This window comes from Phocoena phocoena, chromosome 19, assembly GCF_963924675.1.
Source record: "Phocoena phocoena chromosome 19, mPhoPho1.1, whole genome shotgun sequence".
Classification (NCBI taxonomy): Eukaryota; Metazoa; Chordata; class Mammalia; order Artiodactyla; family Phocoenidae; genus Phocoena; species Phocoena phocoena.
Window position 1 is genome coordinate 54493882 of NC_089237.1, and position 144179 is coordinate 54638060.

The following is a 144179-nucleotide window of genomic DNA, read 5'->3' on the forward strand; positions in this document are numbered from 1 at the left end:
TTACCAGTAAAACTATTTTGAGGCTAGAGAGCCACAATTTGTATATGTATTTATTAATAAATAATATACATGTATCATTTTGCCTACATATTCTATATAATAAAATATGTGAATATAAAAGTCAACAAAGACTGAGGTAAGAATGAAAAAATGATATTTCAAAATATGTATTTTATTTGTTGAATAAAATTCCCACTTAAAATGAGATGGAACAGGCCTCATTAGTTGAGCAAATCTTGATTTAATACTCTAATTATACAGAGATTTTTCAGGTCTTGTTCTACCTTTACTTTTTTTTTTTTTCAACACTTAGTTTTAATGGTTGTCATAAATAAAAAAAGAAACTTCACAAACCCTCCAAATGGAAAAAGTACATCATTGGCAAAACATTTTCTTTTTTCAATACCATCTGTTAATTAAGCGATTTTTGAAGAAATGTGCCTACTAAGAAATTCTAAAAAGTACCTGGTAGGATATTGTATGACCTTAAGCATCACTGAAAATTATCTTCGTGTTCTGGATAGGGTATCAACCACAGAGCCTAAAGTTTACTAAAAGCTGGGATCTCACCTCGTCAAGACTCTCTGTATAATTGATCCGTCTTTTGTTCGTGCCAGAAAAAGAGCTCCTGCCTTCAGGTACAGAATGGAAAACTTCTGAATTCTATAGATGATTCTTTTTTTTTTTTTTAATTTTATTTAAGTATAGTTGATTTACAATGTTGTGTTAATTTCTGCAGTTCAGCAAAGTGATTCAGTTATAAATATACATACATTCTTTTTCATATTCTTTTCCATTATGGTTTATCACAGGATATTGAATCTAGTTCTCTGTACTATACAGGACCTTGTTGTTTATCCATCCTACATATAATAGTTTATATCTGCTTATCCCAAACTCCCAATCCATCCCTCCTCCACCCCCCTGCCCCTTGGCAACCACAAATCTGTTCTCTATGTCTGTGAGTCTGTTTCTGTATTGTAGATATATTGATTTGTGTCATATTTTAGATTCCACGTACAAGTGATATGTGGTATTTGTTCTCTTTCTGACTTACTTCGCTTACTGTGATGCACAGATGATTCTTTATCCCATCAACTGACCAGGGGCCCTTTAAAGCTTGGAGAGTTCTATCTGGTAAACAATTTCAGGGAGATTGAGTAAGAGGCCTCAGACTCCCTTAAACATTCTACCACCCAGAATTCTCCTTCTTTGGTCCCTTAGGTGCCTCATCTTGATGCTTGTTACTGATTTCTGCTTTCCACACGGTCACTTGTGGCCTCCATGGGCCTCCTTCCCTTCAAGCTGTTTTATTTCTTGCTGAGCTGATGACCCTCCCAGCTTTGGACAGCCAGCCCCTGCCCTTGCTGAATCTGTGACGTTTCCCTCTTTCTGATGGCCAGGGCTCCTGAAAACCCCATCAGCATCGAGCAGTGGGAGGCCCATCTGTCCCTGCTGTCAGATGCGAGGGATGGCTGGACCACTGCCCAGGTTTTTTCGGATTGAACTTTCCTCCCTGTGACAGAAGCTTCCCGGAGCATTTGGTGACTCTTGAAGGGCTTGAGATCAATAGAAGAAGCAAGCTTTTTCTTCCTCTGGGGAGCCAGCAAGACCGGTGAGTCATCTGTCACTGCTAATTAACGAAAAGGGTCTGAACATTGGGGAACACACAGAGAGAAAAGGATTCGGATTAACCAGACACTGGGGTTTAAAAGAAAATACCAAAAAACCTATTTTCCAGAATGTAGTCTATTCATTATGTGGTATTAGGAGAACAGAGAGAAAATTAAGTTAATTGGCAGCAGCAGTGTGTTTTAGGAAGCCTCGGAGGGCCACTGCAGAGAGATTCAGGCTGCCCATGGAGATGCGCAGAAGAAACAGCATGTGGCCAGGGGCACAGAACATAACCTCATCTTGGAAGAAGCTGGAATACCAAGAATTAGGCATAGAGTGTATTCATTAAAGCTTGCAGAATTTTACCAAAGATCCCTTCTTTCCTCTGATGCTGCTGTGGACCCTCCAAACCAGGCACTGGAAACTGGAGGCATGGATTTCATTTGGCAAGCACAGTTTTTAAATTCTTATTTTGAATGGGAACACCTTTTATGGTGTATGACATACGCTGACCATCCCTGTAAATCAAGTCTCTCTACATTTGCCAGGACTTTAACCTGGTCTCTAAAGGTGTTTGAACAGAACTGCTCAGTAATATTCTCCAGAAGTCAGAGGAGATGGTACTTTAATGATGCCCACCTTGGATTCTGGGTTTTAGAGCTCATTGGGGATGCCTGAGGGCTCAGCTGGCCAGTGAGTTGGAGGGCTTTCAGGGGAAGAGGCAAGGCTGGCCACTGCAGCCTGGGGAGGGCACTGCCTCACCAGAGCCCTTCTCCCCCAGAGCCCTTCTCCCCCAGAGCACTGGCCATGTTCTTGTCAGTCTGTTGTCTCCACCAGGCACCAGACGTCTAGGAACTGCCCTTCCCCAGATCCCCGTTATTCAGGGCAGCTCCCAAGAGAGAAATACGAAGGAATCAGTCAAGGGTGACAACAAGAATTTAGCCTAGGTATACTGTAACTGTATTTTCAGGACCCAAATTCAGACCTCATGGTCCAAAATTGGGAGCATAGTATTTGAATTGTGACTGTCCTGGAAGGTTCATGACTTGTGAGCAGTAGAGCTCAACCAGAGTCCACTAGAGGGGAAAAAAAGAGAAAGAAGGAGTTAGATCCTCAAGACCTATCTGGGAGAGTAAGACACTTGTCTCATGGATACACTCTCTTATAAACTGGGATCTGGACTTCTTTCTCCATGAAGAATGATCTTGGATTTCCACCACATACCTGAAAACATATGTAGTCAAGGAGACATGGTCTGGTGTAGACAACCTTGTCTGTGAGCCTGTGTCGCCCTCCAGGGCCACCCCTACGACCACCCGGACCACGCATGGATGCCGGAGGACAGTTGTGTTCAAGGCAACCACATCCGAGTGGCATCATTTGGGCATCGTTTGGACCTCGTGAAACAGTGATGTGAGTCCTCCTGAGGTCCCTGCGGCGTCCTGTGGTCCTCCAGGACAAATGCTACCCATCTCTGTGTCGTCATACATTCCTGAGCTTTTACGATCATGTCTCCTTGCTCCAGCCTGGCTGAGAGGGAAAAGAACAAAGAAATCCCTTAACTTGGCTTCCTGAAAACCACTGAACTACACCAAACTGTCTAAAAATATATTCCCGAATTCTAACACACAGACTTGTGAGATGGTAGGGGAAAAACCCTGCTAAATCATGGCTCATATATGTAACATCAGGAGAGAGTAGTTTAGAAATGACTAAAAGAATATCATTTTTCTTTGACTGCACATGTGGCTTGGATTTAATAAGGCATAATAGACCAAAAATGGCATGAAAGCTCTACAGTAGCACCTGTCTAGAACAGGTTAGAATAGGCAGAGAGAAATGGGGAGGGTAGCTTAACGAAACTTTATTTTCAGGCTTAAAGGGAACCAATAAAGACTTTTAAGTAAAAAAAGTACTAGCAAAAATTTTACTCTATTGATCTAGTAATAAATATTCACTGAGTAAATTCTTACATGATTTATCATCTATGTATCTTGCAATTCATTGCTATTCAAGTAGAACCTGAGCAGAGAATAGAAACTCGGTACATTTATCTTCTGTTCAATAAAGAGAAGAAAAGAAACATTTTGTGTAAGTAAAATAGAATATATAAGGGGAAAAACATATCTTTTTATAAAACAGACTTTTCAAAAATAATTTATGTTTCTGAATAATTTTTAAATGAAACTGCTTAAAAGAATTTAAATGTATGGTAATAAATACTTTGTAACTCATAAAAGAATGCTTGTTGCAACAACAAAAGGACAGCTATCAATCTCAATTTAGCTACATATTAAATAATTTTCATCAGGTATTACATTTACAATATTCACAATTCATAAGCTACCAAAAGTTTATTATCAAAAGACTTTCTCCAAATCCTGTTGCCCAGTCACTTATATGGAGAAAGGAAAGATGAATAAGACAGATAGGAAGTGGAAAATTCTAGTTCTTTTTGAAATTTTAGTTCTTTATAACAAATTTTGATGCAGTATTATGTGAAAGTCTTACAACTCTAAATTGGTACTGGAGGGACTTCCCTGGTGGTGCAGTGGTCCCCCTCCCAAAGCAGGGGACATGGGTTCGAGCCCTGGTCAGGGAAGATCCCACATGCCGCGGAGCAACTAAGCCCGTGCGCCACAACTACTGAGCCTGCGCTCTGGAGCCCGTGAGCCACAACTACTGAGTCCACATGCCACAACTACTGAGTCCGTGTGCCACAACTACCGAAGCCCCTGCACCTAGAGCCCATGCTCTGCAACAAGAGAAGCCACTGCATTGAGAAGCCTGCGCACCACAAGGAAGACCCAATGCAGCCAAAAATAAATAAATAAATTAATTAATTAATTAAAAAGAATAAATTGGTACTGAAATGTGGCTGTTTTGTGAGCCATCAGAGGTTGTCTTTATCTACGACCTAAGACAAGATCAGGGAGAGAATGACTTTAGATGAATGAACTGAGTTTAAATACGACCTTTCTTCGAACTAATGGGAGCTTGTGTCTGAGGTAGTTCATAAGTTAGAAATGTCAACAGAAAAATATATTTATCAATTTTTAAAGGAAAGTATAAACCATTATTATTTAAATGCATATTACTATAATTATGAACGAGATTTGGAATCATTGGTTTAGAAGCCATTTATATTTATTTATCTTTTACTCATTTTTTTCCTATTGCATTGCTGGTGCATTTATTGGTTCATACGTTCTTTAGATATATAAATAAATATATATTTATGTATTACAGACAAACATATGAAGTGCTTCTGGGGTATAATGAGGTATAGTTTTCAGAGGTGTATTTAGACTTAGAGAAGCTCTTAACATCTGACTAATATAAGGTAAGTTGCATTTTTCCTAAGTGTCCACTTTATATTTTTATAAAACCCAATCAGACTTTTTGTTCTTGTGACATCTTCTCTCCTGCTCATTAATATTTTTGTGCTGTGTATAACTTTATTATTAATTCCTATTGTTGAATAATTGAATTTTTTTCAATATTCCAAAAATAGAGAATTTCTCATGTGTCCAGCATTAATTTTTTCATTAATCTATGTCGCCGATAAAATGCTTCAGCCACTACTAATAGAATTTAGTTACTGATTTCTGATGGTTAGAGGAAGCCAACAAATTGTTTGTACCTCTCAGAAAAGGGCACAGTTTCCTTGAGCTCTGACTGGTAGATTTGATATGGACCGATGTACCAAAAGTGAGTCATCTATGGTCAGAGGAATTCATGTTGTGGTAGTTCCTCTTGAAATGAACACATTTCATTTTAAGTTTATAAAATATACAATGTCTTCCAATGTCCAATTCAGTGGCTATTATAGATAAAATGCCTCAAAATACACTGTTACCATAAAGGTGGCTCTAATGAAAAAGACAGATCATAATGTGTTTGCCTAAGATGTGGAGAAGCTGGAACATTCATACACCACTGCTGGTGGAAATGTAAAATGGTGTAGCTGCTTCGGAAGAGAGTCTGGCAGTTCCTCAAATGGTCAAACACAGAGTTACTGTGTGATCCAACAATTCTGCTTTTAGGCATGTACACAAGAAATTTGAAAACCTATGCAAAAACTTGTACACAAGTGTTCACAGCAGCGTCATTCATAATAGCCAAAAAGTAGAAACAACCCAAGATGTCCATCAATGGGCAAATGAATAAGCACAATGGTATACATCCACACAACGGCGTATCATCCAGCCATGAAAAGGAGTGAAGTTCTAATACAAGCTACAACATGGACGAACCTTAAAAATATTATGCTGGCTGAAAGCAGTAGGATACAAAAGGCCATGTGCTATATTATCACCTAGAAAAGGCAAATCTATGACGACAGAAAGTAGATTAGTGGTTGCCTAGAGCTGGAGCTGGGGGTGGTCGGGGCCAGTTGAAAGTGACCGTAAATTGTATGGAGTTTCTTTCTGGGGTGATGGGAATGGTTTCAATTTGACTCCTGTTATGGTTGCATAACTGTGTATATAATAAAAACCACTGAACGGTACATTTCAAATGGGTGAATTGTATAATATGTGCATTATAACTCAATAAATCTGCTACCAAAAAACCCACACAATGAAACAAAAACGATGCTTTTAAATTGAAGCCAGATCATGTTACTTAATCTAAAAAGCAAAACCAAAAATGAAACAAAGCCCACAATGTCCTCCCCTAAGTAATTAGTAAATGCTACAACCTTGAGTGAGCCAGAGATGCCTGTTGTGGTCTCACATAAGTCCACGGTCAACATATGCCCCTGCACAAAGAGGACCCTGTGTGGCTTTACCCTAGGTGATTCCTTTCTTTTAGATGAGAAGTTTCAATAAGTCCTGAGTTTTATAAGATACCTATTCGATTGGATTAAATTAGTTAGACATTTATACTTAGTTTACTTGGATTGTAATTTTGCTTGAGGGCAATATAATTGAGCAATATGTTTAATTTTTGTGTGGTTTTTTTTTTGGTTTTATAGTGTTTTTCATTTTCTTCTAATATTTTCTTATGAAAAAATTCAAACATACAGTTGAAAAAACTTGTAGTTATCCTCGGTCTACCCACTACCTAGAGTTTAGTATTAACATTTTGTTATGCTTGTTTCAGCACGTATCTATCCGTCTATCCATCCCTCTAACCTTCCATTCAGCCATCTTTTTTTTCTGATGCATTTCAAAGTAAACTGCAGGTATCAGGACATGTGCTCTTTAAGACTTCAGCATTCAGACCATGAGCCTGAGCTCAGGATTTGTTCACAGTTTCTTCTTTTGATATATAATTTACATACTTTGAAATGCACAAATCTTGAACATGTATTTGCTGCATTTTGACAGATGCATAAACTCCTGTAACCCATACTGCTATCAGGGCATAGAACATCACCTTTACCTTAGGAAAGTTTCCTCTGGCCCCTTCCCAGCCAATGACGCTGAATTTCCTGTTCTCCCCGACAAAAGTGCCCACTGTTCTCTCTCTTGCTCTCTTTTTTTTTTCCATTTTAGTCTCATTTTGTTTTTTGAAAAACAGTGAGGATAGATCAACAGAATACAGAAGATGAGGACAGGCTCTGAGTGTAGTTCAGGCAGATGAGAATTGTATCATTCTGGAATATATTTGTATCTGGTCAGACCATTGTTAATACTATCAATAATACACCTCACTGGGGCTTCCCTGGTGGTGCAGTGGTTGAGAGTCTGCCGGCCGATGCAGGGGATGCGGGTTCGTGCCCTGGTCCGGGAAGATCCCACATGCCGCGGACCGGCTGGGCCCGTGAGCCGTGGCCGCTGAGCCTGCGTGTCCGGAGCCTGTGCTCCGCAACGGGAGAGGGCACGACAGTGAGAGGCCCGCGTACCGCAAAAAATAAAAAAATAATACACCTCACTGTGGTACTGACTTAGAGTGAGGTATTTCCATTTAAAAAAAAATTCTTATAAATAAAGTTGTGATGAACATTTTCCTATAAATCTCTAGATGCATGTAGAGTTATTAATAGTCAAATTAGTATTTCCCTTTATCTGAACCAGACTGAACTTTGGTTCTTTTGATGGAATGAACTCACATTCCCTTCATTTCCAATTAAGTGCAATGTTCAGCCGATATCCAGAAACCTGCACAAAGGCAACATCGGCCATTGGATGGCCTGGTCCTAAACCCCCAGCGATTTGGGGATGGACAGGAGATGGGTTTTGCTCAAAGCCAACTGCTGAGCCCTTGTAAGGACTATCACGTGATTGTTACAGCCAAATAGAGATGCCTGACCCTTCTAACTTTCTCAGAGACTGAAACTGGGGACCTAAGGTGGAACCTAATTGCAGCTTATTTTTGCCTTATTTGGAATGTGAAGAGAAAACTGTCCTCTTAATGTAACCACTGAGACATGTATCAAGAAGAACAAGCAAGCTACGTTTCTAAGCAAAGGTGCTCTAAGCAGGGGGTATGCAGATGTCACTGACCTCGTCATACATTGCTCATAGCAATGGCCTTACTCTGTTATTTCCATCCTCTCCAGTGGGAAGGAAAAGTCATTACACGACAGAGCCAAGAACTTCAGGCCCCTTTAGGGATTTTTCTCAAGGAGCTCTTATAAACATGAATTTGCTGGTTATTGAGACATATTTTGCCTAATTGCCTTTTCGGCTCCCCAAGGATTATGCTAGCTACTAGTATATTACTAAAAAAGCTGTACTTCTTTTAAGCGATTCATTATTTTGAACCATGTATGGGTTTGTTATGGCTGTCATAACAAAGTACCCCAGACTGGGAGGCTTAACCAAGAGAAATGTATTTTCTCACAATCCTGGAAGCTGGAAGTCCAGATCAACTTGTCAGCAGAGTTGCCTTCTTCTCAGGCCTCTCTCCTCGGCTTGTAGATGGCCGTCTTCTCCCTGTGTCTTCACACAGCCTCCTCTCTGTGTGTCCTGTTCTCCTTATAAGGACACCAGTCATATTGGATTAGGGCCCAATGTGACCTCCTTTTACCTTAATTACCTCTTTAAACCCTTATCTCCAAATAAAGTCTCATTCTGAGGTACTGTGGGTTAGGACCTCAACATACAAATTTTTTTTGCAGGGGAGACACAATTCAGTCTATAAGAAACCATAAAACACAAATATATAAGAAAAATGTGAGCATAAGAAAAAGTAAAAAGCTCATAGCTTCATCAGTTTGAACAAACCAAGATCCTTTCTTGTTTTTGCCCAAACTCAGACCTAGTTGATGGTTTTTTTAAAAATTAATTAATTAATTAATTAATTTTTGGCTGTGTTGGGTCTTTGTTGCTGCGCGCAGGCTTTCTCTAGTGGCAAGTGGGGGCTACTCTTCGCTGTGGTGCGCGGGCTTCTCATTGCAGTGGCTTCTCTTGCTGTGGAGTACAGGCTCTAGGCGTGCAGGTTTCAGTAGTTGTGGTATGCGTGCTCAGTAGTTGTGGCTCTTGGACTCTAGAGCGCAGGCTTGGTAGCTGAGGCGCACGGGCTTAGTTGCTCCGCGGCATGTGGGATCTTCCCAGACCAGGGCTCCAACCGGCGTCCCCTGCATTGGCAGGTGGAATGTTAACCACTGCGCCACCAGGGGAGTCCCTGATGGTTCTTATCCCTGGTTCTTATGCACTAGTTAACAATACTAACAGCAATCCAAGTATACTGTCCGTTTTATTACAAGCGCAGCATTAGGCATTATTAAACAAAAAACTAATTAGTTACATATTACTCTTCTTTTTTGTCTGAAAGCATCCTTTATTTCTGCTTTCTTTAGACTCTTTTTGTCTCATTTTATCTTAAAGTACTTTTTTTTTTTTTTTTTTTTTTTTGTGGTACGCGGGCCTCTCACTGTTGTGGCCTCTCTCGTTGTGGAGCACAGGCTCCGGACACACAGGCTCAGCGGCCATGGCTCACGGGCCCAGCCGCTCCGCAGCATGTGGGATCTTCCCGGACCGGGGCACGAACCCGTGTCCCCTGCATCAGCAGGCGGACTCTCAACCACTGCAGCACCAGGGAAGCCCTTAAAGTACTTTTTTAATTAAAAATTTCTTTTTCATTGAAGTATAGTTGATTTACAATGTTGTGTTAGTTTCTGGCGTGCAGCAACGTGATTCAGATATATATATACATATATATATATACTTTTTCATATTCTTTTCCATTATCATTTATTACAGGATATTGAATACAGTTCCCTGTGCTGTACAGTAGGACCTTGTTGTTTATCTATTTTATATACAGTCATTTGTATCTGCTAATCCCAAACTCCTAATTTATACCTCCCCCACCCCTTTTCTCCTTTGGTAACCATGTTTCTTTCCTATGTCTGTGAGTCTGTTTCTGTCTTGTAAATAAGTTCATTTGTCTCATATTTTAGATTCCACAATATATTTACTCTTTTAATTCAACTTTCCTGAATGAATTTCCTAGTTGGAATGTTTTCCTTTAGGTTTATTTGTTACATATATTTTCCTCATTCAAGTTCACTTAACTGTATCAGGTCAATGTTTTTCTTACTTGAACAATCTTAAATGTAACCTATATAATCTAAAATAATATTGGAAAGCTTTTTCCTACTAAATAGTTGACTAATCTCCAGTATTGCCTCTAGGATTTCTATTAAATAATAAGTTTCTATTAAAGAAATATGTATAGGGCTTCCCTGGTGGCACAGTGGTTGAGAGTCCGCCTGTATAATTGGAAAAAGGAATTAGTAGCACTTTACATAAGACTGTAAGTATATCAATTGTCCACATCAAAAAATGGGGGAGGGATACCTATGGTACTGATGCAGGTGGGGAGACTAGAAGTCTTCCAAGTCATTTCTTGGTACCACTCCAAAACCCAAGGAACTGCAAGTGAGAAATGAGATGACATACACAACAGTGACATTTAGTCAGCAGGAACTGGTTGTGAAATCTACTGGCAGGTACTGGAATAAAGTGTCAGAAAATTTCTCAGAACTATTTGGTGTCTGGGAATCCTGCATCTGAAGTCTGATGATGACATTTGGTGTGTTTGCCAAAAAACTATGAGGCTGTTGATGCCTTTTCCCAGGATGTTAAAGTGGTCAAGCCAAGGGAAGTGCAAAACTATTGTCTGGGGGTGGTGGTGGTGGGGTCCCTATATTTTTGCATCAATCTTTGTTAATTGTTGGCAAGTTGTGTTGATGTTTTGAGAGAAGAATTTCATTTGATTTTTGATACTGACCCCTCCAGGCACTAAAATATAAACCTCAAAGGAAAGAAAGCTGTCTTCCAATCTGTACCTCCAAAGAAGAGCATTTAGGGAGCCTCAGCTCCTCCTTTTCTCTGTCATTTGTTGCTACTCTTCCCATCAGCACCATGCCAAAGATGCAGATTGAGTATTTAGCCTGTAATCTGGGCTGAACAGCCTGGATGGGACACTTTCCTTCCAGGTTCTGATTATATTTCCTTTCTGGGGACCCCACTTTTATGGTTCCCCAGGGCCAAGAAGAGCAATCTGGGATACTGATTCCCAGATGGGAATTTGGCAGTGTTTCTAATGATGACCTGGAAATGGAGATGTCGCTCTGCCAGCCAGGCCCTCAGAGGAGAGTTCTGGCGGGCTGGAATGCGAGGCTCTCCACTTTTAAGCACACCTACCTGCTCTCACCTTCAGTTTGCCTTCACTGCCTCACAGTTTACTTTCCCTAAGCCCTAATTCTAGCCCCTGTGAGCAGTCAAGATGATGGCTGAGGCTGAGTTCAGAGCAAGCAGGCAAGGCTTCTGTTGATTGAGGGGACATTACCAAGGTGCCCCGAGGAAGTTCCAGCACAGATAAGGTCTGTGTGGAGGGATGTCCTGGTATAGATGGCTCAGTGCTTCAGAAGGGCAGGAAACATCCAGCTCCATGGTTCAGACTACTTGGCATATTGTATAGCTGGTCATTCTATATAGAGACGAGACATACCTCTGTCCAGAGATCCATACCTTACTGTTCCAACTACATTTCTGTTGGTCCACAAGCCCCCAGCCTCACAGAGGACCTTTTTTTTTCTTTTTCTTTTAGCTGCTGCCTTCCTAAAACCAGTCTCTGTGCCAAGCACTGGAAGAAACTTGATTTTGTTCTGTGAAGTTGCCATCTTATATAATTCATATTTAAATTATATAATTTATATGGCTGGTCTTATAAGGTGTAGAAGAGGTGGGGGAGAGAATCCAGTGTGTATTTAGGGGAAGTCGGTGATACAGATAATATATTTTGGGAGGCCAGGGAGCTTGCGTGCTTAAGATACTGTTTTTCAAATTTAATGTGCATACAAATTACCTGGGGGTATTATTAAAATGTAAATTCTGATTCCGTCCCGGTCCACTGACGGTACTTTCAGTAGCATTCCTTAGGATCTCCCAGGGCAGTGTAGAGGGTTAGGGTGTTAGGCAAGGCTTAGCGGGAGCTCCAGATGGAACCACAGGTAGAGCCAAGTCCCCTCTGGAAGTGCCGTGTCAGAGACTGGACAAGAAGCAGGAGCTCTGCGATCCCTTTCAGTTTTACGATTCTGGTTTTGGGTTCTGAGATTCCAACAAGGGGCTTCTTAAACTTTTGGGGTCACAGACCTCTGTAGGAATGATAGAAGCTGTGTACCCTTTCATACCCCAAATGTACACACTCCTCACTCCGCAAACCTCTCTAGGCCCCGCGGCGGGCCCGCAGCCCCAGTGCAGGACTTCTGCCGGCCTCTGGGGTGTCCCGCACCGGCAACCTGGGCAGTTCTGCCGCTCAGCCGCTCAGCATCTGGTGCGGCTCCGCGTCAGGCGCGGGCGGGGGCGGGCGGGGGGCGGGCGGGGGGCGGGCCCAAGGCGGACGCTGGCCACGCCCCTCGGCCGTGCGAGAGGCCGAGCTTGCTGCATTGCAGCCGCCGCGGCGCCGCTCGGCTCCTCACTCCCAACAATGGCGGCTCCGAGCCCGAGCGGCGGCGGCGGCTCCGGGGGCGGCAGCGGCACCCCGGGCCCCGTGGGGTCCCCGGCGCCCGGCCACCCGGCCGTCAGCAGCATGCAGGGTAAGGAAGGCGGCGGCGCCGAGACCCCGGCCCCCGGGCGCGGCCGTCGGAGTCGTCGCGGCCTGTCCCCGCGGCCACGGACGCCCCCGGACCCGGCTGAGGAAGCCACCGAGCCACCCGCGCCGGTCCGCCTCCCTCCCTCCCCGCTTCGCGCCCGGAGCCGGCCGCCCCGGGCTCGGCCTGGCTCCGGGCGGCGGGCCGCGCAGGCCCGGGCCGCGGCCTCCGCCCGCGCTCGGCCCGGCGGGCTCCCGACCGCCCGCGGGGGCCCACCTGGCCCGGGCCCGCCCCTGCGGCCACCCCCGCCGCCGCCACCGCCGCTTACCTGGCGCGCCCCGCCCGCCTTTCCGGGAACGCGCGGCCAGGGTGCGGCGGCGGGAGGCGGCCGGGGCCTGGCCCGCGGGTCCCGGCCGCCCAGGGCGGCGTCGTCGTCGTCGTCCCGGCCCCGCGCCCCTCGGCCCCGCGCCCCGGCGCCCCGGCCCGGCTCCCCGCCGCCGCCGCAGTGGGGCCCGCTCAGGGCCATCTTGGTTCCCTGCGGGCGCCGCCGGGCCTGGCCGCCGCCTGACCTCTGGGCTCCGCGGTCCTCCTGGACCATCGTTTTCCAAACTTCTGCATGTTTCTGCTCGCTGGGCGGGTGGGGCGGGGGTGTTCAGGCCCGTGCCACCTGTAAGGTGATGAGACAGCCCTTGGCCTGGGAGAGGCCGGGGGTTTCTGTGTTAGCCTGGCATGCAGACCAAATAAATAAATAAATAAACAGAGGGAGCTCGGTTGAAATGCAGAGATCCGGGAAATCAAAAGGCAGGGGTCCGAGTGGTTCTCTGCGGGGACTGCACATCTGAAGCAGCCCTCCTAATTAATGACTTTCCCCAGTGGGAATGCTTATTAGCTCTATGTGGCTCTTGACAGGGGCTGTTGTGAAAATACCAGGCCCCAGCCCGTGAGGGACCGTTTCCTTGAGTTTACTGGGGAATTTTGAGTAGTAATGTTATCTTTGAAAACAGGGAATCTCAGAAATCTCTTGATAACTTTCGCAGACTTGCTTGCGTTAAATTATTAGCAGCGTCATTTGGGGTACCCTTCGTGGTCCGTGTGACCATGGTTACTCTTTGATTAAAATCTTCCTAAAGGGCTCCGAGGTCTATCTTAACCGTCTGTCTGGTTAGGTTTGACGTTTGTTGAGTATTTCGGGTTTATGAGAGGGTGATTCATGAAGCAGAGGCGGGATTTTATTCAATTTTATATCCCTGTCCCCCTCCCCATGGGATATACGTAAGGAACAGTGACAGATATATACAGGATGATGTCAGAGCTCAGAGGACACTTTCTGTGCAGGCCCTCAGATAATTAATTCAAATTAAATTAGTTATTGGATGCCACTGTGTTGTACAATATACAGATGAAGTACAGGATGGGTTTCCTGATCTTCCAGCTCTACAGTCTGGTTGTTGGTGGTGGTGGTGCTGAAATGAAACAGCAAAATGACAGTATATTGCATATCCAAAACAGGTGACTTACAAAGCTTATAAAAATGCAAGTTTTTTGGGGGGTGGGGGGTAGGGGATGAGTAGGGAGACTAATAGTTCGAAAAAGCTGTAGAAATTAATTTTTGTTCAAAAATGTTTATTGAGCATCTGCCTAGTGCCAGGCATAGTGCCCTAGTCCTGGGTATATAGAAGAGAGTGAGTCAGATGGTCTCCTTCCTGATGGAGCTCACCCTCCTGATAGGATTGGGGAGGGAAGACAATATGCAGATAAATAAGAAAAATTGCTCATTGAGAAAAGTGTTATGAAGGTAACAAGCTGGGTTAGAAGTTAATGGGGGAGGGGGCAGTCTGCTTTGGTAAGATGGTCACAGAAGACCTGTCTGGAAAGAGGACTCTGTTACGATGAAGAAGAGGGTTCTAGGCAGAGGGAACAGTGTGTGTGAAGATTCCAAAGTAGGAAAGAGCTTGGAGTGTTCTAGGAACTCAGAGAAAGTCATCCTGTTTAGGAATTATTCTGATGCGCTCCATTCTCCTCTCCCACCCCTGAGTATTTTTTTTTTTTAATGCCTTATGTATTTATTTAAGTTTTTATTGCACATATTTGACAGGTCCCTTCAGTTTTTTTGTTTGTTTGTTTTTGCGGTACGCGGGCCTCTCACTGTTGTGGCCTCTCCCGTTGCGGAGCACAGGCTCCGGACGCGCAGGCTCAGTGGCTATGGCTCACGGGCCCAGCCGCTCCGCCGCACGTGGGATCTTCCCGGACCGGGGCACGAACCTGTGTCCCCTGCATCGGCAGGCGGACTCTCAACCACTGCGCCACCAGGGAAGCCCCCACCCCTGAGTTTTGATACCCAGTAAACTGAACTTTCTAATAAGCAGAACCCAGTTTAAAAGGGAGAGGGAGGACATAAGACTTCTCTTTGAATTTTTGATGAATTTTCTTTTATCAGTACTGTGTCTAGCCTTGATTGACTCAGGAACCTGTTGTATCTTCTTGAACCTCTCTCAATTACTCAGAATGAAGAGAAGCACTTGAAACTCTCAGGACGTTTTCTCGCACAATCCAGGTTACAAAGCTTGAGCTTAAGCAGCTGTGTAGCATCTTTTTTGTTTGTCTTGTGATGTTAGAGCGCAACCTCCCTTACTTCACCTATCAGATCTTTGGCTTTAGATCATACTTCAGGTCCTTAGAAGATGTTTGGTAAATGCCACTCCCCCCCACCCCCGCAAGCATGGTCACCTGCCACCCCCAAAGCACTGTCTCTGGGAGTTTTTAATGGCCAAGCTCTTTCCAATAGCAGGGTTTAGCTGTGGGACGCGTGGAATACATGTCATATTAACAGACATTGGTGGTCGTTCTGTGTGAGAAGCACCGTGCTGGGCACTGGGTCACCCTGCACATTTTTTCATGGCTTGAGGTTTGTGGCCCAAGAGTGGTCTCAGTTGAGAATTATTGTTTTTTTTGGTTTTTTAATATCATAATGCTTGAGTTAAGTCAGAGCTCTGGTGTCCTGGATTTGAATCCCCTCATCGGGATTGAAGAATTTTGTGACCTTGGGCAAGATACTTAACCTCTCCAAGCCTGAGTTTCTCAGTTGGGAAGCAGGAATAATGCTTACCTTACAGGAACTTTGAGAATGCATATAAAGTGTAGGCCTGACACACAGTAAGGATGTGATTGATGCATGTTAGCCATCATCATTGTTAATAGCAACAATACTCTTACTTGTAATGGTCTAATTAATTGTCTCTTTCATTATTAGCAGATGAGTCCCTAATGCCTCATGATCCATCACACAGTTTGTTTAGCTTCATTATTACTGGGTCCTACCCTTTTCTCTACCCTGTTTATTTCCATTTTTCATTATTGAGCATTTCTGGTCAGCGGATTCTTGATGAGTCTTTATTCTCCCTGGGTTCAGGTAACTGCTCTGCCGTGTACAAGCTCTGTGGCCTTGGGGAAATTACCTACATTTTCTGAACTCATCTGAGTTTCTTATCTGTTAAAATAGGGATAATACCTTACGGGGCCTGTTGTGAGAATCACATTATTAGATTAATGCACATAAAAGGGCTTTGAAAATTATAAAATATCTATACGTGTATAAGGATTGCTATTAGACATGGCTATTTAAATGCTTTAGTTACTAAACCCTTAAAATGTAGTAGATTTTTAAAAACCCCATGAACACAAGAAGTTAAATTTATTATAGGAGACTTAAAGCAGGGAAAAATAAAACTTTTCCTTAAACTTTACTTGGATAGCTGAGAAATGTCAGTTTAAAAAAAATGTGTAGAATAGTTAGAATCTATAATTGAGTCTGAAAAACATGGAGACATTTGTAAAGTACTTGTTACAGGAACTGGTTATAAAGTATATGTGGTAAGTGCCTCTGATTCTCTTAATGAGCTCATGTAGGTAGTTTTTCTTTTTTTCTTTTTGAGTCTCAAATATAGATGTATAACAGAAAAGTTATGGACTAGTCCAGTCCTTACCCATTTACCCTCAGCTGAACATTTTATAAATATCAATTTAAGTAAAAAGATGATAGCTAGATTTTACTTTTTAAAAATGTGCAAAATGTACAGAGTAGCGACTATAGTTAATAATGCTGTATTGCATATTTGAAAGCTGCTAAGAGAGTAGAGCTTAAAAGTTCTCATCACAAGAAAAAAAATTATTTAACTATGTGCGGTGACAGATGTTAACTAGACTTACTGTGTGGCGATCATTTCACAATATGTACAAATAGTGAATCAAGTTGTACACCTGAAACTAATATAATGTATGTCAGTTATACCTCAGTAAAAATATTTACAAAATAAAAGAAAATACACAGAACTTTCAAGTGTAATGAAACATACCTGTTAAGAAAAAGTGAAGATTTAAAATCAGTACACTTTTTTCTTCCAATAATATTTGAATATAAAAAATTAGTATGAAATGCCCTATTTGTGATTATATTTGACTGTCTTTCTATTTTTACCATTTAGTTTGTGGTTTTCAAGAACCATAGGAGGGTGCCTTTATCCCAGTTTAAAGAACTGAATTGTGCTGACAGTGGATAAGGTACCAAACCCTAGAATTGCTTGCCTTTCCCACTGTGTTGCACACCATTTCTTTCACCATTTATTTGACATAACCTGATAAATAAAATCCAGGTCAGGAAATTGGCCCCTCCTCAAAGCACATATTGCATTTCTGTATGTTCCTCAAAAAGGAGAGCAACCCTAGTATTAAAATTTAAAAAGTAGAAAAATATAACGCTTTCAGGATACTGATTTTTCTCACATTTTCTTTTAATGTCCCTTATTAGAGTGTGTGGGTTGAAACTTGTTTAAGATGGGATGTTAGTGAACCCTGTATTTTGAGTCCTGTTTCTTTTTTTGCAAATATCTCTTTTTCCATTCAATTTCTATTACCTAATTTGAGAAGCTGGGTTGATTTGGGCCCATAGAGTTTTTCTTATTTTTAGGGGTCTGGAGGTCAAAATCAACTCCATCACACATAATTCAGGTCAGTCTGCATCTCTAGGAGATAGAGACAGTCCACATGATACAACCTGAGGAAGTTTAATTCAGATTTAAAATTAAGAAGGGAAACTAATAGTTAACACAACTCTTTTTTCACTGTCTTTACCTAATTTGATGCTCATAAGTGCTCTTTAAGGGTAGATGAGCATGGTCTCCTTTCATATATTAGGGAACTGACGTTTAAATTAAGGAATTTGCCCTAGTTGAAGTGGGTTTTAATCCACCTGGTGACAGGCAGCCTTTGCTCTTTCTACTCTTCTACCCAGGTTCACATGGTTTCTCCGAGCTCTATTTAAGTCATTTCAGCCATTCAGGTCTGAGAGAAGAATCTTTGCCAGAAGTGATGCAGATTCAGGAATAGAAGGAAGAGATTATTTTAGGTTTCAGTCAGGGGGTGGAAGCTGTATGCATCCAGCCATGTTTGGGTTGATTTTGGAGCCTCAGGGCTTCCTGATGCTTCTTTGTGTTGCAGAGTTCTGAACTTGCTGGGGCGTTTACCCTGGCACTTTGAATTTGGGGACATTTTGATTGCAAATCTACAGGCAAGTAGAAAACTTTAATTAGATGTTGAAAGGTAATAGAACTCTTTCAACACTATGCATAGTATGGAAAAGGCACCCACTTAGCATAAGAGTTAATAGCATACGTTCCCATCCTGGCTAAATTTGTCATCTGGTCAACTTAGTGTCCTGCTAATGGGCATGGGTTAGCTTCTGGCCCTTTCCCCCAACTCCAGGAAGTCTCCATAGGTCTCTTCACACTCTTGGCAAGGTTGAGAATGAACATGAACCTGTAGAAAGGATTCAAGGGCAAGGAGAGAGGAGATTGGGCTGACTTAACAGCCACGCGGTGAGAGGGAGCATTGGCCAGTAGTTAACACAGCTCAAGATGGACCTTTACAAAGAAGCTGGCAGTCCCATCGTGCACGGCTTGATTCTTGAAGCAACAGCATGACATTCCCCACCAGGGAGAAGGATGGTGGAAGTGGACACCACAGCAGCTCTTTCAAGCTGTATTATATCTCATCTTACCAACAGTCACCCAAAGTATTCAAAAGGGGGAAGCTAGAAAAGGGTTGCCAGATAGATCTCTGTTATATATCTGACATATATATATGTGTCTATCCGTGCCTGACTTTGCTGAAAAATAAGCGACATTAAATGGCTCTCCTGATGCGTTTGCCAGTGACCCTGAGATCTGGGTTAGGTTCCTGCCAGGAGACAGTACCCACTCCGGAGTTGAGTCCTCAGGACAGCAGGCTGGGTGTAGGAAGGGCTGAAACGGAGAGACAGAGTGTGGAATCCTTTGTTTTTACCTCTCTTGGTGACAGGAAATGAAAGGAGAGGGACTGTTTATGTGGGTTAAGCTGGTCTGATAGGGAAGGTACCATAATCGTTGCTCACCTGAGGGAGATACCAGGAATAATAATGACTGATAACATTAACCTGAGCTATCCCAGGCTCTGTGTTGCATTTATTACCTTATTTAATCATCACAAAACACTTTCCGGTATTCTGTTTTACAGATGAGAAAATTGAGGCTCATAGAGGTTAGATACTTGCCCACAGTCACGTGGTCGATGAGCTGCTCTCCCCGGGTGTACTGGGCTTTCTTGAACGGGCTCCATGGTAATACAGTGCTTGGTTACAAACTGAAGAGTGAATAAGGTGGTCATCAGCCACAGGAGGGAGAGGGACTGGCCTGTGAGGGCTGACAAGATCCTGAATTTTTTAAAATGTGGGAAGGATTAGTATTCATAAAATCATGAGTGGTTCTGGATGACGCAAATAACCTGGAATTACTAAATGAAGGTGGGTCCCTTTTAAGCTTGAGAAAGGTGAAGTCAGGAAAGCTCAAGGAATTAACACAGCAGGAAATCTTGTGGAACTCACTCTAAGTACAATGAAAATACAAAGTTTGGATAAGCTTAGATAAATGCTGAGATGTTAGAGTCATAATGGTATACTATGAGTAACTTTACAGTTGAAGGCACACGCCAACATTTCGAGGTTGAAGTTGGAAGGCGGCAAGCTGCTGGCCTCTTCATGCTTGTGGCAGAAGGAAGATTTGGGAGCTTGGTTTGTGGGCCTGACCCAGTAAGGCAGGCAGCTGTGATTTTCTTTGTATCAGTGTGGCTTCATACTGGAGTTCATTATCCCTTTTCAGCATTACCAGAATCCAGGGTGTCCAGGAAACTATAAGGCGCTACTGAGAAGGTGGGAAGCTGCTTACTCCCCTGTTATACCCTCAGCCCAGGCGAAGGGCAGTGCGGATGGTCGCTGTGCCCCATGAGGGCCACTAGACAATCAGAATTACACGTGGACACGCTGTTTCAAATTCTAAGATTACTTGATATTATTCTTAATTTTATATATAAATGAGGAAGCTGGGGCTCAAGCAAGGTGCCTCTTTTGAGTTTCACAGTTGGAACTAGAACCCCGGTCTGACATTCTTCATTTTGTTTTCTACTTTCTCAAATACTCTTTGCCTTTGGTTTTAATATACACTTATACACATCCTAAACAGCCTTATAAACGGATACAGGCAAGCTCACTTTATTTGGTAAATACAGTAAATTGTGGGTTTCCAGTTATGGCCAGTTAAGGACTCTCAAGATTGAGGTTGGACGGTGAGAATGAGGGGATAATGTGGTGGGAGAGTCCTGGTGAGAAAAAGGAGGGGAAAAAGCCCCACAGAGCTTTATTTCTTTGGTAGGCCTACTAGCACCCTGCCCTGTACATCTCAATATTTATTCTTGGGGGTCTGAGATTTGATGAAAAGAAACTTGGCTGGGGCCATGTACTTTCCTACATCTGTACTGTAAGCACCAACTCTCTGACCTTTGTGGGTTCTTATTTTTTTTTTTTTTTTATTGGCTGCGTTGGGGCTTCGTTGCTGAGCGTGGGCTTCCTCCAGTTGCAGCGAGCGAGGGCTACTCTTCATTGCGGTGCGCGGGCTTCTCATTACGATGGCTTCTCTTGTTGCGGAGCACGGGCTCTAGACGCGCGGGCTTCAGTAGTTGGAGCACGTGGACTCAATAGTTGAGGCTTGCTGGCTCTAGAGCGCAGGCTCAGTAGCTGTAGCGCACAGGCTTAGTTGCTCCGCGGCATGTGGGATCTACCCAGACCTGGGATCGAACCCGTGTCCCCTGCATTGGCAGGCGGATTCTTAACCACTGCGCCGCCAGGGAAGTCCCCCTGGTTGTTTTCCATATATATAATCTCTCTCTATAGAGTTCCCCCCCCCACCCCGTGTGTGTGTGTGTGTGTGTGTGTGTGTGTGTGTGTGTGTGTGTGTGTATGTGTATGTATAGTCTTTTAGAGGTCTAGAAAGATTTAGGTAATGGCTTTTTATCTGATTTAATTGATAAGATTACATGGAGTTCCAAGGAAAAGCTGAGCCATCTGTTCCAGCTACTTTATCCTGTGCTTGTCAGTTAGCAAGTCTCTTCTGAGTGAGAAATAATGCAGAGATAGATGTAGGTATGAGTCCTTAGAATCTGTTCATCTGGTCACTTCATCCGTAATTAGGTAAAAAGAGCAAGTCTGTAGTTATGCTTTGAGAATTTCACCCCTTCCCTTTTAGCTACATGTATGGATTCTGTACTGATGACAGAACTTCAAGTTTTGAGAATTTTTTGGCATTTAAAAGTGGGCTTAACTTCTGATGTGTTAGGGGAGTAATTGGTGACATTCTAACATTCCCAGTTACATATACCTTATATTTTTTTCTATTCATTGTACTTTTTCCTTTAACTTACTTTTATACAACTATACAGATCCAGTTCATTCTTTTTCGCATACTTCTCAGATTTATTTTTCTTGCTCCTTTCCCCATTTATCTTGCTATTTAGTTCACCTCTTTGCTCACCTTTTATTTTTGCTACCTAGTAGCACCTATTGAGCGTATTTAGAGCTAAAAAGAGAATAGTAACTATCCCTTCAAATTGTTTCAGTGTTTCACCAGCTTCCTCTCTAGTTTCCAGGTGAATTTTCCATTCCCTCTTCCAGCGGAGGGGGTGGGAGATGGGCTTCTGAACTGCGGCCAGGCTCCTCTGTGTTTCCTATTCCACTGCTGCTTCCACAGTGCCAGCTGCCAGCTCCCTTTCCTCCTGACTTGTGCCAGCTCATTTTGCCTGGTAGGAGGCTGGCTGGTGTTTAGTTGCTTAGGCTTATAAGATCCACAGAATCCATTTTTTGTTGTTTGTTTGTTTGTTTGTGTTTCCTTCTGAAGTCTGTTTCTGCTGCATATCTGGCGGGGGGCGAGGGGGCGGGCAGCACGTGTATGGAGCCTCAGCAGTAGAGATACAAGTGTCAGGGCACTGCCTCCAGTTTGCCCCCAGGACTTTGTCCCTTGAAGTCTCCACTCCCACTTCCTCCCACTTTGCCATCAGGTAGTAAGTAGGCAGTGGGTTACTTTTGTGTCCCAAAGGTACCTTCATGCCAGAGTAGCTACATGAGCCATTTTTCAGGTTTTGTGCATTATAGGTACTATATCTTAAAATCCTAGGAATTTCAAAGCTGGATGGGAAAGACTACTTAAACATATCCTTTTTAGTCCTGGATTTTTTTTTTTCTGCAAGTTTTGATTGAATTTATATAACTACAACTTGAGTGGTACTCGTTCTAAATTTGCTTTCCCTATTTTGTTCCCCAAAGCAATAATAAACACAAGCATAGGTAGACCACTGAGAAAACTAGAAATTCACCCAATAGACTATGATGGCAAATGAATATTTTGGGAAGGCTTTTGTTTTGAACAGCTTACTTTATTGGGTGCATTTGACAAAACTACATCTGTATAAATATATGCATAAGGTATAACGAGGCCCAATTGAATTTGGAAAATATGTTTATGTTTCTAAGGAGAATTTAGAGGTTTTCTTCCTATAACTGCTATAGTCCTACTTACCGTTTCTAGGGGCATGGTCTTTTTTCAGGCCTACTTCACAGGAATTTAAGCACCTCTTTAGTAGTTCACTGTCTTATCATTTGAGGTTAGCTCACTGGCAGAATGTTGCTATGTGTGTTTAGCTGTCACAATTTATCAACTACCAAAGCTTTTGAATCAGGGGTAGTAGTTAATCGAGTAATTCCAAGTCAGTAATTTGAGTTAATAAAATAGCTTGTGATATGTTCTGAACTTGTAGATTGAAGAAATTGACAAAACTGTCTTAAAAGTTGTTCTTAACTTCCAAGGGCTAATAGCTATTCTTTTTATTGAATAGATGTGAAAATTAACGGTAAAGACAACGTAACTCTTACAATTTAAACTTGATTTCAGTTTCGTATAATAAAGTACAATTAAGTCAGAAAGAGCTGAGTTTTTGAAGAAAGCCCGTATGTTATAGTTCTATCTGTGATGGTGGAGGTTATATGATTTGAACTGTTCTTGAATGTAATATAAAAATGCTATGTCATGTTCTAATTTTGGTTTGTTTGATTTACAGTAAATGAACTGGAACTTATCTCTTTTACTTTAGGCTTTCAGATAAACTTCTGTGAAAAGGCACAAAGTAAGCTACAAATTTTATGATGTTATGCTACTTAATTTTTTTATATCCATCTTGGTATTGGGAATGTGTCCACTATTGTTTCAACTAACCAACCATGGCAATTTTACTTTAAAAGAGCTTCCATTTTTCATTCATTTTCCAAATACAAAAAAAAACCAACAACTGTATTATATTCTTGCTTTCACTTGCAATTGAAATAGGAGAAACATATATGTAGGTATTCAAATGTATGTAAGTATAGAAAGATGTATATAGATATAGACAGATGTACTTGATTTAGAAAGATGTATAGAGGTATAGAAAGACATCTATTCATATGTATATAGTTATATAGAAAGATGTACATAGATATTTGGACTTAGCCATAATTTAAATCACAGGTTGAGGAAAGTTCACTTTTAAGATTGGAGTGCAGAAAGTATACAGTATAACTGTATTCTGAGACCTCATGCTTTAAAATTGATTTATTTTAAAGGATACATTTAATGAATTTTAATTTTTTTCTTTAAAACAAAGCTTTTTTCTTCCTCCTCCCCACCCCCCAATATAGACTAGGGTTTTTGTTTGTTTGTTTGTTTTTTAATAAATTTATTGAATTTATTTATTTATTTTTGGCTGCATTGGGTCTTCGTTGCTGCGCGCGGTCTTTCTCTAGTTGCGGCGAGCAGAGGCTACTCTTCGTTGCCGTGCACGGGTTTCTCCTTGCAGTGGCTTTTCTTGTTGCGGAGCACGGACGCTAGGTGCGCAGACTTCAGTAGTTGTGGCTTGCGGGCTTCAGTAGTTGTGGTTCACGGGCTCTAGAGCGCAGGCTCAGTAGTTGTGGCATGTGGGCTTAGTTGCTCCGCAGCATGTGGGATCTTCCCAGACCAGGGCTCAAACCTGTGTCCCCTGCATTGGCAGGTGGATTCTTAACCACTGCACCACCAGGGAAGCCTTAGACTAGGGTTGTATATTAGGGTACCAGTCTTCATATACTACAGAATAGGTTTTCTATAAGAAAGCAAAATTTATAAAGCCAAAACAAATGCATTTTAAACTTAAATGTCATTTGTATAAAATGCAGTTTAAAAAATCCCAACTCAAGAAGGCTATTCTCCAGTTAACATAAATATATCCCAAAATATAATGTATTCATCTTCTGCTTGTTGACTCATAGAGTGGGGAAGAATAACGACCGCTTTTTTTTTTTTTTTGCTGTGCTGCGAGGCTCGTGGGATCTCAGTTCCCTGACCAGGGATTGAACCTGGGCCACGGCAGTGAGAGCCTGGAATCCTAACCACTAGGCCGCCAGGGAACTCCCACGACTGCCTTTTGATGTACATCATTGTCTTTTCCCCCCAGCTTTATGGGATGTAGTTGACACGACACTGTGTAAGTTGAAGGTGTACGCATGATGATGTGATGCCCTTACGTATTGCGGAATGATTACCACAGTAGGGTTAGTTAACACCTCCATCACCTCACATAATTAGTATTTCTTTTTTGTAGTAAGAACCTTTAAGATCTACTCTCCTAGCAACTTTCAAGTATATAATGCTGTATTGTTAACTGTAGTCACCGTGCCGTTACCTTTTAGATCCTCTGATGTGTATCATTCTTATGTAAGTTAGTTCAAACGAAATAAAGTTTAACCTGGAGAAAACATTTCTGCTGTTTTAAAATTTTCTGATGGAATCAAAATGCTTAATTTCCATTGGTTGAACATTGTGACTTCCTTTGAAAAGCAGTGAACAAAAATTTATTTCTTGATTGGTTTATCCATGATATAAATATATAATGAGCAATAGAGTAAGGCAGCTAGATCCTAGGATAAAAATTTTTAATTGGTCCATTATTGTCATCCTTCTCTTACCTTAAACTAAAAATAGTATACGATTTCCTGCTCATAGTGAACCTACATATATGATATATATCTACATGTAATGTAGTTACAGCTTCTATTTTATGCTATATTTTAATTTTAACACAGTTTTTAGCTTTCTGTTTAAGTATTTCTGTTAATATTTAATATACTTTAAAATGTTTATTTACATATTGACAGAAAATCTAATTTAAGAAAACTGCTGACATTTTAAAAATTTAAAACTGCATTTGCACTGTTGCTTTTTTTCTTAGTCCTATTGTGAACATAAAACAAGAGAAACATTGATTTTATTAAATTTAAAATTGTGTATACAGTGACTATAAATGGCTCTGTAGGTAGATGTAAAATGCCTTTAGACTTTCTAAGTGGTACTGTCCTCTCCCATTGTTACAGAAATGATAGGTTTGCAGTGCTGCTTGCTTTATTACACGCGGCGGAACCTAACCGTGTATTCCCACTTGATGCCCACTTTTGGTTGCCTTCACTACCTCTTTACACTGTGACTGCTTTCTCACATCTCCCCTTTTATTTCTCCCTCTGTCTTTGGGAGGTCCTTCTCTTAATTTTCCAGCTTTTGGAATTCATACAGTTTTATACATTCATTCACAGAGCACACGTTGGACACATAGGTACCATCGAATGAGGGAGATTATTGGGGCAGAAGTGAATAGAGCCCTAAGCCCTTAGCTAAGGGCTTAATAGAGCCGTTAGCGGGCTCTTAGTGCAGTGGACTAGGGTTGTTCCTACGTTGATTGCAAGCATACGACTACTGATGCTGCGGATTGATTAGTAGCTGAACCCAGGATGAGGTGGTGCAGGAACGCATATGTACTGGGCACCTTTGCTTCCACTGTTCTGTCCTGACAGAGAACTAACATGAGGGCTTCTGTGGGGTCTCATGATAGCTGCTTTCCTGATTGGAGACCACGGCTCAGAGATCCAACAATGGCCTGTCCTGCTTTGGAGTCGAGCAGAGCTGTCTGTGCTGGCTTGGACCTCAGTGGAAGTCTTGAGGAAGGGGAGGGTTGGACCTGAATGATGGTACGGAGGGCCAGCTCTGAGGTCACAGCATTTATTTTTGAACTCTTGGTTCCTGTATTTTAGGGTAAGTTTTCAGTTGCTTACATATATTAACACTGTTTCTCAAGCTGGTCCTATGATTTGCATGTCTTAAAAGTTATAAGTGCAATTTGGTAATGTTTTCAGAAAATCAGTCTTCCAGTTTGCTCTGGAATATAGCCATTAACTGTATGTTAAAAGTAGCCACTCATTTCTTTAAAAATAAGGGGCTTGAAATCACCAAAGCAATGTTTTCTTGACTATTAGGGCATACTCTAGTGCCAGTTTTATTTTAAGGGTGTTTCAGAATTTTCAGAAAAACTACAGTTTAATTCATTAAAAATAATTACATAGCATACAGTAGTTGTAGGAGGGGATGGAGTACAAAGAACACAAAAGTACATATTGTTAAAAGTCCACTATGTTTGAGTCTGCTTCAAATGCTCAATTCTCCATCATAAACCAAAAAGACTTATTTTAAGATGATTCTGATGACTAATGGAAGCTCTGAAGGATTAATTTTCCCCCATTGTTTGACTTACACATAGTTTTTATTTTTTATATTGTTACATTACTGTTCCAATCAGTCTACTACAATTGCCTGTTATGAGTTAGTGGCGTTTTATTGGTGATGTGTGTATAGGTTTTTAACACACACCCAGACAAATAGTGTGAGACTGCATATTTAATTTTGGAACCAGATTTTTATAGAAATTCAATAAAAATCCACTTTGCACCTCATGATCTTTTTTTATCAATTATAGTTTCTGCATTTATTTGCTTTTTGGTTTTCTAAATATATATAAGATAATATATATTTAATATAAAATTGTTATTTGAGCCAACAGTGTTATATTTCTTTAACACTGTTAGATTATTGAATTTTTCTAAGGTCTGTATGTAAGACTATATCAGGGGAAAATGTTTTTTTCCCATGTAGATCTCCTACATTTAGAGGGTTGATTAGTTCATCATTTACCATTTGGAAATAATGATTTTGTACTTGTAAATATGTTTATGTGATTTATGACTCAGTTTGAATGATCATATCTCAGTGGCTTTAATGAGCTAACTTGAAAACATAGTTCTTTAGAATATGATTTGCTTTGCTTTATAAAACCAATTTTGCGGGGGGAGGGGGGCAGAGATTTGCCTAGAAACAGTTTTTGAGATATGGTTTTGTAAATGTCAAATTTACCTTAGCGTATCGGCATTTTGACTTTTTGCTCGTATGAGAATTGTGACCCATTAAAGATCCCAGGGCACGGGGATTTTCCTCAGAAAATGCCTAGTAGAACCCTGTGCCGATCAAAGTGAGAGTAGTTAGGAATTTGGCAAATACTCTTTTTTTTTTTTTTTTTTTAAATTTGTTTATTTATTTATTTATGGCTGTGCCGGGTCCTCGTTTCTGTGCATGGGCCCTCCCTAGTGCGGCAAGCGGGGCCCACCCTTCACCGCGGTGCGCAGGCCCCTCACTATCGCGGCCCCTGTTGCTGCGGAGCACAGGCTCCAGACGCGCAGGCTCAGTTAATTGTGGCTCATGGGCCCAGCCGCTCCGCAGCACGTGGGATCCCCCCAGACCAGGGCTCGAACCCATGTCCCCCGCATTGGCAGGCGGACTCTGAACCACTGCGCCACCAAGGAAGCCCGGCAAATACTCTTAATAATTTAGTTTTCATACAAGGGCACTTTTAGCCTTTTTTTCCCCCCTTACTGCAGTGCATTTTCTGCCCATGGCTGTAGAGTTTTTGAGTGCTAAAGACAAGTTTTGGTAGTGTTGAGTTTCCGTAGCTTTGCCTTTTTTACTTTTGATAGCTCTAAAAAGATTTAATGGCTTTAAAAATTTGTTTTACTTGAGAATGTTTGCATAGCAACATGTATTTAGAAAATTACATGTTGCAGAGCTGACTGTTATCCTTGAAGTCATTAATAGAAATTAGATTACAGGTATTGATCGCTTTTGGTAACACTGCACACCAAAGTATTTGGGGGGAAAATGGAGGTATCCTAATGACAGATTTTCATTTCATTGTGAAACTATTCTTTTTAAATAAGTACCCCAAATTGTTTTTAAATTGGTAATAATAAAAATGAAACAGTAAAGAGGAGGAAGGATGTTTTGTGAAGCTTCCCAGAAGTCTGAGGAAGTCAGTAATACGTTTACTGATCTGATAAGTTCTGTAAAAGATGATGTTTCACTCAAGAGAGTATTTGACTTTACTGGAGGTGGAGTATAGACAACCACGGGAAGGAAGGAGTGGAGGGAGGGTCAAGCTGTCCCGTGTTTAAAACTAAGAGCTTAGAACATTCAACTAATTAAACTTCTAATTTCCTATTTTATGTAACAAAAATCTATACCCAATGACTAAAATTTTATTGTTTGGGATTTATTAAGCTCACCTAAGTTTTTCAGCAATCCTAAGAAACAGAATGACCACATTTGCTACTACTGGAGGGTAACATGGTTTATTTAAATCTAAATACACGCTGAACTTAGTTACAAAATGAGACTATTGTAGGGTTTGCCGTAAGCCCCTAGGACTGAGCGTCTAGTACATTCATCACTGTCTGTGGACCATGATGAACTGCCAGGGGAAAGCCCAAGCTTTCCAACAGCTTTTATACTAACTGAAGCCCAAGAATCGTTGTATAGGCTGAGTCAAGGTTCATGCATCCCCTTTATACCATATACCATTCCAAGGGGAATGCTACCTAATTATCTTTGATCTTGGAAGTGGTGGGAACATTAATTCTTCCTGAAAATTGGTTTTGTTGCTAGAGGAAGGAAGGTTTCAAATATCTATTGCACCTTAAAAATCATTTGGAGAAGCTTACTGTGTGGTGTTTTTGAATGAGAAAAAAATTAGTGATTCTCCCACATTGCAGGAAGTTTCCTTTTATTTGCCAGTTGAACTTTACGATGAGCAATGAAAGGATATTTGACAAAACTTTTGTGAGAAGTTTCCAGAAATTATTGCCAACTAACTCTCCAGTTAATCAAAGTGGTTTTCAATTTAGCTTATAAATTTAGGGTGATGGTTTTCAAACAAGGAATAGTAAATACTTGCATGATTTTATGAGTGCTTTCAAAAATTGCCAACTAACTCTCCAGTTAATCAAAGTGGTTTTCAATTTAGCTTATAAATTTAGGGTGATGGTTTTCAAACAAGGAATAGTAAATACTTGCATGATTTTATGAGTGCTTTCAAAATCCAGACACAAGTGTCTAGATGAAAAGATGTTCTAGAAGAAACTTGGCACCTGCCGTGTTGGTGTTGATTTTCTCATTAGGTAGAAATCAGTGAACATTAATCAGCAGTGAAAATCAAGTGTATACATATTTACTCCCCTTCAGAGAACCTCTTAAAAGGTTAAATAAACAGAGGCACAAATATAGCATTTAACAAACATATCTATACCGCTAATGGTAAGAGGCACTGGGGTCTTTAAAGATGGATTAAATCTAGAGCCTACTCTGAAGAAGTTTATGTTCGTTGAGGAATTGAACATGTAGTGACAGACTATGTGGTAGAAATAACAACAACAGATAACTCTCATTTACCGTGTGCTAAACTCTGTTCTAAGCTTTTTATTTATCTTATCTAATCTTATCTGTCACTTTATTTAAATTATCTAAGTAAGTTATTAACTCTTTATTTCTTCCAACAATCTTGTGAAGTAGGTATAATAGTTATTATAGGTGAGGAATGGAAGCACAGAAAGGTTAAGGGAATTTTCTAAAGTCATAGAGCTAAGGAGTAGCAGACTGTGTGACCTTGGTTTGGTCACAGGTTACATGCTATAAACCATAGTGTTTTATTGATTCTTGAAAGAAAGCGGTGAGCACTCATAGGAATGATTTTCTAAACCAAATGGCTTTTGAGGAGTCTTCACTTGAAAATTGTCATGAGATCTGGACATACCTTTATATATCATTTTTGATTTTCTGGCCCTGGAGAGTTTCAAAACGTTATCTAACAAGGCTGACTGAACATTAAGTGGAAAGATTCCTTCTTGTGGCTCCAAAGCTAGGGACAGAGGGATCTGCCACTAGGGAGAAAGTATTTTCAAAAAATCAGAATTATTCTGGCCTAGACAGATGCAGAGAATGGATTGCTTTGGGATTCTCAAACGACTTGTGTGTCTGGGGAACAGCTGACCAAGATGAGTAGGTCAGGAGACTGGGGAGTCAGTGAACAAGGTGGCCATGTGCTGTGTGAGGACAGATTTGTGTACAGGCTCTTAAAAACGAATTGATGTCTTCAGATTTATATCTCTCCTACTTTCTTATAGTTAGGGGTGGAAGAAAGCACATTATTTAATTTTTTAAAAAACGTTTAATTATAGAAGTTTTCAAACTTAGAATAATATAGTGAACCCCAGGTACCCATTACATGGCTTCAGCAATTGCCAGCATATGGTCGATTTTATTTCATTTGTTCCTCCTCCCTCCACCTGTCTCTACTAAAAAAATTTAAAGCTGGTTCTGATTATCATGATTTCATCCACAAATGTGTGTCACACATCTTTTAAGTGATAAGGACTCTTAAATACATAGCTTTAATGCCATTATTGCACTGTTAAATAAACAAAACAATATTATCAGATAGCCACTCAATGTTCAGATTTCCTTAGATGCCCTACAGATGCCTTCTTTACAGTTGATTTGCTCCAACTTGAGGTCTCAACAAGGTCCACACACATACTGCATTTGGTGCATATGTCTCAAGTTTCTTTACAGTAGTTCCCTCTTCTCTCCTTTTTTCTTGCCATTTATTCATTGAAAAAAAATGGGTCATGTTTTTTTGTAGCATTTTGCACATTTTGGATTTGGCTGATTACATCCTTTTAGTAATTAGTGTTTCACATTGCCCTGTATTTCCTGTTAATTTCTAGTTAGAAATAAGGGCTTTGATCACATAGATATTCAAATTTTTGGCAAAAACACTTGGTAGGTGGTGCTGTGTATTTTTTGTTGTGTCACATCAGGAGGCATACGATTTCTGGTTGCAGCTCTTGTTAAGATTGATCAGTGGGCTTTGGTGCCGTCAGTGTGTTTCATGTGGAATAAAGTTCCCCATCAGCCTTTCACCTGATGGTTCTGGCTACCATCAGTGATTTTTGTCTAGATTAATTCTTTCATTCGGGACTGGTTAACTTGTGTTTCTAAACGTTTGTGGACTCTGCAAATAGTTGCTGTTGTCAACCAAGAAACAAAGTTTGTGTTTGGGGCATACTATCAAATGCAAATTATTGCATTGATCATCTGCACCAGTGCTGAAGGATATGAAGTACGTGACTGAACAGGGTTAGTGAAATGCAAGAGTTGCTTAAGAAATTGTCACTACTAAAAGGTGAATAATGACACCTGTTGGACAAGTACGTACCAGTCACTGAGAAGGTAATTGCCAACTGGAACACAAGTAGTTCACGTGTTTTTTATATCTTGGATGAGAACTCCTATTTACTTCTAGTCTCACCAAACTGCCTTTCGATGACTATCTCTGGTTCCCAAGTACTGGCAAGATAACGCTTGAAGGACCTGAGCATTCTAATCACTGAATATAAATTAATGAGCAAAGCTGGAATCTGGTTTGGGACTGATCTTAATTTGGCAGAACTGGTCTCACATACCCACTGGTTCTTCGACTTCACCAGAGATCAAGAGATCTTTAAAAGTCCCGAACCAGATTCCAGCTTTCTTAAGCAACTCTCCCCTCTCCCATTTCACTATCCCTGTTCAGTCACCCGTCTTGTAACTACACTATTCAAGTCTCCACGTGGTGATGTTCTAACACTGATTTGACCTTGCACAATTTGTAAATAACAAATCAGAGACATTTCAGTCAGGATACTCTCATGTACTGTATATTTAGAAAGTAGATAGGGTGCAGTATATCCTCTTTGAGTGCCGTTTAACTCTCTTTATTAATCTTATTCTAACCTTTTAAAAACCTTAATTTATAGAATACATTTATGGGCAACAAATAGTACTTGATTGTGTCCACTGAGAAGTGAAAGTGTTAGTCACATCTTAATGTTTTTTTTTTAAATCGGGAAGGATTATTCTGTGGGGTACAAAGAAGCTCTTTGGATGTTGGTGAGAGGAGTGTAATAGAGCTGTAGCTATTGCTTATACATATACGATATTAGCTTTGTATGGAAGATGCTCATTCATTTTCCACCTCTGTTACTTGCTTTGGTAGTAACACAGTTGGGTTTGAATTTAAATTTGGATTGTGAATTATTACTTAAAATTTCTTTAAAAAGATGTATAGGATAATACAGCACTGAAATGGAAAACGTTGGCTGAGTGTATAAAAGATGATCGCAAGCCATGCAACGCGAGGCAGTTAAAAACGCCAGCTATCTTGTTTTAAAGCCAGAGGGTGGCCGACTAATCCATGTGTCATGAAGTTCTATAGTCAGGAGCATCTCTCTCGTTAAAGCTTGCTGGCTAACTTTTTCAGAGAACCTATTTAACTTCTAGTTACGCATCTTTCGAGTAATGAGAACCAGAGAAGCAACTAATTAGATCTATTGGGAAGTATGGATAAAACCCCCAGTCAAGATGTCTGAGTGAAACTGTTTGTCCTAAAGGTGTTACATCAAAACTTGGGCTTGGATTATTCCTTTTTTCAAGGAATATTTGAGTTCCTGTGACACGCAGGTGCTTTTTTTATGGAAAGTCACCAGAGTGCTGAATCTAATTTCCAGGGGTCAAAAGTCATCCAGATGAATGTGAGAATGCTTATGTTCACATGTTGACTGTGTTCCCGAAGAAGCAAGGGGCTGTTAGGTAACACATGTGGTACGCTCTTGGTGACTAGTTGAAAATTGTATAGTGTGGGGCTTTCTGCCCCTCCTCTGCAGTTATTAAATCGTTGCTGAACTACTCATGGTGTTTTAGAATTGGGGAAGTCATCTTTGAAATAAAGCTTCCCTTCTGCTTTAGGTAGTGCAAGCTGCAGGCTTGCTTATAGGTTTGGATAGCATAAAAAATCAAGTACAGGTATTAATGGAAATAAGGAAAGATTTATTTCTTGAAACGGACTTCTTTTGCCTTTAGGAAATCTTAATAGTCCTCACTTCTCAGCGTTTCACATTTTGCCACTCTGAGGTGTTTTCTGACCGCAAGCAATTTTCCAGTGTCAGTTGGGTGCCCAGCAATTCAATTCAGTTCTGACACTGTCTACCTGGAGTTAGCATCAGATCTCACAAGTTGAAGGGCTCAGCCCCATAAAGCTGCTCTGACTTCAGATCCAGCTGCAAGTGGGGCGCCGAGGCTGCTCACGCTTCTGCTCGGCGGACTGCAGGTTACAGGGCTCCCTTACCCACCGCCCCCAGGTGCACTTATTTGCTAGAATAGCTCACAGAACTCAGGAAAACACTTTACTTATGTTTACCAATTTATTAGAAGCATGTAACTCAGGAACAGCCAAATAGAAGAGATGCATAGGGCAAGGTGTGGAGAGAGAGGAGGTGCAGAGCTTCCACACCTTCTCTGGGCTTGTCATCCTTCTAGCACTTTGATGTGTTTACCAACCAGGAAGCTCCCCTAGCTCATCTTTAGGAGTTCTTATGAAACTTTCATTACATAGGTATGATTGATTAAATCGTTGGCCTTTGGGGATTGAACTCGATCTCCAGACCCTCTGCCTTACATGGAGGCTGGAAGTTATAACCCTCTGATCACTTGACTGGTTTTTCTGGAGACCAGCCCTCCCATCCTGAAGTTTTGGAGGTTCTCCCCACCCCCACCTAATAAGCAAAAACTCTGATATAGTGGAAAGAGGCTTGTTATGCATAATAAAAGATGCTCATCACTTAGGACATTCCAAGGGTTGTAGGAGCTCTGTTCCAGGAACCTCCAACAAATACCAAATATATTTTTTATTATATCACAGACAATGTCTGTAGCAAAACTACCTGCATATAATAGACACATAGCTTTGAATCAGTAAGCTTTCTAGACAGACTAATCTGTAGTTACCCGGAAAGAAGAGTGGGTACCCACTATCACTTTGGCCAGTGGATGGTTGATTTTCTGTTGTGAAAAGGATCAAGGTGTCCTGTCTGCTAGGACTAAAGTGGTACCTCTAGTATGATGCTAAATTGTCTGTAAAAAATACAGCTTTCTGTATCCTAATCTACTTGCTAACTTACAGGATTGAGCCTAGAAGAGTTAATTATTTATGACTGTGGGGGAATCCTTATTGGTATTTTGGGCAGATGAGGAAAGAAATTAGATAAGGGAAGAAATTAACATTTGATAAAAATCTGGCTTTGTTGTGTGGTTAATAATATTAGTTTAAGTAAACTCTTTAAGAAGAAGTCAGATCTGGTTGTTTTAGTAGCTCCCCAACTTGGGCACTGCTGTTGGCTGAAATATTCATCTCCTTGCCCTGTGGCCTGGAGCCACTCGCTAGAGCTCTGGGTCAGTGGTGCTTAGCCAAGAACAGCCTTGTTTCTCCTTCATTGTGTTGTGCACCTGTGCTTTTCTTAACACCGTGGTACATATAAAAAAGGTTTGAAGCACTGATTGAAACACTGCTGATGGTATTATTAGAAACTATGGTTAACCAGCTTATTTCATTTCTGGGTGGTGGAGAGTTAAAATGATGATGGCAGGATGCTGCGGGTTTGCTGAGCAGGAAGAGTGTACGTGATATAAGCGCAGTGGGCATTCTGGCTTCTCACTAGAGCTGAAGCAAGCCGCCGTGAGAACATCGCGTGTGGCCTGTGCCTCTGCCTCCACAGAGCCGCAGCGTGGGCTCGAGGTATGGACGAAAACTGGAACAAGCTCCGCGACTTTTCTTGACACGGTTTTCCTAAGTTTGCGTATTATGTGCCTTGTCCCACTAGAAAGAGGGCTATCGACAAGGAGGACTCCTTATGTGGATGGTTTTCCAGAAATCCTAACATCTTACTTTGGGCGTGTGGTGAGACAGTAACTTAAAACTTTGGGGAGCTGATGAGTTTCATGAGAATGTTGGAGGGTCCGATTGGGAGGCCTGCACATCACAGGAGAAGGGATCATAGACCGTCTGCATAGAAAGTTTGGTTGGAGTTGGTCAACACAGTGTTTGCGTGTCACTTGTCTCCACGGGGCCCCTGTTGACATGTTCATGGATTTCAAGCTTAAGAACAAAAATGCCATGTGGATTTGGCTGAGTTTGGGGCATTACATGGATGTAAAGTGTTCTGAGCTCCTGGACAAGGTGCTGGGTACCTTTACTGACTTACTGTGCTGCAAACAGTCCCCTCGCTGACTAGGATAGGATTGTCAGTGCTGCGTGTGGCCGTTGAGCTTCTCTGTGAAGGGAAGTAGTGCAGGTGTATAGTGGGTTAGGCCTTTCGCACAAGGACTGTGAAGGATGATGATAAAAGAGAATGCTAAACAACAGGCTGGGGGCACATGAAGGACTCAGAATTATTAGCACTTCTTCCTCTTCTCCCCTAAACTGGGGGTGGAGGTGTGCTGACAGACAGTATGGCTGCCACCTTTTGAGTATCCATTTGGAACCTTCTCAAGGTGGATGTGTAACTGGAATTCCCACTCGTAGATTCCCATGGAGGCTGTGCTTGCACAGTCAGGAGCATGGCATTGTGTGTATGTGTGTGGGGGGGATTGTGTTTTCCTGTTTTGTTGGAGATTAAAATATTGTTAACTTAGCTGATTCATATACCTTCAGAAATCTCAAATGATATAACTTACGAAATATTACAAGATGATAGTGGTATGGAAATGTCCAAGTTGTATTAGCAGGTATATCAGAGTGCCTATGCGTACTTGTATTTTTAAGGCCATTTGTTTACTTGTTCTCTAGGGCTCAGTAAGATTAGATTTAGAGAACAGATTAGAAAGCTCTGATGTGAGGAGCAAGGAGACTATAATTAAGACAGAGACAAAAAACGCTTAGTGCTGAAAAACAGAAAAGTAGAAAAAGAAAAAAGTCACTGATAATTCTAGCACTTTGAATTAATCACCAATGATATTCTGGAGAATGTGGCCTGTGTGTATTATAGATTATCATATGCACATGTGCTTTACTAAAATGACAGTTTATCAGACACATTACTTATTGCCTGATTAAAAAAGAACTCTCACTGTTAAAGTTAATTCCGATGTCAATAGTCTTTATGGTGTGTTTTCTTGGTAGCAGTGTAGTATTCCAATTATGGGTATGCCATAATTTTTGTAACTAATCTAACACAGATGTCTCTGCTTTGAATAACTTTCTTTGCATTGCCTTTAACTTCCTAAAGGATAAATTCTTAGGAATGGGTTGGCCGTAAGGACATTTTGAGATGTTTGCTAGGTATGGCCCTTTTTATGGAGAAAGTGAACCAGTTTATCTCACAGCAGTGCTTTGTTCATTCATTTGTCTGTGTCCTTTTGTTTACTGAAGAAGTGTTAAGGATTTATGTGTCTGGTGTAATTTTAGACATTGAGGCACATGAGAAATGGTTTCTGCACCCCTGAAACTTAGGGTGTAGTGGGCAAGGTGGGCATGACCTAACCACAGATAGGTGTAAAAGTACAGCTCTGACAAGTTCTGAAGGGACTGCTGCTTCTCATACCCTTTGTTAACATTGATATTAGGACTCTTTATTTATGTGTGGGATTAAAGGCAAAAAATGAATTTTAACTTTTTGGAGAGCTAGAAGAATTTGATAATTTTTTCATGTTAATGGTTTATTTCTGTTCTGTTCGTATTGCTTCTTTTGTTAATTACCTGTTCACGCTCTTGGTGTATTTTCTAATTGGGATATTTGCTGTCATGTTGATCAGTAAGGCCCTTATATTCTCTCCCAGCTTGTCATTTCGGAAGGTAATGATTTCAGCTGGGGCTTTGTAGTTCAGACAGAAGGATTTCCTCTTTGCCCCTCGGTGAACCTGGGGACCTCACAGGAGAGCTTGGGACCATGGCGATCCAAAGCCAAGATCCTGCTCAGCAGAATGTTTGATTCTGTCTGCATGACTGTGTGGACAGGCGTCTCAAGCCCTGTTTATCTCAGTAAAGCCTTGACATCTGTGCTGTCTTGGTAATCCCAGGAGGGTCTTCCTGAATTAGATTGTTCCCTGGGTGTTTTTGAAGAGTTTGGACTAATCAGGAATTGGCTAGTTTAGTCTTAGGGATTATATTTGTTTGCTGGTAATAGACATCTGGCTCATATTAGTCCTTCCCACAGTAGTTCTGCCAAGTAAGGGGTGGTTTTTATCTTGGTTTTACAGATGTGTGAATTACTAGACCACAGAAATATCCCTCTTTCTATCTTTATCAGTATTTCATTGGTGGTCATTTAGCATCTAGCAAAAGTACTTCCCCCCCCCCATTCCTACCCTTTAACTTCCTCCCACCATGTTCCTTTTTAATTTTGGCAGGATGCCAAAGAAAACAGTTTGTAATTATGTCACTACCTTGTCTATCCTTTTGTCCCCACTGCCTGGCAAACCACCTTGTGTATAAGTGTGATATTTCTGCACCTATGGCTATGGAACTTATTACACTGGACTTCCCCCAAATCTGTCTTACACACAAAAGTGTCAAAATGTGCTAAAGGGGCTGTTGGTTTCTTAAACAAACTCAGCACTGTCCAGTTTCCAAAATGCTTAGCTGCATGGATGAATGACAGTGTTCTGTTTTACTGATGAGAGTTCAGTGTTCTAAGTGAGATTTTGTGAATTTTTGGAAATTGCTCACCCTGATGTACCAAAGGCTGGCAGAGGAGGAATAATATAATATTAGCTGGTAGTAGCTCATGTACTACTTGGAAGGCCTGAGATTGCAAGTCTAAAATGTACAGAGTTGCCCATTTCTTCTAACTGCAAGTCAACATCCTTCCTCTCTTATTCTCTCGAGCTTATGAAATAAGTTAGGGCACTTGTCACGGTAGTAATTTAGGCAGAAAAGGGAATGAAAGTAAGTTCTTGTCTACCACTTTATTTCCTCATTTCCGAAATTGTTTGAGGTTGCATAGTTGGAATTGTCTTCCTCTTTTCCGGTGATTACAGATAATTTAAAAAATTATTCTGGATACTCTTTCTGTTTTGAAAATTAGGTACTCGGAGTTAGAGCCAAGGGAGAAAGGAGAATTTAAGGCAATTCTTCCCCCACCCCTGGTGGGATGCTTGGAATACTTGGTATCATATGAGTGATTTGTCCATTGTAGTTCAAGTTCCCACTTTCTCCTGTGCTTGGGTCTGGGGAGTCCCCTGTGGTGGTGATAGGAGTTCCTTCAGAGGGACTGATTCTGATCACTTTTTCATTGTTTCTCCTCAGCTCCTTTAGCATGTGAGTAGTGGCTTAAAAGAGCAGCTGTTTAATTTTTCATGATTCTGTTTGTTACTCACATGTCTGCATTCAGCTAGTCGGTCTGTTGGGGCGGTCTCAGCTCAGCTGGGGTGGCTGGGACTTCTGGGCCTCTCCATGTGCTCTTTCATCATCAAGGAAGCCTGACTGAACTGCTTTCCATTTAGACTCAGTAGCTTTCCAAGAGGGTGAGAGTGCAAACTGCAGGGGCTCATAAGGCTTAGCTTTGGACATCATATAGCATCCCTTCTGCTCTATTATTCTGGTCAAAGCAAGTCCCAAGGCCTGCCCAGATTCAAGAGGGAGGGAAATGGATGCCACCTGTTGATGGGAAGAGCAGCAAAGTCACATTGCAAAGAAGCGTGGACACAGGGAGCTGTGATTCATTGGTGGCTTTTTTTTTTTTTTTTGCTGTACGCGGGCCTCTCACTGTCGCGGCCTCTCCCGTTGCGGAGCAGAGGCTCCGGATGCGCAGGCTCAGCGGCCATGGTTCATGGGCCCAGCCGCTCCGCGGCATGTGGGATCTTCCCGGACCGGGGCACGAACCCACGTCCCCTGCATCGGCAGGCGGACTCTCAACCACTGCGCCACCAGGGAAGCCCCATTGGTGGCTATTTTTGTAACAGTCTACCGCATAACCCACAGTGGTCTGAAAGCTGAAAGGTGTCTTACTTTCGGCTTCAGTATTCTGTGAGTCTAAGTTGTTCTGTGGTCAGAATTAGAGCAAAAGATATTCCTAGGCTGTAGTGAGTATGGATATACTTGGACAAATCCTTCTTCTTCAGAATCATAGTTCTGAATATTCTTGAAGATCCCATGCTTAGGAACGCTCCTCTCATGAGAACTGTGAGGAAGAAATTGCATATGCATGATATGGAAAAGTCTGTGTAAATATTACTGGTGTTCCGTTAAGGCGGAGCTCTGAAACCAGAATTTCAAGGGTGATGCAGAAAGACTGGCCCTTCAGTCCTCGGAGTGGCTGAGTGGGGCCTGAGGCTGCTGAAACACCTCGGCCAGCTATCGGGCCAGCTATGATTTTGATTTTCTCGCTGTGTTGAACAAATGTCCTCATTTTCTGTGTAAGCTATGGCATGAAAAAAGTTAGGCAGTGTTGCCCTAAAGGATACAGCAGCGCTTTGGAAATGTGGTGGGATGAGGACAAATACTGTTTTCCTTTTCAGTCAGTGTTCTTGGGTGCAAACAACAGAAACTTATTCTAGCTAATTTAACCCACACTTTAGTTGTCTGGGTCTGTCCATGTCAAATTTATTCCCAGATCAATGAACATTTGAAAGTATTTTCTATATCAGGCACTTGGGTTTTAAGTATACAAAGACAGTCTTCTGGATGGGAAACTTCTTCCATATGAATAATTTAAGATATTTGACATATTTTGTTTCTGTCCTACTGTAGTTAAAGGGGAGGATCTGTTTATCTCTGTTGACTGGTTAGGAATTGATTATTTGGTGACAGTCTTACCGAAGGGGTAATTATAATCACAAATTTATAGTCTTTCTTGATAATTACTTCAAATTACTTGTACAAATATTTTAATCCCTATTAGCTTAGAAAAATCTCCACTGGCCATTTATAGTATCACTTATTTCCTTGTACCCTTTTCTCCCTGTGGAAGTTGTTGCAGGCTTTTGAAAAAAATCCACATTGATCTAATATCCTATTTGTTTGTAGTTTTGTTATTAAAAATATCTGAATACAGGGTGACAGGTTGCCTTTAGGGTTTAGTTTTTTGGGCCCCTTGAGAAATGGAAGTAAAGATGAGAAAGACCAGACCTAATAGAGGTTCTTACTTAGAGAAAGTGAATGGCAGAGGAAGAGATGCTTAAACAAACAAAAAGGCTCATGCCTACAGAGATTCAGAAATAGCCTTTAAGGTATTGTAAAAGCGGCCTCTTTCTGCCTTTCCCGGAATCTCACCTTTGATGGACTTTCTGGAGCGTTCCTTCTCCTCCTCTAGGCTGACCACCTCATGAGTTCCTCTTAAACTGATCATCATTTGGGCAGTTGGGGTGCGCTGCTGAGAACAGGCCGTGTGACTCGACCTCAGGCTCTGAGTCATCGCCGCTTACAGAGGCTTTGAACTTTTATAGAATTCTTTGTCATATTTTGTTGGTGAGAGATCAGAATACATACTTGGACTGTTTTCAAGATAGCTGCAGATGTTTCTGAAGTATAGAGTGTGTTTAAATCTAATTTATGTAAGTTAGATTAGTTAGATGTCACATTCTGTTACTTGTGTGCTTGTTCATTTATGCAGTAAATGTCCTTTAAAGACCTCAATTTATTTTTGTTTAAATGTGAATGCAGTGCGAAAAGGAATCTCTGTGTGTGTGTGTGTGTGTGTGTGTATTAGGTAGAAATATTTATTTTCAAAAGAACAGTTTGAGTACGTTTTAACTGTAGTAACATACCTTATTTGCCTGGGAAGGTTAGCTACTGTCCTGTCAAATTGGGCTTTTGAAGAGAGGGCCAGTTTTGGTGTTTTTCTTCGGATAGTTTTCACAGTGATTCTATATTCTGTTATTATCCTTAGTATTTGATCTTAGTCTTCTATCACTTTTCACCATATAGAGAACATGGGTGAGGTACCAGGTAGTTTCAGACACACACACGTGGCAGGTGGTGTTCGTAAGCATTGAGCTCATTCAGATTTATGATTGCAAAGGTCCTTCACTCAATTGTATCTCCAGACACTTTGCTGTATAAAGTAACATTCATAGCTTCTGGTACTTTGGGGGCCACCTTTTCAGTCCACTACAGTCTGCCTTCTGGCCCCCATGTAGTCACATCTGCCCCACATGCAAAGTACATTCACCCTCCTCCATCATCCCCAGAAGTCTTAACTCATTACATCGTCAGCTCAAATCCAGACCTCATCTAGACATCATCAGCTCACCAGTCCTAAATCTCATCATCAAAAGCATCTATATCAGGTATGGGGTGAGACTCTTGAGTATGATCCACTGTGACACAAAATTCTTCTCCATCTATGAACCTAGTAACTAGAAGATGAGTTATCTGCTTCCAAAATACAGTGGTGGGTCAGGCATTGGGTAACAGTGATGGAGATTCCCATTCAAAAAGGGAGAAAACTGAAGGTTCAGAGGAGTGAGCAAGCAGTCCCAAGCAATTTCAGAATCTAGCAGGGCCTGCGAATAGTCCTCTGCCTTTAAGTATTTCTTAAAGGCAGATTTCCAAGAAGTGAAAGAACATATTCGTTTGAAGCTTCTTGTATACTGCTGAACCTCTCACCAGAGGTTACTTTTCTACCAGCAGTGTATTTTGCTAGTGATTCTTTTACCTGGTCACTCTGATCACCATGTTATCATTAAAAAAAAATAAATGTATGTGTACAAAATAAAACCTCTAAACTTTCCCAATTTCACATGAACCAAAATTTTAACTGTTTTTGGTGTTACGAGTACCTTTCATAATTTTTTCTCAATTTTGCTTAATTTTTCATACCCTTGCCAATTTTTCTATTTTTTCTTCATTTGTGTGATGTTTTTATATATTTAGAATTTCTGATTTTGTATTACAAGGATTTTCCCAAGTTTTCATTTAATTTTTTAAAGGTTTTTTGGTAAATACAGAGTTTGCTTTTTTAATACAGTCAAGTCTGACATTTTTTGTGGAGTACCTTTTGCATGTATAGTTTGAATGTCCTTTCTCTACTTGCAGTCAAATAAAAATTATTAAAAAAATTTGGTACCCAAAAGGGCAACTTATGAGGAAAATTCATGTTGTACTATAGTTATGTCTGACGGTGAGCTTCTTAGGAACTGCCATTATCCTGCAGAAAGGCCCATCCCTGAGAGCTGATCCAGCTCTTGTCCTGCAGTCCTGTCTGACTAGCATGGCACGCTCAGCCTTCACGTCTCGTGAAAGCACCGGGCTGAACAGGTTGAGCCCTCTAATCCATTTTCTGAATCCACTGAGGTGGGAAGGTGCTTGGATGGCAGAGAGGTTGTTGGAATAGGTATTGATTGATATATGTATAATGAAGTGCGAAGAGTGAGTGCTAGGAAAAGTATCCTTAATATGTACATGAAACCAAGGTGTACTAAAAATGTGGGAAAACCCAACTCTGTTACAAAATTTCCATATAGTAGACCCCTGCATTAATGATTTTGTAAGATTTATTGACATAGAAAAAAATATGGTCAGTGACTAGAGCATATTACAAAACAGTATTGTGGTCCAATTTTAATTGTAGAGGAAAAGATAATGTCTCTATGTATAGAAAATAGTGTGCATTAGATAATGATTATTTTGGGGTAACTGGACTTTTAAGTGTATATACAAGTTTTTAAAACCCTATATATTTATAGGTGTATATATAATATTTTATACATTTTTGTTTCTTTATCTTTTCTGAATTTTCTGGCTTTTCTGTAGAGGACTTTTTTTTTTTTTTCGGTATAATATAAGGTATTGATACTTTCTACCTTCCTGTACCAAAGAAATTGCCTCCTCAAAAATGATTATTTGGTATACCTGTGTTACTAACTTGGAGTTGACTGTACCATAATGCTTTTAGGCCATTATGATTGCAGAATGCTTCATATTCTTCACTCAGTTGTTTATATTACATTCGAGGGAAAATGATTTTTATTAAGCTAAGGAAGTAAAATGTAACACTGGAAAGATGCTAATATTTTAGTATTTTTCGATATATCTGCTGAGGGGAATGATTTTTATTGTGGTGTTTTTACTTACAAAAGCCTTAGCATCTCTGAACGATATAAACTGGAAGCACTGAGCATTGTTTTCTGTTGTTTTGGAGATAATGAGTGATTTGTGGTTAGTAACAACTTTAGATCACTTTTATTTACTTTTTCTTAATTCTGAGCAATTCTTTGCCACCTTTCAGAATATTAATTATATGTTAAAGCAAAATTTTCTGCCTTTTGGAGTGAATTTCTTTTGCCCTCAGAATCCTACCTGTTTTATAGTACTTGAAACTTTTACTTTTTATTTGTTATTTCTTAGGTAAACGCAAAGCACTGAAGTTGAATTTTGCAAATCCACCTTTCAAATCTACAGCAAGGTTTACTCTGAATCCCAATCCTGCAGGAGTTCAAAACCCACACATGTGAGTATTCCTGGTAATCAAATAAAAGGCTCAACTCAAGCAAGGGTTTTAAAGTTATTGTGTTTTATGAATTTTTTCAAGTCGAGGGGTTGGTATTTCTGTTATCCTCTGGGCCATTTGAAATATTACGGTTTGAACTCAAATAGAAAGCTGTTGATTCTGTAGTCTGAAGTAGGCAAACACAATTTTCCTTTTTAAAGTTGACTTGAAGGGAAAGGAAGAGCTGAAGATCCAGTTACATTTATATCGTTTTAGTTTCTCTCTTATTGAACTCTGGGAATATTATTTTTACCTCTCCTTCTGGATTTCCAGTTAAGTTGTAAGTAGTATTTAGAAAACTTAACTCTCTCCTGTAGATCTGCACAAATCATCCCCACTTACTAGTTGACAAAATAGATTTCCATTCTTAATATACTGAGTGTCTATAAGATTTCCATGTCATAGTAGATTGAAAGAATATGTATGTGTCAGTGATTTTTTTAAAAATTGACTCCCTTAATATTTTTAAATTAAAAAATAGAAATGATATTGTAGTATTTTACTGAAGAGTATTAGAAATATATTAGTTAATTTAAAACAATCTCGCCATAATAATATTTTACAGAAGCCTTTGAATCAAAGTGAAGTGAAGTATTAAATAATAATGTTTTCTTCTTCTCAAACCTGGCAAGAACATGAAGGGTCAAAGCCAGTGGATTTACATTTCTACTAATGTCCAGAAAAATAATTTTCACCTAGTTCTAGTATTGAGAACTATAAAGCAAGTGGTGGAAGGTATGGTTTAAAAAGCTGTCAGAATCCATTATTTTATAGTTTTGTAATAATTCCTCAACAATCTGTATTCAAACTTTATTAGACTACAGATATATTTATTCTTCCCAAAGAGGCACATTTATTGCTGTTTGACATTTGGTATACACTGTATTTGCAAACAGTAACACATTGGTAGAAGGTAGACTGTCTTGCAGTGGGAATGTTGAAAATATTTTATTTTTAAAACATTAGTGTCTAGAAGGAAGCAGCAGGTACGTGTGTCTGTACGCTCTTATGCTTACACCTATCACCTAAAGGGGAATGAAAGAGATTTTCAATGAAAACTGAGTGGCAGTTTATTTGCCTGGGAGTGGTGTCTGTCAGCTTTATTAGACTGCTGTTCACAATGAGACTTCTTGTCAGAGCTCAACCTTGTTACCTTCTCTGAATCATATTGAGGAAGGAAACTCTTAGTACTGCTTAATTAGTCAGAGCTCCAGCGGCAAGGAAACACTGTTAAAAGAACCTCCTTCCTCATTTCCTAGAATTTCTAGTGAAAGCTAGTACAAAAGAACTTAAAAGAACCTCCTTCCTCATTTCCTAGAATTTCTAGTGAAAGCTAGTACAAAACTAATTCTTGAACATATTCCATTTCTGTTGCCTTGGTTGCCAGCTGAACCACAAATTTGAAGTCGAAAAAAGAAGGATATGTAGTAATCGCCAAACTTAACAAATCTTTCTTTCTTTCTTTTTTTAAAAGCCCCCTTGGACAAAGAGAAAGACAACCTGATTTGCATTTAGAACTAGAAAAACATTTACATATTTGTACTCTCTCCCCACTAGACTTTCTTCATGTCTAGGGGAATTCATGGACAGAATCTTTTTTTTTAAACAGTAAACAGGGTGGTGAAGAAAAAGCTTTCTTCCAAAATTTGAGTCCATCAGGCTTTTTTTGTTTTTTCTTTCTTTCTTTTTTAAACTACTTCATAAAAATCCTGTAACCAGCTAGGTTTCTTATTTATCTCTTCCCAGAAGGTGTTAAAAGTTTGAGAGGACACAGTAATAGGCATCTTTGTGATAGAATCTTTGGAATTTGATTCTAGCGTGTAAAAGTTTTAGACCCTGCCTTTGAGTTTTATTATTGCACTCGTCTGTTATCTGGATCAGGAACAGGCAACTACTAGTATTGATACTCATCAGAGACAGTTGTTTCCCTGCTTTGGGCAGCATATCTTCTCTACCTTCCCACCGCCTTCCACAGGGATCCTCTGTATTCTTCCTATGTATTGAATACTATCAGGCACTAAAAACCACTGTTGATCCCTGCTTAGGATAAGTTTGCAATTAGAAGATATAACTTGCAGTAGGTGGAGGCTTTGAAAAAGATACCTCTATGCCATTTATATGTGTTTCCTCCTTTTAAAATTTCCTTGCATTCAGTTCTTCTTGAACTTTAGTTATAGATATAAATATAAACCTTTTTAAATGGGTTTAGGAAAAGATAAGATGAAATATAAGTAACTAATGAAGTTATGTCCCAGGGACTAGTTTCAGATCCATCTGACATTTGATGTCTACTGGGTGCAGGATTCTGTGGACGATTAAAAAAAAAAGATTAAGACAGTGTCCTTATTTTCTGAGAAATAGCAGTTTAAATAAACTTTCAAGAAGACAGAAATTCAAGAAGTAAGGCATAAGATAATACAGATCAAAAGTCAAATGAATGGTGCAGGAGGGGTAAGAGCACTTCAGATAAACAACTTGGTGAAAAGTTTCGCAAAGGAACAAGGTTTGAACTGGATTTTGAAAGCCCCCTAGAGGAGGTTGGTTAGGTGGAGAGAGGGGAGAATGGCATTCTGGTGAGTGTCAGCGCACGCTAAATTTGCGGACCATGTGTAGATCTGTTTCACTGTAGTGGAGATGTTAGTTATAGATTACCTATTTCTCTCTCACTTTCAGCATTTTGCCCTTATTCTTGGTGTTCTATAATTATATGAGAATATGCTTAGGTTTGGATCATCTTTCTGTGTACCGGATGAATTGTTTTAGTTTGAAGAGTCACAAATCTTTTTCTGAGAGTTTCTGCTGCTTTTCTTTTGATAGATTCCTTCATGTTTTTCCTATTCTCTCTTGCGGAAATGTGTGTTATTTGGTTTTTGTATCTCTGAATTCTCTCGGTCTTTGACTTTTATACTTTCTATCTCTTTGTTTTCTTGCTTTATATTCTAGGAGATTTCCTTTATTTCCTGACTCTTCTATAGAATATTCTGTTTTGGGAATTGATTTTTTATTTCTAAGAGTTGATTCTGGCTTTTTCTTAGTGTCCTACTCTTAATTTGTGGATGTAAAGTCTGGAATTTAAAAATTCTTTTCTATACTTTAGGTAATCTATTTCCTCAAGGGTCGCTTTTTCTTTTGTCTTTGTCTTTCTCCTTTGTGTCAGCTTTTTTCCACATGTCTAGTAGTTCTTGGTTGTCCATTGATAGTTGAGGATGAGGAAATTAGAAGACTTATTGGAAGCTCTGGTTAGAGGCAGCCAACTGGTGGGCTTGACTTGACTTTTCTCTGAATGGTTTGAGTGCTGGCTGTTAGGCCAGGAATATTCTAGATGCCATAATGAGTAGGCCAATATTTGCCCTAGTAGGCATTGTTTTTTCCAGATAGCATGTTTGTTTTCTTTAGAGACATGCTCTCTTTTCATTTTGGGGCAGGTGGAAAGGAAAGGAGGAGCTGAGTAAACCTTTCTTCTGGAAAGAACTTTAATCGCTCTTCCATTTCCAGGCTTTTGTACTTTCCAGCTACGAATCCTCTCTAAGGTTCTGTTGGGACCATTTACCTATCTCTCGTCTCGGCGGCATGCTCCCCTCCCACCATGTGTTATGGGTGCTAGTTTTCTCTATTGCTATTTTTTTTAACCCCTTATTATGGAAAGTTGCAAATATATCCAAAACTGGAGAGTGGTAGCTGAATCTCTATTATTTATCAGTCAGCTTTAGCAGCTTCAACAGTTAATATGGCCAATATTATTTTTGTCTATTCCTCTACCCTCCTTAGTTTTTTTTTTTTTTTTTTTTTGCGCGGTACGCGGGCCTCTCACTGCTGTGGCCTCTCCCGTTGCGGAGCACAGGCTCCGGACGCGCAGGCTCAGCGACCACGGCTCACTGGCCCAGCCGCTCCGCGGCATGTGGGATCTTCCCGGACCGGGGCACGAACCCGTGTCCGCTGCCTCGGCAGGCGGACTCTCAACCACTGCGCCGCCAGGGAAGCCCAACCCTCCTTAGTTTTAACCAAACCTCAGACATATTATTCCATCTATAAATATTTAAGGATGTGTTTCTAAAAGACAAGGACTCCTTTTTAAAAACACAATCATAATATTATCATTATATCTAGTAGGATAAATGATTCTTTAATATCATCAAATAAGTATTATAGATTACTTCATCACTTTTTTTTTTTCAAGTTTGAAGCAGGAGCTAAACAAGGTTTTACACTGCACTTGGCTGACAAGTTTTTGAAACTGTAGAGTCCCTTCCCTTGGAATTTATTAGTTTTGCTTTGTCTAGATATTTTTGTCTGCTTTCAGGTGTTCAGAAATTTGTCTAAATCTCTGTTTCTTTATTGTTTATTTCCTTTAAAAAAATCATTCTTTCCATGTGGGTCCTTAGAGAGTGAGGAGACAACCTGGTTTTTAATTATCATTGGTTAAAATTACAAGTATTTCCAACACACGAAAAAGTGAGTGTTAGAGACTCTTGTATCTGCTACCTAGATGTAAGAGATGTTAGCATTTTGCCATTTGGCTCTTTAAATGAAAGATTAAGCTGTAAAACTAAAGAGTGCAAGGAAGGACGAAAGGAAAAAAATGTTTGGCTACTTCTGACATTTCCATCAGGATTGGATTATACTAGGCACTGTATGTCTTTTTGATACCCCGAGGGTATTCTTATAAATGTGGCAGGCTTGTGCTAAAATCATGTTCTGTATATAAAATTTGACATGAACAGAAGTAGATATTCCACTGCTATGTTCTGTGCTTTCATCATGCTGAGTGATGTGTGAGTGCTCTCAGTGTGCTGAATCATTTAGAATGCACCAAATACGATTGTTATTCTGAAAGAACAGCCCTTTTATCTTCACAACGTATCAGGATTGTACAAGAAGAACCACCAGCTTAAAAGCTAACATTGGAAATAAATAATGATGAGTAAAGATACATTTGGGGGCTTAAGCTAAACATTTGGGAACCATATGTTGTAAATTTAAGGGGCTCTGTTTTGTTGAGACCAAGAGGATCTCATTTTTCTTTATTATATTTGAACAGAAAAAGGCTCAGTTGTGCCATAGAACATCTAGGAGGTAGTTTTAAAAGAAGTTTTGAAGTCCCCAGTTAATCACTAGTATTCTTTTTTTTTTTTTTAATTTATTTATTTTTGGCTGCATTGGGTCTTTGTTGCTGCACGTGGGCTTTCTCTAGTTGCAGCGAGTGGGGTGCTACTCTTCTTTGCGGTGTGTGGGCTTCTCTTTGCGGTGGCTTCTCTTGTTGCGGAGCACGGGCTCTAGGTGCACGGGCTTCAGTACTTGTGGCACATGGGCTCAGTAGTTGTGGCTCACGGGCTCTAGAGCGCAGGCTCAGTAGTTGTGGCTCTTGGGCTCTAGAGCGTAGGCTCAGTAGTTGTGGTGCGTGGGCTTAGTTGCTCTGCGGCATGTGGGATCTTCCCGGACCAGGGCTCGAACCCGTGTCCCCTGCATTGGCAGGCAGATTCTTAACCAGTGCGCCGCCAGGCAAGCCCAATCGCTAGTCTTTTTTTTTTTTTTTTTTTTTTTTTTTTGCATTATGCGGGCCTCTCACTGTTGTGGCCTCTCCCATTGCGGAGCACAGGCTCCGGATACGCGGGCTCAGCGGCCATGGCTCACGGGCCCAGCCGCTCCGCGGCATGTGGGATCTTCCCGGACCGGGGCACGAACCTGTGTCTCCTGCATCGGCAGGCGGACTCTCAATCACTGCGCCACCAGGGAAGCCCCAATCACTAGTATTCTTAATTCCATGATGAGTCTACTCAGTAGAGCATCATCTTAAAACTCAGAACAGTAATTGTAAATTACGTAGGCACTTATTGCTGGTTAAATTGTGGAAGCTTTATCTTTTAAGCTTATTATCTTGGATTAACTGTTTTGTTACTACGGGAGTCCTGGTTTCTATCCCAGCGTCATCATGGTCTCTGTGACCTTCAGTGTGTCACTTAACTCCGATTTTAGTTCAGGCATTGAATTAGGATAGTGACTTTCATTATTTTGTGTGGTGAATGGCAGGGGGTGGGGGAGAGAAAATGAATATGAATAGGAATGAATATGAATCAAGCCAGTGTTGTGCTCCTTTCCTAAAATAAAATCTTGTGCATGAGCCTGACAGGCTGTTTGTGGAGGTGGGAGAGAGCTCTGTGGTCTTGTCTACCTTCATTCCTCAAAATAGTCCCAGGACATCTCTGGTCAGTTCCTGAGTATGAAAACCATGAGTATACTTGAGCTTAAAAGTTTTTTTCCATCTCTGAAATTTTTAATGTAATCATAGTCATTTGGAATCTCTACATTTCTGTGGTGGAGCCCTTTCACGTAATGGCAGTAATTTTATGGTAGAAATATTTATAGGTACAAATTAGTACCCCAAATTTAAAAAGGCCAAATATGTCAAATTCTGTGGGGTAATCTACTTATTTTGGGCTGGTTTCGATTTACTGCTGCAAACTTTTTTTTTCTTACTGTAGCAAAATATGCATAACATAAAATTTACCATCTTAACCATTTCTTAGTGTACAGCTCAGTGGCATTGAATACATTCATGTTGTCGTGTATCCATTGCTACCATTCGTCTCCAGAACTCTTTTATTTTCTCAAACTGAAACTCTGTGTCCATTAAACACTAACTCCCCATTCCTCTTTCTTCTGGCCCCTGGTAACCACCATTCCACTTTATGTCTCTGTGAATTTGATCACTCTAGGTACCTCATGTAAGTGGCATTATATAATACTTGTTGTTTTGTGACTGGCTTGTTTCACTCAGCGTGTCCTCGTGCTCTCCATCTGTGTTCTGGTGTGTGTCAGAATTTCCTTCTTAAGGGTGAATTGTATTGTATGTATATATGACATTTTGTTATCCATTTATCCATTGATGGGCATTACAGTGTTTCTGACTTTTGACTCCGGTGAATAATGCTGCTGTGTGAGATAATCTTTCAAAACTTGCATTCTTAAAGTTCAGAGGTATTTAATCTTTCCCTCAGTTCCACACTCCACCTCCATGCACCTGATGGTTGTACTTGGAGGGCAGTGGTACTAGGTGTGACTGAGCTGATTCTCTGTGTGGCCCTCCACCCTTGGAGAGTCACTAGTATAATTCTCCTTAAGCTGGACTCAGGTATTGGATGTTAATTCTGAAATATTTATTTAAAGAAATTAATGTGATAAATGCTGTTGAGTTGCTTGTCTCCCGAAAATGAACTTAGTTTTGGTGTTTTAAATCATCTTGATTCTTGAATCGGAGACTTAGACGTTAAAATATATAATCTGTAGTTCTTTACCTATAGTACTGCAAAGTTCTGCTCTTTAAAGAAATGTCTGGTTGCTGTGCTTTAGATGAGTTTTCCAACCATTTGTAATCAGGCAGCAAGTTTTTGAGTTCTGATTTACTTCATAATGTTATAGAAGTCCTTTGCCTTTGTAGTGTAGGCATGTTTCTGGAAACTTCTGTCTGCTAATAAGGAATCTGCTATTTAAAGGAAACATCCTCTCTTTTCAGAGTATTCTTTCTTATTATTATTATTTAAAATTGAGTCACAGTATAATTACATTACTGTTCTTGAGCAAATGTGTTTGCCCCAGAGTTAATAATTGCCTCATTTAATGGTTCACTGTGAATCTCCTCTCCACATAATTAGCTACTTAGGTGATCTCTCAGTTCTTTTTTTCTAGAGTCATCTGTCTATCTATACAGTACTCTTGCTGTATTCTGGAGTGGTTGCACTTTATGGCTGGTGCCATTGTTTTGTGAATGCCTATGTTACTCTTCTGAATTTGATTCCCTGTTTCGGGGATTTCATGTTTTCTTCCTTCCTTCCTCCCTTCCTCTCTTCCTCTCTTCCTCTCTTTCTTCCTCTTTCTCTCTCTCTCTCTCTTTCTCTCTTTCTTTCTCTTTCTTTTTCAGTTTTTCTCTCACGTTTTGGGGGAGTATATCTTCTAACGGCTTCCTAAGATAAGTGTTTTTTCTTAGTAAGTAAGGTTTTTGGGTCTTTGCATGTCTGAAAATGCCTTTATCTAACCCTCTTAATAGATTAGTAGTTTTATTGACTATAGAATTCTGGGGTAGACATTTTTCTTCAGAGTTTTGAAAGCGTTGCTCCAATGTTTCCAATATTCAAGAGTTACTGTTAAAAAGTTATATGCCATTGTGATTCTTGAACTTTGGAATATGACCTGTTTGTTTCTTTGTGGATGATTGTAGGATTTTGTCTTTTCCCCTGTGTCAGAAATCTGCTTTGGTTTTATTTTCCTTTTCTCTTCTCCTTCCTTTCTTCTTTCCTTTCACTGAGCTCTTGGTGGACTCACTTAAACTAGAAACCACTATCTTTCATTCTAGGATATATGCTTTAGTTTTCTTTTATTCTTTTGATTTTCTCCCGTTCTTTTTTTTTTTTTTTTTCTTTCAGTACATGGGCCTCTGACTGTTGTGGCCTCTCCCGTTGCGGAGCACAGGCTCCGGACACGCAGGCTCAGCGGCCATGGCTCACGGGCCCAGCCGCTCCGCAGCATGTGGGATCCTTCCGGACCGGAGCACGAACCCATGTCCCCTGCATCGGCAGGCGGACTCTCAACCACTGTGCCACCAGGGAAGCCCTCTCCTGTTCTTTTGATTTTCTCCTTTCCGGTAGCTCTCCAGCTGAAACTCCACTTCAGGTTTTGGACCTCTTAGTTTGAGTCCCTCTTTTTCTTAACTTTTTTTCTCCTTCAACTTCGTATGTATTTTCACTTTTTGTTTGTCTTTGGTGGATCCTTGGTTGTCTCACACACACATGCATAAAAGAGGCAACCAAAAGGTGATTGGAAGCTTTGTGATTTGCTTGGTGATACTCCCAGTGAGGAGAAGAAGAGGTGCCTGATTCTTTCCTTTGGAGAATTACCCAGTGTCCTTTTTTGAAAAAGAAGTGGGCATGGATTAAACTCAACTGAGAGAATGATTACAGATTCTAAATGAATCAGAAAGAAAGCAAAAGTGTTATAACAGTGTTCCTAAATATTTAAATGCCTAGGCAAGGCACAAACACAGAATCACTAGACGGAGTAATGAATAACAACATTAAGGAGCTAGGAAAAGAAGAGCAAATTAAATCCAAAGTAAGTAGAAGAAAGGAAATAATAAAGATAAGAGCAGAAATTAATGAAATAGAAAATGGGCAAATAATAGAGAAAGTCACAAATTCAAAAATTGTTTCTTGGGAAGATCAGTAAAAGTGATGAACCCCTAACAAGACAGATGAAAGAAAAGAAGTCCAAGTTATCATTGTCAGGAATGAAAGAGGGTAATCACTACAGATCCCACAGACAGTAATAACATACTAAGGAAATATAATAAGTAACTTTATGCCAATAAATTTAATAACCTGAATGATATAGACAGATTCCTTGAAAGACATAAATAATTAAAACTAACCCAAGAAGAAATAGAAAATCTGAATACCCCTATATCTGTTAAAAATTGGATTTAGAGTGAAAAACTTTCATTTTCAAAGGAAACTTGGGGCCCCAGATGGTTTTCCTGGTAAATTTTATCAAACATTAAAGGAATAAATAAGACTAAGCTTCCACAAACTTTTTCAGCAAATAGAAGAGTAGGGAGCATTTCCCAATTCATTTTATGAATTCAGTGTAACCCTGATATCAAAACTGGACAAGGATATTATTAAAAAAATACTACAGACCACTATCCCTCATGAACATACACTGGAAAATCCTCAACAAAGTATTAGTAAATTGAATCCAACAATATATAGAAAGGATAATATGTCATGACCGAGTGGGATTTATCTTAATTTGACACTTGAAAATTATCAATATAATTCACTGCATTAATAAAATAAGGAGAAAAATGGCATAATCATTTTAGTAGATGCAGAAAAAACATTTAACAACATTCAATATCCATTCATTATAGACATTCTCATTAAACTAGGAAAAGAGGGGGGAACTTTCTCAGCTGTTTAAAGTACATCTATGAAAAACCTATAGCTAATATCTTACTTAGAGACAAAAGACTTAATGCTTTCTCCAAGATTAGTAATAAGACAAGAATATCTGTACTCATCATTTCTATTCAGTATTATACTGGAGGTCTTAGCTAGTGCAATGAGGTAAGCAGAAGAATTAAAAGACACGAAGATTGGAAAGAAAGAAGCAAACCATAGGACTTACCTGGTGGTCCAGTGATAAAGAATCCGTCTTGCGGGCTTCCCTGGTGGCACAGTGGTTGAGAGTCTGCCTGCCGATTCAGGGGACACGGGTTCGTGCCCCGGTCTGGGAAGATCCCACATGCCGTGGAGCGGCTGGGCCCGTGAGCCATGGCTGCTGAGCCTGCGTGTCCGGAGCCTGTGCTCCGCAACAGGGAGAGGCCACAGCAGTGAGAGGCCCGCATACTGCAAAAAAAAAAAAAAGAATCCGCCTTGCAATGCAGGGGACGTGGGTTCCATCCCTGGTCAGGGAACTGAGATCCCACATGCCACAGGGCAGCTGAGCCCGTGCACCACAACTACTGAGCTCGAGCGCCTCCACTAGAGCCCACGTGCTCTGGAGCCCACACGCCACAACTAGAGAAGAGAAAACCTGCTGCCACAACTAGAGAGAAGCCTGCACGCCACAGTGAAATATCCCTCATGCCTCAACAAAGATCCTGTATGAAAAAAAAAAAAAAAAAAAAAAAAAAGATCCTGTATGCCGCAACTAAGACCCGACGCAGCCAAAAAATAATAATAAATAAATAAATAAATAATCTAAAAAAAAAAAAAATAGCAAACCAGTCTTTTTTTTTTTTTTTTGGTAGATGATATGACTATATGTGTAGAAAATCCTAGTTAATTTACAAAACATTAGAATTAAGTGACTGGAGCAGAAGCGCAGGGTACATGATCATTATTCCAAAATCAATTTAAAGCATATTAGTAAAGGAACACCTGAAAAGTGAAATTGAAAAAATGATTGTCAGAGAATGAAAAAGTATAAAATACTTAGTGATAAATTTAGTGAAAAATGCATAAGACTTCTACACTGAAACTACAAAACTATAATATGTTGCTGAGAGAACTTAAAGACCTAAATACATGGAATTTATATGGAAATGCAAAAGATCTAGAATAGCCAAAAGCAATTTTATAAAAGAATAAGTTGGAAGACTTAAACTTCAAGGTTTGCTATAAATCTACAGTAATTAGGGCTTTGTGGAAGGACATTAAGGATAGACAAATAGATCAACAGAATAGAATAGAAAGTCCGGTAGACAAACATAAAATCCATTTTTAAAAAAAAATTTATATTGGAGTATGGTTGATTTACAATGTTGTGTTAGTTTCAGGTGTACAGCAAAGTGAATCAGTTATACGTACATCAATACTTATGTCCACTCTTTTTTTTTTTAAGCTTCTTTTCCCATATAGTCCATTCCAGAGTATTGAGTAGAGTTCCCTGTGCTGTACAGCAGGTTCTTATTATCTGTTTTATATATAGTAGGGTGTATATGTCAATCCCAATCTCCCAATTTATTCCTCCCCCATTTATCCCCTAGTAGCTATGTTTGTTTTCTACATCTGTGACTCTACTTCTGTTTTGTAAATAAGTTTATTTTGTACCCCTTTTTTTAGGTAATCAATATCATGTGATATTTATCTTTCTGTGTCTGACTTACTTCACTCAGTATGACAATCTCTAGGTCCATCCATGTTGCTGCAAATGACATTATTTTGTTCTTTTTTATGGCTAATATTCCATTGTATATAGGTACTGCATCTTCTATTTACAACAGCCAGGACATGGAAGCAACCTAAATGTCCATCAACAGAGGAATGGATAAAATCCACTTATTTTTGATCAGCTGCCTATACAGTTCAGTGGGGAAAAGGAGAGAATTTCCATGGTGATGGAACAACTGGAAGAAGGAATGGAACAGAGTAAATCTTGATTCCTACTTTATGCCATACGCAAAAAGTAGTTTGAGATGGATCATAGATCTATGAGGAGAAATTCTATAAAGCTTATAAAAGAAAATATCCAAATCATATTGTGGTCTGGCATAAGGAAAGATTTTTTTGACAGGACAAAGAAAGAAATAACTACTAAGAAATGATAGACTGGATTTTACCAAAATTTAAAATTTCTGCTCATCCAAAGCTTCTTAAGAAAATAAATAGGCAAGCTACATACTGGGAGAAAATATTCACAGTTAATATATCTGACAAAGAACTTTAGTAAATATAATGAAGTACAACACAAAACAAAGAAAAATGTGGGTTAAAGACTTCACAGACGTTTCTCCAAAGTGTATAGGAATGGATAATAAGTACATGAAAAACGTGCTTAACAACATCATTAATTAGGGAAATGCATATTAAAACTACAAGGAAATACCATACATACTGTCAGAATGCATAAAATTTAAAAGACCATGCAGTATATTGGCAAGTATAGGGTGTAATTGGAATTCTCACATATTGTTGGGGAAGTAGAAAGTGGTATAATCACTTTAGAAAACTCTTTGATAGTTTCTTATAAAGTTAAACATACATCTACCCCATGACTCAGGAATTCTACTCCTTATTATTTACCCAAAATGAAAATGTCCTCAGAAAGACTTGCATACTAATGTTCATTAAAAACTGTATTCGTAATTGCCCTCAAACTAGAGACAACCCAGATGTCTACTAATGGAAGAATGGATAAACAAATTGTGGTATATAATTCAATGAAATTCTCAACAGTAAAAAAGAACAAAGTACTGATGCCCACAGTCACATTGATGAATCACTGAAAATGCTGAGCAGAAGAGACCGGACACAAGAAAACACACCGTCTGATTATATCCATGAAATTCTGAAGGAGGCAAAACTAATTTATGGTGGCTGAAATCAGACAGTGTGTGTCTCTGGAGGGGACTGAAAAGCATGGCTGAAGAGAACTTTCCAGGGTGATGGAATATCCTATATCTTGTTAGGGTTGTGAGATATAAGGGTGTACGTGTTTGTTAACTCATCAAAGTCAGTACTTAATGGTTTGTGCATTTCACTATATGAAAATGATACTGCAATTACGAAAAGGCCAGAACAATAATGATAAAAATTATGAGTATATTATTTACTTTCACTAAACAGTACTTGTGGCTTTCTGTTCTTGTTCTCAAAGCACCTCTGTGTTTCATCAGTCACTTGATAAGTATATGCACCCTGTGTTTTTATTGGATTTGGCTCCTGTGCCTGTGACAAATTTTGTTTCTGCCCATTTGGTTTCCCTTGTCATGATGTTTGAAAGAGACCTAGAGTGAAAAGTTAAAGAAGGTTATCAGGTAGCTTTTGAGGATTAATCTGGAACATTCATCAAGTCACATGAGGTGTGGTGTACACTTAAGTAGTTATAAGGTGCAGGGACATGTTGTCTTTACTGTGCTTTTAAAAGCACATTTACCGGTGGTGTTTGCTTCCCTCTCTTTCTGTCTTTTCTCTCTTTCTGTTTTTAAATATAGAAAAGTATAAAGAAGAAAACCAAAATGGCCCATAATTTTACTGTCCAGATAATTGATGTTACCCTTTAAAAAATGAGTAATATACACTTCTAGTAAGAGAATTCAGTTGGTATAGAAAGTTATAAAATAAAAAGCTCCATGTCCTTAATATTGCTCTCTGAAGATATGACTTTATTATAAAGTATAATACGTCCTTGCAGAAAAACTTGTTCATATATCAAAATATGTGATAATTTATATAAAACCATGAAAATATTTATACAAAAAGTAGTTTTATTATGCACTGCTTTGTAGCTTGTTTTTTTTCACAGTACATCTTGCAGATATTTCTAAATTAGCACATACCCTATTTTTCAGTCAGTTGTGTACCTTTCATTGCATTTTATAGCCAATTTAGTTGATTTTCATTTTTAAATTAAAAACAATGTTTTAAGAATAACTTTGTGTCAGTGAAATGTTGCATTTTTTTAAATTAAAAAAATTTTAATGATTATAGATTGACAGTTTTTGGCCTTTCTCCTATGTTAGGAGACTTGGAAGGCGCAGCTGTGTCTTCTCAGCCCTGGCACCATTGACATTTTAGGCTGGATAACTCTTTGCTGTAAGGGCTGTTCTGTGTGTTGTAGGATGTTTGGCAGCACCTCTGGATTCTACTCGCTAGATGCTGCAGTGCCCCCCTCCCCCAGTTGTAAAAACCAAAAATGTCTCCAGACCCTTGGGTTGCAGAGTTGCCCCTGGTTGAGGACCACTGATGAACAGAGCATTGCAGGTACACCCGGATGGTTGCCATTGCCTCTCCTGCTGGAGGAGCTGCAGAAGTCAGACACAAGAGACGTGTTCCTTCTTAGCTTGGGGTTTCAGTGGGTGCAAAAAAGGGGAATGTAGGGAAGGGATATAGGGATATCTCATAGAACCCAGGGAGTGCGTCAGAGTTTTGGGAGCGACTGACAGCTGTCAGAAACCAAAGCAACCCAATAGGTGTTCTGTCATATGTTCAGCAGCTGTTTATTGAATGTCTGCCATCTACTAGGTACTGTGGTGGCCACTGGGTATTTCATGTTGAGAAGAGGAGATGTGAGTGCTGCTTCATGAAGCCTAAGGTTTAGAGGTGGACACAGACATTCAGTGAATGAATGAATGAAATTATAAATGCTATACCTGCTATTGAAGGACTATAACCCGATGCCATGAAAGAATGAAAGAGGGGCCTGATTTGGAGTGGAGATGGTGAAGAGGTAGCCATGGAAGGCTTCTAAACCTGTGTACCTTTTTACTAGGTTTGGGGAGGGGCTGACGAGTGTTCCAAGCAGAGGGAATAGCACGTATTTGAAGGTTCAAGATATCAAGGTGGGAAAGGTTCAGCTTCTTATGGAACTGAAAGAGTGCCAGTTTGAGTGGAGAAAAATTCCGTGAGAAGGAGAAGTGGATTTAAAGTAAGGGTGGAGAGGTAGTCATGGGCCAGATGATGCAAGGTCTTGTAGGCAGAGTTGGGGTGATGTACAAAGTGTAGTGGGAAGGTGTGGCATGTTAAAGGCAGGTGAGTGACATGATCTGATTTACGTTCTGAAGTGATGGTTCTGGCTGCTGTTTGGGGTATGCACTGGAGAGAGGCAAGAATAGAATTAGGGAGACCCAGCAAGGCTGTGGTAGTGTAGCTGAAATATATGGGTGGTGATGACATTGAGTTGACAGTGGAGGCAGAGGGAAATGGACAGATTCCGGAGATTTTTGGAGACAGCATTCACGGAAATTGGTAATAATTTGAATGTGGGTTGTGAAGAGGGGAAGGCATTCATAGTGACTTCCAGAATTCTGGCTTGAATGATGGGTTCAGTTGCCATTACTGATGGGGGGCCCCTGGATGGGTCTGGAGCTTCAGTGGACAAGGGAGCACAGAAGAGCAAGAGTTAAGCTTTAGATGTGCTAAGTGTGAAATGCCTGTGAAATATCCTATCAGAGATATCAAGGAAATGAACATGACACATACTCTGGTGTCGAAAATAAGAGTCTGCTGTGCAGAGAAAAGGGCACAGATTGGAGATAAAAAGCTGAGAGTTGTCAGCATATAGATGATAACATTGTCTAGGAAGAGAGTGTATCTTGATGAGACCATTGGGTCCAGGGCTGAACCCCAAGGAAATCTGATGTTCAGAGGCTGGATACAAGAGGAGCAACAGGCTGAGATAGGAAAGACGTTTGAGAGGTAGGAAGCAGATCCATAGAGGGTGATGTCATGGGAACCGAGCATCGTTTCCAAGGGCAGGGGTGGGGGGGGTGGTCAGCTAGGTCTAATGTTCTGAGAGTACTGGTAAGGGTGCTTTGCTAGTGATGACTCCTGAGATGCCCTTTTAAACGACTCTGATTTCTTGTCATACTTGGGGGGATGGGGTTTTAGCCACCAGTGGAGATTGGAGCCCAAATAGGGAAAGGATCTTATGAAAACTTGTAACCTGTTGGTTTAGGGCAGCTTTCCTAACCTTTTCTATAAGAAGCACAGCCAGAAAAAACATTTTGGCGGTATGCTTTGAGCATAGGTGAGAAACATCAGCTCTTAGGGAATATGCAGCAAGATGTAAACATGAATGTTTGTGTGTTCTATTACTGTCTTCCTGGTTGATTAAAGAAAAAGTGTTTTCTACTTCATAAGTCAATACTACTTCAAAACACTGCAGATTTGTACAATTAATACCTTCTGTTCACTGAATATGGATATCAAAAGTTGAATATTGATCTCTGGAGTCTTTGAGCGATTCTTCTAGAAATCTTTCTTTTTTCAGTTTTTCCTTTTGCCTCATCTTAGGTCTCAGCAAAGATACTCATTTTGTTAGTAGTGCCAGGAAGCAGGCAGTTTCCATGGCAACTGACAGATTACATTTACTGTGGAAATTTCCGGAATTGACAGAGCTGCATTGCAGAAGGATGCATAAAGCAGTATTCATCTAGAGATCCTAACAGTATGGACACAGAAGGACAGTTGCAGTGCTGTGCAGGGTATGTGTTATGTTTATTTTCCTGTCTCAGGAGGATTACGAGTTATGAGGAGAGGGTAAAACAGCTTGAGGCATTTTAGTATATGCTGGCTTGCTAAAATCAGAGAAACTTTGGGAAAAAGGAGGAAAAATAATTTGGGAAGAAAGATGTGTTCGATAGCATTGGGAGGAAATCAAGATAAAGATAAATGAAGTAGAAGAATGTGATAATGAAATAAGAGGAGAAAACACACTTCAAACTGATTAGATAATAAAGGGGTCTTACAGATGGTGGTTCTAGACACAAGAAGATATTTATTTATCAAAGGAAAATTAGCAGGCGTTGGCAAGCTCAGGGAATCACGTTCTCCTGTACGGGAAGGATAATGCTGGTAAGGTAATGAGCTGCTGCCTGCTGAAGGGTGATGCACAGCTGTGAGGGCTGCTCTGGGTGTGGGGAGGTTTGCTGCTGCCTCGTGTACTCACTTCCCTGCACGCAGGGAGAGTCAGGGAAGGGTCCTTAGACCCTCAGTCCTGCTCCCTGTGGATTTGTGGAGGCTTTTTAAGAAAAAGCCTGAAATGTATCTTGAGATTAAATTCTGGAAATAAAACTATAGGACTTGGGTAGATAATTGGAATTTCTTATCCTCCAGAGCATGACTGTAAATTTGAAAGAGAAATGATATGAAAAATAGATAGGATTTAGATCATTTAAATGATAGGTGATATCTAGCTGACTAGATGTCATGTAGGTTATGTAGTCAGCAAACTACAGCTCATGAGCCAAATGTAGCCTGCTGCTAGTTTTTGAAAATAAAGTCTTATTGGAATGTAGCCACACCCATTTGGTTACACAGTTGCCACAGAGACTTCTGTAGATGGCAAAGCCTGAAATATTTATTGTCTGTCCCTTTACAGAAAAGTTTGGTGACTTGTGATTTAGATGGTGTATTGGATTCCTAGGGCTGCTGTAACAAATTCCCACAGACTTGGTGGCTTAAAGCAACAGAAATTTATTCTCTAGGGTTCAGGAGTCCAGAAATTCTGAAGTCAAGGTGTTGGCAGGGCTGTGCTTCTTTGGAAGGCTTTAGAGGAGGATCCTTCTGTCCTATTCCTAGCTCAGGTAGCTCCTGGTGTCTCTTGGGTTTTGATAATATAACTCCAGTTGCTGCCTGTCCTTATTTCCCTGTCTGTTTCCTTTTCTGTCTCTTTTAAGGACACTCATCATTATATTTAGGGTCCACCCTAATCCAGGATGGTCTTTTCTGGAGACCATTTGCTTAATTACATCTGTAAAGATAAGGTCACCTTCTGAGATTCCAGATGGACATACCTTTTGTTGGGGCTACAGTTCAGCTCACTGCATATGGTGTTAAAGAACTGGGTTTTGGCTTCTTAGACTACATTCTGTGTTAAGAAAAGTCAGTTCCTGGCAGGTTTCCTTTGGAAACCTGTGAGGCATATCCTCTGAAGTAGACTTGTTGACCTGCTGGAGAGGGTGTTAAATTTACTTTTCAAGGACTGGATAATACAGACATAGTTAAAAATCATAGCAGACAGCCTCTGTGATGCAAACAGAAGCAGCTGGGTAGAGGTAGTACTGGAATATTCGCAGGAGAAAAGGTACTAAAATATTCACAGGAAACCATGAGCATTGTCTAACGTTACATGTCTCCATCAGTCTCTCCTCAACTCCCACCCCCTAAAAAACAACAAAGTGAATCTGGAAATTTAGTGAAAGGTAGTTGGAACCAAAATGAGAATCAGAATTTTGAGAGATTAGACTCATGACTAGATTATGACAATGGGAAATACATATATGATTTAAAATAACTAGATTCCATACATGAGTAGAGTGAATAGAACTGTAAGTTTGAGACTTGACTCTGGTTAGAGAGCCTTTGTATCGTTATAAGAGCATATAGACTGTTGGCCTAGGCAGGCGAGGTCCGTGATGTTTCCTCTTACCTTCTGAGCACATTTATAAGCCATAGTAATGACAGTAGATCTCTATCCTTGCATCCCTTGGAAGTTTCATCTAGCATGTTTGGGTATATTTGGAAATGTTTAAGCAGTGATGCATGCCCATGGTGAAGAATCAGATGGTAGCCATGGGATTCCAGGGTGGGTGCTGGAGCTGCAGAGAAAATCCTCCTCACTCTGATCTCAGGGACCCCAGCCTAGTGCCTGCATCCTCAGCTGTACACCTGAAAATGAAGCCCCTGGTGTAGACTTGATGGAGATAATTACCAGCAGAATTAAGCAGAGATGGTTAGAAGTGGATCCAAATTAGGGTTCACCAAGAATAAGCAGTACCAAACTAGCCTACTATACTTAAAAAAAAAAAAAAAAGTTACTGGGCTGTAGATCAGGAATTTGCCGTGGGCTGGGTGTTTCTTGATTTCACCATATGTGGGTACAGAGGAGGAACATGAAGCCCGAGCCAGGATTTTCAGGCACAGTTTCCTGAAGGGCAAGACTGGGTGAAGTTCGTATATTCTTTCTAATTGAATTCTGTTAGTCTGTGACTGTGTGTTTCTTGAACACCAAACTGAGATGTTAGCAAGCGGTAGGAATGGAAGTTTTCTTCTCTTCTTCCTTTAACAAGATGTTTTGTGTACTAAGTGCCACCCATGTTGAATTGTGTGCTTCAGCTTAAACAGCTTCAGAGAAAGATTCAAATTTAGCTACAATCACTTTATTTTTTATTTTTGATATAAATTTTATTTATTTATTTATTTTTGGCTATGTTGGGTCTTTGTTGCTGCGCGCGGGCTTTCTCTAGTTGCAGCGAGCGGGGGCTACTCTTCGTTGCGGTGCGCGGGCTTCTCATTGCGGTGGCTTCTCTCGTTGCGGAGCACGGGCTCTAGGTGCGCAGGCTTCAGTAGTTGTGGCTCACAGGCTCAGTAGTTGTGGCTCGTGGGCTCTAGAGTGCAGGCTCAGTAGTTGTGGCGCACGGGCTTAGTTGCTCCGCGGCATGTGGGATCTTCCCTGACCAGGGCTCGAACCCGTGTCCCCTGCATTGGCAGGCGGATTCTTAACCACTGCACCACCGGGGAAGCCCCGCTACGATTACTTTAACTTTTAATTTTTCTGTTGGCATCTAGAATCTATGTAAGGAAATAGAATGAGATAAGGTTTAAAGCATAGATTGGGATTAAATTAAGCTGGTTGATCATAGTTCATACAAGCTACAATTTAAGTACTATAAGGGGTTCAAAAGCACACTAGATTTCAAGTAGATATATTATATAAAATAGATGCATAGCAAAACGTGTCTGTTAATAAAATTTATTTCTATAAAATCTTTTTTTCTCATTGACCTATTTAGATAAATGTCCCCCCAAAATAATAAAAATAAGCTTGAGAATGTAGTTGTTTCATAGTTATGTGTTTAAAAGATAATTCACATAGTAATAGTATTAAAAATTAGCTACAGGTTAGGATAAAAATAGTGGTTCAGACCCTTGGTTCTTGTTTGCTTGAGGAACTAAAGTTATGACTTTATAAAAGCAATTTCATATTTGTAGTACAAAATGATATATGAGTAGCAGCTGCCTGCTAAAATATTTAAGAAACAAAGGTGAGAATATGAAACATAGAAAATTAAGACAACTTAATGCTAAATGCTATATCTGATTGCTAATAACAATAACAGCCAGGGTAAAGAAAAAATGTACCCAGAGTTTCTCTTGCAACATTCCTGCAGAGGTTGATTGAGGTAAGGGGGCCCCTTCTGAGCCTCTAGTCTCAAAGACAGAGCATCTTCATTCTCTTTCCCGCCCTCCCCCCTCACTGGTAACTACAGAAAATACCTGGAGAGCGATGGGAGGAGGAGGAGAAGTGGATGCAGACACATTCCACTGGGTAGTGTGGTCATTCTGAGAAGTGTTGTAGGTGGACGCAGAGAAGGGCTGTAGCAGAAAAGTAGACTGAGAGTTGTATTTTTATATTTGCTGCTGTCAGCTGAGAGCACAGCATTAGAGAACAAGGAGATTGCGGGGAGGAGCATTTGCCTTTGGAGCAGTGAGTGCTTTGATTGAATGCACTGAGCCCTGGATGCCTCAAACTGTACACGTGCTTTCAGCTGTAGACGTGGGACAGGCGATCCCTTTCACACAGAGTGGGGCCCAAGGAAACTCAGTCTCTCTCTCTTGACAGTTTTGAGGTATAATTGACATGTAATAACCCGCACCTATTTAAGGTGTACATTTGCTGAGTTTTGAGGTATGTATGCACCTGTGAAACCATCACCACAGGCAACATAATGAACATATTCATCATCGCCCAGAGTTTCCTCCTGCCCCCTTGTAGTTTTTATATCCAGACGTTTGATTTGGTTCTTCTCTCCATTCTTTAATTTCTTGAACATATGGAATACAGTAATAAACACTGTTTCATTGTTCTTGTCTACTTATTCTAGCATCTCTATCATTTCTGGATCACTTTGAATTGGTTGCTTTTTCTCCTTACGATGGCTCATAGTATCTTGCTTCTTTGCATACTTGAGGATTTTAGATTGCATGCCAGGCATTGGGTGCTGGCTGCTTTTGTATCTTATAAATATTTTTGAGCTCTGTCCTTTGGTTAAGTTCCTTGGAAATAGTTTGATACTTTTCGGGTCTCTTTTTTCAGCTTCGGTAGGTGAGACCGGATCCTTCTGCGTGCTTTCCTGAATTCCCCATGAGTTGTGGAGTTTTCCACTCTTGTGGAGTTGTTGTATGAGCCTGGGTATCATTCCCTCTAATGCTTTTGGGTGGTTCTTTCCTCAGCCTTGTGTAGGTTCCTCATAAGCTTGTGCTGATCAACGGGGCGGGGGGGGGGGGGGCCCTGCACGTCTGTGGGGTCCTCCTTCTGTGCGGCTCTCTCTTATCTAGTGCTCTACCTTGAGAGCTCGGTCTCCCCAGACTCCCAGGTCCGTCGCCTCCTCGTGAGGATCTGCTGGATCTGCCCCCCTGTGTTGTGGTCTGTGAAGTCTCCCTAGGCAGTATGCACGCTGGGGTGGCTGCCGGCTCGCCTTGTGTATTTCCTGCCTCTCAGCACTCCCTCGCTGTCTTTTGTTGTCCGCTGTCCAGGGTCTTCAAGACCTTCCCCGTGTATTGTCTTTTTTTTTTCAGTTGTTTCAGGTGTGAGTATGTCTGTCTCCCGATGCTCCGTAATAGCCCAAGCACAAGTGCCACAGACACTCATCGTGACATAGGAGGAGAATTATGGAATTAGGGAGTAATATCTTCAACGCTTTGAGAAAGAGCATCTCTGAATATGATATTTTGTAGCATTCAAAATCTTTTTTTACAAGAATGATTAGCATTTGTAATAAAGTAGAAGAAATCATGGCATTCATAAAAAAGGATTGAAAAATAGGAGAGAACAAATTTGGATAAATAGGCAACAGAATTACTGAAAAGGGTGATAGATGAGAAAAAAAGGCATTGCTAGGAAACTGTAAATGCAGTGGTGGAATGAAATCCATATTGCATGTGGAACTTAAATGGTACTGCGTGGCAGCAAAAGAAAAGAATGTGGTGGGAATAATTGATTTGAAAACATACAAAGTACCACATTTTTTACATATATAAATGCATAAATACAATCGGAAGGTAAACAACACCCTGGAGAAATATTTGCAATACAGGACGAAGAGTTGATAGGTATGTTAATAGAAAAAGAACTTTTTAGCAGAAGCAGCGACAGCAAAACAAACACCAGTCTAGGAGGGCTCTGGCTAAGGGGGTGTTATCTCAGGCGGTTAACCAAAGAAACGCTGTTTACCAAATAGCTCAGAACATCCAACTCCAAGAGTAATACATCAAAATGCCACTTAAGAGTGAGTGATCTAACCCCAGTCACCTTTCCGCTGGCCTGAGGGAAAGGGTGCTATGGGCCGGGCGCAGGCTCTCCAGGCAGCGCTATGCAGCCATGTGGACCCTGTGACAGCCGACACGTCGACGATGCACTCAGTGAGGTCTGCAAAGCAGTAGGTGCAACAGGTCATTCAGTGACCTATCCACATAGTACAGAAAAATGCAAAGGATCTATACTGAAATGTTAATAGTGCTTTTCTCTAGATTATGATTGATTTTTCTTTTTAAATTTCTCTTCTACCTGTGTAGCTGTGAGAGGGATTTAGGATTGGGTAGTCTACTTGGAAAAAGAGGTTCAGGAACTTGTCCTGCTGCTGAATTTGCACAGCAGAACCCTGTGTTTAGTAGATGGTGGGGCTGGGGCTAGAGCTCTCCCTGGTAACCTTGGCCGTGCCGTTCTGTTTCTTTAAAAAACAAGCCCACCCACCTACATACAAAGCCCCAGGCAGCTTTATCAGACACATGAGGTAGAAATAAAGCTTTTCTCAGGGCCCAGTCTGATTACGTTCTGGAACATTATGTCACAGTTCTTTAGTTGTTTTGGAATCGGTAGGATTTCAGAAATTCATAGATTAGTCTGGGCCAATGAAGGGATGGTAATTAAAATACAGTAGTGATGATTCAGTATTAAATAGTAAACAGACAAGTTGCTTATTTCTATCCAGAAGATCAGTTATCAGAGAAAGTACTGAGACATGCAGATGGCCAACAGACACTTGAAAAGATTCTCAATATCACTAATTATTAGAGAAATGCAAATCAAAACCACAATGAGGTATCACCTCGCAGCTGTCAGAATGGCCATCATCAAAAAGTCTACAAATAATAAATGCTGGAGAGGGTGTGGAGAAAAAGGAAACTTCCTATAGGACTATTGGTGGGAATGTAAATTGGTACAGCCGCTGTGGAGAACAGTATGAAGGGTCCTTAAAAAACTAAAAATAAAGCTACCATATGATCTAGCAGTCCCACTCCTGGGTATATATCTGGAAAAAAACCCCTCTAATTTGAAAAGATACATGCACCCCAAGGTTCATAGCAGCACTATTTACAATAGCCAAGACATGGAACCAACCCAAGTGCCCATCAACAGACAGCTGGTTTAAGAAGATGATATATATATACGGAATATTACTCAGCCATGACAGAGAATGAACTATTGCTATTTGCAGCAACATGGATGGATCTAGAGAATATTATACCTAGTGAAGTAAGTCAAAGAAAGACAAATACTATATATCATATATGTGGAATATAAAAAATAATACAAATGAATCTATATACAAAATGGAAATAGACTCACAGACATAGAAAACAAACTTATGGTGCTAACTCCCCCTGCCCTTGAATATGTAGACTTACCCACCCTGTGAGTGGCAGCCTGGTATAAGGCATGAGAGAGACATTGCCAGAGCATGTGTACCCTCCCTGTAGGATTAGCTCTGAAAGAGAGGAATTGAACGGAGTGTGTTTAGTTTCTTCTCTATATTCACTGATCAGTCAGTAAGGCCTCAGGTGAGAGACCAGATCCCTCTGCATGGAACAGTGAGGCATGGGAGGAATAAGTGTTCCCTTAAACAACTGGGGAGAGGTAAGCCCTAAAAGCTTTGATATTTTCCAGTCATTCATATGGCATCTTTTTATAAAGCCAGGGAATATTGTCGTTTGAAAAGGAACATGAAGATACTGACCGCATGGGACATATATACCCAATCTGTTTATATTAGCTGTTGAATATCTGTTGGTAAGATATGGTATGTCCATGAATTGATTTTCCAAATTTGATTCAAATTAATAAGGTTGATTGATTTTTTTTTTTTTTTTTACGTTTTAATCCTTTGTGTTGGTGTCTGTAGATTTCACCAGAGTCTATTATTACCACTAAAATTCTACTAACCTTTATATAGGAGAAAGTATATTAATGGTAACATCAGTCTATATCTAAGCAGCTTCCCTGGTGCTGTTAATATCTATCCAAAAACATACTGTTTGAAATACCGTATTCAAGAGATACATTACGCATTTAATTCAGATTTGTGATCTGTAAGGCATTTAAAAAATGTAAGTGTGTAGCTGATTTTTTACCTGGAATGTGTATCATTTGATAATCTAATTACAAGTCCTAATATAACAAAGACTACTAAAACTTGTTGTCATATTAAAGACCTCTAAATCCAGAGGAGAAGATTACTGATTTTTCTATGGACTTTTTTCTACTGGACTTTCCTATGTAGAGGGCTAGATAGGGGGCTGGGATTGTATTCCTTTCTGAGACTTGGGTTAATTTGAGATATGGAACCTCAGTCCTTTGCTTGTTTCTTGAGTGGACTCAACAAAAACATTGGAGGGGTGTCCTGGTTAAGTATTGTCCATGTAGAGCACTTAACCTATTTTAGAAGGAATATAAGGCACTGATAGGCAGAGGCATTGAGGATGACTTACAGGTTTGTTGAGTTGAGTCAAACTAATTTCCAGGTAAGAAATTAATAATGAAATGACTGGGAATTTCTGATACTGTCTAATAGAAGTAACACTTAAATCTTGCTTGATAGATTTGCTTAAAGTTAAAGAACTGTAAGTAGGGTTTTGGCCGCTTGGTACAGTTGCCTCAGTGATTGACTGCTAGAGTTTCATGGTAAAGGTTCAGGTCAGGCTTCCAGATCTGGTTACTACAGTGCTTTATCTACGTACAGTTCTTCTTTGGATCAATCATGGTTGAACTAACTCTTATAACAGTAGCTGTGAAGCAGTTTCATTGGAAAGATCGCCAGTCCAGTATGAATGAAGACTCTATGAACATGCCTTGGTGATGGCATAACCGTAACATGTTTTTCTGTGGTTTTCACAACTCTTTTCCTGTCTAAGTGAGAAAATGGAACTCTGGGTAGTAATCACATTCTCCTGTTCATCTTTTTCCTTTGCAGCTGTATTGAGATATCATTCATACACCATACAGCTCACTCATTTAAACTGTATAACCCTACTGCTTTTAGTATATTCAGAGTTGTACATCTGTCACCTTACTCAATTTTTGAACATTTTTGTTAGCCTAAGAAGATAACTCACATTCCTTATCTGTCAATCTGTTCACTTTCAAAAAGAAAAAAGAATCTTATCCAGAAATCATACAGCAGGCCTACAGTAAGCTAAACTATTAGCAGAGATATTTCATAATTCTAAAATTTGACCTTCAGTGTGATAGACAATATTATAACTTGTTTTTCATATCATTCATTTCATTTCTCAGGAATGCTAGCAACAAACGTTATGTGACACAATGTAATGATGAGTGATAGCCTTTGCCATATTCTCTTGGCTAGAAGCAAGTCGCAGGTCCCATCCATATTCAAACAGAGGAGCTTATGTAAAGATGTGGGTGCCAGGAAAGTGGAGGTCATGGGCAGCACCTTAGAGCCTGTCTGCCACTACCCTCAGCAGTAGGCTAGTGCTGTATATTTCACCAGTGATTAAATTGAGCCATAAAGATGGTGTTTTCTTGCCAATGATCATAGAACAATAGTCATTATTCATGGAACTTCTTTATGTTAGAATACTTCCTGGCTTAATCTGTCTACTTCATGAAAAAGATTACTGAGAAAATTAGTCACTGGGCTTCATCTGCTTGCCTAGATCCGATTTCCATCTTAGCCAGTTCAAGCTTCACCTCCGTACCTGAATGGTCACTTATGCCACTGCTTTCTGGGCTTCCTTTGACTCTAAATGCTAGGGTATATATAGTATTGGTGAAAGTATTTTGTAAACTGAAAAGAACTTGTGACGAATGAAAGCTGGTATTATGACTTATTAAAGTTATGATTTGAGAATCTGGCATTTGGAATGCTGGTTCACTAAGCTGTTATTTAGACAAAGCATAGTAACTTTTTAACTCTAACCTTGACTCTTGGTTATTATTAATATCAGTACTAGCATAAATGATTATTCTGGGGGAGTCATTTTAAAATTCTAAATATATGAGAACCTTAAAAGTAACTACAAAAAACAGTTCTACTAATCTGAGAAAACATTTCCTTAATTTTGGAAGAAGAAATAGATAACCAATCATGTTCTTGCTTGTATCATTAGATCAGATTTTAAAAGAGATTCTGATCGTTTAATATGAAATTGAAGAAATGTAGATGATATTCAATGGAATCTTTTTCTTTATGTCTGTTGCACTCTGGTTTGATACAGTTCATCCCTACACAGTGGTATGTGTGTGAGACAGAGGCAGACACAAACGAGATTGATTCTACATTTTTCATTGGATTTGCTTTTTTACAAAGTATGGTTAGAAGTTAGTACTTTGATCTCCGTGCTGGCATTTTGGAGATGATTTTTTTATTTAATGAAAATCTGTAACAAGTGAACGCTTCTGTCCTTAAATCATTCTTTTTTCACCCCATTGCTCTATCTGTTGATCAAGGGCTGAGAGGCTCAATTTTGAATAGCACATGGTAGTTTTCCTCGTAGAGCCAGCTGGCTAGTCGTTTAACTGTTCTCCCACCTCAGCATGGCTTTAGCATGAATAGGGCAGTATCCTAAGGTGCTCGTCCCCAAACTTGGCTAGAATCATCGCGGTATCTTTAAATATACTGTTTTTTGACCCTATCCCCACATATTCTGATATAATAGCTATATGATGATACCTGGGCATTGGGATTTAATAAATCTCCCCTGGTGATTCTGATGAGCAGCAAAGTTTGTGAACAGCTAGCTGTATTAAGGATCGAGGACCTGGAGTAATTAATGTTGGGTAAGGTAGGATAAGAACTTTTTGGAAATGAGGTTTGTAGCACCTGCGATTCTGCATTTGATAATGCAGTTTTGCAAAGTTTGGAAAAGATCTCGTATTTGGAAATGAAACTGGTCTGCAGTATTAGTTGCTTCAGTAAATGGAAATTTGGTTTTATGAATCCCATAAAAGCTAAGTTCATTGACTCCCTGAATTTAGGCCTTTCTTAATTAACTCAGTGTGTAAAAAACCAAGATGACACAAATGAACAAAAAAAAAATCCCCAGAAACCCGGAGCGCAGACTGTTGTAGTAACTGATGAGAAAACAAATTTTCCCACGCATTAATCAGTGCTAGCTAAAAGAAAAAAGTCAAAACCTATTTAAAATGTGGAAAAATTGCTTCCCAATATTTTAACAGAGAGAGACTGAGAACACACAGCATTGAATCGTCAGGAAAACTGAAGATCTCCCCTGAGCAGCACTGGGATTTCACTGCAGAGGACTTGAAAGACCTTGGAGAAATTGGACGAGGAGCTTATGGTTCTGTCAACAAAATGGTCCACAAACCAAGTGGGCAAATAATGGCGGTTAAAGTAGGTGATGCCCATGATTACTTTTGGTACTTTAGTCCACTCGGTGCAATTTCTTGGTGCAGTAACACCACTACTGCTCTGTTCTCACTGGTGTGGTAAATATGGGTGTTCCTGAAATGGTTTCTCCGAATCCTTTTGAGGGTGTTTTATATTATATAGAGGTTGTCTTACCGGTGGCATGTTTCCTGCCTCTCGGGAGACATGAGTCGTGAGGTGTGCATGTTCCCTGCACTTTCGGCATGATTCTTTAACGTGTTTTAAACTTCAGGCCCTCCCGCTGGCTGCCAAGGTGAGTTCCGGTGGGGCGGCCGCACCCTGGGGGCCGGGCAGTGCCGCGCCGCGCCAGAGCTGCACAGAGACGCGGCGCACTGGGTTGGGCAGGGTGCGGGGCTAGGGCTAACAGCAGGCTCGCTGACGGTTTCCCGGAAACCACGCACATGCTGTTGCCACTAACCTCAACCTTACTCGGTCCTGACCGGCTCGGCTTCTCTCTGTTTTTTTCACCTCCACTCAGTACCGCCCTGTGCCCCGGCTCCAAGGTTGTACTGAAACGCATACTTTGTGATGCTGCTGTCCCAGTCTGTCATTACTGTGAGTGTCATGCCACTTAATATGTTCATTTCAAACAAAAACATCAAGAATGGCCAGAAGTGGAGATTGGCTGCTAGACTGTACCTGGCAGGCTTATGTTGGTACCTGTGGGGAAAACGTGGTTTCCGTCTGACTCCCAGGGGGCCCACATCGTTGTAACTTGTTCATGTGTTTGTTCAGATGTTTAACGAATATTTGCTCTGTGTAAGATATTTCAAGAAAGTCAGCGATGGAGGGAGGGGGGCAGTTTAAAAGGAAAAAATGGAGATATGGCCACACTCTCATCGAATTTAAAATTTTTGTGGGAACAGATACTTTCCCATTTTGCAAGAACTGAGAATGGGTTTGCCGACAGTCTAAGCTAATCATCTTCCTGTTAGTCCCCTCCCTATTTTGAGAGTTTATCAAAATGACTTGATGAGAGGAGTGACCTGTTTCCTACTTGGCTTTTGGGATTTGTGTCACATTAATATAAAATGCTGCCTGTGTTGAAGTTTATTGTGAGCAAAATGTTACTCTGTTTTAGCCTCCTTCACTGCTGAGCATTTCTCTTTGCTGGGTTATATAAAACTAATGAAAAATTAATGGTGGGGAGAAACCGTAGGATTCTCTCTATGGGTTCCTAAGCTGTTTTTGGTCATATTTCTTCTACAATGTGGTGACAACTGTAGACTCTTTTCTTGGGAAGATGGATACATATACAAAATTTTGCATATAGCCACAGACCTCTAAAGATGCCGAGGCTAAGACCTCTACTTTGGATTACCTGTTGAAATAAAATGTTGTTTTTCTTGGAATGTAAAATAATTTCTCTCTTTTTATGTTGTGAGCTGTAGTGTGAGTGGAAAGAAAGTCATTTTATTTAGACTTTTCTGCATGAGTGTTGCATTGCCCTTATGTACTGTCTGTGCATGACGCTCACTTTTACTTGGCTGGGGCTTAAGGGAAAGCTATCCTATACAACTAAAGTCCTAAACTTTTCTCCCAGATACCAGGGAAGGTCCTTTTAAAATAATTATGTCCTGCTGTTTTCAGTCTGTGCTGTGTGTGCTTTACTATGTTGATCAGCATCATAAACTGTCTTGGTAATCTGGATAGACTTTAATCATGGTTAATAGGTTTTAAAGGTAAATAAAGAAGTTCCTTCATTTGGATGTTAAAGTTTTTCTTCATTTGCTAACATTTCAACTGTATAATGCTTAGTCAAATTTCAAAAGAATTTAAGGGTGAAAACAGGAAATTGTTGTCTGCCATTTGTAATCTGATCTTATTTTGAGATCCCCTGGTGGAAATGCTATTAAAAACCCCAATTCTTAAGAAGTACTCCTCAGGTGGTGATGGGACCCACAGACTGATATCTGTCACGTCTGTACTCACCAGGTGATGCTGTCTATCTTTGTCACCTTGAATTCTTGAGCAAGCATGATAGTTTAGCATGGGAGTGGTGGGAGGGCAATTTAAAATGAAAAAGGAAAAAATGAGATATGGCCACACTCACACTGAACTTGGTAATCTGACATTCCAGTCAACATATTGATGGGGTGTAAGGATTGGATTTCATGAGTTCGTATAATACTGGAAGAGTGTTTGTGCATTAATATATATTAAAATTGGATACCAATTTGATGACTAGTATATGCCATCTACTACAGATTTAAAACGTATTATTGTTGGTCTCTTTGAAAAAACTTAGCCCTTCATCATACCAAGAGTTTATTCACTCTTCACTTAGGCACACAGACCAGACTGTCGAGTGAAGATACACAGAGGCATCGTACGATTGAGGAGTTAGATCTGACATTTTACACGTAGATGGCTCTATTCCTGAGCACGCACTGGTTTTATCTCTGAGATGAGGACTGGGGAGATTTAAAGGAGCTGTGAGACAGCGGTTCACGCTCCTGTAAGTTTTCCTTGGTGTTGGTGAAATGAGAAACCCACTAGAAGTAGCTGTATACTAAGTGTCTTATTATGCACTTAATATAGAAGGATTTCTTTTTTTTTTTTAACATCTTTATTGGAGTATAATTGCTTTACAATGTTGTGTTACTTTCTGCTTTATAACAAAGTGAATCAGCTATATGTGTACATATATCCCCATATCCCCTCCCTCTTGCATCTCCCTCCAACCCTCCCTATCCCACCCCTCTAGGTGGTCACACAGCACCGAGCTGATCTCCCTGTGCTATGTGGCTGCTTCCCACTAGCTATCTGTTTTCCATCTGGTAGTGTATATATGTCCATGCCACTCTCTCACTTCATCCCACCTTCCCCTTCCCCTGCCCCATGTCCTCAAATCCATTCTCTACGTCTGTGTCTTTATTCCTGTCCTGCCCCTAGGTTCTTCAGGACTAATTTTTTTTTTTTAGATTCCATATATATGTGTTAGCATACAGTATTTGTTTTTCTCTTTCTGACTGACTTCACTCTGTATGACAGACTCTGGCTCCATCCACCTCACTACAAATAACTCAATTTCGTTTCTTTTTATGGCTGAGTAATATTCCATTGTATATATGTGCCACATCTTCTTTACCCATTCATCTGTCGATGGACACTTAGGTTGCTTCCATGTCCTGGCTATTGTAAATAGTGCTGCAGTGAACACTGTGGTACATGACTCTTTTGGAATTATGGTTTTCTCAGGGTATATGCCCAGTAGTGGGACTGCTGGGTCATATGGTAGTTCTATTTTTAGTTTTTTAAGGAACCTGCATACTGTTCTCCATAGTAGCTGTATCAATTTACATTCTCACCAACAGTGCAAGAGGGTTCCCTTTTCTCCACACCCTGTCCAGCTTTTATTGTTTGTAGATTTAGAAAAATAAATTTATTATTTTATATTTATTTTTGGTTGTGTTGAGTCTTCGTTGCTGCACGCGGGCTCTCTCTAGTTGCATCTACTCTCCATTGCGGTGCATGGGCCTCTCACTGCAGTGGCTTCTCTTGTTGCAGAGCATGGGCTCTAGGCATGTGGGCTTCAGTAGTTGTGGCACACAGGCTCAGTAGTTGTGGCTTGCGGGCTCTAGAGTGCAGGCTCAGTAGATGTGGCGCATGGGCTCAGTTGCTCCGCGGCATGTGGGACCTTCCTGGACCAGGGTTCAAACTCGTGTGTCCTGCATTGGCAGGCGGATTCTTAACCACTGTGCCACCAGGGAAGTCCCTTGTTTGTAGATTTTTTGATGATGGCCATTCTGACCGGTGTGAGGTGATACCTCATTGTGGTTTTGATTTGCATTTCTCTAATGATTAGTGATGTTAGGCATCCTTTCATGTGTTTGTTGGCCATCTGTATATCTTCTTTGGAGAAATGTCTGTTTAGATCTTCCACCCATTTTTGGATTGGGTTGTTTGTTTTTTTGATATTGAGCATGAGCTGCTTGTATATTTTGGCGATTAATCCTTTGTCAGTTGCTTCGTCTGCAAATATTTTCTTCCATTCTGAGGGTTGTCTTTTCGTCTTGTTTATGGTTTGCTTTGCTGTGCAAAAGCTTTTACGTTTCATTTAGGTCCCATTTGTTTATTTTTTATTTTTATTTCCATTTCTCTAGGAGGTGGGTCAAAAAGGATCTTGCTGTGATTTATGTCATAGAGCGTTCTGCCTATGTTTTCCTCAAAGGGTTTTATAGTGTCTGGCTTTACACTTAGGTCTTTAATCCATTTTGAGTTTATTTCTGTATGTGGTGTTAGGGAGTGTTCTAATTTCATTCTTTTACATGTAGCTGTCCAGTTTTCCCAGCACCACTTATTGAAGAGGCTGTCTTTTCTCCATTGTATATTCTTGCCTCTTCTAGATAAGGTGACCATATGTGTGTGGGTTTATCTCTGGGCTTTCTATCCTGTTCCGTAGAAGGATTTCTTTATCAGACATTAAGCTTATCCTGGAAATTATCCTAAGATTTGCTTGCAGTATCTGCACCAAAGTGAACTGTGGTGTTAACCTGATATTTAAAAATATTGTTTATTCCTCATTTTCAGTTTTGAGGGAGCCCTTCCCCAAATTTATTTTGCCACATACAAGAAATGTTTAAAAAAATGAGTTCTTAGTTACAGGAAATAATTATCTCCAAGAGATAATTAATCTAAAAATCAGTTATGATATCATAAATCAGATTCAGCAAGATAACACACAGTATATGTAAGAGTTATGCTTACGATACTTTCTTGACCTTTGGCCTGAGCACAGTTCCCTAAGCTGCCAGGGAGGTTCTGTGTTAGACCTAGGATGTGGGAAATTTGAATCCTTCATTTTTATTTGCACACGCTTGGGTAAGCTGGTTTTACTCTTCTGTGAGTAGTTTGTCTTGTACTATTTCGTCTAACTCTGCCTGAGCGACTGAGTCACAGGACTGCTGAGGGCAAAGCCATGGTTGCCGCGGGGTCTTTTAAAGCTCAGGTGGGACGTCCTTTGACGCCGGCTGGTACTTCAGGCTTGGATCAGCATCCTCTGCAAATAACATTTATTTCACGCCCCGTTTTGCACGATGGTGGAATACCCACTGAATGAAAAGATTAGACACGCACAGCCATCCCCTAAGGTGAAGTAGTGCCTCGCTAAGCTCTGCTTAGCTGTCTGGCAGGGCTGGTTATTACAGCCAATTCTGGGAAGACCCCAGAATTCAGGCCAAGTGTTTGAAGAAGCAATCAGGATTAGGTTTTCAAGCTAGGGTTAGAGAAATTCAAATCTGGGAGGAACCCCCAGCAGAGTTAGTCCACAGATGATCAGAATCTACTCAAAACAATCCAGGGACACAGGAATAAAGAGTTAGGAAGAGTAGCTGCAGTGCCACGGTTCAGGCCCACGGCTGGAATTGAGTGGGACAGCAAAGGCAGATTGCTGCCAGAGGGAGGAGTGACCTCCTGCAGGCCTGGACTGCCACCCCCCTGTTGTTAATTAGGTCCGGATTGACTTCTTGAAGGATCGTGCCCTGTTCTTGTTTGTAGGCTGTGAAGAAAAAACAGGGGAGAGTAGGAAAGAATGAAAGTGGGAGGGAATAGAAAGGAATGAAATTGCTGTCGCTAAAGACAGAAGGTAGTGGAACTGTTATTTGGAGGGTGAACGCGGGAGTAAACGTCTCGTCCCACTGGAGAGACTGGGCCTCTGGATGGGGTAGGAAGGTGTGAAGGTTATCACTGCTGGTCACTATGATGAGCTTTGAGTCTTCTAATTGAGAAGTTCCCTGAGTTAATCAGAAAAGCAGTCGGCTCTTCGCAGTTTGTGACCTCATATTTAAGGGTTTCGGGTGTTTCCCTTTCTTGGCCATCTGCCTGACATGTGTTACTCCTTCCACCCTCAGTGTCCTTCCTCTACTCTTCCAACTCTCCTGCTGTGCTCGTTTAACTTTTCCTGATCCTGGGCTGCTAGCCCGATCTCGATTCCTGCGTTCTTGCCTCTCCTTGGTATTTGGGTATCGACGTCAGTGTGCTTGAGCTGAGACCCAGGTTACCCCGATGCCTGGTGGGAAGGACCAGAGCCCTCCGCCCGAGAGCGTCAGCACCCACAGCCCAGCCCTCCCTGAGCAGAGCACTGTGGGGCTTTCCCCTGCTCGCTGGGTGGGCCTCCTGTGCAGGCAGAGCTGCGAGTGTCGGGAGGCAGCTGGGCAGTGGGGACCTCGCCATTGCTGTCAGAAGTTCAGTGCTGCATAGTTTGCATGGGGCCCGTGAGCACTGTCGGAGGAGGGTCATTTTAGTCCCAAGCATTGGTCTTGCGCAGTGTTCTGAAGGCAGTAGAATGACACTTGACAGGCGTGGCCTTAGTTAGAAGAGCTTCTTTCTGATGCTCTAGACAACTTTGTTAGGCAGTTTTGTTGAGTTTCAAAGGTCCACAGCGCTAGCATTTGATTATCCAGGTCACTTGTGGGATGCAGAAGCCATGACTATCTTGTTTTGAATTGAGACTGGAGTCCAGTGTCTTAGGCTCTCATTCGATTGGCTGGATCCTCATGGCTTATTAAGAAATCCACAGTTGATTGCCCCATATTATTTTATGTTGCTTGAATGTTGTGGCATTGCAATGAAAAGTGTAAGTGGTGCCCTTCCAGGAGTAGACAGATCCCAAGCATGTGGCAGGGCTGCCCCCTAGTCCCTGGCGTAGTGGGGATTGGAACTCCTAGTCTGCGTGTGTTTCTTTTGCTGTTGCTCCTAGTGGATTCTCTCTGTTAATAGAATTGTATGTAGACCCCAATAAATAAAGTAGACAAAATTAGTGCTATCCTGGTTGATGTGATGGACAGGAGGTGCCTACCCATATCGGAAGCCCTTGGGGCATGAGTGCTGAGGAATCTTTGGGATCCACGTGGACAGTTTGGAAATGGTTGCTCTTGGTGAACTTTAATCAATCATTTTTGTTTCTGAACATTCTGGACACCTAGTTTCTGAAACCCTCTACCTTCACTTGACTGACCTGACTGAACCGTGACATAGGACTGTATCTTAGCTTATGCAGTTATTTGGAGAAAAACCCGTCTTAACACACCTCATTCTAAATGAGGATCCTCCGGAACAATATTTGAACAATACCTCCTGCACATTTTCTGTCATTCTTTGTTATGTTATAGCCATGCCTCTGTAATTGTTTATATATCAGATTTCTCTCTTATCTCACTGTATTGTCATGGGTACCGAAGTTGTGATCTGTCATTTATGATCTTTAGGCCCTTAAATGTTTCAGTGCTGAGGTTAACATTGTGCTCTTTACATGTGGATGATGTAATGAGTAAAGAGGAAGACAATACCACCCTTGTCAAGACTTATCAAACTTGTCCTATTAACTTTGTCCTCAGGGCAGGTCTTCCCATGATGTGATATCACGTATGTTGTTGGAAGTGATCTTGCACGTTCTCTGATGATGCACAGCACAAGATATGTAGAAGGGAGAAGAAGGGGAGGCCCTACTATTAATTAATTAATTTGACTAAGTTACAATCGAGAGTTCATTAAATTGCTTCTAAAGACTCAGATGGTTTTGCAATTAAGAATTAGTATCCTTTCTTCCTTAGTAAAAACATGTGTTTTCATAATTTAACACAATTGATTTAACAGACACACAATTTGTTACTCTTTGACATGAAAAACAGTTTTGCATCTGTGATCAGCACTCCAAATACTTTGACTTTTTTTTTTTTTTTTACTGTTTGTTTTGGCTAATGCGGCCATCTGCTTTGATCTTATTGGTGATAGTATTGTAAGACATCATGGACATTTTTTTATGTGATCTGTTTAGAAGAAGACTCTTTAGCAGCTAAGGTTAAGTGTCTTGCTGCATCTGTGGGATATAGAATCTTTGTTTTGAAATAAGGAATATAAGAATGCCTAGGATTTCCTGCAGCTCAGAAGAAAGTGCTAGCTCACTGATGTGCTGCAGTGGTTTCTGGGGTTTTCCAACTTCGTATTAGAACTGGACATTTCTGCTGGGAAAGCAGCACATTTGTTGTAAGGATCGAATGTTTGTAAGAATCCAAGGGGACGCTTGGGGATCTGAGTGTGATCCTTGCTCTCCTATCCCCTACCTCCCTGACTTAGGTTGATCTGAAGTCATCCACTGACTGGCAGTGGATTCCCCTTTGTGTTTTATTCTCTCACATGTTAACCTTAGGAGGAGTCCCTAACCAAAGGGCAGGGACTGCTTAATGAACAAGGCAGCACTTCTGGCAGGGCAGTATTGGTGTTTGTGGATCCTAGGAACTGGATACTTTCAAAATACGTTTATTACAATTATATCAATTAAGAAGTCCTTGTTCTCTGCATCATTTGATTTTAAATGAAACGCTGTAGAACCTTCATTCCATCCCTCTTTATTTTCTGTGGAGAGGAGTCCACTCGAGATCCCATGTGCTGTGTTTGCCCAGGTACCAGCTCTAGGATTCCTGTGTGGGTGATACTTATCAGTGTCTACTCAGTCCAGTGTCTTAGGCTTTCATTCGATTGGCTAGATCACATGGCTTGTTAAGAAATCCACAGTTAAAAAAAAAAAAAAAAAGAAATCCACAGTTGATTGCCCCATATTATGGGGCATTTGATCGACGCAGGGAGCATTTGATCTCATTCCTGTCCTGTGAGTGATTGCTCAAGCTTTCATCCCATTTTGGCAAGATATTTGGCAATTACTTGAGTAGAGAATATAAATACTGTTGGTCACCTTAGATGGTGAGAGGCGCTCAGCTAGAGGGATGAGCCACAGTCACTGAGAGCTGAGATCGAGCTACCTGCAGGCAATAGCGGATCCCACTCGGCTTTGCTGAAGGGTAAAGACCTTCTGGTGCTCTGATTTCAGTTGGCGGTAAGTTGAAAGTAGCACTTTGCTTAATGGCCCAAATACTAATAGCTTGCATCACTTTATTCCGTGTTAAATTGTTTTAGTCAATGCCTAGAATAAACTTTAAAGCCATACACTGATTTCCTCTATAGTTGTTGAATACATCACCTTGCTGAGTTTCGTTGTGTCCGTGCCCAAATTTCTGATTGGGGAACTCGCCCCTCATTCACTTTTGAATATTCATACCTTACTCCTAACTTACTCTAAGCAGCCACAGATGAACACAGGCACCTTGTTACATGGTTCTCTGAACCCTCAGCTGAGCCCTTCAAAGACCCGGCAAAATGTGTCATGTGAGAGTTTAGAGACTGTACCTGCCAGGACTAGTGGTCATGCCCTTTCACATTACTTTTCCCATTTTTTCTGTTCCCCACATCTCTTTCCCCATGTATTTTCTCCATTTCAAAACAAAAACACAGATGGAGTATCAGTTAGAATTGATAAGACATTTTGTAAGTTTATTTGACTGTGTTGCTGTTTTCAAGTCTGTCTTTCTGAAGTCAGTTCCTGGACTCCTCGGTTCTTGATTCCTGATATGTTTGCAGGTGACGTGTATCTCTTTTGCCTGGAACGCCCAGATCCTAGAAATATTTGTTGTACACATTGTGGAACTACTGTTTTTAATCAGGAACATGTATGACTTATCAGTCTTCTTTACCCTGAGTCTTTCGAGTATGTGATGACCTATTTTCTCCTTCCCTAAACACGAATCGGATCAGGTAACCCAGAGGGCCTTCTCCACACACACATTATCCAACAGATAGAGCTGGTCATTGGCCTGACCTTTCCTTATAGCTTGAGTTGGCAGGTAGAACAACTTTGGGATTTTGGTGAGGGTCCAGAGTTCTTGCATAGGACTCAGGCAGACACAGACTGGGGTCCTTTCAGAGCAGGCCCCAGTGCTTTGGTGTGTGCCTGGCTTCTCTAGCAACTGAGCTAGCTCTGAGAACTCTGACACGGAGATGTGGGTTAACTCTGAATCAGAGTGGGTGGCAAGGACACTACTGGAATCAGCTAGGTGTTCATTTAACGCCCAGGCAAAATGCTCCTTGGAGACCCGCTTCTGAGGACCTATGCTGTGGGCCTTTTTTCATTTTCTCTTTGCCAGTTGAGCCATCCTGGCCTTACCCCATAATAGCGAGTGGGTCTTCATCATACTCTTTCCCTTTATCCCTTCTCCATGTCACTCCTGACCTCTGAAAATAAATTTAGGAAAGTGACACTAATGCGGTCATAGTATCTCAGTAACAAGGGGTGAAATCGGTTTCCTTAAGAGTGTGTACTGCCTGTTTTCATCCATCCTCTTGGCTTCTTTCTCTCTGCCCTTTCCACCCCAGTCCTTCAGTGAATTTAGTTTTAATAGTTCCCCCAGTCCCTTTCCATCCTAATAATGTGTCTTAATCAACTTGAAAGTCCTTCATACTTACTGGTGTTAGTTTTGTCCCTAACTATTCATCCTTGATGAGTACCAGCAAATTACATGAGAGGTCGGGTTGGCAGGGTTTGGAGATAAGGGGAGAGAATAGTGTGTGTGAAATCCCAGTGAAAGGAGTATTTATACTTTAAATTCATGTTGTTAAAAATTGAGGCATTCCAGATGAGGCCAGGTATAAGCTGTCAACATTTAAATTTACCAATGACTTGAAGATGTCACATTGTACAGGAAGAAGGAAAGCAAACTTTCAACCACTTCCTGGTATTTCTGTATGATTGGGACTGTTCTCAAAGTGGGCATTGCTGGGTTCTGTGCATGAGGTAGGAGAGGGCAAGAGGGCAATTTCTAACTTAAATTTTTTAGCTTGTCCTATGGAACTTCTTAACTTTCTATAACTGTAGCTTAATCCTTACAGAGTTCTAGTAACTGAATTTGTGGCTGCTTCAGCCAATGGCATGAGTTGGATTGGCTGCTTTAGATAAGTGAAGCTCTTTGGAATTTTTTTTTAATTAGATAAGAACCATGTATAACACTAATAGTCATACAACCAGGGAACTAGGAATTTATCTTTTTTTCCCTTTGCCTCTACTAAGTGTCTTTAAATGAGAGTTATTTTGGTGTTGCTGATCTGTAGCTACATGCAGTTTTTGTTGGCACTTACCTGCTTTTAAAGCTTTATCAGAGTATAAAACAGCTTTGTATACAGATTTGGACAACAATTTTAAAAATATATTTTTAGCTTCAGATATATAAAATTTCTTCACTGTAGCAAACTGCTTATATAAGTCGGGTAGTAATTCTTGTTTTGCTTTAAAAGTGTTTTCTCTACATTATGTTCCAAATAAAGTAAAATTGTAATAATTTGATAATAATTTGAAAATAACTTCATTATTGGAAATGCTGTGTAGGTTGATTTTCAAAAAGTAGTTTAGTTTGTCCTGAGAGAATGTGATAACTTAAGCTAGGTTAATAAAACAGTGACAGGTAAAAGCTCAATAGCCCCATAATGAAGAAACAAGAGTAATTTTAATGATATTTGGGTGAAAGTGAAACTTTTCTTTAAAACTTAAGGTTCTTGAGATGATTTTCTTAAATATTTTCTACTTTCTTAAATAGAAAAAAAAAAAAAAGGTTTGCTGAGACCAAATGAACATTCGCCTTATCTAACTTTAAATTTATGGTGTCAATAAATGAAAATTTCCTGTAATTCAAGGCATTTATCAACACAGTTGATTTCTGAACATTTAAATTACAGGAGAATTTCAAGTAGTGTAATTGGCTCCACCTTTGCATTTTCCAGTACCCTCATTAAGGACAGCTTTATAAGGGGAAGGGAAGTTTGTTCTCAGTGATGTGTTCCATTTTTGGTGATTGTGCTCCCTTCATTAGAGAATCCGAGCCTTGCTTATTTCAAATGGTAGAAATCTTTTCCATACACATTATTTTGATGTTCAATTAGAAAAACTTTCCTGGTAGTGACTTTTATTACTATTTTGTCATTTGAATCATCGATTATTTGTGTTTTCTAACTTGAATTACTTATTGAATTACTGAATTAAAATCATTAATTTGAAGCTACTGCTATTGTAGGAGATGTATGCTTATAGTTAATCTCCTCTTTGAGTCCTTCAGGCCTTTTGAATTAGCTTAGTTTATTAATTCCTCACATATAATAAAGGTTACAATACGACCCTAAAACTTTAGTATCAGTATAATTCAGAGCTAGCTGTACTTGCTCTGTTTTAAACAATTGAGATGCAGTACCAGCAGCTAGTCCTCCAACGCCCATCACTTGGGCGAGATGCTCAGAAAGCGTGAGGAGGTGGGGACAGGCATCATTAGAGCAGTAGGCCATCCAGCAGCGCCCCCATGTTCTCTTTCATGCTAGCAGTGGCATTAAAGAATATTTTACAGATGGACAGATTTTCCTGCCATGCTGACAATCTCAGAGATTACAACTGTGCCAGGAACTCTCTCTCCAGTATGGTTAGTAATAATCCTATTACATCAGTTAGATGCTGGGACTTCAGTTAGGTCTCCAGTTCACACAGTAACATGTATCCTTTCTGTAGCAACAGCAGTGTTTTTAGAAACTGGTCCCCAAGAGTCAGTTATTGATGATAACTACTGAGGTTTATTGTAAATTTAGAAAACCATATAACCAGTTTAGGGAAACAAAAAATAAACTAGAAAGGAGGACATCTTTTAAAATAGTGTTTTATAAGTGTGTGTGTTAGTACACTTGTAAATAAGGAAAAATAGTAAAAGTAGAAAAAAAAATTTTAATCTATTAATAGTGAGAATTCTTTAGTAGGTAGAAATCTTCTGCAACCAGAGGATCATTTGCTTTTTCTTCCCTGTTTGTCTCTAATTACCAGTTCTTTGTCTTTTAAGTTTAGATACATAGGATTATTAAGTCTTTTAAAAATAATAGCGTTCCCAAATTAGTATTTTCACAGCTACACTTTTAGAGTTATATTTTTTAAAACAGAAGTTAATGTAATTAAAATGTTTACAAAAATTTCAGTGTCATGTTTTGAACAAATACAAATTACATCTCTGGGATAATTTGACTTTTTAAAACTATCCCTTTTGAGCAGACATTATGCCGATGTAGATTTAAAAGCAAACTTATTAATCTCCAAACTATGAAAGTACAGAAATGGGAGGGGGGGATTTTCTTAATTTTAAAAGTACTAGTCTTACTTGTTTTTATTTTTCATTCTTCTTATTTTTTTCTTATTTATCTGGGCAGGATATTCAGTGTGAAAGTTTGGAATAAATCAGTATGTACAAGATGGATGCCAGCTAGTAAATTTTATTTGGTATGCAGTACTGTAGCTAGCAGGCTGTAAATTTTAAGTTGCAAAATTAAATTTGTTTGTATTTGCAATGTGTGGAGTTCCTCATTTAGTGTGGGAAAAATGAAAATTAGAGAACCTACTTCTATTCCTTATACACCTGCTTATTGTCGTGTCACATGGAATACATCTTTTGTATTTCTCTGTGCCTCTGGCTTCTCTTCTGTAAAATGGGTTCAAGAGTTTAATTGACTGCCTTCACCCTTTCAAGAACATTGAGGACAGATACCTTGAAGTCTTTGGAAGACAAAATGCCACCTTGTATATTTTTTGATACTAAATTGCCCTGTAAGTATGTGCTACGTATTGTACACAGTGGCGCGGTGTGACATTGTGAACTTTTTTTATGAGAACAGAGCTGTTTGCATGCCTTGTCATTAAACTGTAACTTCATTATTAATATTTTACACTGTCTGAACTTGATTCTTTCCTGTCTCTAGTGCAGTGGGAGCTGTCGCCCTGAACATCTCCATGTTCTGTGCAGTTCCTGGGTGGGTGGCAGGGCTGGGGACCCTTATCTTTTGTGGGACTCTTTTAGAATTGTGCAGAGTCATCGTTTTACAGGTGGGTTGGGGATATACCCCAGGTCTGCAATGTACAGGGGAGGACCTCATCATCTGAGGAGCAGACAGACAGCCCTCTGTCTCCTCATTTTTAGATTTTCCTCCACATGTTTATGCTGCCCTGCATTCTGACTCACGAGTTGGAGAGTCAGGTAGAGCTTTTTGTTTTTAACATACAGAAAGCATGGTGAAGGGGGAAGATACCAGTACAGGATTTGGGAGACATGGATCATAGTCTGTGTGCTGCCCCTATGCTAGTTCTAACTTTTACCTGTTCTGGGCTATTTTCCATCTCTAAAGAAGGAGGATGCTAAGGCGTAAGGATGCCAGGGAGTGAAGAGGGCTGTTCTTGCGTTGAATGCCCAGATTCCATACAATTCTGAAATAGTGATTAAAAGTATGTATGAAACTACTGATAATTATTCAACGTAAACTGTTTAGAGGATGGCTTGTTAAGATTTTCTTTATATTTGCCGGCAGGGCATTCCTTCCATCATCATCAGTGAATGCTTGTGGTTAAAAAGCTCTGTGTCCCTTAAAGAGTTCCTACGTGCTATTTTGTCAAAAAATTTTTTTTCTAAGTGCTGTTTTGTTTTTCTGTGATAAAATTATTCTTGTAAAGTATAAGGAAGATGATAATTTTTATGTCTGGTTAGTATTTGTGAAGTCTCCTTGGAATTTTTAGTCTTGTGGTAGTGGTTTTTCTTTGGTTTCTAAAGTTGTTTTATGTTTTTGTGACATCTTTTGTCATTTTTTTCCAGAGAATTCGGTCAACAGTGGATGAAAAAGAGCAAAAACAACTTCTCATGGATTTGGATGTAGTGATGCGAAGTAGTGATTGCCCGTACATTGTTCAGTTTTATGGTGCACTCTTCAGAGAGGTAGGAATAAACCTAAGCTTGGGTCTTAGCTGACAAGTGGACGTCTACTTGGAATGAGTAAGAGGATGGCAGGATTTGATTCCAATCTTCAGTTAAATGCCGTACATTAGTAATACCTTGATTTCTCAGCATTTTAGTGTATCGCCATGATAATTTACACATTAATTTCTACCATTCATGTTCCTTTGGTTAAGGGGTGAACTTCATACTTTAATTATATTAGTTAATTAAGTATTTTATGGCTGTCATTTGTGAATTCCATATTTCCTTCTTCATATGTAAATATTTTCTGTTTCTTAAGAACCTGGCACAAATCATCTGGCTTCTAAATATGTTACTGTATTTAGATCTATCCCTTTTGTCCTTGAGCTCCCTCAGTCCTCCCCGACCCCTTTTTTAAACTTTCATTCATTTCTGTCATCAAATGTATCTGCATTTAGCATAAGCATTTATTCGTGTCCACCCACAGTCCTCAATAAAATTCATCAGACATGGAAATTAACAGCTGCAGTAGAATTTCTTGTATCTAATTCTGCTATCCAGATTTTTATGTAGAAGCTAGAACTTCAGTTTCTTGGTGTCAGGATCATATATCTCTTTTGGTCTCTGACTCTCCTGTATCCTGCTACAGGAGGATATCACTTCTGCCTGCAGCTGTCAGTGCACTTGCTCATTTCCAGTCACACCACTCCCTAAAGCAGGGAAGTGAGTTGGGGTCAGGAAGTAAAGGTGGAGCTGTCAGTGAATCAGATACTTCATGATGTCCTGGACAGTTGTCACACACTTGTGATATTTAGTTAGGTGAATGGGAATTGAACTGAACTCTTAAGCATTTTAAATACTCTTAAAAAAATATCCATTATAGGGCTTCCCTGGTGGCACAGTGGTTGGGAGTCTGCCTGCCGATGCAGGGGACATGGGTTCGTGCCCCGGTCCGGGAGGATCCCACGTGCCACGGAGCGGCTGGGCCCGTGAGCCGTGGCCGCTGGGCCTGCGCGTCCGGAGCCTGTGCTCCGCAACGGGAGAGGCCACAACGGTGGGAGGCCTGCGTACTGGGAAAAAAAAAAATCCATTATCATTTTGAAAATGTTAGGATGAGCTGGTACTGGTGGGTTTGTTATGAACTGGTGAGGAAAAACTGCATCCCACCCTGCCCTTCTTTTTGGGACTGGATCGCAAAGGGTGTCGTTTTGGGGGTTTTGTTAGCGTTATTGACTTAAAAAATACTGTGTTGTAAGACAGGACTGAATGTTACACTGAATAGAAAGATATGAAATCTTATCATTGGAGAAGACCTTAGAGGTTTGTCGATTAATTCTTCACCCAATCCTGAAATACTTATTTATTTTTCTGTGCTCTTAATAGATAACTGTATTAACCAAAAGCGTTCTCCTTCATGATAGAGCCCATCCCTTTGTTGAATCACTAATTAATCACTATTAGTTTTAGACTCACATAGCTTCTTTCTCCTCCTGTCCTTGTACTTTTTTGACTTGAGTGTCCATTTTTATGACCAGATCTGTTGAATTTGTTACCTTTCTTCCGCATGTCACATAGTATTACATCACGTCAGCGCACACAGTCATGTATTCAGGCAGGTAACTGTATCCTGCACCGAAGTATTATATACTGTTATTCTGTTTGTAAGATCATGAATCTGGAACTTTCTTCATGTTGCACAGGAATCTTGCCATCTCCTCCTCCCTTCTTCCCCCAAACCATGAATTTCTTCTTCATAATCATAAATCCCCTGGCCACACTACTCTTCACATCTCATGAAGAGCAGTAGTTATCTGGAATGGACTAGATTTTCTCTCCTAACTGGATGCCACAGTCAGCTTTTCCATGCTGTGCTCAGTGTCTCCGTAGACTTTCATGGGCTCTATCTCAGCCCTAATTCACCTCCATAGTGCTCAAGTATGCCGGTTTATTTCTCATGTTCGTTTACTTGATAATTCACTTAAGCAACATTTAAATATATAGCTCCAGGCTAGATAGTGTGAAGTCTGATTTTATGAAAAGAAAGCAGAGTGATATCCATGATTGAAAAGTTACTGGAAACAAAACAAAAGGCTTGGAATAATATCTGAACAGGGTCATTATGATTCCTTATGAACAGCTGGGTAAAATTCAGTTTCATATCTCAGGAAGGTTGACTGGAATTGAGATATGCATCTGTAAGCACTAACATCTATTGAATGCTCTATAGATTCCACATTTATTACTTTCACAACAGTCTCGGGCAGGTTGGTGGTATTATCCCCTCTTCCCAGGGAGGAAACTGAGATATGAGTACTAATTTGACAAAAGTCACACAGTCAGGAAGTGTCACGGACAGGACTTCAGAGACAAAAATCTCACTGTTCTTTCTGTTATACCACAAGTGGTCCAGGGATAAAGAACTTGAGCTTCATTTAAGAAATAATCTACTTTTTAAACATTGCAGTTTTTGAGTATGATAAAATGAAGGGTCAGGAGCTATACAGGTAAGTTGTGTTAAGTCACAAAATGCCTAGTTAGGCTGAACATGAAGCCACCCCCCGCCCCCCTTAGATCTTAGAATGCAGGAAGTAATAGGTACTTTCTGAATAATGCAGTTTTAGAAGCAGAAATTTCACCTTGAAGAGTGCATATGCATAGTCAAAGTTGTAACTTTCCTGAAGTTACAAATGGTTAAAAATAATAAACATTTATTTAATAATGGTTTGGAGAAAGATTTTTGAGCTAGATCACTTAAAAGAAAAGGATCCTTTTTTGTTGACATGACCTTCAGGGTTTTTTTTGTTTTTTTTGTTTTGTTTTGTTTTTGCGGTACGCGGGCCTCTCACTGTTGTGGCCTCTCCCATTGCGGAGCACAGGCTCCGGACGCGCAGACTCAACGGCCATGGCTCACAGGCCCAGGCGCTCCGCGGCATCCTCCCGGACCAGGGCACAAACCCGCATCCCCTGCATCGCCAGGCGGACTTTCAACCACTGCACCACCAGGGAAGCCCCACCTTCAGTTTTGATAATAGGCACAGAATTCTGGGTTTATGAAAGGAAAAGACTGGACATGAATGAGCGCATTCAGGACTTGTTGTGAGAGAGACAAATGCTTGTAACTCCCATCCCTGTGAAAAGCCTCCAGAGTACTTCATTTCACATAATTTATATGACCACAGGACATCAGCTCTTGGTCTGATTCAGTCAACCAACAATCACGGGGCCATGAGATGTTATTTTTCTTCTTGGCAGCAACAGTGTAGAGGTTAATCTTGCCATTGGGTAATATTGAGCCTCTGAAAGTTCCATAACTTTATTTGGAGCAGTGAATAAATAACATTTAATACTGAAGTTGGTAACTCATTTATTGCTGTTGTCTCCAACCATGTGTATACTTCTTTCTAGGATGAAACTAAATGAGGAAAAGAAGTCCAAAATACAACTTGGATTTTATTTAGATAATTTATTAAGACATCTAATTGCACAGGTTTCTAAATTCATTTTCAGAATTGCTAGACAGGGGAAAAAAAGAGCTTGACAGTATTGAATAATGAAAGTGACTTTTAGCCTGTAGCTTACATAAAGGCCAGACCTACTATTTATGTTATCAATACTGAGACTTAGAAGCACTTTTAAAATATCTTTTAATATATACATTTTCAGAATTTAATAGCAAGGAATCCCTTATTTAAGATATTTTTTGAGGTTGGGGAAACTCCAGTGTAGGAAATACTGTTCTGAGTAATCTGTGACTATAGGAGTTCATCAGGTTATATAAAAGGCAGTGATAGGGCTTCCCTGGTGGCGCAGTGGTTGAGAGTCCGCCTGCTGATGCAGGGGACACGGGTTCGTGCCCCGGTCCGGGAAGATCCCCCATGCCGTGGAGCGGCTGGGCCCGTGAGCCGTGGCCGCTGAGCCTGCACGTCCAGAGCCTGTGCTCCGCAACGGGAGAGGCCACAACAGTGAGAGGCCCGCGTACCGCTAAAAAAAAAAAAAGGCAGTGATATTAGCCAAATTTAGTCACCTCCTCCCTTTCTACCCCTACTTCTGCTCATGTTGTCCTTTCCCCTTCATTCCCCGCCCCGGCAGGTTTTAAGTACAGCTTTATGGAGGTAAAATTGGCAATCAACTGCACATATTTACAATATACAATTTGATATGTTGGAACAAATGTACACACGTGTGGGCTTGTCACTATAATCAAGGTCATGAACATACCCACCTCTCACGAGTTTCCTTGTGTCCCGTAGGTTATACACACTTCCTCTCTGCTGTCACCATCCTCAGGCAACTGCAGAGCTGCTTTCTGCCACTGTAGATGAGTTTGCATTTTCTAGAATTTTATGTAAATGGAATCATACAGCATGTATCCCCTCCTTTTTTTTTGTCGTCTTTTACTCAGCATAAGTATTTTGCAGTTCAGTTTCTTTCAAAGAGTTCTCTTCAGGTTATCTGTTTCTCCCTGAGTGATACTTGGTAGTTTGATTTTATTTTCAGAAATTTGTACCTTTTATCTAAACTGTCACATTAATTGGTATATATTCATAATAGCCCTATATTATCATCATAATATCTGTAGAATCTACAGTGATGTTACCTCCCTCTCTCATTCCTGATGTAATTTGTATCTTCTCTCTTTTTTCCTGATTAGTCTGGCTAGGCTAATTTGTTAGATGTATTATTCCTAGGTGCTTTTTTCGTTCTACTGTGAGTGGTGTCTTTTTTTTTTTTTTTTTTGGGTTCGCAGGCCTCCTCTCACTGTTGTGGCCTCTCCCGTTGCGGAGCACAGGCTCCAGACGCGCAGGCTCAGCGGCCACGGCTCACGGGCCCAGCCGCTCCACGGCATGGGGGATCTTCCCGGACCGGGGCACGAACCCGTGTCCCCTGCATCGGCAGGCGGACTCTCGGCCACTGCGCCACCAGGGAAGCCCAGTGGTGTCTTTTTAAACATTTTATTTTCTAAGTTGTTCCTGTTGGTATAAAAGTTATGTTATTGGTTTTATCTGGATGTTGTCTCTGAAACCCTTATCTTGATCTTAGTAGTTCAGTTTCATTATCCTCCACCTTCCTTTTCAGTAAATCCATATTCAGTAATTTTTATTTTTGTATTTCAGTTGTGTGGTTGTCCTGTCTTTTGCTTGAACGCGAAAGTAATGTTGCTGTCACTGCTTTTGAGGCAGCTCAAACCATTCCTTTTTTTTTTTTTTTTTTTTTTAACGCAGCTCATTGCTGTTGTCTATTCTCAGTTATGGCCAAAAGGAACTGCTAGAAGAAATACATTTACATTAGGTTATGTGCCTTAGAAACTACAAAGATTTCCCTCCCTGGAGCTAATTGCTCCTTTGTATCTGCCCTTCTCACCTCAGTTTACTTCTCACCTTTATTTCCCTTGTTCCCTTGTCTTTCCTTCTCTTTTGGTTGCTTTCCTATTTTTCCATCCTTTCCCCTTCTCCCCTAATTTTCTTAACTCTAGTTTTTAGCAGCTGCCAGGCGCTTTACTTTGTGCTTTACATATGTTAACTCATTTGATCTTTATCATATTCCATTGTAGATTGTGGGGCAATCCCATTTCATCCTTAGGAGTTAACGGGGCCCAAGCTTATATAAGTGGAGAGTGGGAGAGCCTGGATGAGTAAGTCAGGCCTTCACACTCTAATCATTGATTGTCCCACTTTGCTATATTACTGAAGTTAAGTTCCTTCCTTGCTGTTTTTCTAAGTAGGTGAGTTAAATGTGCTATCCTTTTCTCTAATTAAAAAATTCTAGTAAATCTATTGAGATGGTGTCTTTAGATTGAAATAAATTCAAGTGTGTGTTTTGGGTTAATAGTGTTAGTCGTTTACGAAGGTTATTCTGCAAGAGCACCCAGAAAAAGAGACCTAAGAAGAAAGATTGGAATAACTATAAGTGAAAGTTCACTTTGTCAGTTATGCTTTACAAATCAGCATTCTGTGAAGCCATGGAGCTACATGGATGTTGCAGCAGCTGGTTCTATTTTAAGAGTGGGATTATTCATCTCAGCAGTCATCACAGCATGTGCTGTCTCTACATATAAGTTAAATGTCCTTGCATTGGAGGTGTTGATAGGAGAAAGGAGTTATGTAAAGTGGATTCTGTTCATGGCTCTATCGCTAATTAGCAGTGCTGTTCTGAGCAAGCCATTTTACTTCACCGGGCATAGATCTCTCGTATGATCAATCCAAGTCAGACGTTAGGGGAAGGAGGTTAGTGGTAGAAAATCTCTAAGGATATAGCTGGATCCATAAATTAGAAACCATATGCAAAATTTTTTAAAGATAATTCTTGTCATGATCCCTGTAGCTCTTTTCACTCTCCCAAGGTACTTCGTATTCCTTGTTTATATGTGCACATACTTTTACAGCATTATAAACATGGAATCTGCTTATAGCCTGTGTTTTCTCATGCATACCTCATGAACTGTATAGTTTTCAAAATAATTTAATTTTAGGTAATCCTTTTAATAATGTACCATTTCATCTTGTGAGATAGTTGAGGTTTTTAGTTTGGTTTTGTTTTTTCTTTTTGTAATTTACGAGCTATTTGTTTAAGTTAGGTTCCCAGTCATGGGATGACTATCAAAGGGTATAGGCACTTTTATTTCTCTTGTTTTGTTGTCAGATTGCCTTCAAACTGGTTTAAAACACTCTACAATGCTGCCAATAGTTTTTGAATGATTTGATTTGATTATAGCCAGCATTTGTTCATTTAAGGAATGTTTATTGAGCCCCTGTCGTGGTGGACTATATGTTATAATAGGGAAGATCAATGAAAACCATAATAAATAAGTAAATTATATTTTATATTAGAAGATAATAAAGTCTCTACAGAGTAGAGCAGTTAAGGGGATGCTGAGAGGGGGATGACTTGCATTTTGAATTGGGCATTTTCAATGTCGGCCACTGAGAAGGTGGCATTTAAGCAAGGACTTTAGGCATTGGGCTTGCTTTATGTATTTTTTTTTCTTTTTTACTAATTTAAGAAGTTTATATAGTTTCTCAAGATTCCTGTAGTCTATTTCCTTTGTTAGTGAGAATGAACAGTTTCCCACATATTTTCTGTTTCTCTATTTAATCATGGCAGAGTTTGAAAATTTTTATAAAAGTCCAAAGGTTTTCTGTGTAGGACTATGCCCATCCTTACAATTAAGAGTGGGGAAAATTGGGCTACTAAGTTTGTGTTTGAACATGAGGAGACTATTCTGTCCAGCACTTTAATAAGGAACAAAAATTTAAAAAAAAAAAAAGAAGAAGATTGCTTCTTCTCTCATTGTATTTCTATTTTAAGTAAAGGAAAGGTGGTACTTAATGTTAAGATGTAGAAGAATAACCGATATTTGTTTTTTTATAGGGTGACTGTTGGATCTGTATGGAACTCATGTCTACCTCGTTTGATAAGTTTTACAAATATGTATATAGTGTATTAGATGATGTTATTCCAGAAGAAATTTTAGGCAAAATCACTTTAGCAGTAAGTACTTGGTTTTCAAATTGTTCCTTGTCTACATACTTACATAAAGATGCTACTGGAGTTTTGAATGCACACATCTGAATGCCCTTCACAGAATGTTACTGACCTTCCTGGAAAATCATTATAATAGGAAAAGAGACAAAAATCACTTCTGTGGGGTAATTAATACAACAAGTAGTAAGAACAATTTTCAAAATACTACATTGACACTTTCTATTATTGAAAAGTATGTATTGAAATCATACATTTCAATAATAAATACTACAGTATTCTTTCCATTAAAATCAGAGTGAACCATAATAGACTGTGCTGTAAATAAGGCTAGAAAAAGCAATTTTCTGTTCCTCTTTCCCTTGTTACTTTAACTGTATTTAAATAGGTTATATTATCACAGTTCCGCTTAAATTAGAATTGCAGCAGTCTCCTTGAAATCCCTTAATTGAAACTCTTTAGACTAAGTATATTTCCTGTGGTTTAAGATTTGGGCTATTCTGTCTAAACTACTTAAATTGTTGACTAGCAATTTCAGTAACCAGCATTACTACTAATTTGGTCAAATCACTTTTAGCATAGTACCAAAAAAGAAAAGAGGCACTGTTTTGCTTACGTGTTTATAGTTTTGAAAATGAATTAATGATCATTTTCTTTCTTGTTCTTTTAGCTAACAAAGGTCATTCACAGTTTTTTCACAGAACGAAAAACAAATTTTTTTGATGAAGTTAGTAAGTTTCTTAGAAACCCCTGAGTATCTGAACTAATGACATGACCTGGGTTAGTGGATGTGTAAACTAAATTTTATAGGAAGTTGTAAGATAGATATTCTGGTTGCATGAATTTCCTCTTTCTTCCCTGCATCCTCCACATCCAGTATAGTCTGCCTGGTAATTGTCAGTTTATCCTGTTTAATCATTAAGGGTCAGTGTTAAAATAAGTAGACAGTTTCTGAACTGTATTTTAGTTGTAAGAGATATGTGTGTGTATAACTGGGATTTAAAAAGGTCAAACTCTAGTCATAATCTTAAGATTAATAGGTCTCATGTTAATATTTTAAATTATTTACCTGAATTAATGCTCAATTTAAATGTTTTATGAGCTGTTAAGATATATACCCTTTCATATAATTTTATAAAGAAGCTGTCTAGTATAAACAAGTTTTACTAGAAACTTCTTCATTATTCAGACAGGTGTATGAAATTTTATGTTGATCACTTTAGTCATCTCTCTTCAGTATACCAAACCTAGCTTTATCTTGGAACTTTTTACTATTCATAATAATTATAATGGAACAATAGTAGAATAATGATAATAGCCCATGGTTACTGAGTGTTTATTTGTGTCAAGCCAAGATCTCATGACATTTTATGTTCATAGCAACTCTCAATGGTAAATAGTGTAACCCCCTTTTTATTTACAGATGACAAATCTAAAGCATGGAGAGGTTAAGTAATTAATTTGCTTTGAAATTCATACATTTGTAAGTGTAAATGATTTAAGCCCCGGCAGTCTGATCCTAGAATCCAGCTGTTAACCACTGCATGACAGGATGATCGTGAAGTTGGAAAACATAGATAAAATTATTTTATCCTAAATTGCAATATATGTAATGTACACTAATAAATCATTTATTATATATTTGCCTGTGTTTCTAGACTTGGTGATCATCCTTTATATTAAGCGTAACATTTAAAATTACTTTGTGTTAAATCTCTTCTTGCTAATTAATAACCCCATGAACAAGCCTGGCTGTTTGAAGCATTGCGAGTTTGTGTTCTGCACCCAGCAGCTTGATGGCAGCGGAGACTTGACGTTTCTAATTGTAGGCCTGTGCTTCACTTCTCTTTTAGTTTGAGGTTGTAGAAATGTTAATTCAAGTCTCTGTTTCCTCTATTCTTGGAGAAATCTTTGATTTCCTGATCATGAGCAGTGATCAAACAACAGGATAAATTCTGGCTCTGCAAAAATTACTTTGCAGGCTCCACACCCAGTGAGGGTGAATGATTGTGAGAAACTGAGAATTTGGAAAAACTTATTAAATTAGGGTTGATAATGGAACCAGACTGTTGGACCTTTTTGTACTAAATATATCTGTTCCTAAAAAGTTCGATGGTATGAGAAAGATTATACAACTTTTTAATGACTTATTTAAAAAATTGTAAGTTACCTGTTTGTTTTTTTAGCTGTCAGGGAAGGGCGTGTAAAGGCAACTATGATTTCATATCTAAAATCATAATTTAGCATCTTCAGCTAACATAAAAAATGGACAGAATATTGAAATATTAAGCCCAAAAGAATGCAAAGAGCTACCCGAGCTGTTACTTTATGGTAAGCTATTGTGCTGTTTGATTAGAAGGAAATTGATTGTTTATCCCATCTGTCTCTGCTTTTTCCTCCCTAGACTGTGAAAGCACTAAACCACTTAAAAGAAAACTTGAAAATCATTCACAGAGGTGGGTATGAATTGTTTTTTTTTTAGACTGGAAATTAACATTTTTCCTTAATAGGAAAAAAAATTAAAAGTTACAGTGTATTGTATAACTTTTCCTAAAATACTTGTATTTTTAGCAAAACATACTATATGTACCCTAAAACTTTATTATTAATTTAGGATTTTTTTCCCTTTGGGATTCTATAAATTTCAGTCTAACTTATTAGAATGTTGGGGCTTAGTTGAAAAATAATTATTCATTTGCCTGATAGATAATTAATGTTTCTCTGTCTATACAAATAAGGCAGGAAGGTGAACCTGTGGACCGTCAAAGAAGGATCTGCAGGATAGCACCCTCGATCATTTTAAAGGCACGCTACTGTCCCTATCAAGTGTTTCTTCTTTACTTGGGAGGATATTTTTGTAAATTGAGAAAGATTCTTTAATTAGTATTTTACATTGAAATTCCTCTAAAGCATTTGTGTTTGTGAAAACAGTGATCTTGGCCTTATTTAGACACAGGTCCAAATTCAAACATTTGGTGCCTGTCTTTTGGGAGACAGTGGGATTCCTGAATTTAATTCAGCAAATAGTTTAAGTAGTTGCTCTGTCTTATTACTATGCCAGACTCGGGGTAGTGAGGCAGTGGCTTTGAAGAGGCACAGTTCTGTACCCTCAGTAAATCTGTAGTGGACAAACCCAAGGTGATACATGGCAGTGTGTGATTCAGCCTGACAACACAGGACAGAAAGGAAACAGTCGTATTCAGAGATGTGAAAAACCTTGAATTCTGAGGTTAAAGGGCTCTAAGGTTGTGATTAAAGAGATTAGTAATTAGGGCATTGATTTAAGTAATTTTTATTTGAGGTTGACCCTGAACGACTGCAATTGGTTAACCTTGAACATCAGAATATTTCATTTAATTTTGCCTGGCTTAATGCTTGTTAAAGATAATTTTGGCTAGCCTTCTTATTTTCTCTTTTGGCCTAAAATCATGTAGGATTAGGTCCCTAAACAAAATTATTTTGTTCCTCTTGTACTTCATCTTGTTCTTGTTTTGGATTTTTTCCCTCCCTTTTTTTGTCTGTATTAGGTAATTATGGGAGTATTACCTTAGGGCATCTGACAATTACCTTAGGGATTCTCACCAATCACAGTAAAGCACTAAGACGCTGCCCAAGGTTAAGTAAAAGGGAAAGGCTTCACAAATAACTTTGGTTTTCCTGTGACTAAGTAAAATGATGAATTTATAGCAGGCTTTTTTACCAGCTAGGATCAGGTAGCTTTTTTTTTTGCTGTAATTAGAGTGCTTTTGATTACAAGTAAGAGAAAATCCTGTTAACTGGCTTAAACTTCAAGGAAACTCATTATCTGTCGTAGTAAGTCCAAAGATAGGGTGGCTCCAACACGATGTGATTAAGGCTCAGGCTCCCTTCTCCTGGCTCTGCTCTCCTTAACATGTTGGCTCCATCCTCAGGGTAGTAACAACTAAAGCAGGTCCTGTGTCACACCTAGCATAACAGCCTCTTGAAGAAGAAGCTGTCTCTTCTTGTGTGGCTGTCTTAGCAGCAGGGAGCTCTTAATTACTTGTCTCTCACGTTTTCTCTTGTCTCCTTCATGCCCTTACCTAAACTAGTCCCTGGCAAGGAGCATGAGGCTACCCTGATAAGCTTAGACCAATCAGGACCCCGTGTTTGGAGGTGCGGATAGATGTACACAGAGGAGGATGGATCTCAGTAAAATGAAAGTTCCATTAGAAAGGATGATGGCATGCTTAGGAGTGTATGTTTGATAGGCAGTCAGCCGTGTCAGTGGTGGTAAGCATTCTTTTCTGGATTTTTTTGAAGGTCCCCTTCTGAGTTACAGACAGATATTTTTGTATCCTATATTTATTTCTGTCCTTTTTATTCATGGAACCTTGACAGGGACAATTAAATGCCTCAAAGGATTGAGATAGGGACAGAGAATTAGTGAGCAAGGGCAGGGAGAATTGTCCAGCTAGCTGATTTGCACACACTGGCAGTGAGTGAGTTGATGGTGAGTGAGGAGGAGGTGATAACCTAGGGGCCAATGTGACAAGACTGTGTAAAACCTGGAGAACCAAATGGAAAGGATTCAGCTTTCTCAGGTGTGCGGGAAAGCACACACACTCTGAGAATGGTAAAAATGAATCTAGTTTCTCCAGGATGACTCTTAAAGAAGGTTGGTTGGGAGAAACTCGATGAAGCCATCTAAGATGAGAAAAATCTCTCTCAAGGAGAAATAATTAAGTGGATACATTTACTGAGTACTAACAATGTTCAGTTTCTGTAATAGGTGTTTTCACTTCCACAATCCTATAAGTTAGGAATTATTACTTATATTTTGTAGATGAGGGAATTGTGGTTGCTAAGTGAAAGTTCAGGAACTTGCCCCAGGTCACATTGTGAATATCAGGCCCAGGTCTTGAACCTTTGCTTTTTTGATCCCGAAGCTTGTGGTCTTTTAGATGTACTGGATTGGATACTTTCCTAAGTTAGATAAAGCTCTCCTTTAACTAAATTGTGAGTTTATAATTTGTATACTTTGCATTTAGTTGTATAATCTTTGACACGTATTGTAAAGTAGCTTAGTATACTCTTACAGATTAAATTCATCCTACATGTTTTGACTGTTAAGTAATGAATTTGAAACAAGTAAATGAGTATGTCTCTTGATGAAAACAAAACTTTATAGAATGCCTAAATTTAATATGAGGAGTTTTTTGATAATGAGTTTTTAGCATTCAGAAACTTTTTTTCATCTTAGCTATCTGAATTTTAAGGACTTGATTACTTATGTTTTCTAAGGTTTTTCAGTATTTTTCCTTGAAATACTTTAGAATATAGCTCGTTTGATTACTTGAACGTTGAGTGACATCTGTGTCTTGCAGATATCAAACCTTCCAATATTCTTCTGGATAGAAGTGGAAATATTAAACTCTGCGACTTTGGCATCAGTGGACAGCTTGTGGACTCCATTGCCAAGACAAGAGATGCTGGATGCAGGCCATACATGGCAGTAAGTGCAAAGGCCAAACCTTCTTGCTTGACATTCATTGCACAGAGAGCCTGTGCCCTTTGGTGCTCTACTACCAAGGGATCTGCTTTGGTTGTGCAGTTTCACCATACTAGAATATTCTCCTCTTCCACGAAGACCAAACTCAGTTCTAGCTCTTCTGTGAAACTTGGCGAAATCATCCCAGTGAACTCCTGTTTCATTGTCTTACCGTGTTCCTCTTGCCTGGCACTGAGCATTTATGGTCTTTTCTGATTACTATTTTTTCATTATATTCTAGTTAGTTCTCAGAAGGCCTCTTTTGTACCTCTAGACCCCCATATGCTGTCTTGACTGTAGGAGGTACTACAGTCAAGTAGTAGACATATTGATTGTATGTTTACAATCACTGTTACAATTGATTGTATGTTTACAATTGTAGTAGACATATTGATAATGTAAGTGGTGCTGTTTCTGGTTAGAGAAGAATAGGAAGCCGAATTCCTCATAGAACTCAGTATGTCTCATAGCATGTTCAGAGGTAAGAGAAACTCACTGACACGTGCAAGGTAGAGGCATTAGTTATTTCTCAACCTGGAGTGTCATAATACCTGCTGATGCATAGGAAAGCTACTTATACTGATATGTTTATTTTGTAACCAGCCAAAATACTGATCTACCTCTTTTTTTAAAAAATTAATTTATTTTTGACTGCGTTGGGTCTTCGTTGCTGCTCATGGGCTTCCTCTAGTTGCGGCAAGCGGGGGCTGCTCTTCGTTGCGGTGTGCGGGCTTACCATTACAGTGGCTTCTCTTGTTGCGGAGCACGCGCTTTAGGTGCGCGGACTTCAGTAGTTGTGGCGCACGAGCTTAGTTGCTCCTCGGCATGTGGGATCTTCCCAGAACCAGGGCTTGAACCCGTGTCCACTGCGTTGGCAGGCAGATTCTTAACCACTGCGCCACCAGGGAAGTCCCTACCTCTTTTTTGAATAGGTTTCAGATGGCACTCAAGGTACCATTCTGCAGGTAATTTTTGCCTTAGCATTCCTCATATTTATTGATCTTTCTCATATGTATCTACCTACCTACCTACCTACCTATAATCATGTATATTTTGTTACTTTTCTCATGTTTATTTTTGTTGCTTTGCCTAGAACTGTATCAGTGTTGAATGACAGTATTGATGGTAGGATTCTTATGCTGCTTGACTTGAAAGCAAATGTCTTTTTCTGGTTTACTAAGTGTATGTGTATATATCTGTGTGTGAGAATGTGTGTGTGAGAGAGAGAATAAGAATGAATCAGAAATGGCTATTAAATTTTATTAAATGCCTTTTTGGCATCGTTCAGTGTATGATAAAATGTTTCTGTGCAGCTGTTGATATGACACATCATAGTAACATATATTTCCTGTGGTTGAACCGTTCTGGCATTCCAGAAATAATCCCTACATGGTTCATAGTTTATATGTTTAATATATTTTTACATGTGCTATATTAATATTTATGATTGCTACATAAAAATGTTTGAGATTGGTTTATAGTGTACATTGTAAAGGTTTTAGATGGGTTATGCAAGTTTTAAAAATCAAATTGGGAAAATTTTCATCTTATTTTATTCATACAGTAAAAAAGTATTGATCACCTAGTAATCAAAAACATAACTTTGGCCTCCTTGAGCTCAGAAAATTTTCCCCAGAGCTCAGAACAGTTGTGATAGTATAGTTTTCTGTTCTTTGAGGTTGAAATCCATCTTGGCCAGGAGTCTTTGGGGAAAGATACATAATTCTTTTTTTGTTCTAAGATTTTTTTTTTTATGTGGACCATTTTTAAAGTCTTTATTGAATTTGTTACAATATTGCTTCTGTTTTCTGTTCTGGGTGTTTGGCTGTGAGGCATGTGGGATCTTAGCTCCCTGACCAGGGATCGAACCCGCACCCCCACTGCATTGGAAGGTGAAGTCTTAACCACTGGACCGTCAGGGAAGTCCCCATAATTCTTTGAAAACTGTGAAATTTTACTGTTTCCTTAGCATCACACATATGCGTGGGTGGGTGTGCGTGTGCATGTGTATACATACACATGCTTTCCTTTTCTTAGTTGTTTTAAATGTTGGGTGTGAGAACTGTTTCCTGCAGTGTTTTAAGTACCAATTATGTGGTAGTTTTAAAATCTGTCCAGTCTCTTTAATACACCTCCCTTCAAAAGGCGGTGGCTAAGTACAGCCTTGAGTGTGGACTGGATTTAGGCACTCACTTCTCATGAGTAGCATGTGGCAGAAATGACAGCGCATCCCTCTGAGAGTAGGTCAGAGGGAGGCGTGTGGCTTCTTTCTTGTTTTCTTTCTTGGATTGCTCACTCTGGGGGAGGCCAGCTGCCATGTTGTGAAGACACTCAGGCAGCTTTACAGAGAGACTCACGTGGTGAGGAACAGAGGCTTCCTGCGGTACTGTGTGAGTGAGCTTGGTGACGAGACCTCCTGCCCCAGTGAGGCCGACAGCCCTGGCTGACATCTCAGTTGAAGTCTCATGAGAGACCCTGAGTCATAACCACCAACAAAAATGCTCCCTGAAGCCTGACTCACAGAAACCTGAAATAATAAATGTCTGTTGGTGTCAGCTGTTAAGTTTTGTGGTGCTTTGTTACACAAATAGCTAACCGGTACAAAGTGATTCATGTTAATCTTTTTACTTATTACTTGCTTTCAAAGCATTTTAGTCCGTACGTTTCTGCCTTTTGGGACATACTAAAATTCTTCTTTTAGCATGATAAATGGTCAATTAAAAAATGAAATATTGGAAAGGGTCTGTTCTGTATTATAATTATATTCAGCACTTTTTTCTTAACTGTTTATTTATTTTTAAATTTTTTTGGTGGGGGGCTGTGTTGGGTCTTAGTTGCTGCGCACCGGCTTTCTCTAGCTGCGATGAGCAGCGGGGGCTACTCTTCGTTGTGGTACGTGGGCCTCTCATCGCTGTGGCTTCTCTTGTTGCAGAGCACGGGTTCCAGGCATGTGGGCTTCGGTAGTTGCAGCACATGGGCTCGGTAGTTGTGGCTTGTGGGCTCTAGAGCGTGGGCTCAGTAGTTGTGATGCACCGGCTTAGCTGCTCTGCGGCGTGTAGGTTCTTCCTGGACCAGGGCTCGAACCCATGTCCCCCGCATAGGCAGGCGGATTCTCAACCACTGCACCACCAGGGAGGTCCCTGTTCAGCACTTTTTTGCCATTTTAATCTAAAAAAATAGAGGAGTTCAAAATTTGAAAACATAGAGATTGTCAATTTCTCCTTATTCCTTGGTTTTTATTTTGTATACTTTAATACAAAGTAACTTGAGTTGTGTATTTATTATAAATTATATGTTTTGGATATAAAATTGTTTTATCTACTACTTTTTTGCTGTTTTTGTTAATATTATACAACCTATTCTCTAAGTTGATATTTTCCTCTTGTAGTTAATTTTAAAAAGCTTTTTGTTTTTCAGATCCATACTTCTGACTTAGATTTAGGATACAGGGTCTTTAATTAGTTTCATGGATCTTAAATCTCCACTCCTCAAAGAATACTTTTCAAAATATTAAAAATATTACATGTACAAATAAAGAACGAACATGTGTCAAAAATATATTTAACTCATTAATGAGAAAACTGGACAGACAGGTTAGTGAAACTGGCTCATAGAACATTTGCATAATTCTGTATTTATAGTCACTAAAGAAGGAATATTGCAACAAGATGGCTAATCAAAATATAAATTTGCTAATTATCTCCAGGTCAATAAAATAATAACTTTTGGGGTTGTTGGACAGAAATCATTTGCATCCCTACCTGACAGAAATCTGCAGGTTATTGTGTAACTTAAGTGTCTGGGCCCTAATGAAACAAGTACACTTACACAGTCCTCGGGCAGCCTTGCTGGTGCTCCACTGTGACACTGAAAGGAAACGGAATCCTTTTTTGGATTTATTTCCCGGTGTTGGATAAGTTTTTCTAACACACAAATGATAGACATTATAGCTGTTTGTGACATAAACATACAGCAGTTTTAGAATGACATTAGCGCTGTAACCACGAATAATAGGTGCCCATTTTAAGCATACAATTTGAATTTTGACAAATGTATTTAGTCATATAATCACCACATCAGTCAAGATATAAAATATGTCTCATATTTTATAGGATCATGGGTCCTGTTTTCTGTCACTGTCGGTTAGGTTTGCTTTTCCTCAAGTTCTTTAGAAATGCCATCCTACAGTCTGTGCTTGTTCGTGTGTGCTTTCTTTTGAAGATGTATCGATGCTGTCCGTGTGTATTTGTCGTTCAGTCTTTTTATTGCAGAGAAGTTGTTATTGTATCAGTAGACCACGATTTATTTATCCATTCCGCTGTATCTTGTCATTGCTGAGTTTTTTAGTACCTGTTATGTGTATTAGTCATTCAGTCTTTTTATTGCAGAGAAGTTGTGCATTGTATCAGTAGACCACAATTTATTTGTCCATTCCACTGTGCGTATCTTGACGTTGCTGAGTCTTTTAGTACCTGTTATGTTTCTCCATTGATTTAGATCTTCTTGCTGTCTCTCAGTGATGTTTTATAGTTTTCAGTGTGGATCTCTTGCGTACCTTTTGAATTTATTCCTGAGAAATTCATGTTTTTTGATGCTAATATTGTAAACGGGATTTTTAACTTTTTCCCAATATTTTGCTATTATTATAGAGAAATAGAGCTGGTTTGCACATTTTGACATTGTGTCCTATGATCTTGCTGGTTTCACCATTAATTTTAGTAGGGATTTTCTAACTAAACAGTAGTAGAAATCCAAATGTTTGTGAGTAAAAGCCGTGCTTTTCCCCCCTTACCTTTTTGTACTGGCTGGGAACTCCAATATAATGCTGAATAGAAGCAGTGTCTTGTTTCCAGTATTAATTAGGAAGGACGTGTTCTGTATTCCACCACTAAATATGATGTTAGCTGTAGGCTATTTTACATACATTTTATGAAATAAGAGGTTTCCTTCTCAGTATGCTAACAGTTGTTGAATTTTATCAGATTCTAATCCTACATCTGTTGAGATGATCGTATGACTTTTAAAATCATTCTATAAATATGGTACATTACATTGATTTTCAAGTATTAAGCCCATATTATCTTCCTGTGATATACCCCACTTGATTATGATATATTACCACTTCATATGTTGCTAGATTAGATTTGCTCATATTTTAACAATTTTTGTGTCTGCATTTATGAGGGATATTAATTGTCTTGTAATGTTTTGGTCAGGTTTTCATAAATGGCTATGCTGGCTTCATAAAATGGGTTGAGAGGAATACCCTCCTTTTCTGTGTTTTGAGAATAATTTGAGTAAGACTGGTGTTATTTCTCCCTTGCATGTTTGAAAGAGTTCACCAGTAAACTTACCTGGGTCTGGACTTTGTGGAAAGGTCTTTAATAACAGATTCATTTAAAAATTAAAAAAGTTTTGCGGTTATTCAGATTTCTGCATTATTTTTGTAGGTTTTCATTTTCAAAGAATGTCTATTTCATCTGTTTCTGTAAGATCAATAGTAATATCCCCTCTTTCATTCTGACTTTAATAATTTGAGTCTTCCCTCTCTTTCTCTTGATCAGTGTAACTAGAAGTTTGCCAATTTTGCTAATCTTTCCAAAGAATCAACTTCTGCTTTTGACATTTTGTATTGATTTTTGTTTGCTTGTTTTCACTTACTTTTGCTTTACATTTTTTTTTTTTTTTTTGCGGTATGTGGGCCTCTCACTGTTGTGGCCTCTCCCGCTGCGGAGCACAGGCTCCGGACGCGCAGGCTCAGCGGCCATGGCTCACGGGCCCAGCCGCTCCGCAGCATGTGGGATCCTCCTGGACCGGGGCACGAACCCGCGTCCCCTGCATCAGCAGGCGGACTCTCAACCACTGCGCCACCAGGGAAGCCCTGCTTTACGTTTTATTACTCCCTTCCTTCTCCTTGCTTTGAGTCTAGTTTGCTCTTTTTCTGTTTCCTTAAAGCTGTCAAGTTAGGCTGTTGATTTGCAATCTGTCTTCTCTTCTAATATATGCAATTACTGCCGTAAGTCTCCCTCTGAGTAGTACTTTCACTGCCTCCCACAAACTTCGGGTAATTTCATTTTGGTGATTTCACTTTCATTGAACTTGAACATGAGTACTGTGAAATTATTTCAGTAAATAATTTCATTGATTACTTCATTTTGTAACTTCATTTTATTAATATTTAGTTCAGAATATTTTTAAACTTTTTCTTGAGACTTCTTCTGTGATCCGTGTGTTATTTAGAAGTGTGTTCTGTTTTTAATTTTTTCTTGGAGTATGGTTGCTTTACAATGTTGTGTTAGCCTGCACTGCACAGCAAAATGAATCAGCCATACACGTACAGAGATCCCCTCCCTTTTGGACTTCCCTCCCATGTAGGTCGCCACAGTGCATTAGGTAGAGTTCCCTGTGCTATATAGTGTGTTCCCATCAGGTGTCTATTTTATACATAGCATCAGTAATGTATATGTGTCGATCCCATTCTCCCAATTCCTCCCCACCCCACCCCTTTCCCCCTTGGTATCCATACATTTGTGATCCATGTGTTATTTAGAAGTGTGTTGTTTAATCTCCAAATATTTGGGGATTTTTTAGATATCTTTCTATTATTGATTTCTAATATAATTATTTTGTGGTCTAAGAACATGCCTTGCATGATTTCACTTTTTAAACATAAAGTGCGTTTTATGGCCCAGATCATGGTTTATATTAGTGAATGTTCCATGTGAGCTGGAGAAGAATGTGTATTCTGCTGTGTATTTTCTCTCTTGGTTGACTATCTGGGATTTTTATGTAATATGTATCTTATCAGGTAAATAAGTATATTTATATCTAAAAGTAAAAGTGAAGAGCTTCCAATGAATATTTATGCAACACAGTACTCATATTCAAAACAAAATGCATAGGTCTCCAAAGTAATTGTTGCTGACAGGCAGAGAACATAACACAGTGACCATTATGCTTCTCTGGACGTTTCTTTCAACAGCAGTTACTGTCAGCCTTAGCTAAGGATCCATTGTCAGCTCTGTGCTACTGATACCCTCTCTCTCTTTTCTTTTCCATTCCTGGCACGCTATGTAAATAATGGTCCCTTATTTCAAGGAAATGTAAAAATGCTCCCTTCATAGAAATTACTAAAAATGATTTTTGCTGTTTTTATGATAGGATAATATATTATGATACTGGCAATGCCTTAATTTGGTTAACAATTAGACTAATTGACAAATATCTTTAAAGATATAGATGTAAATCTATATCTTTTTTAAAAATTTTATTTATTTATTTTTGGCTGCCTTGGGTCTTCGTTGCTGCGTGCAGGCGTTCTCTAGTTGTGGCGAGCGGGGCTACTCCTCGTTGCAGTGCGCGGGCTTCTCACTGCGATGGCTTCTCTTGTTGTGGAGCACGGGCTCTAGACGCATGGGCTTCAGTAGTTGTGGCACGTGGGCTCAGTAGTTGTGGCTCGTAAGCTCTAGAGCACAGGCTCACTAGTTGTGGCGCATGGGCTTAGTTGCTCCATGGCATGTGGGATCTTCCCAGACCAGGGCTTGAACCCATTTGCCTTGCATTGGCAGATGGATTCTTAATTACTGCACCACCAGGGAAGTTCTGTAAATCTATATCTTTAAAGGTATAGATATTTAGCTTTATGATAAAGAGTGAGTGGAGCAATTATAATAAAGTTAGCTCATACTTGCTTTTGTGTCTCAAATATACTGTGGTATGTCCTTATTCACTGAAGCAAAAAGTGATAAGATTCTAAAACTTAGTCTTTTTTTTTTCCTTCTTTTTACCATTACTTGCTACTAATCTGGCCCTGTAATTCTTTATGTTTTTCCTTTTTCCTCCCCTTTTCTCCCTCTGTCTGTTCTCAGCTTCAGTTTTGTAAACTCTTGTGCGTCCTTAGGGGGAAAAATTAGGCTTGTATTCCCTTTATGGAGGAAGCCGTTGAGTTGGGTCTTTCCTTGCTGTTCGTTTTCAGTATAATATTGGCTGCCTATTACTCCCAGTCTGGCCCTAGACATGGATTCCTCTAGGAGTGTGCTGGTGTTCTGGCTGCCTACCCAGCTCCTGCTTCCATTACTTGCTCCTGGAGGGTGTGTGTAATGAATGACTGTGATTTCTCTTTGTGTTTTAGCCTGAAAGAATAGACCCAAGTGCGTCACGACAAGGATATGACGTCCGCTCTGATGTCTGGAGTTTGGGGATCACATTGGTATGTTCGTGTTCACTCAACCTTGTCGTTGTCGTGTTATAAGACATTGAGAGATAAAAGAAAATTTAACCATAACCAGTCTTTCACCACTCATAAGAACATATCCGGTCTCTTCTAGTCTTTGATTTTGTATACCTATTTCTCCCTGCCCCCCCAAGTGTAGAAAAACAAGTTTTTATCTTAAAACTCAAGCTAGAGTTGATTATTTCCCTTGTGCTTTTGTGAAGTGCCTAGGGCTCTTTAATGTAGTGGCCCTGGATCTCTTGGCCACGGATACTAGGAGTCAGAACTGCGCTCAGAGCAGGAACAGGGAGGCCAGCTCACCTGCGGTCGGTGCAGCAGTGCAGCTGCGTCCCCATCTCAAGCAGGAGTCATATGTCCAGTAATACTGTGGACAGTGTGTGTATTAGGTGCACATACTTATATGTATGAAGGTAGTTATATACTACTTGGAATCTTCTATTCACCGAATAGAAAAGTCACACATGCTGAAAGTAATTCCATTGTTGAAGGACAAGAACCACCGCGGTGACAATTCTCAATGAAAGTTATTCCATTGTTGAAGGACAAGAACCACCGCGGTGACAATTCTCAATGAAAGTTCTACCTTAGAACAACACTGAGTGAGAATAGTAAGAAGACTACTTAGTTTGTAACTAACAAGCACGATGAAATAAACTATCTCACCTGTGGACTGTATTGAAATTTTGGTTCTATTTTAAAAACAGATTTATTTGCTGATTTCCTTATTACCAACATTTGTTTTGAAGTTTTAGATTTATTTTCTTGTGCTTGCTGTTTTACCAGGGCTGAATGGCATTTTTCTGATCTCAGAGCAGCTTCTTCCACATTGGATGTGAATTTTCCATCAGTATAGGTGGGGCTGTGTCCTGTTTGGTAGGCAACCCAAAACGTTTCCTCCCATCTTAGTAAGACCCCAGAGCCCCGAGACACCAGGTTCAGAGCAGTGAACTTTTCCTGTAGCTTGTTAAATAATCTCCATTTGTTTATTGGCATTATATGGTACTAAGATCCTCTTCCTGAGGATCACACACCCTTGTGAGTGTCCTTGGTGAGTCACTGTGCCACACCTAATGAATTCTCCGTCTAGAGACATGAAGGCTGACAGCTCAGCTCTGCACAAGACTCCATCTGGTTTCCCTTGTGAGCAGACATGGGAGACACCTCGTGGAGTCTTTTCTCAGCGTGAAGCCACTAACCAAAGGGGATTCCTTCCCAGTTAGTCAGGAGAGAACACAGAACTTGGGAATCTTAGGTCTGGTGACTGGAGCAAGACTTATAGCTACCAACTGAGACAACTGTTTGCATGTAAGAGGTAGTCACGACTCAGAAATACCTATCTATGTCCAAGCCAGTTATGCTTAAAAAGCAAGTTTTTACTTTATTGTAAAAACAAAATTTTGTTCTGTGAAAGGTTTTAACATAGGAATTTTTTAAGCAATTTCCTTTAGTACCTCTGGCTAAACTTTGTTTAAAAGCAAGGCGTTCAGTACTTATAATTGCTTTTTAATTTTTCATAGAGACATTATTTTCATATAATATTTTTTAAATTATGAGATGTGTGAAATTAACTCCTAAGATCCTAAGTCTTTCACCTTATGATGTTGTATCCTACTGTTTCCTTCTCTTATCAAAACCTGTTCTCAGGAATGAATCTAATGAAGCAATTCCCATTGCTGTGAGTAATCAAGGACGTTTACTTCTTCCCAAGTGTTTGTATTTTTATCAAAAAGAAACCTCAGCCAAAGGAGTGGATTTGCGCGTGTGTGTGCGTGCCCACCTGCCTGCTTTCCCTGTACAGGCGCAGGTGCAAGTGGAGACGGTGCTGAGCTGCAGGAGGCCTCTTCTGGGGAAGAAGGCCCTCCCATACCAGCTTCCTGTCGGAGGACGGCTTTATGATTGCTTGCTCGCCTTCCTTTCATTGTGCAAACTGGTACTTTAATATTTGACTAAACTGACAAAGTCAAATCTCAGTGGAAGAAGCTCCAAAACCATCTTCCCAGATAGTGCTCTGTCTGTCATGTGCCATCTCTGATAAGTTTGGGGTCGCCTGTCAGTGCACGTAAAACGGGGTTCATTTAGGCCATGCTGCAGACTTAAACCTAGTTCTTGGAAAAAGCACAGTTTCTAGGTTTCCATTGTCCTCAGAACAGAGTGGGAGAAAGATGAGAATACAGTTCACAAACATGTTTGACCTGTGGCAGATATGGACATACTATCTTGATTTCTAAATATCCCTTCCACTTAGCCATAATTCTGAGGATTGCACCTCAACCTGATCTTGATTTGAGTCGAGACTTTTTCAAGAGTTTTGCTTGGAGTTCAGATTTACAATGTGGCCTTTCCAGTGAGGAGTAATAAGTACTGGATTAATAAGTAATGCCCAGTGTATTTTGCTTTTTCCTCTGTGTTCTCTTTAGTACGAATTGGCCACAGGCCGATTTCCTTATCCAAAGTGGAATAGTGTGTTTGATCAACTAACACAAGTTGTGAAAGGAGACCCACCACAGTTGAGTAATTCTGAGGAAAGGGAATTTTCCCCAAGTTTCATCAACTTTGTCAACTTGTGGTGAGTATTTGATTTATGAATGCTCAGAGATATACGGTGAGAGGACAGTGAGGTGATTACTTAATCTTAGCAACACTGGTACTTTATACTGGGGAAGGGGAGCCTGCTTCATATCGCTCTGTCTTCTCAGCTGGGACTCTGGATCACTGTGGCTACATGGAAGGCTCCAGCTAGCCTGGAGAGGCATCACTCTCTTATTCTGCTACTCAGGTACTGATGAAAAACAGATGTGGGTGGTGGAGAAGCTGCTGCCTCCAGATTTCTAGTACCTTGTACAAGAAATACAGCCTAGGTGAGATTGATCATCTTATTCTGATGTGGTTCTAACAATGAAATTGTACGAGAATCACTTGGAAGCTTTTACTAAGTTAAGATCCTGCCAAACTTTCAGGGGTGGCTCTCTGCTCTGACCTGACACGTAACCCAGCTGGGTGTATGTAGTAGTGTCAGGCCCAAAGCTCAGTTGGTAGAACCATATACTGCCTCACAGAGACCTTATTCCAAGGAACCTTATTCCAATAAGTTTCCTTATTCTAGGAACCCCACACCTGATATTGTTCACTCCCCTTTTTACAGGTGTGTATGTGTTTGTAGCATGTAAGAATAAATATACACTGATATGGCAACAGGACAGTCGTGCCTTGTTATCTAAATTTTAAATAAAACCTGTTTTGTTATCATTTGGATATTTTTGATAATTATTCTGTTTATCCAACATGATTTAAAAGTAAGATATATTTATGAGCAAAAAGCCAGAGCATTTTGTATATTTTCGTTCTTGAAAATGCTTTTCTTTTTCTTAATTTTTTCTTTCCAGGAATGCTGTTTCTCTCTACTCTTTTAGGTCCTATAAGACTAAGACTTAATGTTTCACGGTCTAGCATTGCCCTCTTTTTGAATATGTAGAAAACATTTGTTTGGCTCCAGTTTTCAAGTCCCTTTCATCTTCTCTAACCAAATTCTACTTTTGTGTTGGTTTTCAGAGGGGAGAAGAATACCTCAAGATTTTTAGATAGAAGAGGGCCATAAGGATGACGCAAATTGGCTGCTTTTTCCTTTTAAAAAACCATCTACTTTTACCAATTTGCACACATATATACAGTATATAATTGCAAAATGTGATCATTTTATATATTCTACTTTAATGAAATATTTGGTTAAAAGAATCTGTGTGAGTCATAGAGCATAATGTCTAAAATAATCACCTGGGAACACTGCACCAGGATTGCTTTCTTCTTAATTCCTGATCTCTGTTGGTTTTGTTATATATATATATATATATATATATATATATATATATTTATATTTATATTTACTTTTTATTTCTGTGTCCCGTGGTGCAAGTTCTCTCCCATAAATAATGGTTATAGACTTGAATCTCACGTTGTTTTCCCTGAGTAGGTACGTAGTTCCATCTCATTCCAGATCATTAAGGTCTGTGGTTGAAGTATTATCTGTTTTTGTGATATGCTCGTATCAGCTCTCCACATTTGTCCATTCTCCCTTCTTCTATCCCTGAGCATTTTCTAGTATCTAACCTGGATCATTCGGATTCCTATTTGGTTTCCTCATAATCCAATATCACCTTGTTCCAAGCCATTTTCCTTCTTTTTGTCACAGCTGTATTTTTTTATGATGCATGTCTATCCAATCATTACTTCTTGTTGAAAACTTGTTTAGAACGTGCGTTCTTAGTGGAGTGCTGTCACCCCCAAGGGACAAAAATTTGTTCTGGAGAGCCAGAAAATCTTGCATAGTATAATGGTTTGTAGCAGATATGCAGTATTTAACTTTCATGGGAAGGGAGGGTAATAATGAAAAAATGATGAAGAAGCATGAAGTCTAATGCTAAGAAAAGCAACAAATGAAAACCTACTATATAGCTCAAGGAACTCTACCCAGCGCTCTGTGGTGACCTAAATGGGAAGGAAATCCAAAAAAGAGGGGATAAATATATACATATAGCTGGTTTACTTTGCTGTACAGTAGAAACTAACACAACATTATAAAGCAACTATACTCCAATAAAAATTAATTTAAAATAAAAAGAAAGAAAAGCAACAGACTAGAACATAAAGCTGCTTTTAATGGAGATGAGATTATGGAATAGTCTAAAATACACTTAAAATAAGTATATTTAAGATGCCCAAGGAAGTAAAGGTGTAAGTTTCATTAAAACTGAGGAAGAAGTAAACAGAAATGAAACATTTAGCTATGAAAACTAATTAATTAGAAGGCTTGGGAATGAAAAAACATAGCTATTGATACAAAGATACAACAGATGTGATGTACTCTGGACTGAAAACACTTGAAGACAGAGTTGGGGAACTGGAAGATGGACTTGAAGGGTTTCCCCAGCATGATGTAGACTAATATGTATGAAAGAAAATAGTTAAAAATCAGTGAGAAGAGAATGAGTAATTCTAAGATGTATATAATGGAAATGAAAAACAGCTCTGAAAGTGAAGAAGCAATATTTAAGGAGATAATAGTGGAAAAGATTTGAGAGTTGATCTAGGATAGGTGCTCGGATTTCAGTTAAAGTCTCTGTATCATGTAGGATAAATAAAGGTAAATTTATATGAAAATTCACTGAAGCAAAATTGCAGAACAATGATAAAGTAAGAGTTGGCAGGAAGAGAACTTAGAGTACCTGCAAGAATGAATGAATCAGACTGACAGCAGACTCGTCATCAGCAACACTAGTTGCCAGAAAACAGTGGAGTCATAGCTCCAGAGTGCCGAGGAAAAATAATTGTCAACCTCATCCTAAAGTTTTATACATGGGCACTCAATTATCATTCAAAATAAGGAGGAAGTATAGACTTTTTTTTTTTCCAGGAAGGGAAAGCCTAAGAGTTTACCATTCATAGATGGTTTTGAAAAGATATATTTGACCAAGAAGAAAAGTAAGCCCAGCAAAAGGGTGTTGCAGGTTGGTTCCCTGGAAAGCAGGCTTTGGGGACAGTAAAAAGTGTACAGGAAGTTGGTTAAGTAGTAGGTAGTGATCTTTGGATCAACAGACAGCAAAGGGAGGGAAAGCAGGGCTAGGCAGCAAGGGGAGTTGGGCTGCAATGCAGCCTCAGCCAAAGCCTCCATCAGCCCTGTAGGAAGCTGTGAAGCTGGGCTGGCCCTCCAAGGTTGACTCGTATGGGAGGAGGGTCTTGGACTTTTATGCCCCTTTGTGGATCAGTCATTAGATACAGGCTGGTGCCAGAAGGCCAAGGTGGCTGTCTTCAACTGATGCCATCCCTTAGAAGCCACAGCCGAGGGCTGCCTGCTGGCAGCCCTCCCGGCAGCGGAAGGGTAAGTCCTTCATTCCTAAAGAAGGCATCCGTGTAGCACGGTGAGGCGTCCACTACAGAAGGTGCAGCTGTGAAGAACAGCACTGAGTTTAGATATAGGGGACCTGTATTGCCCAGATTCATGTCTGGTACTAAAAATGTGAATGTAATTGAGGTTGGAGGAGAGTGGTGATTAAGGTACGGTCCAAGATAGATCAGGAAAATGCAAACAAAATGAAAGCACTTCTGGTGCATTAATTAGACAGGGTAGAATTCAAGGGGGAAATGTCAGGAGGGCAGAGGTGTTTAATATATCAATATAGTCCTTATGAAGTTGTACTACTGTAAACTTTTGGAACAAAGAACACAGAACTAAGATACAGAGTGCCAAAATGTTTTAGTTCTAAGGATAAGTTTATAAAATTCATATGTAGCTTATCTCCCAGACTCGCTGGATTACAAGTTTCTCTTAGGGTAGTGGCCGTATGTATTTAGAAACACACAGGCACACAGACATATACACTTACAATCTTATATTTACACATGCATCCATACGTTTAACTACATAGTATTCTAACATGTAGCTATGCCATGATTTATCCAATTTTCACCAGTTAACTTGTTTCTAATTTTTCACTAATGCTCCTACATTGAATATCTTAAGGGTAAATCCTTAGATTGTAGATTGCCTAATTTTTTGTGTGTTTTTTATGTTTGGCAGGTTGTCTGCTTTGTGACTTTGTATCTGAAGGGAAAAAAAAACGACTTATTTGATTGTAATACTTTGTTCGTGAAAATAAAAGTACTTGGGTAACTGTGTGTCCATTTTAACGATGTTAATTTTTGTGTTATTTTAGCCTTACCAAGGATGAATCCAAAAGGCCAAAGTATAAAGAACTTCTGGTGAGTCTGAGACTTGGGGAGTTGGAGCTGTCTCCTCACTCCTGAGCCCTCCAGCATGCTGTCCACTAAGCAGCAGCCGGCCTCTCTGTCCTAGACTGATTGACCTTAATGAGTGTTGTTAAAGAATGTTTTAAAGCAAAGAGATTTGGGAAGAGAAAACGTGTAGGTCTAGTTTTCCTACTAATTTACTAGCTAGATTCTCATGGAAAATTTTGGCCTTCCCATGTTATAAAAACTACCCGAAGGAGCTTGAACATTCACTTTGAGGAGCCGTTTCCACTGCGTGGTCTGTGTGTGTAACACGGCCATAGGAGTTTACTGTGCTCGTCCTGCCTTTATTAAAAGCTCTCACACAAGGTGACATCGTATGGCCAATTCTCATTTCTTTGAAAGTTCTCACCCTTCCATGGAACTTGGACTTTTTAAGCAGTCTACCGGATCCGGCCTTGGTCTTGGCAGTGAAGAAAGTCCTGTGACCTAATAATGTGGGAATATTTTAGGAAAAGACCCACTTGTCACACTAGCTTCTGGTTCTCCAAGGATGTTAGGTAGAACTCCAGTCAACCCCAGCACTGACTAAACGTATTTGGTTAGTGTACTTAGCAAAGCTATGAAAGAAAAATATCGCTGGGGGTGGAGGACGAAAAAGTGAGTTTGCAAGGCAGGTACAGAGCCATAGGCTTTGGAGAGCACAGCGCACAAGCTCAGGGGAGAAGTTTCCATTGTGCCTCTTTTGGAGTGGGGGTCAGAAGGGTCAAAACTGAAACCTTTTTGTTAGGTCCTTCTGCTACATGTGGGGAGATATGGGAGGTTGGAGTTTATGCCTGTGTCCCTCGAGGAATAGCGACCGTGATTCATGCAGTTCTTCTTGGCTCTCAGATGGCGGCGGAGGCTCCAGCTATGCTTTGTGCTGAGGAATGTGCCGTCCTGGTACACAGATAAGCTTGCAGACCTCACAGCCAGGGCGGTTCCTCCAGAGCCTGACACCGTGCATCGTATCTCAGCGGCTCACACCCATTAACACGTCTGCGTGGAGTGCAGACTGTGCTTGCCTTGCTACAGTCATTTACAGCTCGACCTGGCTGGAGCCTGCAGTTCTGTGCTGTGTCGAAACTGGGAAAAGTTCCGTGTGAGCTCTGATGCGAATATTGATCATTTTTCTTTTCTTTTTCTGTTTTTCAATATTCTTGCAGAAACATCCCTTTATTTTGATGTATGAAGAGCGCGCTGTCGAGGTTGCATGCTATGTTTGTAAAATCCTGGATCAAATGCCAGCTACTCCCAGCTCTCCCATGTATGTCGACTGACATCGCTGCTACGTCAGACTCTAGGCAAAAGGGCTGAGAGGAAGCAAGACGTAAAGAATCTTCATCCCGTACCACAGTGTTTTTATTGCTCGCCCAGACACCATGTGCAATAAGATTGGTGTTCATTTCCATCATGTCTGTATACTCTCGTCACCTAGAACGTGCATCCCTGTAATACCTGAGCGATCACGCAGTGTTAGTGCCGGTCAGAGAGACCTCATCCTGCTCTTTCGTGATGGACGTATTCATGAAATGTGGAAGTTAGTATGATCAATTTGTTGACCGTGATTAGATCACATCTTAAATTCATTTCTAGACTCGAAACCTGGAGACGCAGCTACTGGAATGGTGTTTTGTCAGACTTCCAAATACTGGAAGGATGCGGTGATGGATGCGCTGTGTCTGAACACAGACTCGGGCTGGAGTGGGAAGAGCGGGCACAGCCAACGAGACGCATTGCCTTCTGGAGCTGGGAGACGGAGGAGGGATTTACTGTCTTCACCAAGTGCAATAGACTTACTGATGTGACATTCTGTTGCTTTACAGCCACCGTCGATGTCTGGGGATGGATGTACTTAGCCAACTTCCTTCCCTGTTTGAGATATCATGTTAAATCAGAGGGAATTTATCTTTACCAAAAACCACGTTGCGTTCAGAGAGGTGAACATTAAAAGATTGAGACAGGACAGAACGTGTTCTTTTCTCCTTCCCCAGCCCTCTGCTCTTCACTGGGGAGACTCAGGAGTCTGCCATTTGTCAGAGAAGGTGCTGATCCTAAGAATTTCATTCTCAGAATTCGGTGTGCTGCCAACTGGATGTTCCACCTGCCACAGACCACCTGGACTGGAAGAAGAAAAAAGTACGGAGGGCAAAGTTTACAGCTGTTTTTAATCCTAGAATCTTACAGAACAACTTGTAGCAGCTGTATATTTCCCCTTGGTCCCAAGCCTGATACTTCAGCCATCATAACTCACTAACAGGGAGAAGTAGCTGGTAGCAATGTGCCTTGATTGATTAGATAAAGATTTCTTCTAGGCAGCAAAAGACCAAATCTCAGTTGTTCGACATCACTGGCCCAGGTCTTCAGCTTCTGCATCTCTTTACCCACCTGTGTGTGGTCTATGGCCACTATGTGACTTTTGCTTAATCCAATATTTCGCCTTTTTCTCCTGTATCAGAAACATTTATAATTACCAAGGATGTTCCTTACCAAGGATTTTTAGCCCCCAGTCTCTCACATGCTCTACTGTTTAAAAGGCTGAGAAGCGTGGGGCCCAGCTGATGTGGTAGATAATGAAGGAGCATCTTTTCTAGAGAAAACCGCTTGACCAGAGGAGGATGGGAAACGGCAGTCTCTTAGGTGAGATCATCACCTGCGAGAATCTCTAGCAGGTCACCACCATTTCTTGGAATTGGGAGTCTACAAAAACACAAAAACCAAAAAATCCCCGAAGAACCCCAGAATAGTTCTAAGAGGCCATTTAAATCTGCCATCTTCTGCTGTCCTTCCTCCCTTACCCATGGGCCGGGTCTCCGTGGTTTCACTCTGGCCTCCCTGGCCCCGAGCGTTTGTGTGACAGTCGGTCAGGCAGCACTGTGAGTGGCTCACGCACACTGGAGTAGAAAGCTGCCATGGTCTGAGACGCAGATGGGGCTGCGACAGAACCAAACAGTGGTAGGTGTTGCTGTGTCTCCTCCCAGGTGACGGTCACAAACACTTCTCAACAATAAAGGGAGAATGGTGCTGTTTACAGTTACATCCCTGTAAATTTCAGAATTCACCCGTGGTTTATCGCTTTGGTCCACTTGCCTGGTTTTCCTGTTTTCTCCCCCATGGCACCTGAAGCCCAGGCTTCCCAGTGCTCTACAGGAGGCCCTGCAGTGTCTGCCTCTGACCACACCAAGCCATCACCCTCCACCGTTCCCGGGGACTCCAGAGGAATCTGCATCTCTGCTGTCAGCCTCCTGTGTGGCTGAGCATAGGGTCACTTTGCCATATACCAATGGAGAGAGAAGCAATTCTGACTGTCCAGGAGCTACTCTGACCGTTCTGTTGTGTGGATGACCACATAAAAAGGCAATTTTAGTGTATTAATCATAGATTATTATAAACTATAAACTTAAGGGCAAGGAGTTTATTACAATGTATCTTTATTAAAACAAAAGGGTGTATAGTGTTCACAAACTGTGAAAATAGTATAAGAACTGTACATTGTGAGCTCTGGTTATTTTTCTCTTGTACCATAGAAAAATGTATAAAAATTATCAAAAAGCTAATGTGCAGGGATATTGCCTTATTTGTCTGTAAAAATGGAGCTCAGTAACATAACTGCTTCTTGGAGCTTGGAATATTTTATCCTGTATTCTTGTTTGAATTCTTCCTCTATTTAAGATATATACATGGAATCGAAGTGTTTATGTAATAGTTCTATCCTTTTGCCTGCAGGTCAGTTGTAATAAATCTAGGATGTGATGATGACTTTGTAATTTGATTTTCTGAAGTCAGACCCTGAGAGGGTCAGTTCCATTGGAATTATCCAGTTCCAAGTCAATTCCATTAAATTATCTGTGCATTTCACATGGGGGAAAATTCTCTTCTGGAAGTGTGTACGGCTTCTTTCTTTTTCTCGCCCCGTCTTCTGGCTGCCGTTTCTCTGCTTATTCTTCTTGGAAAAAAGCTTTGCTTTCTGTTTGAGCAGGCGTGATGATGGGGTCAGTTCAGATTTGTTTCTTTGTTGGTTGCCCTGGCCTGACCCAGCATTTCTTACTGCTGAAGGAGGAGGGTGCCGTGTCATGGTGGAGAGACAGCCTGTAAGAACGCGGCCTGCCTCGGCCCGACATCTGGCTGCCAGCCCTGCTTTCTGCTTCCAGTCCTGTGGCTGCTGGGTAGACATCAGATGTCAGCTCATACATTCATTCACGGCTACTCGAGAGAGGAGGGGTAGTGGGGAGATTGGTGGGTCAAAGCCCTGCAGAGGTCAGACCTGGGAGGTTTATGGATGGAGGACAGTGGAAATTAGCAAAAAGCCATAGAGGCCTGGGAACTACCACAGAGAAGAATCTGGAGCTCCAGCCCCAGGACTGACCTGTTGTGCTCCCACCTGTCGCTCGTTGACGACATCCTGACTCATTGAACATAGACTAACTAATCCAGCACCTTACCCTTTTCCTGTACCTGCTGCTAACCTGATCTCGGAGGCAGCAACACCATTACAGAAGCAGGTGTGGTAGGTATCGAGCATTGTCCAAGGAAGGGTGTGGCCAGAGGCATCCTGACCCCTCTGGCTGAGCCTTATCTGCTGGGGAGCGGAGACCCCGTGGAGTTTCCAGATCCCAGCTGAGCACCAGCTGTGCGCAAGACAGAGTGTCGTAGGTGGACCGTGTACTCAGTGCTTCGTGGACATTACCTATGTTTGCTAACCTCGGCTTATCCTGACTGTAGCCTTCTGAAGCAGGTGGTAGAGGCCCGTTTTAGAGATTAGAAAAAAACAAGGCTCAGAGAAGTGAAGTTCTGGCTCTGATAACAGAGTAGGGAGGAGAGCTGAGATTCACATCCAACACTCACCATAAGAAATTACATTAATTAAAACACGGCCATCAAGAACGGCTTGAGCTGAGCGCTGGGAAATTGAACTATGGGGATAACTCCACTCACAAGCCTTACCGAGGCCTGCTTTGCTGTCTTAAAGTCCTAGTGGCCCCTGTGAAGGCAGCTTTGTAGAAGGTAGTTACTTAGAACTAACCAGAGAACTCTAGGTCCTAATTCTTAAGCGCAACATCTGAGAATTCAGTGTAGAAGGCTTGAGGTCCCCATCAACATGATGACGTAATGTGGCAGTCACTGAAGCAGGAAAAGGACTTGAGGTGGCTCTTTTAGTATTAAAATGCCCTTTCACTTCTCGATTCCATCCATCTGTCTTAGCTGCAGGAGGATAGATTGGGGATGCATGAAGTCTTGAAAGTGCCCAGATGCTGGCTGCCCGTCTTAGAGGTGCAGAGCTGCTTTGTGTCCCCAGCTCTTAGGCAGAGGTGTATGCTCCAGTCACATCCACAGCATCTGTGCTTGTTACTTGAAATGCAAGGGGTAAAGAACCTAAACACCGTTGGTCTTGACCTTGTTGGCTCCCTTAAATACCTTGTTAACTGGTTTGAGGGAAGATCCATTCAGCAATGGGTGGCTTCCTTCTGAGGGTCCACTGTAAGACAGGCGTCGTGGAAAGTTGGTATTAGACCATGTAGTGTAAAGAATGTCTACAGTCTGTGAAACATCACCTTCCATTATCTTCTGGGGATTTACTACAGACTAAAGTGATGTATTGTCTGGTCTTCTCCATCTTTCAGGTAGATGAATATCCAGGAATTGTCATCTCCAACCTTGAAATCATCATATGGGTTAATAACTCAATATACGCAATAGCAGATTTTTTCTGATGATATGCTAAAGTGTATTTATATTTCTTAAATGTAAAACGTGATTCTGCTGTTTAAAATTGTCAGTCCATGTATAGCATAGCGTAAAGTCAAAACTGAGTCATCATAATGTATAATGAGTCAAATTTCTATCTGCGTGTGAAATCTCTCTCTACATACACATTTTGCTGGAGAACTGTGAAATAGGACTTCTAGTTTTTCATAGCACTTACTGATTTAATATGAAGACAACTCTTTGAGGTCGAAAGGGTATTGTTTCCTCAGTCTTACAGGGTACCAGTCTTAAATAGTTAGGTAAGTCGCTTAAGGTCATAATCATATAGGGAACTGTACATTATGCCAAGCAAGGAAGGACTTTATCTCATAAGTGCTGGAGAACCAGATGAGATTTTAAGCAAGCAAGTGGTTTGATGTGTTTTGTACTTTGGAAAAATCATTTCAGTGACTACGCTGGAATGGAAGTGGGGAGATCTAAGACCAATTAAGAAACTTGGTATATTCTAGGCAGAAGTTGGGGGAGGTGAAGTAGTTGAATGGACAGGAGAGGATTTAAGCGACAGCTTGGGGTGGAATTAGCTGTCTGGCTCCTGATGAGGGGAAGAAAGGGGTGGGGTGGGAGCCTGGAAGAAAGTTGTTTTCCGGCTTGAGTGATTAAGGTTTCTGTACAGGATCTGTGTGCCATTCACAACCTTTCATTGTTTGCCGAACCTGCTCTGCTCTGCTCTGCCCTGCTCTGTTATGCCTTCTTGGTGCCTAAGCTTGTCCCTTCCATCTGTAATTCTTTTCTTCACTTGTCTTTTGAAAGCACCTGCTTTATTCTTTAAGAGCTGGGTTAAATGTCACACCCTCTGGGAAGCCTTTCCCAATTCTGTCCTCTGAGCTCTAATCACTTTAAAAAAAAAAGAAAACCATATCTCTGTGCAGCATTTAATCATGCTTCGTTAGTTGTCTCTTTCCTTACTCGTTTGTGAGTTATTTGAGGTCAGTCTTAGCCATCTATACCCAATGGTATAGTCAGTGTGGCCGTCCCACAGTGATGGTGCTTTTCAGTTAAAAAGAACATGTAAGCCTGATTTTTTCACACCTGAAGATAGCATTTCGTCCTGTTGAACCTAGATGATTTTTTCCTAGAACAGTGCGAAGTGAATTGGATTTACATGTCCATGGCATATCTCTGCTAAAAGCAAGGAAGTGAACGTGGACTGTAGCTGGCGCACCACACAGTCAATCGTTAGCAACCCAGTCTTAGGTCCTGTGTGAACAGAAGTAGTCAACTGTCATTGACGTGTATTAGTGACGTCTGTTTCTGACAGCTTCAGTACCGTTAACAGTACTCCTTACTGGAATAACTACGCTGTTAATTACAAAATAAAATTACGTATTTTAAAATGCTTTCCCCAGTTGGCACAAAAGTAAGGAATGTCCGAAGCACCCCCATAAAGAGAAGAAGTGGGAGCTCTTTATCCCAACCTGCTTTTTTCTGTTTCTAGAAAGTAAATCTGTTCTCAAAGCATGAAGAGTTGCTTCAGCTGAGGACAGAAAAAAGTGTTAAGAACTTGCTATGAGCAACTTTTGTTCCTGAAGATGTGAGGGCCTTTTGAAAGTTGTCTAACCAAGTGCTGACAGTGTGATGCTGAGAGTTTCTGCTGAACCTTGGTAACCTTGAACTTTTGTGTTTAAAATTATGCAGGGTTCAGGGCTTAGGAAGTAAGGTGTGGTGCCTGCCGCATGTGGAATATCTACTAGGAAATCCTCCAGGAAGGCTGGGACTTCAAAGGGCTATGTACAAAGTATAAAGTGGACAAAGAAATCTGCCAAGTGGTGGAAGATGGAATGGAAACATACTTGCCTTCGTCTTGGTACTGGATGCAGGAAAATTTTTAAAATCTCCAAGAATCCATACCCACAAGTCAACTTCCACGTGGGTGCATGGTTTGAATTCACACTACCTCTGTGGTCCAAAAAACCCAAGCAGAGAGTTTAAACGGACCTAGGTCATTATCGTCCCCAGGTGATTGGCAGAAGCAAATCAAAATCATCTTTGGAGGAACTCTCCTTCAACTCAGGTTCAAAGGATTACCACAGGTAAGGCTCAAAGGAAAATGAATAGCTCACAGTCAAAAATCACAAAGACACAAACGAGATGCTGAATGAGAACCAGCAGAGACCACAAGCAGTAACAGGGACATATCAGATGGAGAATATAAAATAAATGTTTAATATGTTAAAGAAATCAAGCAGGAAGCTTGAAAATATGGGCCCAGGAATAAGAGACTATTAAGTCTATTAAGAAGGGAAAACGATCAAATAAAACTTTTCTAATTGAACAATGTAGAGATTGAAGTAATAAAGTGAGTGGTGCGTGGAGACTGTTCTTCCTTCTTCCCCCACCCCACCCACCCAGAATCTATTCTCCTTTCCTTCCTCTTAGCAATAAAAACCACGAGTTTTATCTGGGCATATAGTTGCCTAGCTAGTGACTATTTCCCCCCTCACTTTTATTTAGATGATTGGTTATTAACTAATAGGAATATAATGAACACTTGTGAAAATATAAGTCATAACTCTTAACAATAACCTGTATCTAACCACACAGTTTACTTATTATCACATTTCCCTGCTTTTCCTGACACAAGGTAATTAATCCTCTTCCTGAATCCCCCTGGTGGTCATTCACTTGCTTTCCTCTCTATTTTATCTTTCTTTTCTCCCTCCCTCCTCCCTCCCTCCCTTCCTTCCTTCCTTCCTTCTTTCCTTCCATAGGTAGGTAGGTAGGTAGATAGATAGATAGATCAAGCATATTTTTGAGTTTAGGTCTTATATTTTATCAAAAAGTCATGCTGTCTATACTATTTTAGGATTTTTCCTCTTAATATCCTATTACATCCATATTGCATTTTAATTGCTATATAATATTCCATTGCATTAAAAATGGATTATTCTCCCATTCATGGGCATTTAGGTTATTTCCAGATTTTCCTAGAGTGAACAGTACCACTATGAATATTCTTGTCCATGTGTCCTGCTTCACAAGTGACAACATTTCCTTTGGGTGCTTGAGTCAAATTGTGGGATCAGAAACCATGCATTGAATGTTCAACTTTAAGAGACAATACCAAACTGTTTTCCAAGTAATTGCACTAATTTACTCTACGTCTTTCCCAACATTTGGTATTTCAGACTTAATTTTTTTCCAGTTGAAGAAGTTTAAAGGGTATCCCACTGTGACCTTGATATGACTTTCCCTAATCACTAATGATGATATGCCTATATACACATTTATTAGCCAGATAGGTTTCCTCATTCATGTTTCTGCTCAGTTTCTCATTAGGTTATGCTTTATTTTTTAAATAAATCAATAAAGCATAAATTCCATTTGGAATTGATTTTTGTAAATGGTGTGAGGTAGAAATATTTCAACTTTTCCATGTGGTAATCATTTTTTTCAGTTGCATTTATTAAACAATCAGTTCCTTCCATACTGATCAGACATTCGATCATTATCATATAAAAAAGCTTCAAACATGTGGGATTTTAGGCTTTTAATTTTTTCCCATTGGTCACTTTGTCTCTCCCTCAGCAATACCACACTGTCTTTACTGCTGCTCCATCCTAAACCCTGATATCTGATATCCCCTCTGCTCTTCTTTTTTAACAGATGTCTTGCCTATTCTTGACCTTTCCATCTCTATATACATTTTTTTAAAAAAAAAGCTCTATTGAGCTATAATTCTCATACCATACAAAGAGGAATCAGTACTTCATTCCTCTTTATGGCTGAATAATATTCCGTTTATGAGTCTACCACATTTTGTTTATCCATTTAAAGTGTACAATTCAGTGAGTTTTAGCATATTCACAGATATGTGCAACCATCACCGCAGTCAATTTTAGAACATTTTCACCACAAAAACACCCCTACCCTTGAGCTATGACCCCCAACCAACTCCCTCCCTGCCTCAGCCCTAAACAACTGCTAATCTACTTTATGTCTCTATGGAGATTCCCTACTTGAGTGGAATCACATAACGTGGACTTTTATGACTGGCTTCTTAGCATGTTTTCAGGGTTTATCCAAGTTCATCCAAGTAGCACGGTATCAGTATTTTATTCCTCTTTATGTCTGAATAACAGTCCACTGTATGTGTCTACCACATTTTGTTTATCCACTCATTTGCTGAATGTTTGTGTTCTTTCTGCCTTCCGGCTGTTATGAGTAGTGCTGCTGTAAGTTTTTGTGTGGATGTATGTTCCTATTTCTCTCATGTATATACCTACAAGTGGATTTGCTGGGTCATACGGCAAACTCTGTGTAATCATTTGAGAAACTGCCAGACTGTCTTCCAGAACGGCTGCACCATTTCACATTCCCACTGGCGATGCATGAGAATTTCAATTTCTCCACATCCTTTTTATTTCCCCTAATAGTTTTATGGTTTTAACTTTTTTTTTTTTTTTCAGTACGCGGGCCTCTCACTGTTGTGGCTTCTCCCGTTGCAGAGCACAGGCTCCGGACGCGCAGGCTCAGTGGCCATGGCTCACGGGCCCAGCTGCTCCGCAGCATGTGGGATCTTCCCAGCCCGGGGCACGAACCCGTGTCCCCTGCATCGGCAGGCGGACTCTCAACCACTGCGCCACCAGGGAAGCCCCTGGTTTTAACTTTTAAATAGGTCAAATGGTTTTTGACCCATTTCATATAATCATCACTTATGGTGGGAGGTAAGAGCCCAACTTCATTCTTTTGTGGGTGGCTCTTCAGATGTCCTGGCATCACCTGTTGAAAAGACTATTCTTTCTCCCACTGAATAAACTTGGCACCCAAACTGTTGAAAATCAGTTTGCCATAGATATATAGGTTTATTTCTGGACTCTCAATTTTATTCCACCTTCCTATATGTCTATATGTCTTGTGCCAGTACCACCCTCCTTGATTATCATTGCTTCGTGGCAAGTTTTGAAACTGGGAAGTATGTGTCGTCCTACTTTGTTCTTCTTTTTCAGGGTTGTTTGACTCTTCTGGATCACTTGAGATTCCGTATGGATCCCAGAACCAGCCTTTCAGTTTCTGCAAAGAGGTCAGCTAGGATTCTTGCCGGGATTGTGCTGAATCTGTAGATCAGCTTGGGGGTCAGTTTACCATGTTAACAGTGTTACGTCTTCCGACCCATGAACATAGGGTGTTTTTCCATTTATTTAGCTCTTCTTAAATGTTTTTCACCCACGTTGTATAGTTTTCAGGATATAAGATTGGCACTTCTTTTGTTAAATTTATTCCTAAGTATTTTTGATGCCATTGTGAACAGAATTGTTTTCTTAATTTCATATTTAGATTGTTAATGCAAGTGTATAGAAAGACAGTTGATATTTTTGTGAGATCTTGTATCCTGCAACCTTGCTGAACTCATGTATTAGTTTTAATAGATTTTTGTAGATTCCTTTGGGTTTTCTATATACAAGGTCATAATCATCTGCAAATAGACATAGTTGCACTTCCTCGTTTTCAGTCTGGATGACTGTTGTTTCTTTTCTTTGTCTAATGTCCCTGGCCAGACTCTCCAGTACAGTCAGAGCCATCAGGGAGCAGATGTTTTCAGTGCCCCATGCGCACTGTGGCCTCTGTTTCCTGAGCGGGGGATGGAGAAAGGGAGCCCACCCATCTTGATCAGACTCACCTGGGACTTGGCCTCCGACACCGGTAGCTGGAGGCAGCACGAGCGCCTTTGGGGGAGAAAGTCGTCTATCTGGGAGCGAGGAAGAGGGGCCTGTGGTTTTGGCTGCAGTGGAGACTCCTCCTTGTCGAACTGAGACGGGGAGAGCCAGCAGGTCTTGATTCAAATACCACAGACTGACTTTTCTTACTGAATTTTTGTAGGTTTTCTTGAATAGATGTTTGTTTGTTCTTTGCCTTTAGGACCATTAGCAGAGGCTTAAAATTTTTTTAAAAATTTTGGGGCTTCCCTGGTGGCGCAGTGGTTGAGTGTCCGCCTGCCGATGCAGGGGACACGGGTTCGTGCCCTGGTCCGGGAAGATCCCACATGCCACGGAGCGGCTGGGCCCGTGAGCCGTGGCCGCTGAGCCTGCGCGTCCGGAGCCTGTGCTCCGCAACGGGAGAGGCCACAACAGTGAGAGGCCCGCGTACCGCAAAAAAAAAAATAATAATAAAAAAATAAAATTTTGTTTTCACCAGTTTCGCTGGGGAGGGGTCAGTGGAGCCCTTCTTAATGTTATGGCAGACGTTGATCTCTTCTCTCTGATTTTAGAATAATCTCATCAAGTTCTTTGAAAATTCTGTTTTTTTATTGGAATTGCTATGAATGTATAGATCAGTCGTTCTCTAACTTCAGCATATAACAGGATAGCCTGGAGGGATTGTTAAACCAGGAATTGCTGGGCCTCACCCCTAGAGTTTCTGATTCTTGGGCGGGGCCTCAAAATTTGCATTTTTAACAAGTTCCCAGGTGATGCTGATGCTGGCGGCCCATGAACCATACTTTGAGAACCACTGCTGTAAATCAATTGGGGAAGCATTGACATGTTTACCGTGTTATGTCCTCCTATCATAAACATGATGTATCTTTCCATTTATTTAAGTCTTCTTTAATATCTCAATAAAATCGTGTTTTCTGTAGAGGTCTAGCACATTTTAGTAAGATTATTACTAGGTAATTTATCTTATCTGGTATTACAATATGATCTACTCTTTATATTTTTTACTGGTATATAGAAATTAATTGAATTTTGATATATGAATCTTACATCCATCACATTGCTAAACTCCCCTTTTTTTCTCTGATAAGTGGCCTATAGTTTGTTTTGGGTTTTCTATTTAAGTGGTTATATCATCTGCAAATAATTAATGTCTCATTTCCTTCTTTTTTTCCTTAAACCTTAATTTCATTTTTATCATCTTATTATTCTGGCTGTGACCTCTAATCCCACAGTAAATAGAAGGGGGATAAAAGCCATGTTTGTCTTATTCGTTATCTTAATGAGAGTGGAGCTAACATTTCCCCATTTAGCATGATGTTTGCCCTGTTTTGTTTGTTTTGTTTTGTTTTAGTAGATATTCTTTCACCAAGTGAGGAAGTTTCCTTTTACCTTAAATTATGAAGAGTTTGTTTTGTTTTTAGTGAATGAGGTTAAAGTGTATCAGATGATTTGTTTGCATCTGCTGAGATCAGTATATGATTTTTCTTATTTAATCTATTACTGTGGGGAATTTTACTAATATTCAACCATCCTTTAAACCATCCCTTAATTACTAGAATAATCACAGTTGTGTTTAAAATTTTCACATCCATAATCCATAATCCTGTACTTTGCCATTCCTCTGAGACTTTTTTTTTTTTAATCAGGTTACTTTTGCCTGACAGAATGAATTGGAGAGTTTTTCCTCTCTTTTCGCAGACTAAGAACGCCTGGGTTTGAATCTTGGATCATCACTTACTGTTGCCACCTTTAGTCCTATGTCTCAATTTCCTAATCTATGAGATAGAAATAAAAGCAGTAACTGCCTCTCAGTGTTTTGGTGAAAATTTAATGAGAAAAAATGCATCCAAAATGGTGACCGCAGTGTTTCACCGGTGGAGCTCAATTATTAATAATCACGGCCTAAAACGCAAGTTGCATTCATTCCGTCGACCACTTGGGGGAGCCATATAGCTGAAAAACAAACAAGTTCCCAGCAACGTTAAGTAGAGATTCTAGTCTGAGAGGGAGAGTTAAGGGTCATCTAGTTTCATTCTCTCATTTTTGCATTCGGAGAAACAGAAGCCCAGAGAGGAGAAGTGATTTGCTCATAGTCATGCAAGTAACTGGTAATCTAAAGACTAGAGTCTTTTTATTCCCCAATTTATTAACGAATCACTTGAAAAAAAATGAGCTTTTGTTACAAGCCTACTAGGTTCCAAGCATGGCTAAATTTACTGCTCCTCCTTGTATGTCTGTGCAGAGTTGAAAATCAGCCTACCCTTCTCAAGTTCTTGGCTGATGAATTTGTGTTGTACTTTTTACTTCGTTGAGATCTGTGCTTAGGAATAGATTAACAGATATTGTTTAATACATCCCATGCCCTGATATATACACAGTTCTTACAAAACACAGGCAATGGGCATTGCTTTCAAGAAACTTACTGATACACAAGGATAAGGACACACACACACACACATACTCCCTTGGTGAGCTCATCCAATTTCAAACTTGAAGTATTCCCTGTAAGTGGTTAACTCTCAACTTTATATTTCCACCTAGATCTTCCCCCTGGACTTCAGGCTCATTCATCTAACTTCTTACACAACCTTTCCACTTGAAAGCCTGTGAGGCAGCTCATGTTCTTGTTGAAAACAGGCTCCTGGGCTTCCCTGGTGGCGCAGTGGTTGAGAGTCCGCCTGCCGATGCAGGGGACGCGGGTTCGTGCCCTGGTCCGGGAAGATCTCACATGCCGCGGAGCAACGGGAGAGGCCACAGCAGTGAGAGGCCCGCGTACCACAAAACAAACAAACAAACAAACAAACAAACAAGAAAAACAGGCTCCTTATCTTCTCCCATCCTGCTCCTCCAGCAGACTTTCTTACTTCAGAGCAACCCCACGCTTATATTTGCTCAGCCAACCTTCCAGTTGCCTTTAAACCCTTTCTCTCATTCTCCACATTGAATTCACCAGCAAAAGTGTTGGCCGTGATCTTCAGGATAAGTCCAGAAACCGACCACTTCTTTCCACCTCCACTGCTCCCATCACGGTCCGTGCCACCATCATATCATCTCTGGTTGTTGCCATGGCTACTAGCTGATTTCCCCCCGCGCCTGCCTTTCTGTAGCTTACTCTGCAGAGTGGCAGAGGGATGCTGTTAACAATCTCTGTCGTGTCACTCAGTCCTCAGCTCAGAGACCTCCAGTGGTGTCCCATCTCACTCGGGCCCTTGTAACCGCACTTCCGGTGGTGTCTCCAAATATCTCTAACCTTGTCCCCTGCTCTTTCCCCACCTGGCCTCTCAGCTTGACCTCCTTGCTGTCCACGGCACATTCCAGGAAGCCTCCCACCTTAGACCTGTCTCCCTCACCTGCCGTTCTCTGACCCCAGACGCCTGCAGAGCTCCCCCCCACCTCCTTCCTTCCTGTCTGCACCCCCACATCGCCCCTCACCACTCTTCAAAATTGCAACAGCCCCCCACCCTCACTTCCTTTCCTTCTTCCATAGCACGTGCACCCCAAATTCTAGATATTCCATTTATTTTGCTTAATGTCTGTCTCCCTCCTGGAGAATGTTAGCTCTGTGAGGGCAGGGCTCTCCATTGTTTATTGCAACACCTCCAGCACACAGCAGTGCTTAGTGCCTTGTTGGAATGAAAGATACAGACTTCAGGAGCTAGTCTGTGTGAGGCAAGGGGTGCTAGGAAAGCATTAAAACAGTTTTGCCCTGCTTATCCCTGTTTGGTTTGCAGCAAGTTTCTGACTCCCTCTTGGTGTGGGCAATCATCTAGCCCTGTCCTTGATCTTACATATGAGTGTGACGGTCTTTTTTTTTTTTTTTGCTCTAAAATTATGGGATGATTATGCAAAAGTTGCTGTACTGCACTCAGAGCCCACAAGTCCTCTAGTTATTGTGAGGCAGGAGGCGGTGCTTCTTGGCTGGGAAAGTCACTGGCCACAAGATGGGTAAGATGTGATGAGGCAGACAGCGATGCTGCGTTCAGGAGATGTCTGGAGATGGTGGAAGGCAGGTCAGACAATGACAGAAGGGTCCTTGAGGGGTATGATGGGAAACAAATCTAAAAAGATAGGTTGTAGCCATGTTTGCAGAGATTTGTCTCCAGGTCAAAGTCCAAACTCCTTAGTCTGGAATTTCGTGGGCGAGGCGCAAATGATTTCGAGCAGGAAAGGACCCAAATGTTATTTTAGAAAGATTCATCTATACAGGATGGATCAGCAGGAGGTGATTCTGGAGTCAGAAGACTGTTAAAGATTTTTAGTCTTGGGTGGTAAGGGCATGGACTCTCATGGGGACAGTAGGACTACAGCTGGAAGAACCAATGTGAGATGCGTTCTGAGGGAACTTGGAAGAAGACCTGGAACTAGAAGGCTGGAAGTAAAGAAAAGCAAAAAGAGAAAAGTCACTTAGATACACAGCCAAGAATGAAACGAAGAAAGAGGAAGGCCAGAGAGAAAGCTGCCTTGTGGAGGAAGATGAGAGTTGCAGGGACTATATCTTAGTGAGTTGGAGCCGCTATAAGAAAAGTACTTTAGATTGGGGGACTTCGAACAGTTATTCCTCTCAGTTCTGGAGGCTGCGAAGTCCAAGATCAAGGTGCCAGCAGATACGGTGTCTGGTGGAAGCTGACTCCTGGCTGGTAACATCCACCTTCCCACCGTGTCCTCACATGGAAGAGAGAGGTAGTGTGTCTCTTCCTCTTCCACTCCGGGGACCCCCCCCTCATGACCACCTGTAACCCTAGTTACCACCCAAAGGCCACCTCCAAATTCTGTCCCATTGGCGATGCGGCTTTCAACATGTGAATTTCTGGTGGGCGCCCACATCAACTCTCAGTGTTTCCCAGGTGAGGAGACTCAGGGTTGGGGTCCCTTTCTGAGTGTTCCCGAGCAAAGCACCAAAGTTCAAGAGAATATTCTTTTCCACACGGGAAGATCTGTGTTGTCTGAAAGCAGGACAGTAGGAGGAGATCAAACACGCTGGGTAAGGAGCAAGCCAGAGAGGTCGTCCTTTACGAGGAGAGAGGTCTCTCGCTTGCGGAGACAGAAAGGTGGCCTGGCTGGAGCAAAAGAGAAAACATTCGGAGGCAGAGGTCAGGAAACACGGAGGAGCTTATTGCTAGGTGATGCTTCCCAGGGAAGAAGGAAGCACAGTTAGCTGGCAAGGGTGGGACTGGGGCTCGTTTAAGAGGGGGAGGAACCTGGCAAAGGACGGTGATTACAGAGCAAATGCCTGAGCTGAGTGTTCGTGACCAGCAAGGTTAGATAGCCCTCACCTCTGCCCCGACTCTCTGTGCCCGTACCCTGCTTTATTTGATTGCTTGCATTTATCGCTATGTAAAATCATCTTATTTATTATTTGAATGTTAACTTATGCCTTCCTCTTTAGAATGGAAATAAGGGGAATCTAATGTGTGAATGACGACAACGGTGAGGTTACTGGCCAGGAGCAATGCCCGGGTGCCAAACGCTCTTGGATCCAGTGGAACCTTCCAGCCATTGATCTTACCATCTTCTCACTGTTACTCACTCTTCTCCTGTTCTTGCTTCCTTCAGAGCCTTCTTAAAATCCACGGTCAGTCACTGAAATCATTTTCTCGCCCCTCTTCCTTGTTGGTGTGGTTTCCAAACCGTAACCCTGATGTAACGTCACTCTTTACCCAACCCAACTCTCTACCCATCTGGCACCACACAAGCTTACATGGTACAACGATCCTGTGTACAACAAAAAATACGCTTACCCTTTCTACAGAAGAGGGTGCAAGGTCCCTGGGTGATGTTCAGTCTTCTTGCTATCCTGTAACTTAAATAATATGATATAAAGTGAACTACTATTAATATATCTGTATTAGATGATAAGGGGAAAAGAGAAGAAAATAAAAATGTTTGCTACATACACATACAGAGACGTATTCATAACAAAGTTAGGAAGAAATACTTACAACAGTGACAGTCCTTCATAACAGTGATGGGCTTCACTGGTCATGTGCTTGTAGCTGATATTTATAACTACCTTATTCCACTATTCTTTCCATATTTCCTCAGCAGGCACCTTCTAGTCATGGTTCTTTGCCTGGTGAGGTGATCCAGACCTGCATTCCTGAAAGGACGGGTCCTGCCTGAATTGGATTGTAGTTTTCCACAGGGCAGGGTAGTACTGAGACCCTAAACAATCTCCTGTATTCCAGCATCAAACTCTTCCTCAGCTCTGCTGTGGAGTAGAGTCCAATTTCCCCTTGGGAGTCAAGATCAGCCACCCTCGCCAGTACAACAACGCCTGACTCTGCCTGTCAGTTCAGCGGCATGAGGGTCTCAAAGTGGCCGAGTGGGAATACTCTTAACTTCCAGTTTAACAGAGTCACTATTGTATCTCCTGGTGGAAGCACTCCTGCCTTTGGAACTCAGACCTCTAGACCAGCAGAGCGTAAGGTCATGGGAACCCGAAGCAAAACTTTTGCTAGCGGGTCAGTAGGGGTAAGAGTGAGTGGTACCACTGTCATTTCCACCTCTTGATTCCTGGACCCATGAATCTTGGCTATGGGAGAGATAGCACCATAGTTTAAAAGCTGATTTAGAGCATATACAGACTCCTGAGAACATTACCCCAGGCTTGCAAGGTTAGGGAACCGAGGTGGGAATTCTGCCAGCTGCTGAGTAGATCTATTCTAATTTTGCTTTTCAGACTGGGTGAAATAATCACAGGATGGGTTCAGAGATGCACTGGACCCACTGTGAGATGTACCTGAACTAAAACTCCATTGACCATCTGACCTCCATAAGCCCCTAACCTGACTAGTGGACCACAGGGACATTTTGGGTCTCCTGGAATTAGTGTCATTCTGAGCTGGTGTCCAGTAATTTCCCAAAAGTCTGATTATTTTCTTTCTCCAATGTAGTCATTGGTGAAAGGCTGTAGGTGCCTTTGGGGGAAGGCTAGGAGAAAGATTAACAGTATACACTTTTGGCAGTGTACTGGGGTCTTTCCTCAATAGGAATGAAGGGAAGGTGGTCTTCCCTTCATTCAAGGGGTTCTGATTCTGTAAACCGGCTCAAGCTGGGGAATTGATTAGGGAGCCATGACTCTTTATTTTGGTGATTCAACTTAGACTTCTGTTCACTCAGCCTAAAACTCCTCTGCTTATACAGGTCAAGTAAGCATTTTGTAGGCCGCGCATCGCTTTCTCCTCTGGCACACCGTGATCCCCTGCCAGCACCACAGGTCTCTGTGACTCAGACTCTTCTGATCGCATATCTGTCTCCACTGTCCATTATGGTCGTCACACCCACCTTGTCTTCAGCAGTTAAGGGCCAACATTTGGTCCCTGCCACTCCAAGATCCAATGATCCCCCTTGTATTGAAGGATCCCAGCTCACTGGCAGCAGATTCCACTGTAACTTCTCACCATCAGAGATGAACAAGCACAGAGCAATTCAAGGATGCTAGGCTCCCCTCGTATATTCTCACAGTCGTGGTGATGGGCGTGTCCTCTGGACCCTCCCGCAGTAAGTGAGCAGGTCTTACGGGACAAATCCGCTCGAACATTCCAATCTCCCTAAGCCTTTGGCTACCTTCCTCTACAGTATACCAAGGCAGTCCTGATTTTTCACCTTCATTTAGTATTTACCATCTTTTTGTCCATGTTTTAGCCACCAACCACCAAAAGTACCATGAGGACCCTTGCTAACCCCTTGAGCTACAACATCAAGTCCAGAATTTCTGTTTAATGGGCCCATATCAGTAAATTCAACCGTATCCAACTTTACATTCCTTCCACCATTATCTCTGGGCTTTTCCTGGTGGAAAATTTTCTGATTACTAATTCAACCTTTCTATTTGTATAGTCCTATTTATATTTACCGTATCTTCTTCTGTCAGTTTTGTACAGCTTGTATTTTTCTAGGCATTTGCCTGTTTCATCTAAATTATTTACCTTTTTGGCATATGGTGGCTCACAGCATTCACTTCTAATCCTTTTTATTTTGGTAACATCATTAGTGATGTTGCTTCTTTTATTCCTGATTTTAATTCAAGTCTTTTCTCCTTTATGCTGGGTCAGTCTAGCTAAAGGTTTGTCAATTTTGTTGAACTTTCATTGATTTTCCTGTTGTTTTTCTACTCTCTTCTCTTCCCCAGAACTCCCAACACAGTTCCACGAGCAGCCTTTACCACTGAAGCATGGGATCATGGAAGATAGCCCTGCAGGTGAGGATCCTTTGCCATCCGTGATTCCTTTTCCTACTTAAGGGGAGGTTGGTGGATTAACAGCATTGAAATCACCTGTGAGTTTGTTAGCCCTGAAGACGTAAAGGCCTCCATCCCAGATCCCGATGCTAAACCACAAGCTGCATGTTAACAACAGCCTCTGGGGAATCACTTGCACATTCGAGTTTGAGAAGCACTTGGTCTGACACCTTCATCTTGCAGGTGAGAAAATAAAGGGCTTGAGAGGTAAAGTACCACAGACTATGCGCCAGAAGGGGGCTCTGCAGGAAAATTAAGAGATGGTCAGGGTGGGGAGAGAGGAGGGAAGCCAAGGGGATGGGAGATGAGAAAACATAAACAGGGAGCTGGGATGGGGAGGAATCGTCACCCGGTCAGGGAGGGCACCGCTCATCTAAGGCCAACCTCTGGACGTGCTGTGTAGCCAGGAGACGTTTTATCACACAAGAGCACAAGTGTGTCTCAGTGTTCTTGGTATCAGACTGAATGTGCCTGTCAGAAAACACATCCAGATTTCCATAAACCTCCAGTTCTTTTTCTGGCAGTGAAAGTCACTGTTAAAAAAAAAAAAAAAAAAAAGCTAGAGAATGGAAGCATCTGTTACATGGCTCTCAAGGTGGCTAGGTGTCACTGCTCCAGGACCAGCTATCCTTCTGTAGTGTTTGCTCCTTGGACCTCCCACAATCCGCAGGCCCCTGCCCCGGGCCCTGGAGAGCCCGCTGCCATAAATCTGCAATGACCCTACCCTGTCTGTGCACAGAGCTCCCTTCCAGGGACATCGGGGATTATTTATGGCAGCCCATAGAAATCTCTGTAAGGTTTCAGCCCCAGATGCAGGATGTGCATGTTCTATTTCTGTTTGACATCCCATGTCAGGAGTGAGCCCTGGACAAGGCATAAGTGATTCAGCATTAGATACAGAGGGTGAAGTTATGTGGTTACCTATCAACCCCAGGCCCTGGAAGTCCTTGGAAATCAGGAGAGTATAATTTTAGAATTAACGTAATGAAAATGTTAAAAGGAGATCCATTTTTCTCCTCTACCGCTAAGATGGATTAATAAATAATTAGGAGAATTTTCCAAGGGTGGACAAATGCCTTCTGCTGGAGTTGTTCCCAGGAGAAGAAGGGTGAGCTGGGAGAAGGGCCTTCCTCCCACCAGCCCTGACCTCTCTGGGGTTCCAACACCAGAATTTCCTGCTACTTCTCAGACATCTTCCCAAGAACTCCCTGTCAATAGCAACCCAGACTCAACGCGTTCGAAACTCGTTACTCTCCTTCCAAGTCCCTGCTTCTCTACTTCACACCCGGGTTATCGAAGCGTTCAGTTCCCTGTTGCCCCAGCTGCGAGAAGTTGCCCTCCTTGACTTCCGGTCCCCAGCTCCTCCCATCCAGTGGGTGCCTGGTGCCTGTCCATTCTCCCTCCAGAGAGGTTCCCAGATCCATCCTCTTCCCACTCCAACCACAGCTGTACTGGGTCAGCCCTTTGTCTTTCATTGGGATTACTGTAATGACCTTCAGAGGGCCTCTAGCCTCTGCCCGCACGGTCCTCAGATTCACCTTCTGAAAGTTCCCACCGGACCACATCTGCCTCCTCAGAGAATGCCCTTCTCTCCGGCAGAACAAAGGACACACTTCAGAGCATTGGAAACGTCTCCCTGGGAGCTGGTCCCGTCTACTTTCTTCCCTTGCTTTGCTTTGGCCTCATCAGCCTGCCTCACAGCCCCCACCTTTGATGCCTTTTGGGCGTCCTAGTCCAAAGGTCCAGAAGGCCTTCCGCTCTTCCTCCACATCAGAAAACTTGTACGTTAACAATTTTGTTCTTTCCCACAACATTCCGGGGAGAATGTCTCCACTGCACGTTGAAATCCTGGGCCATCAATGGAGGTGGCGAGCTCATTCTTAAGAATTAAAAAGGCTTTGGGTCATTTTTAGCTTCAAGAATGTTCTCTTTTTAGTAATTAATATATCCAGTCCAATGCAATGTTTAAGGGGAAAAGATGTTTTCAACTTTATTCAAGGTTGAATTTTCTATCCCCTCTCTCATCCCAGCTTTGCCCATTGTGGAAGTTGTGTGTGTGTGTGTGTGTGTGTGTGTGTGTGTGTGTGTGCGTCCTCTGGGGTCTACTCTGGGAATAGTCAGCTATGCTTGTAGCGTATGAGATACATTTCCCTCCAGCGGCCACTTCTGTCTCCTCCCTCTGCCCTTAGGAATCCAGGTCTAACCACCCACCTCTGGTTGGGGCCATCATACCTCCCGGACAGATCTCTCGGGCAGGACCTAAGTGGTCCCATGAAAGTTCTTTCTCTCCTGTGACCCACATCTGATCCATTAGACACATTCTTTGTCCCCTATGTGGGTGGACATCTCTTCCTCTTCGGGCTGAAAGCCACGGCTTCTCTTTAGACAGAGGCACCATTATAGGAAGGTGGAAAATTCCTGAACACAGTCCGCAGAGCCCTCCAAACTCCAGGAGATGTGAGGGAAGCCCTCTAGATGGTTCCATGACATCACGAGGCTTTGACGATGGGAAAATGCCCTTCCAACCTCACCACCCACTGAGTACTCTTACAAGACAATTTCTCCCTGATTCCCAAATTCACCTATTTTTAGCTTTTAGGAAGGTCAAGGTGGGCTATGGGTCACAGAATCATTCAGTTATTTCCTTTGCGAGTCCAGCAAAGTCGGCCAAATCCCTCACTTTGGAGTGTGGGAGTACTTGCTTTCGGGTTTCTTGGGGCATCTGATGAAACTGACTCAGCCCTTTGACATCCATCCATATTATCATTCAAGATTTTGCTCGAATGTCCTTTCCTTAGAGAAGCGAGGCCTCTGTCATCCCTAAGTACAAGCGTTGGTGGCGGGGAGAGGTTTGCTGCCACAAAGCAGAAGTTACTTGCTCCTTAAAAGGGCCTGGGAACTGCAGAGTGGTGTCCCTGACAGGCTGACCTATAGCCTGTCCTTTTAAAATTATTCACTGGTGCCCAGAAAGACATGATTGTGCCAGGTGTGCCCAGGAATGGCTTTCTGGATCTCACCTCTGTGTTCCTGAAGGGTCAGGGCTGCCACCTGGATATCAGAGCAAAAGTGGAGATTTGTTCCAGATGCCAGGCTTCTTTTTGGGCAAACAGAGGGAGCCTGGGGGGAAGTGATCCAGTCAGTCCTTCAACTAATATTTGGGGGCACCAAACGTGCCCGGCTCTGTGCTAAGTGCTGGGGGTATGATGATTACGAGAAAATACAAAGACAGAAGCAGCTTCCGCCTTCCTGGAAGGTGTGAGCCCCACCTGCCTCCAATGGAAAACTATCATTTCTAGTATTTTCCAGACCAGAGCTAATTAGTGACCTGGAAGCAAATCCTGGTCATTGATGTGCTTTGGAACCAGACATTAATCTAAAGTAAATGGAACTAGCTGATGACACTTAATAATCGAGACTTTTTATGTAAAGTTCGGTTTTTCTGGTCTCTTTTGAAGATGGGCAGGTCTGGAAACACCAGGTTCTCAGTCCCTCAGCCCCCTAGCCCACTGGCATCGCGGAGCAGCCGCCAGTTAGGGGACGGGTGTTCTCCAGTTTGCGCAGAGTCCTCAACACTCCCTTCTATACGCTTCTCCATCTTCTTCACTCATTTATGTTACCTCTACTCTGTCTCTGTAGAGGCCTGATCTGGGGATCAGTAGTTCTGAATGAGTCATTTTCAAATTGCTTTTAGAAAGAAAATACCTTAAAAAAAACCCCAGCAAAATCTTGTGCAAACCTGAATATATAGAGAGAACACTGAAAAGCAGAGCTGCTTTGGTTGAAGGCAGAGGGAGCAGCCGGAAGCCCCATGTGCCCTCCCGTCCACGGTAGGGTGTCATGTGAAAAGCCCTCCCCTGGCCCCTGGGAGCCTGTCTACACTCTGCCCCTGCAGCCACCTGCCGACTCTGGCCTGACCACCTGTAACCCCGAGGATCAGGCCTTCACATCTGCCCACGTCCCCTTCCCCCATCCCAGCCTCTCCAGCATGCGACGCTCTCTTTCCTCTGCTGATTTGATCACGGCCCTGTGCGTCCAGGTCTGTGCGGCCTCGCGGTCGATGAGGTCAGCAAGGGACTTGCAGGGGACACTTCTTCAGAGCATTCCACTGCTGTCTGTGTTTCCTCCGGCCTTTTACAGAACTGTTGGGTTTCATGGGGACTTCAGTCCTCGTCTAATGAATTTAAACAAATGAGGCAAATATGCATCAAATACTCACATAATGGAAACACTTCACAAGGAGGGCTCTTGGTCTGTCTGTAGAATAATCCCCACGCTCTTGTTTCCTAAATATTTGTACTTCTGCATGCCAAACACTGAACACAGGGATGAAGAATATGAGCTTGGAGAGCAAGGAAATTGTTTTCTCTTGCCTTTAAGATGTGCTGAGATTACGCCAACATGAGACCCTGCCTTTGGTTTGGGCTCCAACGGTAGGTATTCGTTTGCTCTGTACTTCAGCTCTGTCTCTGTCTTCCTAAGGTTCTATCTTAGGAGGAGAGGTGGCTCTTTTGCTCCACCTGACACCACATGTGCATCTCTTTAGAAGGTCCGAGGCTAGCTCAGGGGACCTTCTCATCCTCTTCTTCCTCCCAGTTTGGCTTAGAGGCTGTGGGAATGCAAAATCGTATGACCACTTTGGAAAACAGCTTGGAAGTTTCTTATAAACATTCTCCTATCCTATGAATAGGTATTTATTTACCCAAGTGAGAAGAAAACATGTCCATTCAAGGACCTGTACTCAAATAGTCACAGCAGCTTTATTCATGGTAGCCCCAAACTACAAATAATCCAAGTGTTCACGTGTGAATGGATTAAGAAATTGTGGTGTGTCTATACCACAGAATGCCACTCAGCCGTGAAAATGAACAAACTTCAGAAAAGTGCAAGAACGTGGATGCATCTCAAAACCATTATGGTATTATTTACAGCAGCCAAGACACGGAAGCAACCTAAATAAGTGTCTATCGACGGATGAATGGATAAAGAAGTTGTGATATACATAGTAGAATACTATTCAGCCATAAAAAGGAGGAACGCCTGCCACGTGCCACAACATGGATGGGCCTAGAAGACATTACGCGAAGTGAAATAAGTCAGACAGAGAAAGACAAATGCTGTATGATTTCATTTATATATGGAATCTAAAAAACAAAGCAAAACACCAAACTCAGAGAAAAAGAGATCAGATTTGTGGGTCCCAGAGGCTGGGGGTTGGAGGAAGGAGAATTGGATGAAGGTGGTCAAAAGGTACAAAATTCCTGTTATAAAGCTAAATAACTATTAGGGATCTGATGTACAGAGTGATGACTACCATGTGGTATAAATGAACGTTGGAAAGAATAGATCCTGAGAGTTCTTACACAAGGAAAAAAAATGTTTTCTTTGTCTTCTATGAGATGATTGATGTTCACTAAACCTACTGATAATATGATCATTTCATAATGTACGTAAGACAAGTCATTAAGCTGGAAACCTTAAATTCATATAGTGCTGTATGTCAACTGTACCTCAACAAAACTGGAAGAAAAAAGCATTGTGCAAAGCAGAAAAGGCGCACACAGAAGACTAAATATTGTGTGATGTCACTTTATACGGCATTTCTTACATTATAAAAAGCGGAACTGTAGTGACCGAAAGCAGGCTTGTAATGGGTGGTCAAGGGGGAAGGGAGAGACTGCAAAAGAATGAGGGAGTGTTTGGGGATGAAGTTTTGTAATTTTAGCTTTTACGTTCAGGTCTGTTGTCCACTATGAGTTAAACTGTGTGTATGGTGTGAACTAAGGATGGGGATTTGTTTGTTTGCGTATGGCTATCTAATAATTGTTCCAGCACCTTTGGTTGAAAAGATTCTCATTTCCCCATCAAATTCCTTTTGTACCTTTATCAAAAACCAATTGACCGGGGCTTCCCTGTTGGTGCAGTGGTTGAGAGTCCGCCTACCGATGCAGGGGACACGGGTTCGTGCCCCGGTCCGGGAAGATCCCACATGCCGCGGAGCGGCTGGGCCCATGAACCATGGCCGCTGAGCCTGCGCATCCGGAGCCTGTGCTCCGCAACGGGAGAGGCCACAGCAGTGAGAGGCCCGCGTACCTCAAAAAAAAAAAACAAAAACAAAAAAACCCAATTGACCATATATATATATATGTTGGTGGGTTGTAATTATTTTTAAAAATAAAATCATAGATTTTATCTGAAGTTTATAATTGAAAAATATCTGAGTTTCCCTCTAGTTGTAGACTCTGCCTTTTACATCACAGCTTCCTAAACGCAATAACTAGTCATAGAGATAACTAACGCTTATTGAGAAATTACCATTGACCCGGCACCATTCTGAAACTTTTACGTATATTAACTAATACAGTCCTCACAACCACCCTGTGAAGGATGTCGTATGATCTCCATTTTGCAGAGGAGGAAACTGACACCCTGTAACGTTAAATAATTTGCCCAAGTCCCAAAGCTCAAACAGCAGAGCCGGGACTTGACTCCAGGTGCCAAGCTCCCATCCACTGCTGAAATTCCACACCACAACCACCTTCCTGGCTCTTCCCAGCTCCTGGCATATAGCAAGTGCTCAACAAATAGTAATTCAATTAGTATCATTATAGTTTTAACACTGTAGTTTGATTGTTGACCTGCTTATCATTACAACTGATGGTATGCTCCGTTTTTAGAAAAGGGCAGCTGCCAAAAGAGGCTTACTGTTATCTTAAACAGGGTGCCATTTGGGAGGAATACAAAGATTAGCAAACGGACATGTGACGGAACGAACGAACAGGCACGTTGGCTTCAGCTCGTGGATTTTGTTCCCAGAAGGGCAGACCTCACTCACAAAAACCGCCCCTGTGGTTTAGATTCTGAGTGGGAATCCCATTGACCGCTACATCTTCAACTTTCCTGACCTTTAGTTTGATCATCCATAGCTCGGGGCTCATAAAAGCTGCCTGTGTACCTCTTAGGGTTATGGTGAGGTCACAATAATGCCACCCGTGAAAGAATCTAGTGAAATGCACAGAGCTGAGCAGGCGTCAGAGACAATGACCTTCACTCTAAACTTGTTCCATGGGGTGTGAGGCCGAGGGTGTGATCCGCTCGTGTGTGCGATTTGCCGCCCCGTCTGTGGGCAGCAGGGGCGTGGGGTGCAAATCCAGGATGGTGCCCAAGGAGCCGTAAGGGGAGAAGAGGAATCTGGTCTGGAAAGCAATCAGTTGATTCTCTGCTGGCCACCAGAGCAGTGACAGTTCATCCTCACACCCTGGTCTGTGGCCTGAATATAATGCGCACGGGTTGCCATGCTAGGTAAAGATTGTGTTAGGTCCTGTGCGCCTGGCAGTGCAGTGGACAGGGCTGGGCCAAGGAAAGGCTCCAAGGAAGAGTGATGGAGAGAAGGCTGGACAGAGGCGTTTATGTCCTTTGGACTTTGGGGATGAGCGTTAACTCAGCAAACTTCAGCTTATCTCTGGATTAGAAATAATGGGGGAAAAAATCCATCTTAAGCCACAAACACTCAGTGGAGAAAGGATAGTCTGTTCAACAAACAGTGTTGGGAAAACTGGATAACCACATGCAGAAAGGTGAAATTGGACCCCTATCTTATGCCACTCACAAAGATTAACTCGAAGTGGATTAGAGGCTTAAACATAAGAACTGACACCATAAAACTCCTAGAAGAAAACATAGAGGGGATATTGGTCCTCCCTTTGTCATTGGTCTTGGCAATGATTTTTTTGGATATGACACTGAAAGCATAAGCAGCAAAAGCAGAAATCAACAAATGGGACTACATCAAACTAAGAAGATTCTGCACAGCAAAAGAAACAATCAACAACATGAAAAGGCAATCTATGGAACAGGAGAAAATATTTGTAAACCCTATATCAGATAAGGGGTTAATAGCCAAAATATATAAAGAACTTATAAATTCAGTATAAAAAACCCACAATCTGATTAAAAACTGGTCAGATGAACTGGAAAGACATTTTTCCAAAGAAGACATCCAAATGGCCAACAGCATGAGAAGGTGCTCAACATCACGAACCGTCAGGGGAATGCAAATCAAAGCCACAGTGAGCTATTTCACACCTGTTAGAATGGCCATCATCAGGAAGATAAGAGACAGCAAGTGCCAGTGAAGATGTGGAGAAAACTGTCCATGACAGTTTGTTTATGGACCTTTGAGTAGTACCTTTTCATCTCGCAAGAAGGAGACAAGGTGTGGAAGAGACACACCCATTCTCCACACCACTTCCACTCACATCTGTTGAAGCCTTAGTGGCCTGACCACATCCAACTGCAAAGTGGTCTGGGAAATGCCTTTAACTTACACAGTGTTATATGTTTATTATATCTCAATTTAAAAAATCCATCTTAATACAATTCAACTTCATAAATGTGTTTATTGAACACCTACTACACACCTGGCATGGTATTAAGTACTACAGGGATGACAAGGATGGACAAGACCCCAACCATGTCCTCACGGAACAGGTGTGCCCCCAATTAACTGAGGCACAGAGGGACCTGCCTTCCAAAGAAGCACAACCCACTGTAGGCTGTCCTCCAGGTCCCCTTGGGCTCACCCTTGATCTTGATTCATCTTGATCTTGACCTAAACCTCATCCTCTTCTTGGCTTCCACAAGAAAATGAAACACACTAAGGATGCCTCAGCTAAGCATCAATAAGCAGGTCTGATGCTTCACTGAGGGTTTGTGAAGTCGTGATAGAGGGGTGACGTCCTTCAGCACTTAGGATTTCCACCCAAATATTTTCACTGGACAGGTTCCTCCCTAACCTCTCCTCCAAGCCCCAGTCATGAGGCGCAGCCCCGCTCAGGCTTCCCCACACAGTGCCCTGCCCACCCTTTCCTTTTCCCCTTGGAGAGATGTCTTTCCTGCCATACAAACCTTGGCCTCCAAGCAGCCTTTTTCTCCTCCTGCAGCAACTCATCAACACCAAGTGTCTTCTTTACCCAGAAGGAGTTCTCAGAACACCTCTTTGAAAGCACACACATATATAGGGTTTATTCATTATCACTGTAAAAGATCGAAGTAAAATACTCATATGGTAGATATTCATCACTTTAACCAATTTAAAGTATACAATTCAGTGAGCCTTATATTATTTTATATTTTCCCAGTGGCTTTTAGTACATTCATGATGTCGTGCAACCATCATCACTATCTAATTCCAGAACCTTTGCATCACCCCAAAGGAAACCCCATACCCACTCATCAGCCGTTCCCCATTTCCGCTTCCCCTTTCCTCCTCCATGACTTGTTTTTCTTACTTAAGGAGACATCAGGAACCTCCTGCTGGTTGAAGGGCTCATTCTTTTCTAGGATGGTGATAAGAATTTGTAGCTTGTCTCTACCGCAATTAACCCGCCCTTTCCCCGTGGATGGGTGTTAGGCGGTTTCCCAGCCTGTGCCTCTTTGAGCTGTATCATGGTGAGAACCCTCGCTTCCATGTTTTCACGTCTTGCTGCAGCTCGTTTTTATTTATTTATTTTTGGCTGTGTTGGGTCTTCATTGCTGCATGCAGGCTTTCTCTAGTTGTGGCGAGCAGGGGCTACTCTTCGTTGCGGTGCACAGGCTTCACAGTGCAGTGGCTTCTCGTTGCAGAGCACGGGCTCTAGGCACACGGACTTCAGTAGTTGTGGCACGCAGGCTCAGTAGTTGTGGCGCACGGGCTTAGTTGCTCCGCCGCATGTGGGATCTTCCCAGACCAGGGCTCCAACCCGTGTACCCTGCACTGGCAGGCGGATTCTTAACCACTGCCCCACCAGGGAAGTCCTGCAGCTCGTTTTTAAAGGTTGAGTCCCAAAGAGAAGCTGCTTTGTCAAAGGGTGTATGTACTCTTCAATTTAGTAGATATCAGCATAGTACTTTCCCAGAAGGTTTGTACAATTGTTTTTTGGTGTCAGATGACATTTTATTCTCTGTTAGAAATGATGCCCAACACCGTTTTCATATAGTTTCATCCATCTTTTAGACCTTTGTGTGAAACCTCTTTTTCTCCACGCATTTGGGCAGATCTGGTCTTGGGATCAGAGTAGATGAGGAGAGTTTGCCCCCAGGGTCAGCCCGGTCACTGGGCTCTGGGGTTTTCTGTGCTCTCTCCTGAGGCAGATGTGGTTAACATTGACCATCTATGGAACTCATTTTCAGCAGGTTTAACAGTAGAGGTCCTCCTGTTTTTTAGTAGCAGTTAAACGCAGGCTGGCTGAGGTGTGTGTGTGTGTGTGTGTGTCTGTGTGTCTAATACACCTTTTATTTTATTTTATTTTGTTTTATTTTTTTTGTGGTACGCGAGCCTCTCACTGTTGTGGCCTCTCCCGTTGCGGAGCACAGGCTCTGGACGTGCAGGCTCAGCGGCCATGGCTCACGGGCCCAGCCGCTCCGCGGCATGTGGGATCTTCCTGGACCGGGGCACGAACCCGTGTCCCCTGCATCCTCAGGCGGACTCTCAACCACTGCGCCACCAGGGAAGCCCCACACCTTTTATTTTAGAGCAGTTTCAGATTTACAGAAAAATTGCAAAGATAGTACAGAGGGTTCCCATGTACCTCATACCAAGTTCCCCTGTCTGATAACCTCTGACACAGGTGTGGGACATTTGTTACAATCCGTGAACCGTGGTGAGAAGGCTTTGTGGAGAACGCAGTATTGAGCTGGGCCTTGGCAGACAGGGTGAGGACTGAACATCCCAGCAGAA

At 40.9% G+C, this 144179-nt stretch overlaps 1 protein-coding gene across 2 annotated transcripts; it reads left to right on the forward strand.

Annotated features, from left to right (window-relative positions):
* The first annotated feature begins 12446 nt into the window (after positions 1 to 12446).
* MAP2K4 (mitogen-activated protein kinase kinase 4) lies at positions 12447 to 117671 on the forward strand. 2 transcript variants are annotated; one of them, XM_065896610.1, is made up of 12 exons: positions 12447 to 12610; positions 23108 to 23140; positions 43391 to 43493; positions 71004 to 71178; positions 85704 to 85823; positions 93174 to 93293; positions 95689 to 95740; positions 98630 to 98757; positions 106925 to 107002; positions 109444 to 109592; positions 113734 to 113779; positions 114973 to 117671. In XM_065896610.1, exons 1-12 carry the CDS (start codon positions 12502 to 12504, stop codon positions 115084 to 115086), a joined length of 1227 nt encoding a protein of 408 aa, XP_065752682.1. In that variant the 5' UTR covers positions 12447 to 12501; the 3' UTR covers positions 115087 to 117671. The 2 variants fall into 2 exon arrangements, with proteins under 2 accessions (XP_065752682.1, XP_065752683.1); XM_065896611.1 differs by lacking the exon at positions 23108 to 23140 and having other exon boundaries at positions 12502 to 12610; positions 114973 to 115086.
* Positions 117672 to 144179: the final 26508 nt, after the last annotated feature.

Excerpts from the sequence above, each read along its gene's own strand:
- MAP2K4 (XM_065896610.1), top strand. The coding sequence starts at position 12,502 with ATGGCGGCTCCGAGCCCGAGCGGCGGCGGCGGCTCCGGGGGCGGCAGC. Across the intron at positions 12,611-23,107 it reads GGCCGTCAGCAGCATGCAGG|GCTTTCAGATAAACTTCTGT; the intron begins GTAAGGAAGGCG and ends CTTTTACTTTAG. Across the intron at positions 109,593-113,733 it reads ATCAACTTTGTCAACTTGTG|CCTTACCAAGGATGAATCCA; the intron begins GTGAGTATTTGA and ends GTGTTATTTTAG.